The sequence below is a fragment of the Gouania willdenowi genome, chromosome 22, assembly GCF_900634775.1.
Source record: "Gouania willdenowi chromosome 22, fGouWil2.1, whole genome shotgun sequence".
In the NCBI taxonomy this organism is placed as follows: Eukaryota; Metazoa; Chordata; class Actinopteri; order Blenniiformes; family Gobiesocidae; genus Gouania; species Gouania willdenowi.
In genome coordinates this window covers 14,728,230-14,850,746 of record NC_041065.1, presented here as the reverse complement: position 1 = coordinate 14,850,746, position 122,517 = coordinate 14,728,230, and the positions used below count along the sequence as shown (strand labels likewise).

The 122,517-nt window shown below is 37.2% G+C and overlaps 8 protein-coding genes across 12 annotated transcripts in view; 5 read left to right on the top strand and 3 right to left on the bottom strand.

Moving 5' to 3' along the window:
- The first annotated feature begins 2,740 nt into the window (after positions 1 to 2,740).
- Positions 2,741 to 17,616, top strand: LOC114456170 (inositol-3-phosphate synthase 1-A-like). Of its 3 annotated transcripts, none has more exons than XM_028437770.1 (11): positions 2,741 to 2,870; positions 2,989 to 3,104; positions 5,170 to 5,331; positions 6,573 to 6,702; positions 6,820 to 7,013; positions 11,367 to 11,516; positions 12,079 to 12,297; positions 15,214 to 15,378; positions 15,462 to 15,575; positions 16,920 to 17,137; positions 17,232 to 17,616. In XM_028437770.1, exons 2-11 carry the CDS (start codon positions 2,991 to 2,993, stop codon positions 17,422 to 17,424), a joined length of 1,659 nt encoding a protein of 552 aa, XP_028293571.1. In that variant the 5' UTR covers positions 2,741 to 2,870; positions 2,989 to 2,990; the 3' UTR covers positions 17,425 to 17,616. The 3 variants fall into 3 exon arrangements, with proteins under 3 accessions (XP_028293571.1, XP_028293572.1, XP_028293570.1); XM_028437771.1 differs by having other exon boundaries at positions 2,763 to 2,909; positions 5,207 to 5,331; XM_028437769.1 differs by having other exon boundaries at positions 2,763 to 2,909.
- Positions 17,617 to 19,552: 1,936 nt separating this feature from the next.
- tpgs1 (tubulin polyglutamylase complex subunit 1) lies at positions 19,553 to 22,326 on the top strand. Its single transcript, XM_028438543.1, has 2 exons — positions 19,553 to 19,897; positions 21,609 to 22,326. The coding sequence occupies exons 1-2, from the start codon at positions 19,578 to 19,580 to the stop codon at positions 22,264 to 22,266; spliced, it is 978 nt and encodes a 325-aa protein (XP_028294344.1). The 5' UTR covers positions 19,553 to 19,577; the 3' UTR covers positions 22,267 to 22,326.
- Positions 22,327 to 25,744: 3,418 nt separating this feature from the next.
- On the top strand, positions 25,745 to 32,129 carry LOC114456326 (putative nuclease HARBI1). Its single transcript, XM_028437994.1, has 4 exons — positions 25,745 to 26,009; positions 27,854 to 28,402; positions 28,512 to 28,672; positions 31,167 to 32,129. The coding sequence occupies exons 1-4, from the start codon at positions 25,845 to 25,847 to the stop codon at positions 31,606 to 31,608; spliced, it is 1,317 nt and encodes a 438-aa protein (XP_028293795.1). The 5' UTR covers positions 25,745 to 25,844; the 3' UTR covers positions 31,609 to 32,129.
- A 1,461-nt stretch (positions 32,130 to 33,590) lies between these two features.
- On the top strand, positions 33,591 to 58,680 carry gna11b (guanine nucleotide binding protein (G protein), alpha 11b (Gq class)). 2 transcript variants are annotated; one of them, XM_028437328.1, is made up of 8 exons: positions 33,591 to 34,566; positions 49,924 to 50,108; positions 50,777 to 50,931; positions 52,561 to 52,689; positions 53,527 to 53,655; positions 55,303 to 55,432; positions 55,556 to 55,709; positions 56,744 to 58,680. In XM_028437328.1, the coding sequence occupies exons 1-8, from the start codon at positions 34,431 to 34,433 to the stop codon at positions 56,932 to 56,934; spliced, it is 1,209 nt and encodes a 402-aa protein (XP_028293129.1). In that variant the 5' UTR covers positions 33,591 to 34,430; the 3' UTR covers positions 56,935 to 58,680. The 2 variants fall into 2 exon arrangements, with proteins under 2 accessions (XP_028293129.1, XP_028293128.1); XM_028437327.1 differs by lacking the exon at positions 52,561 to 52,689 and having other exon boundaries at positions 34,431 to 34,566.
- A 5,405-nt stretch (positions 58,681 to 64,085) lies between these two features.
- Positions 64,086 to 78,907, top strand: LOC114456496 (amino-terminal enhancer of split-like). 2 transcript variants are annotated; one of them, XM_028438283.1, is made up of 7 exons: positions 64,086 to 64,534; positions 70,064 to 70,161; positions 71,255 to 71,318; positions 72,309 to 72,353; positions 72,434 to 72,496; positions 72,604 to 72,678; positions 75,314 to 78,907. In XM_028438283.1, the coding sequence occupies exons 1-7, from the start codon at positions 64,508 to 64,510 to the stop codon at positions 75,548 to 75,550; spliced, it is 609 nt and encodes a 202-aa protein (XP_028294084.1). In that variant the 5' UTR covers positions 64,086 to 64,507; the 3' UTR covers positions 75,551 to 78,907. The 2 variants fall into 2 exon arrangements, with proteins under 2 accessions (XP_028294084.1, XP_028294083.1); XM_028438282.1 differs by having other exon boundaries at positions 64,088 to 64,534; positions 75,311 to 78,907.
- A 1,275-nt stretch (positions 78,908 to 80,182) lies between these two features.
- Positions 80,183 to 108,700, bottom strand: LOC114456233 (phospholipid phosphatase 2-like). The gene is made up of 6 exons (XM_028437867.1): positions 108,497 to 108,700; positions 88,848 to 88,999; positions 87,225 to 87,487; positions 84,880 to 84,937; positions 82,762 to 82,938; positions 80,183 to 81,022 (listed from the first exon to the last, which is right to left on the bottom strand). Exons 1-6 carry the CDS (start codon positions 108,555 to 108,557, stop codon positions 80,873 to 80,875), a joined length of 861 nt encoding a protein of 286 aa, XP_028293668.1. The 5' UTR covers positions 108,558 to 108,700; the 3' UTR covers positions 80,183 to 80,872.
- A 6,778-nt stretch (positions 108,701 to 115,478) lies between these two features.
- On the bottom strand, positions 115,479 to 118,726 carry spmap2 (sperm microtubule associated protein 2). The gene is made up of 6 exons (XM_028438634.1): positions 118,284 to 118,726; positions 118,136 to 118,197; positions 117,994 to 118,051; positions 117,754 to 117,880; positions 116,685 to 116,844; positions 115,479 to 116,616 (listed from the first exon to the last, which is right to left on the bottom strand). Exons 1-6 carry the CDS (start codon positions 118,343 to 118,345, stop codon positions 116,366 to 116,368), a joined length of 720 nt encoding a protein of 239 aa, XP_028294435.1. The 5' UTR covers positions 118,346 to 118,726; the 3' UTR covers positions 115,479 to 116,365.
- A 1,365-nt stretch (positions 118,727 to 120,091) lies between these two features.
- Positions 120,092 to 122,517, bottom strand: part of LOC114456890 (SH2 domain-containing adapter protein F-like) — an 8,684-nt gene continuing 6,258 nt past the window's right edge. Inside the window, exons 7-8 of the mRNA XM_028438936.1 lie at positions 121,703 to 121,822; positions 120,092 to 121,379 (exon numbers count right to left, since the gene is read on the bottom strand). Coding sequence (XP_028294737.1) covers positions 121,193 to 121,379; positions 121,703 to 121,822 — 307 coding nt within the window. The 3' untranslated portion in view covers positions 120,092 to 121,192. The remainder of the gene's footprint in view (positions 121,380 to 121,702; positions 121,823 to 122,517) is intronic.

Here is a 122,517-nt window from a genome sequence, read left to right as displayed (position 1 = left end):
TTTTTCAAATTAATAAAAAAAAAAAAAAAGAAATCTTAAATTTCAAAATAAGCATTTAAACTATTTTCCATCAGATTGACTACTTACATTCATTTAACTGTTTCATCTGAAAAATGTATTTACTGATTCCTGTATTTTGTACCCCTGGCATTTTTGTCTTTGCTTTATATATTTATTTTGTCTTCCTGTAAAATGTTTTCATTTAATGTTTGTTACTAATATTCAATAAAGAGTGACATTAAACAAAACTATATATATATATATATATATATATATATATATATATCAAGATTCCTTGGCATCGACAACAAATGTGGCTTTTGCAAAACTGAACCTGAAGCTCATTTTATGGTTGCTCTTATAGGAATACATTTCAGTAAGAAATTGAGAACTGCATTTTGCAAAAAATATCATATTAAATCAACATTGAATGGAGGAACATTTTTACCTGTTTTGAATTCAATGAAGAAAAACAAATATTGTTGTGTGCTATTGTAATCTCTATATTTTATTTGGGAAATTTCACATTCATAAATGTACATTTCAAAACTCATCTCCAGTATTCAAGTTGTTCCTATCTGAGGATGAATATTATTTTAAGTATTTTAATTCATCCCATAGATGTTCCATTCTCTGACATATATAAATCTGATTTTGATTTTAATGCAGCATACATTTTTGTAGATTTCAGTCCTTTATTTCATTGATGGCTTTAGAAAGCACTTAAAAACCTTTTTGGTTATTGTCAATATTGTTATTTTTATCGATTACTGGATGTGGCTACAGGAGCAGATGTAGCAACGCGAGTAGCAGTTTTCTTAGTTGTGGTATTATTAAAAACATTGATATTTGTCACAGTGTATTGGAGGCCACTGTATATATATATATATATATATATATATATATATATATATATATATATATCACCAATATAATAATCATAATAAAATTAAAGTAAATCACTATAAAGTTATTATATTTTGATCCCTTTTGCAGCAACATATAGCTTTTATTCTGGTGTCTATGGTATTTATACAAAATAAAATAAATAAAAAATAGAATACTTTCACATCATTTAAAGTAACAATAGCTCCTTATATCTGCACATATATTTATGACTTCATGGTCTCCAATGATGACATAAACACTTTCAAAATGTAATTTCATGGTCAGCTAAGCCCTGGTGCAGAAAAAACGTGGGAGCTTAATGAACATATGAAATATTGCAGCAGCAAGCAAAGGGTAGCTTTACTTGAAACTGCTGACAGCTTGATCTAGTCCACCCGCCCTTACTCATGATTTCTATCTCTAAACTAAATAACACATTTTGCAAGGGCAGACAATTATTGGGGTGGAATGTAATATAATTTGTATCATAACCTGCCTATATTTCATAACAGTTTGTTTTCCTTATCAATACATTCTACAGGTCAATGAGAGTTTCATCTTATTTTGGAGGAATCGTGTTGATGATAAGCTCTCCTATGAAAGGCTTGGAAACATGGCAAATGACCTTAAATATAGTTTTTCTTTTACGTCACATGTATGCTAAATTGTGTCCATTACATCAGGAACATATGGAAACAGAATACACTACCAAATAATAATAATAATAATAATAATAATAATAATAAAAAATGTTGTCACTAGTCGAACATCAACAACTAAATTAAATTGTATTTTAATGAATTAAAAATCAAAGATAAGCTAATGTGCTTATATGGGATTCTTTGAGGTCTACCATGATGTGAATGTTGATTGTTACCATCAATCAGGCATTGTTGTGTATAGACATGTACGCTCTATAATGGACTTTATTCCCAGATAGCATTCAGAAATACTGTATAATTGTTATCCCTCGCTCTAAGAGTCGTTAATGTGTGCAGATTTTAAGTACTGGCTTGGAATTTATACAATAAACCTTTTAATTTTTTTATAGAGGCCCAATTTTAGGATTAGCAGCACATACACAGATCTGCTCATGTGACGTGTCAGATAATACAGCACATGTTTAGAGGTTTTTGTGTCCTGATGGCCAGGGGCTGGATGAACATGTTACTAAGCAGAATACTATAAGCTTGTGCTTTTCAATACGCATACACTCATTACACAATTGGAAGTTTAGCACTTTTTTTTAACATGTGGGTAAAGAAGAAGGCGAGTGTTTGAAAAATGAACTGCTGTCAGATCGTATGAAGTTTTAATGTTTTGAGTGGCATCTTCTACAATATTGTTATATGCAAAGAAGGTATGGAGGTAGATTTGTCTTTATTGTTAAGTTAAATTAAAAAAAAAAAAAAAAAAACGTTTTCATTCAAAATTTTTTTTTTTACTTCAGTCCAAAAAAAAATGAATAATAAAATAATAAAAGAAAAAAAATGTCCGTATATATCTTTATTTTTTATTTTTTGGATAGAATCATAAAGACACAAATCTACCTTTATACGTATGGGGGTATATTTGTGTTTTTGTTGTTCAATGAAAAATAATATATATTTTCAAACGAAGGAAAAAGTGTTCAAATGCAATTATTTGGGTTTCAAATATTATTATTTTTATTATTATTATTATTTTATGAAAATATTTCGTTCTGATTGAAGTAAAATTTTGATTGAAAAGGTTGTTTTTGATTGAAAACAAAACATTTTTTATTGAACAATAAAGACAAACTCAGGGGCGCTCAGCAGCGCCCCTGGAGTTTTAAATTGTAAGTGCAGCTCAGTTTTCTGATTGGCTAAGAGCAAAAACTACGTCATCTGATTGCGGATAATCTAGAAGAGTCGTGAGGTGTCTGGTTTAACCTGCAGGACAGATACGAGGACCAGGACTACCGACAATACTAACTGAGGCAGATTATCATCTTTAAACAGGTTTCATCCTTTCATATTTTACTCCAATAAGTTCAAAAAGTGAGTACGTTTCCAAGCTTCTAATACGGTGATTGGATAGTAGTATAACTGGTGATTTATTTCTCCCATGTATTCCTAGGCATGTCTGTGAATATCCACATCAACAGCCCGAACGTGAGCTACTCGGATGCAAACATCGAGGCTAAATACACCTACCAGACTACGTCCGTGATCACAGATGGAAACCAAGTCATTGTAAGTGTTTCATGTTCTGTTCAAGTCACATAGTGGCTATCCTTACGTAGCTATCTGTACGTAGCCGTATTAACAAAGGTACGGGGAAAATGGCTGAAGATCTTTGGATGAGTTAGATGCTGCACATGTTAGGGTTAGAGGATTAAGAAGTGTCTATTGATACGGAAACGGCTCAATAGCCCGCAGGACTATTTCTCCGTGTCAGCATGGCTGAGTGGTCTAAAATAAGGCGCTGGACTCAATTATTATTCTTTCCGCAGCTGTGTTCGAATTTTTTTAAATTTTTTTTTTATTTTAACATATTTTATATATATCGGGTTTTTAATAAATATTGATATATTTATTGGAGAGATATAGAATAGGGCTATATTGTAATGTCGATATAATTCCCTCCAGTATGCCCTTTTAATGGTTAATGAATATGGAAATTGTGTGTGTGTGGTAGAGATCCAGAGGTGTCCGCGGGTCGATAACGTTATCAACAGGACTCAAAACAACTCGTTACCGTCACTCTGTACGTTAATTGTTAGCAGGATAAGCTCAAACGCTGCTTATACGTCGTTTAAGACCATGCGCTCAGTACAACCCAGGAAGTAGACAGGCGTGACTCAACGCTGACCTCACGTTACCATGGCTCCCTTAAAGGGACAGTCCTCTGAAGGCCTTCATTACAGCGTGTGTGTGTGCGTGTGTTAGGCTGTTAGCAGTGGTAACTGTTATTTTATAATACTTTGATACTTTAAATTCACAAATGCCAGTGATAATAAAAAAGTAATTGATAGGTGATTGTAATAATAATAATAAAAAAACTGTACAGCACTTTGGTGAGCTGAAGTTGTATTTAAAATATGCATAAATGCATATAAATACTTTTCTAAATTATGATATTGTTCTCTACACTTATGTTAATAAAGGTCCCTGTGTCACATTTGGCATGTGGCTTTAACTAATTTACCTGAAATGTTGTAAAATAATGGTTTAATGGTTAATTAAATGAATGGTTTTTAAGATTTACTATGGGATTTTATGGCTGGGTGATATGCCTGAAATGTATATAACGATATCAGTGTTTGATATCAGGCGATATCGATAATTATTATTATTATTATTTTTTAACCTTTTTTAAAATAAGGACCAGAAGAAAAAAGACTACATTTAAATACTTTTATTTTAAACGTAATCTTTAACATTTAAAAAATAGGTCAACAAAACTATGGAAATAAACTGAAAAACCTTGACTCAAAAAATGTAAACTGTTCACAGTACAAATATAGACATTAAGTGAATGCTTAATCAAACAAAATGTGCAACATATTTTATAAATAATCAGTGCACACCTGAGGTAGAACTAACATCTCTGACATGAAACAAACAGCAGGGTAGGTATTAAAATATTATGGGGCAATTTTGGCATTTATTTATTTTGTCCTTTCATACAAGTGTTAAATCTGATCATCAGTAAATCAGTGGACATTTGTGGTTTGATGATAGTAAGTCGTGTATTTTTTAACTTGGTCTCTCTGGTGGTTAGAATTAGCTGTAATGTGTCGATGGCTTAGCTTAGCTTAGCATGCTTTAGTGGCGTTCTCAGCGTGTTTGATGGAACTTTGAGTGGATCTGGTGGAGGATCTTGGACTGGTTCACTTTGTTGGATGTCTGGTCTTTAACCAAGCACTGGTACGTCGGCGTTCGTCTGCCTACATCCCCCAGAATGCCTTGCAGTTCTGGGTAGTGGGTTGTTTCCGGGGTTTTTCTAACGAGTTCAGTGAAATGATCAAACATTCTCTCACATATTTTTTAATGATATTGATTACATCTCTGTGGCGATATATATCGTTGTTTTATCGCCCAGGCTTAATATATATGTGTGTGTGTGTGTATATATATATATTGTGTGAGTGTGACTGTCTTCTAAGATTTGTTTATTATAGATAAATGCTGTGTTTTGTTTGGAGAGAAAGTCAACTTTAGTGAAACTGTTTAATGGACAGAAAGCATGATTTGTGTTATCGGCTGCATGGAATGACCAGACTTGAGTTTGACACGTGTGCACTGTGGGCCACAGGTGAGCCCCCACAGCACTGACATGACCTTCCGCACAGAGCGACGTGTGCCCCGGCTGGGAGTGATGCTTGTGGGCTGGGGAGGCAACAATGGCACCACGGTCACTGCTGCGGTTCTTGCCAACAAGCTGGGCCTCACATGGACGACCAAGACCGGAGAGAAGGTGGGAGGAGTCAACTGACATGTAATAAAAACAATACACTATGCAGTATAACATTAATATGGAGAGTTTGTATAAAGAAGACATCTCATCATAAATACAGCTACAGATAGACTACAAAATTACAAGTAATTGATCAAGTTTTCATAATAGCAGAGGTGTAAATAGTACTGATGTATCCTACTCAAGTAGAAGTACTGTTAATTGATTTTTACTTAATTGTACTCAACTACAATTACTCTGTACAGCACTTTGTGATTTTATCTGCAAAAAGCGCTTTATAAATAAACTACTTACTTACTTACTGACAATACTTAAGTACAATTAAGTCATACATAAAATACTCAAGTACAAGTAAAAAGTAGCTCAATTAAATGTACTCAAAGTAAAAGTTAGATACTTTCACCCCCCACGTTTAAAAAAACAAAATAAAAATTGCAGCCTTTGCGATTAGAAAATTGCGTTTTTATGATATCGCGATAATGTCGCAAATGCAATTAATCGTTCAGCGCTAGTCTAAATGTACAATTGTTTTTAAAATAAATAATAAAAATAAATATAAAATTCCCAGGCTCTAAGTATAGCTACATTTATCAAGTGTAAAACTGTTACAATAACATAAATTTAATGATGTTTTAGCGCTGTACGTTACATTTAATCAGATTGGTCGACTATGATTTGATTGTTGTCTGGTTATTTCATTTTTTGTAGTTTCACAATGTCCGTCGATCATTTAAAAACCAAAAGTAATAATTTACTCAGTAACGGTTGGGTGTAGAAATGTAACAAATTACTTCTTTTAAAACGTACTTAAGTACAAGTAAAATTACTGATTTAGAAATATACTCAAAAAAGTACATGTACCCATAAACTCAGCTCACTTACAGTAACATGAATACTTGCAATCCATTACTTTCACCTCTGTATAATAGGATGTATTATAAAACATTTGGGCTCTGTAGAGCTAATAGAAAAGATTACTGTCCTAGTTTATAAATATAGGCCGAGCTACTTTCAAATCCCTAGAGTTTTGTTTTTTTTTTTTTTTTTTGAGCTAGTTATTCTGACACGTTCAGTGAAGTGTTAAAAGTCTACCCTTGTACGGACATGCGCTCTCATGTTCACAGCTTAGTTTTTAGGTGAGTTCGCTGAGGTTCACTGCAGTTCATACATCTTTAATAAACCCTAAGTCCAAAGTAATGTCTGTATTTATATTAGTCTCACTTTCCTTCTTCTTTCCTCAGAAAGCAAACTACTACGGCTCCCTCCTGCAGGCGTCTACAGTTTGTCTGGGTTCAGGGCTCCATGGAGAGGTTAATGTGCTCCTCCGTGACCTCCTGCCCATGGTCCACCCTAATGATATTGTCTTTGATGGTATGTTTTCTCCCACTTGTGGATTATGAAACCTTAGTTTTATTTCTGTGTTATGATATCGTGAAAGAAAAAAAGCCCCTTTATATTCAGATTTGTTGTTGTTTTGTGTGTATTTAGGTTGGGACATCTCTTCAATGGATCTGGGCAGAGCAATGGAGCGAGCTCAGGTTCTTGACTGGTCATTACAGGAGCAGCTGAGACCACACATGTGCCACATAAAACCCAGGCCGTCCATTTACATCCCAGATTTCATCGCTGCTAATCAAGAAAGTCGGGCAGACAATGTCCTGACTGGATCCATGTCACAACAAGTGAATCAAACTTTGTTCTTTACCTTTAAATTTCCTCACATGTTTTTTTTTTTAATTGCCATGTAAATATTTAGGACAAGGCAAGGCAAATTTATTTGTATAGTGCATTTCATACTCAAGGCAACTCAATGTGCTTTACATAATAAAACATTCAATTGTTTAAGAACATTTAAAATCATCAATAAGAACATTTAAAATCATCAGTAAAATCAATTAAAATCATCAGTAAAATCATCATGACATCAACAACATGACTAAAAATCTCTCTCTCAATCATATGCAGTGGAGAAAAAAAGTGCCTTTAACTTTGATTTAAAAATGTTCACATTAGATGCTGACTTCAGCTCTGCTGGCAGTTTGTTCCACTTCTTTACAGCATAACAACTAAAAGCAGCATCACCATGTTTACTGTGAGCTCTGGGCTCCACTATCTGACCTGTGTCCATAGATCTGAGAGACCTGCTGGGTTCATACCTGACTAACATGTCACTGATGTATTCTGGACCAAACCCATTCACAGATTTATACACCAGCAGCAGAACTTTAAAGTCTATTCTGAGGCTGACTGGGAGCCAGTGTAAAGACTTTAAAACTGGAGTAATGTGTTCTGACCTCTTTGTTCTGGTTAAGACCCGAGCTGCAGCGTTCTGAACCAGCTGTAGCTGTTTGATGCTCTTTTGGGGGATTCCTGTCAGAAGACCATTACAATAGTCCAGTCTGCTGGATATAAAAGCATGGACCAGTTTCTCCTGATCTTTCTGAGCCATTAAACCTTTCACTCTGGAGATGTTCTTTAGGTGGTAGAAGGCTGTTTTTGTGATAGATTTGATCTGACTGCTGAATGTAAGATCTGAGTCAATCAGAACACCAAGGTTTTTGACTTGGTCTTTAGCTTTTAAAGATCGAGACTCAAGATACTTGCTGACAGCTGTTCTCTTTTCCTTGTTACCAAAGACAATCACCTCCATCTTGTCATGGTTTAGTTGAAGGAAGTTTTCACTCATCCAGCAGTTTACTTTTTCTAAGCAGTCACACAACACCTCTATGGGACTATAGTCATCTGGGTTCAGTGATAGATATAGTTGTGTCTCATCTGCGTAGCTCTGATAATCAACCTTACAGTTCTGTAAAATTTGTCCTAAAGGAAGCATGTAAAGGTTAAACAGAAGAGGTCCAAGAACAGATCCCTGAGGAACCCCACAGGACATTGGTAATCTGTCAGATTCAAAGTTTCCAATGCTTACAAAATAGCTTCGCTCCTCCAAGTATGACTTAAACCATTGCATTACTTTTTCATTTAGTCCAACCCATGTTTGCAATCTGTGCAACAAAATTGTATGATCTACAGTGTCAAATGCAGCACTTAGATCCAATAGAATGAGAACAGATACTTTTCCTGAATCAGTGTTCAACCTTATGACATTGATCACTTTGATAAGAGCAGTTTCAGTGCTGTGATGAGAACGAAAACCTGACTGAAATTTATCAAATATTTTGTTGAATGTTAAGAATTGACTCAGTTGGTTGAAGACCACCTTCTCAATGATCTTGGCCATGAATGGAAGGTTGCTGATTGGTCTATAATTAGCCAGTATAGAGGCATCCAGTGTTCTCTTTTTTAACAGAGGTTTCACAGCAGCTACTTTCAGGGATTTTGGTACGGTGCCTGATTGGAATGAGCAGTTAATTATCTGACACAAATCAGTGACAATTGACTTTACAACAGTTTTAAAGAAGTTTGAGGGTATTGTGTCAAGGCAACACGTTGATGGATTCAGCTGCTGAACACTCTCCTCTATTGTTTTTGGGTTCACTGTAATAAACTCTAACATTGTAATTGACTCATCCCTCAGTGGTTGAAGCTGTTCAAGCTTTTTGTGATTTTGCTGGTTTGTTCTGATGTTTGACCTTATTGATTGTATTTTTTCATTGAAATATACAGCAAATTCATTGCATTTTCCAGCTGACAGTAATTCAGGGGCTATCTGATCTGGGGGGGTTGTGAGCTTTTCAATTACAGAAAACAACGTGCGAGAGTTGTTGACATTTTTGGCAATAATTTCAGAAAAGTATTGCTGCCTTGCTTTGAACAAGCTATCATTGAATTTTCGCAGACTTATTTTGTACAATTCTAGATGAATTTGGAGTTTTGTTGATCTCCATTTACTCTCAGCTCTTCTACAGTCAGATTTCAAATTCTGCATTATCTCAGTCCTCCTCCAAGGTGTTTTCTGTGTGTTTGGTTTTCTCTTAGTTTTGATTGGAGCCACCACATCTATGACTTGACAGACTTTTCTATTATACTCATCCAGAAGATCATCAACTGTCTCAGCACTCAATGTTGGTGTCATTGCTATGGCTTCCATAAACTGTGCACTTGCTTTGCTCGGCCCGTTAGCCTTTGAAGTGGATATGACTTTTTCTTAGGCTTAGCTCCCAGGGTATTCCAAGGAGGACTCGCACCTGTTGGCTTATCAATGGGAACAGGATCCTCCCTAGGCCTGATAGCTTTGTTAGCTAACCCTAACCCTAGCTTTTGGAGAAGACTGCTGTATTCTGTTGTGGAAAGAGCCCTTCTTCTGCTAGTAAGCTTGCTACTTGTAGCTAGCTAGCTTGCTACTTAGCTTTCCAGTTGAGCCAGCAAATAAAAAAGCAGTAGATGATTACCTCAGAGCCAGAGTCAGATGGTAAATGGTAGAGTTTGATGTTGAGGTATCGTATCATTTCTCAGAAGAAAAAGTTCATGTTTAGTAAATAAATTCCTCTGTGAGCTCCGCTCTGCTCTTTTGCTGCTGTCAGCTCAGCTGCCAGACCATGGGCGACCGTGGCTCAGGTGGTAGTGGGTCGTCTTCTGATCGAGAGGTTGGGGGTTCGATCCCAGTACCCGACTATGTGTCGAAGTGTCCTTGGGCAAGACACTGAACCCTAAGTTGCTCCCAGTGGTCAACTAGCGCCTTGCATGGCAGTCCTGTCCCACTGGTGTGCAGGCTCAGGGGTCATAGTGTGCACTGCAGTGACAGTTTTAATGATGTATATAACTGATTTTGCGCAGTGTTTGAGGTGAGTTAGTTTTTAATCACTCTAAATCACATGGGGCCTGTACTACGAAGCTGGATAAATATATCTTCACCTAACCAAACATTCTTCGTCACAGAGCAGTTGTACTACGAAGCAGGATATAAACATGTTCACTTAAGCGAGGTGATTTCAGCCTGACCATGTGTGCACAAGTGGAAAGGGCGGAGATTGCAGCATCTGACCAATCACAAACACTGTGCAGACTTGCGTCACAATTGAGGAATAATTTTTTAAAATATGAAAGATTAAAATCCACAATTCAGGCCAAAAACAACACTGTTGCTGCAGCATGCGCAGGAAGGAAGGCATGCATGAATTGATGAGTGTTGATGCTTAAATTAGTGAGATTACACAATAAAAAACATGAATTCATGCTCTGATCAGTTTCACTTTTACTAAGGCACAGACCTTGTCCGTGGCTCTGAAGCTGCGTTCATTCAGCTCAGCCTACATCATGAGGTGGACAATATTTGTATTTTATATTATCTCACAGTGCTGAGACTCTCTGCGTCACCACAGAATACATGAATGAATACATTTCTTGGCCTGAAAGCGCCCGACGCACGCAGGCTTTATCAGCTGACTAATGTAGGCCAGTCCATCAGATAAAAATCTATACGTGAAAGAATTGCATCAATGCCTAAATATTCTCTCTCTCCTGTCAGCTGTCAGATCAGATCCACCTTTTCTTTGGCAGATTGTTTTCCAAGAGAACTAATTGGTCTGGAGTCGGGGTTTTATACTCGCTCGTATCCGAGCCAGAACAAAACCCACTCCCGACCAGGTTAATTGTTCAGCCTAAGTTACCATGGTGATTTAACCCCGTAAGAAGTTAACCAGCGTCGTAGGAAAGCACACACGGAATAAATCCTGTAAGTTAGCGCGATATGAGGGAACAGCTGATCAGCTTTAATGTTTGATCAGTCAGCTGTATAACAGAAGAACGGATGACATTTGCTGTGCTTTTGGCAGATTCCAGTGGATTTGTGATGTCACCAATGGTGCATCATAATGCAATCCCAGGAAAGTCAATGCTAACCCGTCCTGGTTGGTGTTTGATGACATTATACAGTATTTGGCTATAAAAAATGGTGCCTGTGTGGATGATGCGCTCTGGGCCACAAATATTAACCTATCCCACTAAATGGGATTAGAACTTGGCAGGGGAAAAAATTGTCTGCACCAAGCATGACATATGAAGATGCCTTGAATAGTTAAAAATAATTCACATCCTTTGTCATCAAAATGGGGTCATAAGAGTTAATGATGTTTCAGGTGGAGCAGATCAAAGCTGATATAAGAGACTTCCGTCAGTCCAGTTGTGTGGATAAAGTCATTGTTTTGTGGACAGCGAATACCGAACGCTTCTGTGACATCATACCAGGAGTTAATGATACTGCAGAGAATCTGCTGGCTTCGATCCAGGTAATACACACTTATTATAGAGTCTCAGTTAACTATAAATAACATGTACAGTATGTGTATAGTAATTTTATTACATGTATGAGTAATGGAAGGAGTTTAGTATCTTTATCTGTTCACGAACCATCTGTTAAATAAATTATCCATTCCTCTTTAATTTCCGCCTAATGCTAAAGACCGAACTGTAATCCTTCATTACATTTAGTGATTATTAAAGCTTAGCAGATGAAAAGATTAGCTCTGCTAACTCACACTGGGGGCTTTTAAATGAAATGCTTTAATGAATCTGAAACAGTCAGCAATTTCTTTCATATCAGATCAGGGAAAGAAAATGATAAGTGGCCCCCTGTGGCTAAGTTCCGCCTCCATCCCCTGTCTAGAACATGCTTGTACTGCTGTCAGCTGTGATAATGGTCCATTTCACAGTCACTCTGCAAATACCTCAATTTGTGATCTAATGACGATATGGAGAGTGTGTCAGGGAAACGAAGCAGAATAATTAATGAGTCACATTTTCCTCTTCAATGTGACGGACACATACTTTGGTTGTGTCTTCATCTGTCAGGCTGGAGTAGAAGAAGTTTCTCCCTCCACCCTGTTTGCAGTGGCTAGCATACAGGAGGGCTGTGCCTACATCAATGGCTCCCCACAGAACACCTTTGTACCAGGAGCCGTGGAGCTCGCCGTGCAACAAGGCGTGTTCATCGGCGGCGATGACCTCAAGTCTGGACAGACCAAGATAAAGTCTGTGCTGGTGGACTTCCTCATCAGCACAGGTATCAAGGTAAGGCAATGGAAACACGCTTGTACAAATGTAAACGTCTGATATGTTAAAGTTTCATTTATTTAGACGACTTTTTTTCAGGAAATTTATTTTGATTTCTTGACATGTTTTGACTGTCAACTGCCAGTCTTTTTCAGAAGCATCTGCTGATCGCTTTAGTGTGTCCTTGACTAATTCCAGCAAATTAAGATTTAATTTACTCATTTATTCATACCCTTGTTCCGTTTTTTTACTCTGTTTGAGGTATCTTCATAGGGGACAGCTTTTCTCGGAAAATATTTAAGATGAGATTACCAAATTTGGTGTGTGGCTTCAGGGTATCAATACCTTGATTGAGTTCGAAAATGAGAAGTGCGCAATTATTTTTTCCAGAGTTATTGCTCTTGGGACGTTTTTTTTTTACTCTGTTTAAGGTATCTTCAAAGGGGACAGCTTTTCTTAGAAAACGTTTAAGGTAGTAATTTTATATTCTGATGTGATAATATTTTATTATGTATACAACAGTCTAAGTTCTTAGGTTTAGGACATTTAGGAAAAGGTTGTGAGTTATAATGAGAACCAATCTGGTGGGGGGGGGGGGGGGGGGGGGGGGGGGGGGGGGGTGTTGATGACTGTGTCTTTATGTTTTACAGGCTTTGCAGAATGAATTTCATACAAACCTTTAGATATTGTTATCTTGGAAATATTAAGACTTTGACGCAAAATTTTGTCTTCTTTTTCATTGTATTAAAACAATCTGGAGACATCCCTAGTTTACATTAACCTTTAAGATGTAGAAACTTCTGGAACATTCCTCAATTGACTTTCTGCCCAAGCAGCATCAGGACTCTGTGATAAATCGACCTTTGCTGTTGGATCTTGATGCGGCTGTTTTGATTTGTTTATTATGGATCAAAAGGGTCTAATGGAGTTCATATTAGGACACTGGAATGACCAAAGTAATCTACTCATCACATTTTCTCTCACTCCTTTACTGTCATGTTTGCCTCTTATCCCGGCAGGAAATTGGAATCAAATCCCGCTGAAGGATGGAGATGTCCTCAGATTGCCCCGTACACAACCAGTTAAACCTGCCTTGTTTCACAGTTCATTGCATCCAATTTAAATCAAACTCTCCACTGTGCACTCTGCGTACACACACTCGTCTGCTGTCAGGAAATTTTGCAAACTTTGATTCAATCTCAAAATGTGACAGTCTGTTGGAAATAAGTGGGTCTCTTAGCTGTATCCTTTATGCTTGGATATTTGGTGGACAGAGAGGAAATCTCTAAGCTGCCAAGAGGAAATAGCTAAGCTGAATGAGAAGAACTTTCTCCACTCTGACTGAGGCAGAATTGTTATAACGTGTATGCTCTACCATTTGTGTTTTTGTCCCAATAAATGTTACATGGCATCTTGAATTCTTTCCTTGATAAATTACAGAGAATACAGTGTTTACTATGCGTGTCTCGGTGTTACCCTCCCAGCAAAGAGGGTTGTTTGTCCCTGATTTTATTCTGCAAGGTTTTCACGAGTGTGCTTTATTCTCGCGTATACTCTTAAGTTTCCATTTGTGTTGTTTTTTTAAAAAAATAACAGAAACAATTTATTTTTTTTTACTTGTCTGCACATGATGTCAAAGGTTGACACTCATAAGAAGTCGCACGTCATTATGACGACAGCCAATACATGTTTTGTTATTGCAATAAAATAAATTGATTTATTTTATTGCTTAATTGTGACCATCACCAGCCCTCCCTAAGGAAGGGTAAGAAACCTTTTATTATAGGGAGGATATAAAAAGGGAGCATGTGTTAAGTGTTACACCTAGGTGGAGGGAAAGGGAAGCAGAAAGGAGAGACTCCAAGGTAGGAAATAGAAAGGGTGGGGACGAATAGATTATTTTACAGTGAAGGTGAGATGTGAAGTTGTAGAACATATTGTGCTTATTATAGTTGTGACAAGTGTGAAGCTTATCTATAATGGTGGGCTGTGGACAGGGGGAAGGAAGTGAGTTGGTAGTACCTAAAGCAGGTTACAGAAAACACTCTAAATCTAGTCCAGCGTTCATATCTTAGCAACATTAACTCTTAACTCCACCTGTGAATACTAATACTGCACCATCCTAATGGCCCTCTAATATAGTTACAAAGATTTCTTGTTAAATAATTACAGAAGTTGTATGATTCAATGTTGATATCCAATAACTCCAGAGATTCACGAGGGATATTCTGGAATCTCATAATATGGAATTATTATAGTGTATGGTTGGCAGATGTTGATAATTAAAGTGTAAGAATAGCCTAAAACCACTTTTTCTGCTGAATACATATATGATTAAGTAATGTAGTTTATTGATCCTGTCTCACTCTTCAACATTTAGTCTACGTATTTAAATTTAGCGGTTTGCGGTGTAAGAATATCGGGGTGACTGCCTTCTGCTATTGGCTGAGATTAGATCGGTGATGTCACTCACCGTCACTGTTGGCTCAGCCCCTCCTATAAAAGATGGGAGGAGAGACTGGTTTCCTCTTCTCACAGCCCTCAGTGAGCATTGATTGACTCTCACCCATAATCAAAGCATTTTTTGAGTTTCGCCCTAGTGTCAGGTCAGCAAAAACCCGAGGGTGTACTTCCACTTTGTGACAACATTTAATGAAAGCGGTTAAAAGAGATTTACTTCAATTTTGAGGGTAATAAACAATTGCTTATTATAAGACACCAGCTACACTGAACACGAAATGGTTAGTTTGGAAATGGAAAATTGTACAATTTTGTAAAAGTTAAACATGAATGAAATTGTGACTTGGGTGGCAAATTGCAGCTTCTATTAAAGTCCTTGTTTTGAAAAGTCACTAAATTATAAAACAAAATGTATTTTACCTGTGATTTTTGTGTATCCTTTGGATTAAAAACGACTGTATCCTCTCCTCTCAGCCGACCTCCATTGTCAGCTACAATCACCTTGGTAACAACGATGGTAAAAACCTGATGGCGCCGCAGCAATTCCGCTCCAAAGAGATCTCCAAGAGCAACGTGTTGGATGATATGGTCCGGTCTAACCCTGTGCTGTACCAGCCTGGAGAGAAACCTGACCACTGTGTGAGTCCCTCACGCTGACGCTACAACAGCTGTAAAACCAAGTATCAGTCAGTGAAAACATTAATTGGTGTGTTTTCCTTCAGGTGGTGATTAAGTACGTCCCGTTTGTGGGGGACAGTAAGCGGGCAATGGATGAGTACACATCAGAAATCATGATGGGAGGCCTGAACACTCTAGTGCTGCACAACACCTGTGAGGTCAGTGATCTCCTTTAATTAGGAATAGTTGCAACCACTTTTCCTTGGAAATGAAGTGTTTCCACTATAATTGCTCGGATTTATATGGCATTGTTTTTTTCTGAGCAGAAATTAAAAAACTAAATCATAATATTTTTTGATTACGGTCTCTATTCTGGCCAACACCAAGGTCTCACTGAATGCAGGCCTCTACAACCTCAGGATTTCAACTACAAACACATACTAGCTCCTATGCTTATACTGCTGCCAGTTCAACAGTTCACATTGTTTATTATAAATCTTAACCAGGGAGAACCAAGCTAATAAAAAGCACAAACGGGATAAGATTGTTCTAAATGCAACGTTTCCCCTGGCTTTATAAAAGTTCTATTTGTTATGCTTCAGACATGTTTTCAGTTTTAGAAGATTTAGGAATGTTGTAATTGTGAGATAAAAAAAAATGTTGAAAAATGAAAAACAAAATCATGGTCAACTGCGTATTCAGATACCAATGCTCTGTAATTATGGTAATAGAGTCCTGTAGGAAGAGAGTCCTGCAAATCTCAACTAGTGACACATTCCATTGTACAAATCATTTAGCTTTTTCATTTGATGAAACGACTGTTTTAGGCCCTGTTAAATGAAATCAAAATTTCCATAGTTTTATTTTTTCTAATCTACATGTTGAATTTCTGGGTGGGATCCTGTTGGGGGGCCGGTGCGCCCTGCCAAATAAACTGTAGGGGAAACACTAAATGTGGTGAAATATGATATTCTTTAAAGAAGAAATATTGTGGACTTGCTATAATGATAATAATTACTATTAATGATATCACTATTATTACTTATTTATTTTTGTATAAAATATTTACTGTTTTGAGCAACTGTTAAATGTATACTGTGTGGGTGTGTATGTGTGTGTGTCTATCTATATTTTGTTGTATTTATTATTTTTGAAATATTGAATTTTTGTATTGTCTGCTCTGCTGTATCTGTCATTTTATGTAAGTTGAGGACCCCCTCGAAAACGAGATGTTCCATCTCAAGGGGCATATCCTCCAATAAATAAATAAATATAAATCTTAACAGCTCCAGAACCAGGAAGTGGAATAAAGTTGAAGTACCATATGATATTAACCTCTTTGCAGTTGATAAAACTATGAGTTGCCTTATGTATAGTTAAACCTTGTGTGGATATTGACCTGAAAATGAGGTGTGGGAAGTAAAATCAAGTCTTATGTATTCAATAGACTGTGTTGTGCTACATGCTATTTCTCTCCATCTGTTCCTTTCACGTTTAGACTTGTATTATTAGACAGATACTTAATAGTTTATTTATGTTTTGACTTTCCTTCCTACTTATAGGATTCTCTGCTAGCATCTCCGATCCTCCTGGACCTGGTGATCCTGACTGAGCTTTGTCAGCGTATCACTGTTCGGCCTGAGGGAGACGAGGACTTCCAGTCTTTCCACAGTGTCCTAGCACTGCTCGCCTTCCTCTGCAAGGCCCCTCTGGTCCCTCCAGGGTCTCCTGTCGTCAATGCTTTTTTCAGCCAGAGGGCCTGCATTGAAAACATCATGAGGTAGGAATCATTATGGTTTACTTTCCTGTTACAGAAGCACTTTGTTTTTAAAGCGTTCCGTTATTACAGCGTCTTTTCTGCTTGTGTTTGTCAGAGCGTGCCTCGGCCTTCCTCCTCAGAACCACATGCTGCTGGAGCACAAGCTGCAGAGAAACTTCACATCTCCACAAAGCTCCACAACCAGTGATGTGTGCTCCTTGAAGAAAGTTCCTCTAATGAACGGGAGCCACGTGCCCCTGACCAACGGCCAGTATGGGCCATTAGATGATGCAGCTCATGCAATTTAACTACAAATACAGCACTACTGTTCTTCCCCAAACAGATGTTCAACAGTGTGAAACAGCTGCTATGGAAACCAGAAAGATGTCAGTCAGATGGACTTTTAGGTGTTAAAAACAAATGCCATCGATTAAAAATGAATTATATGTATTTTCTGGGTTGTAATGTAACTTTCAGTGTGATAAACAAATATACAAACATCTCTGTCTCTATCTCACTCATCCTGTTTATTGTGGTAACATTATCAAATAGCCAAATTGTATTTAAAATTCAAAATGAAGTTTGGATTATTTGTCGTTATTACTGATTAGTAACTTTTGTAATCACTGCGCCTATATTCATATCTACACTAAAGTTGTACCAGGAATAAGGAGGACAAAAGTTGTCATAATGTTATTGCTTAATTGTAGAGGTGAAAGTAACAGATTACTCACATTACCGTGATTGAGTTGCTTTTATGGATACTTTTGAGTATATTTCTAAATCAGTAATTCTACTTGTACTTAAGCTTGTTTTAAAAGAAGTAATTTATTAAAGTTTTTTGTTGTTTTGAAATGATTAACAGACATTGTGAAACTACAAAAATGAAATAACCACATAACAATCAAATGCATTACATCATAGCCGACGAATCAGATTTAACGTAATGCATAAACAGACACAAAACAGTTTGAGTTAATACATTTAGCTATACTTAGAGCCTGAACATTTTATTATTTTGAATTGAATTAATTGATTATTGTCTTACTTTAAAAAGAAAGTTTTTATTTCACACAGATGCCTTTAAAGATCAATAAGTAAATAAAGTTCCAATTGTGCAAGATTTGGTCTCTTCCTTTTTAAGTTTATAATTGAGATGTTTACTGTATTACATTTCTATTTAATAGAACAACTTGTCAAACGTTATTAAATGTTATTTTATTTACCTGGATTCCTTCCCTATATCCACGGCCACCATCGTTCGACTTAAGCTGTGTGCTGTGTCACCCGTCTTGTCACCAGTCTGGCTGAACTAACTACACAACGCAATATGCACAATTATCACATCACATTTCACTCACCTGAAAACAGTCGACTCTTCCCCACCCCTTAATAAATCTGTGAATGGGTTTGGTCCAGAATACATAAGTGATATGGTAGTCAGGTATGAACCCAGCAGGTCTCTCAGATCTATGGACACAGGTCAGATAGTGGAGCCCAGAGCTCACAGTAAACATGGTGATGCTGCTTTTAGTTGTTATGCTGCAAAGAAGTGGAACAAACTGCCAGCAGAGCTGAAGTCAGCATCCAACGTGAACATTTTTAAATCAAAGTTAAAGGCACTTTTTTTCTCCACTGCATATGATTGAGAGAGAGATTTTTAGTCATGTTGTTGATGTCATGATGATTTTACTGATGATTTTAATTGATTTTACTGATGATTTTAAATGTTCTTATTGATGATTTTAAATGTTCTTATTGATTTTAAACAATTGAATGTTTTATCATGTAAAGCACATTGAGTTGCCTTGAGTATGAAATGCGCTATACAAATAAATTTGCCTTGCCTTGCCCTTCCATGTTCCTACCCTGACTCCCTCTTCCCTGTTCCCTTCCCCCTCACCTAGGTAATACTGCCATCTCTTTTTATATTCTGCCTTTAATACAGTGTTTTAATTATGAGGACTAGTGATGGTCACAATTATTCAATAAAATAAATGTATTTATTTAATTGCAATAAAACATGCATTGTCGTGTAAATATTGGACTACATATAGAGTTGACCTTTGACAGCATGTGTCAAAAAGATAGAAAAAAATTACCTGGACGAATTGAATAAAGTGCGATGTATATTTGCCAGTGTGATATATTCATTCAAAATTCTATGAATAAAATGTTGTCCATTAAAGAAAAATAAATTGATTCCTTAATAGCTCAACAGCGCCTCCCTCTGGTGGAGAGATGAGTCAACGTCAACAAATTGACTTAAGATTTTTTATTTATTCATATTTTTGATTAATGTTAAACATTTAAAAAGGAGAGTCCTAAATCCTTGGTGTTATATTTAGTTTGGAGTCCTTCAGAGTGTGTGTGCTCTGTGTGTTTGGTCCTGCAGCAGGTTTCTTCCTCATCCTCCATCACTTCCGCTGTCGTAGCTGCAGCGACACTGACGTCATCAGTAATGGCGGACAAGGAGAAGCGCCGGGCCGGTGTCACTTCTCCAGCGATGTCCGGAGACAAAGCCTCCAAGGCGGACAGTGACAGGGAGTTTCTGACGCAGATGGGCGTCGGAGAGCTGCTGCTGGGGGCCATCCTGAAGATGGTCGAGGCCAGATCAGAGGATCCCATCGGGTTCCTCGCCGATCACTTCTGTAACCTTTCCTCAGTGGCGGACAGCAGTGGAGCTGGAGGAGGAGGAGCAGGAGGAGATGAGGAGCAGCGGGAGCAGCAGCATCTCAACAGGGCCCTGTGGCACCTGAGGCTGGCTCACCACTCACACAGGTGTGGACACATTTTAGATCATTAGATCAGCTCTGTTCCAAACATCAGGACCAGAGGAATAAGCAGTTCTCCTCAACTAAAGGACAAACATACTTTAAAACAGGGGTTCTCAAATAGGGGTACGTGTACCTCTAGGAAGTACACGATGGCAATACAGGGGGTACTTGAGAAAGGAAAATAAACCAAAAAAAAGCATTTGAAAAAGATAGTAATGCTAAACGACAACAATAGCACACCGAATAAAATAAAAAGATACTGAATAATGAAAAGAACAGACAAACAACAACAAAATACACCAAAAACACACACACTAAGAGAGAAAAATACTTACTATTACCAGCAACACACAAAACGCCAACAAAGACACACTAAATAAGAAAAAAAAATACACAAGATCACTACAAAATACACAAAAATAACCAATGAACATACAAAACGACATAAGAAACAACCATTTGACACCAAAAACACACATACTGAGAGAGAATAATTTAAATAATACCAACAACACACAAAAACATCAATAAAAATACACAAAGTTAAAGAAAAATATATAATAAAAAGAATAGACAAAAAACAAGAAAATACACAAAAACACACTAAATTATGATTAGAACATGAACGGTCCCGCATCAGGAGGGAGTGTCAGGAAATGATAAAAAATCTATCTATTCAGAGGGCACTAAATACTGTTTTCATTCCACTTATTTACAAAAGGAGATTATTTAAAATGTGTGTTATAACGCATTCATTCCATCATTATGGTCTATAGTTGTTCTTTCCACAATTCTGAGCAAAATGTTGTCGTCGGATGAAGGGGGTACTTTCTATTTATTTTGTTTTTTATTTTATTTTCTGTTTGTTTTGTTTTTTATTGTCAATGTTGTGTATTGTGTTTTGATCCTTTTTCTGTATGTGTATCGTCTTGCAGTGTTTTCTCCTGTCTTTTTTTTTTTTTTTTTCACATATTTACATGTGTACTATTAAAATATTTAACAAATGTCGTATTGGTCGGTTTACATTCAAATGTTGCGTCCCAGGAGCTTTGTCGTAAAGATTGCGAGTGAAAGTAGGGATGTAGTCTACGCGCATGCGTTGAAAGGATCTGAAAGGATCAGGCACATGAAAGAATCGGGCACCAACAGGTGCCTCGTATACAGTATATCATGTAGGGATGTCCTGATACAACTTTTTCATTTCCGATATGATACCGATATTGCAGCCTTGCCTATCGGCCGATACCAATATCGATCTGATATCAGCATGAATCATACATACTTTTATTACTTTTTATTTTACTTTAATAAAAAAAACAATATTTACCTATTTTGTAGTGTGGAATGTTAGAAAAGACTTAATCAGTGATGTCACTCAAACAGAGAACAATAGTCAGCAACAGTAGAGATGAGAAAAACTGACCCATTTATTATTAACCAATTGGTTACATACATTTTAACCTTCAATATAATATCTACAGTATTCTACAATCGAATAAATAAATACAAAAAAAATTGGGAAAAAAAAAAAATTAATAAAAAAATTTAATAAAGAAATTTTAATCCGATATTCGTTTTCAGGCTAATATCGGACCGATATCCGATATCGGATCGGGACACCCCTACGATCAAATACAGTCTACAAATATTGAACATGAACACATTGTAAATACAAGGTCACGCTCGTTTTTAAACTCCCTCTCTCTTTTATCCAGATCTGCGTTCAGTAACAATGTCCGCGTGGCCTACGACCTCCTAAACCACAGCGACCCTCATGGACGGAGCAGTGATGCTGCTGAAGGCTCTGGAGGCTCGTGCACACGCCCCCCCACAGCAGCTAGAGATGGAGGGGGCGTGAGAGGAGGCGTGTACACCCAGGCCCTGCAGTGCCTGTGCAGTGAGGGGGGGGTCCCCGCCGACACGTCCGCTCCACTCCTCCACCGCCTCCACTGCCTGGACCACGAGGCCGTCCCCTTCGATGTGTTTCGTCAGGGCGTGCTGACGTGTGCCGTTTTCTCTGACTACATCCGGCAGGCTCAGAAGCTTTACGCTGAGGTGTGCAGCCCAGAGGAAGGACCGGCATCTCTGGCCCTGTGTCAGTCAGTGCTGGGGAGCCTCAAAGATGCTCTAGAGACGTCTCAGGGCTGTTTGACAAACTGCAGCGTTAACGCTAACACTAACGTCCATCCCTGCCTGGTGTCTAATGTGAAGGCTATCCGTTATCTAGAGGCCAGTGTTAAAGTGTCTCCTCACCAGCTGTCCCAGGCTATGGCTGCAGCACAGACACGAGGGCCTGCTGGACACATGGACGCTAAAGAGTTTGAAAACGCAGCTGCAGAGCTGTTCATCACTCACGTCAAAGTCGTGTCCTGAGTTTTATAAGCAAACTGTGATGCAGAGACATTTAAAATTAAATGATGATGAAAACTGTCATCTTCTGTGATCATGGTTTTTATTGTTCTTCAGGCTACTTTTCAGCAATCGTAAAAGAAGAAGTCACACATTTTGTCTCCTGTCTTAAACCTACTTACTGCAACTAGTCAGGGGGATTTTTACTGAATAAAAACTAAAGTGATTGGTTCTTTTGGCCCATTATATAAGCATATAACACAGTTATTTGTGTTGATGTGCTTTTAAATAGACCTAGAACATTAAAGGTGCAGTCTGCAACTCTTGTAAAAGTGACTTTTTGTCATATGTGCTAAAGCTCTCACTATGTAAGGACAGCTTTACATCAAACTAGTAGTTTGTGTGAAAAAAACAGACTCATTGAGTCCCCCCTGCTGCTCCTGCTGCCTTTGGCAGATTGCCAGAATGCACCATGACCGAGCAAAAAGAACAAATCAGAGCCAGGATTGTGTTTGATGAGCTGTCTGACAGCTGTTGCTCACAGGCCCCGCCCCTTTCCTGGGGCTGTAGCGCCGTCTTTTTTTTTTACAGTGTATGGTCTGGAGGAGTAGAACATGGAATTAGTGACTTTTCTGCTTGAAAGATAATTACTGCTGCTTGATTTACATTATGTTTTATTTGTAATTGTTACACTAGAACTCTGTGGTGCATGTGTTGTTCATGTGCGCACAGCAACCTACGTGTGAGCTGCTGTAAATTACACTGTGTTGTTGATGCTGCTGCTGAGGTGTGTGCACATAGAGAGAAAGAAGTGCTGCAGTAATATGCTTATAACAGAGCATGTTATATTACTGTGATGTTGCTGTCTGACTAATGTTAGCTTGTTAGCTCATCTGAGGGAGGGACTTTGGAAAGTTTGGAGGCAGGTCAAGAGAGCAGCGGGGAGAGAGGGATCTGAGAGTTACGGACTGTACCTTTAAGTTGATAACTTATGCCTGAACAAATAGTACTCAGCAGTATGCGACACATGATTTTTTTTATTTAGGTTCTCAAACTGCATTATTTGTTGTTTTACATATGAATTTATATTAAAAAAAAGACAACAATCAGTGTAAAAAGGAATATTATTGGGAAATCGCTGCTTTCAGGCTATTCAGGAAATGTAGCATTTAGTGCTCAGCGTGTTAGTTCACTAGTCCTAAAGGGTTTGATTTTATACAACTATTTAAATCAATCAATGGTCAGTACTTTAAAATGTACACAAATGAGTCATTTAATGATTTGTTGAAAATGTTAAGGATACAAAGCTTACCTTTGGTACAAAAAACTCCGAGAAGACTTAAACATCTGAAACAAAGTTTTCTTTTGTTTGTTTTTTTAATATTTCAATAAATACAGGGTGTATCATGGATGCTTAGATTCAGATTTTTTTTATTTGTCATTTTACACTGCGTGCATACACAATGAAAACAAGAGGGTTAGGGTTAGGGTTAGGGTTCTCACCAGCTCTGCAAAGTACACCATAATATATAATTAAATGCTGTAGATAAATATATATCTACAGCTAAATATGTTTAGGTTCTAAACAACATTTTTCATTTGGATGTTTAGACTTTGTCAACATTTCTTTTGAAGCTCCTTTTTTTATTATAAACAATTACATTTACCACTTTATAAGTACTATTCATATTTATTTTGTTGCAATGAGTGTTTTTATTTATTTATTTATTGATATTTGTATTCATGTTTAACTTGTTTTTGGTTTTTTTAAGAAAAAATGTTGTTCATTGTGTTTCTGCTTCGTATAATAGTTCAGAGTTGGAAGTGTATTTGAAGGAATCCCTTTAGCAAAGAAATTATTATTGGCTTTATAGGAAATGATCATTTATGAATACATTTAAAGTCAGGCTTTAACCCTTTGTTGTGTTTATTTATCTTCCATTAGAGTGGCTTTACATCCATTTTAGAAAGTGTCTATTCGTACGGTTCGGAACAACCCCCGCTGCTATTGGTAGGTTTATCAAAGTATACGTACGTAGCCTCTTGGGGTTAGGATTAGGTTATAACCCTATATCGCAACAATTTTTAGAGTTTGGTTTAGTCTTATTCACGTGACCTAAACTGGCCAATGAGGGGCGCTGCGTTTGATAGAATGTCGGTATATTGATACAGCAACCGTACGGATAGCCACTGCTTCATTTTACTCTCAAGGTTAAAGTGGTTCATCAGTTTTTTTTTGTTTTTTTTTCCTTGTCTGCACATGCTGTCAAAGGTCGACACTAAGAAGTGCAATCATTATGAGACAGCAATGCATCTTTTGTTATTGCAATAAAATAAATTGATTTATTTTATTGCTTAATTGTGACCATCACCAGCCCTCCCTAAGGAAGGGTAAGAAATCTTTTATTATAGGGAGGATATAAAAAGGGAGAGCAGTGTTACACCTAAGTGGAGGGGAAAGGGAGCAGAAAGGAGAGACTCAAGATAGGAAATAGAAAGTGTGAGGAAGAATAGATTGTTATACAGTGAGGGTGAGATGTGAAGTTGTAGAATATATTGTGCTTATTATGTTGTGTAATCAAGCCAGTATAGTGACAAGCGTGAAGCTTAGCTATAATGGTGGTGGCTGTGGACAGGGGGAAGGAGTGAGTGGTAGTACCTAAAGGTATTTGGGATTAACGTGTCTAAAGTTAAGCCCAGTATGAGTTTTATCCCACATCCCAAGGCGTGCCAGTGCATCGTATACCAGTATATGTGCAAAAAAACGCTACCGCAAACCCAGGAACTGCCCCGGGCCCGCAGATGCAGCCAGGCCAGCAGAAAGAGTGGGGGCCAGGGAGCCCCAGGCCACCCCCACGGCCGAGCAACCCCCCAGACGCCCCCAAGATCCCAGGCCGAGAGGCAGCCACCGCCCCCCCACACACATCCGAGTTAATGACATTTAAAAAGTTCAACACAATACGGTATCTGCTTTTGCATTCCTTAACTGTCCATAGTTGGCAGTTTGTGGCCCCCAACAGGTATCCTGCTTAGGGCGACCGTGGCTCAGGTGGTAGTGGGTTGTCTTCTGATCAAGAGGTTGGGGGTTCGATCCCAGTACCTGACTATGTGTCGAAGTGTCCTTGGGCAAGACACTGAACCCTAAGTTGCTCTCAGTGGTCGACTAGCGCCTTGCATGGCAGTCCTGTCCCACTGGTGTGTGAATGTGAGAGTGAATGGGTGAATGAGCTGTTATGTAAAGCGCTTTGGGACTGCTTCAGTGTGGTGATAAAGCGCTATATAAAATCAAGTCCATTTACCATTTAGGGCCCCAAGATGTCTAGGGCCGGCCCTGCTTTCAACACAAAAGGTTTGAAAACTTTCATTATTTGCCAAGTTTTAATCCATTCCAGAGATTCTTCCAGTGAATCTGATTGCTGTTTTTTAGTATGTATTTCTGTATGTACATTTGAAAGTGCTGCCGCTAGGTGGCAGCACCGCCCACCCACACACACAACCATAAAGCGGAAGCTAGATCCGGCTCTGTGAGCTCGCTCTGTCCTGTGTTTGTGTGTTTATGTATTTATTTATGTATTGTTGTTGTTACTTGAGTATTTTTCATCATGGAGGAAGACGAGCAGCTGCGGCCTGTCATGTTTCTGCTCACTTACCTGCTGCTGAAGCGTCGGAGAGACTTAAACGATGCTAACGCTCAGAGACGCAGTGAAGCGCAGAGACGAGTCCGCCTCAGACAGCACTTCATCCAGAGACAGAGGAGGATATTAATGGCCAGTCTGATACACTATTCACTCATTATAACAGCTGCACGGGCTCTATTATCATCTGTACATTATCAACTGTAGCTTAATGCTAATTATGTGCCTTTTTTTTTAAAAAAAAAAACTCTTTTAAATGTACATACACTTAAGGTATACACTTTGTGTACACAAACTCATAAAACTACAAATGTACTCCATGAATTTTATTGGAAGTGTCTATTGATACGGAAACGTATTAATAGTCCCTGGGAGGGACAATGGGTACGTTTTCGACTCAATAATTCTTCCTTCCGCTGCTGTGGGTTCGAATCCCGCTTTGTCATATGTATTTTTTCATTTTAATATTTAACACGACAAATTCTACCTTTAATAATACATTTGAGGGAATTTCCAGGGATAGGGTTAGGAATAAAAAACATAAAGAAAAAAATTGCATTTTAGGGTATTTCCTGGGTTAGGGCTAAAATAAAAGGGTTAGCGGGGTAGCTAAAAATAAATCTAAGATGAAATAAAACTGACGGAACTTTAAGTCACGTGGTGCACCTATCACGTCCCCTAAACTGGCCAATGAGGGGCGCTGCGTATGCATAGATGGGTAGCCTATTCATACGTTTCCGTATCAATAGCCACGGCCAATTTTATTTTTATAATTTTATATATATATATATATTTGTATGGACTTTTTCTTTTTATTACAAAAACCTCTAATGAGGGCCAAAGTGAAATATTTTTGATGAAAATATTACAGCCTTGACTGTGCCATTAATTAATAGCAGAATTGATTTGAATGCATTATTATTTTTTGGCACCAGGACAGTTATAAATAAAATAATTACACTTGTACACCATGTATATTTTGCAAGTTAAACAATCCAGGCCTTCACTGAAATCTCCCTAAAACTTTAAACAATGGTCTCTGGTTGGTAGGGGGTCATTACACCCAAAACATATTTTCCCTCTATTTTGAAGGTAGAGAGGCTTGAATCTATTAGGTATTAATTGAAAAAGCATTATGATATGTCATGATTACAGGATATGAACAATATGTGGTTATAATGGGAGTCATTGGGACAAATTTGTGTCACTATGATGCATATCTCCTTTGCTATACACTTCTAATACACAGGACTTTGGAATTAAGCAAATAAAAATGAAAAAAAAAAAAAAAAAAAAAAAAACAATAGTGGCAAACAAATAAAAACACCCAAAATGTCACTTTTGGTCACAAAAGTGATGGTTAAATAAATAAATCTAGTACACATTGTTTGATTAGAATAGGTTTATTGTTCTTTATCATGTTCTTGTTCAGGATGCAAAGATATAACTTTGCAGCATTATTCCTGAATTACCATCCAACCAATCTGGCATATTTTGGATATTGTTTTATTATCTTAATAACTGAAATAAAAAGTGCCGACGTGTCTCAGTTATAACTAAACTATTACCATGTTTATTACCTCTACTTAGATGCTGATGCGTGTCTTACGTAGCACTGCATCAATGTCGACATTAGTGAATAAAACAATAGAATTATATTTTAGGGCGCTAGAGTAAACAATTCATTAGTAATCGATTAATCTATCCATTTTTTAAGCAAATTAATCGCAAGGGAAATCTTACATTTTGCAGTCTTTGCGCTTTTTGATATTATTCCATAACTGACAGATTTATGTGACACAAAAACCCTTATTGTACAAAATTAAACGTACATAATCTAACAAAATGAATTCACATGGGTCTGACTTTAATAAAGGCTTAATAAGCAACATTATCTATATAAACACAGTGCAGCAAAATATGCAAAATGTTGACAATGAAAATAAATATGTAATTCCCATCCGTCTCTTCCCCAGATGATGCTCGCAGGAAGTATGCGCTCCAATGTCCGCATCCGCACCCGTCCTTGGACCACCACCCGAAGCACTGATTGGTGGGAGCGAGTGGTGATGACGGAATTCCAGCCATCCGATTGGCTGGATAAGTTCCGCATGAGTCGGGAGACTTTCTTCTACCTGTGTGAGAAGCTGAGGCCCCGCCTGACCCGCCAGGACACCAGCTTCCGTCTGGCGCTGCCTTTGGAGAAACGTGTAGCCGTGGCCTTGTGGCGCCTGGCGTCCAACATTGAATACCGTACCATTAGCAACCTGTTTGGTGTTGGGAAGTCCACCGTGTGCAGGTGTGTTAGGGACATGTGTCACGCCATCGTGGCCCTCCTCAGCTCGGTCTACCTGCGGCCCCCCAGTGACCAGGAGCTGGTGGATTCAGCAGAACTCTTCTCTTCTGACTGGGGCTTCCCTCACTGTGTTGCAGCCATAGGAACACTTCACATCGCCATCCTCACACCTTCAAACAATGCCTCGGACTATGCCAACCCAGCAGGGTGGCTCTCTGTGATGTCTCAGGTATACATTCACACCTTATATTTACATTTTCACATTAAGTACATTTTCACTGCCTGTATCTTTTCTCTTTGTTTGCTTTTTTTTTTTTTTGCATTATTATCTCTGCCAGGTGGTTGTAAGTGGGCGGGGCCTTTTCTGGGATGTATGTGCAAGTTTTCCAGGTGGGACGGATCCTGCTGAGATATTACAGAACTCATCATTATGGGCCACAGCTGCAGAAGGTGGACTGACACCAACCCTCACTCCTGCTTTCATGGGAAAACCCCTCAGGTAGAATAACCCAAATGATGTATGTATTTACTGCCTTTTATATTTAAATAATCTATAGAAGCAGGTGCAGCTAGTTAAATGGTTGGTAGGTGATGGGGTGTGCATTGTTATGAATCTGACAATACGATACACCATTTCAATGTCACGATTTGATATATCCCAATACTAAACAATACGATATACATTACATCGCAATGTCAATAATTAAAAATGTCACCTTTACTATTAAAAATGGTATGAAACACTATTGTATTTTATTTTTGAACTTGCAAGAACAAGGAAATGGTTAATTAACTGTAATTAAAGTTCAACCAACATGAAAAACATGTGGTATATTTATCACATGTATTTAACTTTTACTTCGACAACAGATTGTGATTCTGTTACATTCCTAAATTCTGAAAAAAAGAAAAAATAAAGTAACCTCATGCATCTGTATAAGTGCCCAGTATGGTTTATGAAATAAAGTGCAATCAACTTCCAAGCTAACATGCATTGATGAATGAGGTTGTTTAACAAGGTCTGATGTGGTTCACTGACACCTAGTGACCTGGTATTTACATGCTCTGCATATGTTAGAGTAATTAAATGTTTTTTAATTAAAAAACATGATTTAAAAAATCGATTTGGACATTTTTATTCAGTCGATGGCCGATATTTGAGGCCGATATCCTTTTTTTTTTTTACAGCACATTGCTTATGAAAGACAATTGAAACACTCATATGATATAAATGTATTTATTAGAAATTAAATTAAATACACCAAGAGAACTTTTAACATTTATTGAACTTTAAATATATTTAAAGTTCACAACCAAGTAACAATAAGGATATAATAGGATAAGGATATTTGATCAGGCACTATTATTATATTATATCCTTATCTTATTATATTTGCTTTTTATTTGTAAGCCTATTGGCTTCTACCACTCCCATGCACATGCTATTATTATTATTGCTTTTTTTTTGTATATTCATACATCTGAATGGATGTTTTTTCTTTTTTCCTTTAATTGCTACTCTAAAGTGCTTTTAAAAAATCGACCGATGGCCGATCTTGAAAAAAAGTCCATATATTGGCCTGATATATCGGTCCACCTCTAACAACCACAGGAAGTAGACGTCTTTATTCACTATTTAATTATTTTTTATTACTCTAAATATAAATGGGATTACTATTGTAACTATACATCATCAATAGGGTCTGACTAACCTTTACGCCTCACTGCCAACTGGTAAAACATTATTTACCTTTGTAATGTTTGGATGTTCGCTAATTCATCCAATACTCATGTCAAACTAAAGGCGTTCCATGTCTACTATGAAGAATGACTGCACAGAGCAAGCATTGCAAAAAAAAAAAACCTTGATTATGTAATAAAATCTCATATTGTTTAGTTTCAGATATTTTTATTGATGCAGCTCAGATCATTTCAAATGTATTTTTGTCATTAACTGTAAAGAGAAGGTTTCCAAGATTGTTGATTGGATGATGCAGTCAGTAGCCCCCGGCGTGATATCATCATTAAAGGATGATTTAAATCACATTCTTTCACTCTTAAAATCAACATGTTTTTTATGAGAAGAAACACGAGTCTTGTCTCATCTTTGTACCTGCTTATCCTAAACACATCCTAGCAAACCACAGCTAAAAAACACATGGGAAGTAATAACTTTACTAAAACACCTTGTAAAAAAGATTTTAATATAAATGAATCCTGGAACAAGAGAACTCGGAGCACGCAAACCTCCACCAAGCGTTAAATATCCTCTTTGCCAGATATTGTCACTTATCTAGCGAGCTGGCAGTTTTCAAAGCTTCTAGCAAAGAGCATTTTTACTTTACCACGTACTTTTAAAAGGTTGACAAATGTAAACAAGAGCCCTCGGAGAGCGCAAACATCCGCCGTGCACCCAATCTGGTCTTTGCCTGATATTGGTGGTTTTCTGGATCAATGATCCTGATCATGTTACCATGGTAATTCACACTTTAAGGGCTTGGAAGAAATTTCTATCCACATTAATAACCATACAGTAGGTCCAAATGTATGGGCACCCCTATTTTTCAGAAAAATCACAATCAAATGTGCAATCGGATCCAATCTGGATGAAACTCAGTGGGATAATTGAGGAACCAATCTGACAAAACTCAATCAAATTTCATAAATATCGGTCAATTATGTACTGATATGGGAATTTTTGAAATTTTGCCAATGATAGAAATAGGGATTTTTAATTTTTTTTCAATTAATTCAGAATAAATATATTAATCCAGACCCCATCCAAAATGTCATGGACTCTTCCATGGTGTAAGGTCTATCATTAGTTAAAATTTTACCCAAACTTGTTAATATTTCAGTCAAACAAATAAATGCTGATGAAAATAATACCGGTACTTCCTCTGCTGAGGTCATTTCTGATTCCTAACACTTCTTTGGATGACTGGTTTTCATGTTGCGTGAGGAAGTCAAATGAAAACATTTCTTGTTCCCAGGTATGTGTTAGTGGGGGAGCCCTGCTACCCCCTCCAGAGCTGGCTGATGAAGGCGTACCCTGAAGGAAAGGGGAGGAGTCATCTTAAACGCACAGAAGCTGAGCAGCTGTTCAACGCGCGGCTCAACGGTGCGCTGCGTCTCACGCAGGAGGTGCTGCTAAGGCTGAGGGCACGCTGGCAGTGCCTGAGCAAAAGGAACGACTGCGGCCTGGACGTGGTGCCCACCATGATCCTGGCCTGCTGCATTCTGCACAACATGTGCGAGTCTCACGGGGACACCTTCAAAGCAGAGTGGCAGGAGGAGGGGACGGAGGCTGAGAGCCCACAACCCGTCTACAAGCAGCCTCACACCCCCAGCGTGGACCAGAGTAACGCAGAGGCGGTCAGACGCCTCTACTGTGACTTTTATTTACAGCAGCAAGATTATGAAAGACTGAATTAATCAACATCCAAAGAAATCATGTTCTCTCCTGCAGTTAATAATGCCTTTTACTACCTGTGTTACTCTATGATAGAACAGTAACTGACGGTATTATATACATGTAGTATTCAGTCATCACTGCAGGTTCCACTGTTTAAAGCCAAGCATAGCCTAATTAAATAATGATAAGTTTTTAAATATATGTTGATGTGAAATTGTTAACATTTTCCATAGAGATTTAGACAAATGCATGTTTTGATTTTAAACTAATGTAAAAATATTCTGTAACACTTTACTTGAAGTTGTATAGGTAAGGCTGACATTACGCTTTTATTATTATGACATGACACCTGTCATTAGCATAAATAAGGTGTCATAAAGGCTGTCATTAAGTGTCATTTATTACCCTAACTAAGGGTGTCCCTATCGGATATCGGTCCGATATAACCTGGATTCAAATTAATGATTTTTTTTTAAAAAAAAATTTTGCAATTCATTTTTTATTTATTTTATTCAATTTCAGAATACTGTAGATATTACAATGAAGGTTAAAATGTATGTAAACAATTGGTTAATAATAAATGGGACAGTTTTTCTCATACCTGCTGTTGCTGACTATTGTTCTCTGTTTGAGTGACATCACTTGATCAAGACTTTTCTAACATTCCACACTACAAAATAAGTCATTATATATTTTTTTAATTAAAGAAAAAAAAAAAGTATGTATGATTCATGCTGATATCGGATCAATATCGGTATTGGCCGATACGCAAGGCTGCAATATCCGTATCATATCGGAAATGAAAGAGTTGTATCGGGACATCCCTAACCCTCCCATCAAGAAAAAACATTCCTCTACCAAACCCTGACCCAACTAGATCCCTCCACCTAACCCCAAAAAATGCCAACATAGCTCCAAAGGTGTCATCATTTAGCAAACAACACCCAATGACAGCCTTCATGACACCTGATTCATGCTAATGTCTGCCTTCATTTATAAAACTTTGTGTAAAGTGTTATCAGTCTTTTTTTAAAAGGTGCTCCTGCTTTATACATTGTATTTTGTATCATTGCTTAAAATTGTATTTGTGACTGTGTGAAACATTTTGCTATGTATACATTGTTTTCAACAACTGTTATTGATGTTAATGCATTCTTTAAAATGTTTTTTTACAGGAATAAGACTTTTACCAGTGTGACCGTAGCTCAGCAGGTGGAGGGTTCGTCTTCTGACTGAGAGGTTGGGGGTTTGATTCCAATGCCGTGTCTGTCTATGCGCCAAAGTGTCCTTGAGCAAGACACTGATATTGTAAAGTGCTTTGGTCATTAAAGTACTGCATAAATCAAGTCTATGTACCATTCTACTGGTATGTAGGTTAACCAGGGAGCCTGAACTCATCAGGGTTGTTGACTGGTTAGTTAGTGCAGTATTTTACCTCAAAAGTAGAATAAATACAGAAAATGCTATACATTCTGCTATTCTTCACATGTATTAGATGATGTGTCACAATTACTAGAATTGAATGTGTCTTCAAGTTTGGGTTTCATTCATTTAATTCCTGTTTTTCTTCTTCATTTTTATTTTGTAAAGCAAACATGATTGAATGAAAAATGCAATCCATTGAAAGACTTAGTGAATGAAGGGGTTGTGGTTTTGGAGAACAAATCAAAGATGGCTCTGTAGTCTGCTGCTTTCTCAATCATCACCTGAGGCTTGGAATGAATGGAAAACAATGTTTTGGTCAATTCCACATCTTGACCGCACGAGGTCGCTTTAATCACAACAAGAAACAGAAAATGTAACTTCTGTTCTGCACAAACGGAATGATGACGAGTACCTGCACATTTATTATGTTAACAACACGGCGTTTTGTTTTTGGCTTTAACTAAATTGGAGCTTTGATTCACAATAAGCGGCCCCCGCTCCTGTATATTATGTCAAAGATGGTTCCTAACGGTTTGCGTATGTAGCTGTTGTGGGTCCAGGTCCCTCCCTGAGGCCCGCCCTCCTGTCACCTCACCCTCCTCCTCTGGCATCAACCTGCTGCGCTCACCTCGGTCCAGCGGACAGCTACACACCTCCAGGCCGACGCTTTCTCTTCTCACCACCGCATGTTATCCGTCCAAACGCGTCAGGATGTGATGGGGGCCGTGTCGGTATCTCTAGCTAGGCGGACAAATTCCTTCAATCACTGCGGGTTGACGCTGCGTTAGCCGCGGAGGTGCTAGTGAAGCTAGCAGGACGGTAATATATGAGCACTGAGCTAGGTGGCTATCTGCAGCTCCAGCAGCTGTTAGGTTTCATTTAGCCCATGTAGTTAGTAGGAAAGGAGGGCAAGCTGGTAAGCGGGGAGTGTTCCAAGCCGACCGTGTTAATTTTTTTTAGGAGGCCGGGGTTTAAGAGCAGCTTCTTCGGCTGTCAGGGGTTTGGATGTCGCGACACTGCGGTTTTCCACTTTAGGTAGGTTTATGGAGATTACATTGTGCAGACTGTAAAATAGTACACGTAATTACATAAAGTGCTATTAACAAGCTAGTGCGTTTCAACGTCAGAGGGTCAATACGCGCTACGCATCTCCACGGAGGCCCCGTCACAAACTCCCGTGATCCGCAGCGGTTCTCGACTGAGGATAAGTTGACTACAAGGCTACTACTGGTGGTAGTGGTGGTGTGTCCGTACCCTCATCTGGTCCAGCAACAGCACGGCTTTGCGCTACTCGTTCACCCGCCACAGAACCAAAATCTCCTCCCCTGACATCGCAGCGAGAGCCCGTGAGACGCATCGAGCTGAGCCAAGTGATAGTCGGGTCCCGCGTTGATCGGGCAGCCACAAACCGGAGGGGATGACTCTCGAGTCCATGATGGCTTGCTGCCTGAGCGAAGAGGCAAAGGAGTCGAAACGAATCAATGCAGAAATTGACAAACAGCTCCGTCGAGACAAGCGGGACTCCAGGAGGGAGTTGAAACTACTACTACTCGGTATGTATCACACTGGAGCTCCAACAACCGCTTGCTTGCTGTGTTTGAGTGTCGCTTATTGGCAGCAAAGCAGTATTGGGCCTTCTTGTGCAATGCTAGCAAATGTTGCTGCTAGTTAACGTTGCGAACTGTAGGAGTGATTTCACTGAATGTACCAAACGATCACTGATGTACAACAGTCCAGATGCTTGTGTTGTTTAGCTCTTAATGCTGTCATATATGTGTGTGTGTGCGTGTGTGTGTGTGTGTGCGTGTGTGTGTGTGAGAGACATACTGCTTTGCACACTCATGTTACTTTCTGCTGATAGTGAATGACCACATGCTCTCAGTAGCCTCCAAGACAATTAGTATGTCACTTTCAAAACTGCTTTTTGCTGGTGCTGTGAAACTAAAGTTAATCCCTTTTAAAGAGAGCCGGATTAGCAGTGATGGATTGTATCTTTGCGCTGTGTTGCATAACATGCACACCACCAGTGAAAGCCATCATTCAGGTAGCCTGGTGGGGGGGAAAAATTCCATAGGTTGTAGCTACACATTGTTTGTCATTGTTGCATTTACCAGTTTGCATCTAAAGCATCCATCCATCCATCTATCCATCCACATGACAAAGATACTGAAGGTTTTTGTCCCTCATCCTGTGGAGACTAGCTGAGTAGGTTAGCTATTTTTATAGCTGGTGTGTGGGCAGGTGGGAGCTGCTGTTGAATAAGTTGCTCTGTGCTGCATTGATTCATAGTTCTGTGAACACAAAAAGGAACAGCAGGCGATGCTTTATCACAAGAGTATTTGTTTTATCAAAAAAAAAAAAAAACACATGTTGTAGCTCAGGAGCTAGGGCTCATCCCATCATCAAAAATCTGTAAAATTAAACAAGAAGTAGTTGTGTCAATTGGCAAACCACTATATGTACAGTACATTGCGATTTAATATGCAATTGTTTTTTCAAGGGCCTCTTGTCATGTATTTTTCAATGAACACAACAATAAATCAGTTTCATCATAATCAATTTCAGATTTATTTAAACTTTAAATAGATATCAAATATACATTTCAAAGCACAGATTACAACAATAAACCAAACAAATCTGTTGCTTCACCTCTTCAACATGTGGACTGCACTTCTTAAACACTCTCAGAATGCTTTATGATATCGCGATAAGATCGCAACTGCAATGAATCGTTGAGCCTTAAGTCAGACTTATCAAAAATAATCTATGGCTACAGATGTGTCCAACAATCTCCAGAATGACAGTGGTGGTGTTGAATACTGGTTTCTGTTTGTGTTTAAAGTTAGTAACAAAAAAAAAAAGAGATAATAATTGAAAAGAAAGAAACAAGAGCACTATAAAGAGCTCAAACCTCTGCCAAGTGCTAAATATCTTCTTTGCCAGATATTGGCAGTGTTCTGGATCAGTGATCCTGATGAAAAGGCTTGAAAGAAATCTCCATCCCAATTAATAATAATATACCAGTCCAAATGTAAGGACACACCCATTTTTTGGGAAAACCGCGATGAAACGCGCAACCCAGATCCGATCTGGATAAAACCTGGTGGGGAAATTGAGGAACCATATTGATATAACTTATTAAGATTTGAAAGATCGGTCAACAAGATATGCATTTTTTTTTAATCTTTTGTTAATGTGAGTTAAATAAATACATTATTTTTGAAAATATTACCTCCTTGGCAGAAGTTAAAAAAAAATCTAATTTGCAACTTTGCTATCATGTCTGTGTACATCTTTTTTTTCCTCTAAGTGGTGTTCCTTTAAGAATGTTAAATTACAAACAAAAACATGATTTCTTTCTAATGTCCACAGTTGGGCCAATGATATTAAATTAGGGCGCATCATTAGTTTTAAAACGTATGCTTCAATTTCAAAGTCAGACCTAGTAATTTAACGCGTCTCATTTTATTTCCCTGGTGAATACCTCCGCTAAATAAAGTAAGCCACACCTTCAGCGGGACATACACACTATAGTATGTCTTGGAGTCTCTGCTACCTTTGAGTTTGTGAGAAGTAGTTTGATATTATTTAACGCTGTGGTAAAACTGACAAGATTCTTGCGACGAGATCATTCAGCCGCAAAACTTAGGGCAATATTATCACCCCCCCATTATCATGTAAGTATTTCCATCGTTGCTTCTTGAGCTATTATGGATTCAACATATCAATTTTAATAAGACCGCTATTCAAACAAATGTATCAATATTTCAGTGTGAGCGATGGAAAGAAAGCCAGAGCTGCAGTCTGTCATGCTCATGCAGTGAGTCAACGTTCCTGTGTGAGCTAAAGCTGTCAATGAGATAAGGACGTGTAAGGCAGGATTAGTCCATGTCTTAATAGGCTTGGTTAAACAGATCTGCTGGCACTTTGACATGTCACTGACTCCTATTATCCCTCACATTATTATCCCATTGACCAGTCCTCAGGAAGCTGCTGGGCTCTCCACACCTCAATATCCAACGCTCCATATCATTTTACAATGTAACCATAACTTACCCATTCATGGAAGCAGTTTACTATGCATTAGTATTGCCCCAACCTTTAACAATAGTTTTAGGGGTTTTGTGTCATCAGGCTGCCAATCTCCTGCTCAGGGAGGGGAAGGGATTGGGTAGGGGGGGGGTGTTGATGCTTCACTGAGCCACAGCTGCCCCTTCATGGTCCACCAGGTTTATTTTACTCAATGGGTGAATATTTTTTAAATCTCTTGTAGCAAAAATGCTACATGTCATTCACAACCCTGCATGAAAGGCCTTTCAATGAAATTTAACGAAATGAAAATTGTTCATTTCAAAGGCATTAGATTTTTTTTAGTTCACATAGAGCAGCAGGTTGCACCCTAGTGTATATATCCCCATCTAAACCCCAGTTTAAATAAGGATATATACCTAAACAGAGGTTTCTGTTTTTTTTTGTTTTGTTTTTCATTTATGTATTGTTTTCTTGTAAATTTGAAAAAAGGTTAGGTATAAAATGCAAATCTATGTGTAGGATATCATTAATGTACTTTAGTTATTAATAAACTATACAGTTCAACATCGTGCTTAGGGCTGGGCAGTATGACCAAAAATGTATAGCACGGTATTTTTCAAAATTCTTACGGTTTCTCAGTATATGACGGTATTTTTTTTCCATGCATAATCAGGTGTTCACATGATTTTTTTTTACTGGTTGAGATAGGATTTACTGTGCTAGATTGACTTAGGATGGTCTATTTTACTGTCATGATTAGTGAATATTGTAGAATAATTCCACACTAGTAGTAATACAAGCTACAATGAGACACAGCCCGACTTCGTCTGTTATTAAGGCTAGGAAGAAATTCCTATCTCCATTAATGATCATGCAGTAGGTCCAAATGTACATACATTTTGTTATTTAATTTTTTTTAGAAAAATCGTGATAAAATGCTCAATCTGGATTTAATGCGGATGAAATTTGATGGGGTTAACAGAATCAAATTTCATAAAGTTCAGTCATTACGAACCAATATCATTTTTTAAACTGATCTGGAATCATCATATTGATCCGGATCCCAGGAGTGTCGATTATCGATATGCTCTCGCTAAGTATCGATTTTTTTATTTATTTTTTTTTCAACACCTTTTCTGATTTTTCACTAAAATGTGCAGGTACGTCTTCACAGAAATGTTGTCACTGTTTGTTGAAGGAACCAACATATTGTTTACTGGAATACTGCACTATAATGGTGTCACCGTTAAGAAAGATCCTATTTTTGTTTACAGAAAGCACTATCGGAGATACTTATTCGTTTACATTGGTATGTTGACACTTATTTACAGAAATGTTGCACTAAAATAGTGTCACTGTTCATAGGACACTTTTTCAATTTATTGTCTTTAGAGATATAGAATAAAAATTGTATTTTTTCACGATCTTTTTTTCTTCTTGTTATGTAATAGATTATTGTAGATTGTATTTCTGACCAATATATTGATAACCGCAGTATCGTCATATTGTGAGATAATCGTTATTGTGAGCTTTGTATTGCGTATCGTATCGTGAGGTACCCAGAGGTTCCCAACCCTACCGGATCTCCTCCAAAAATATGGAGGAATCTTCCATGGCGTAACGTCTGTCTTTGGTTGAAATTTTGCCAAAATCCATTGAGCACTTTTTGACGTCATCCTGCTAACAGACCAACAAATAAATGCCCGTGAAAATATGACATCCTTGGCAAAATGGCATCACATTAAGTGAATGACTCGTTTACAGTTCTCTGCTGTCTGTGGAGAAATACAGCATGAACAATGCATGCACAGTGAACACACAGACAAACACGTTCCTTAGGAGGAAGATTGGCTCTTTTTTTACTGACTGGTAATCTATTAAAAGTAAACCTCAATTTTTGGCTTTACCATCTACAATACAACAGCAACCTGATCAGGACATTCTGACTGATGACATCACACCAGTGAGTGAGTGGGCCAGCCCAGTTGCTACCATGAATTTAGGATCAGATGTGTCGGACAACCTGCAGTAAAGGCTGCTGATCTTTTTTCAATATGTCAAAAGCATGTGGCCAAGCGGGCGAAACGTGTCTCAAGCAGTGATCCAACGAAGCCTTGGCCATAAACATTCTTTTATAAGCTGTTGACATTAGGAGGGTGTTTCCTTTGTGTCTTTCAACATTAACCTTGAAAGCTGCACGTATAAAAAAAAAAAAACAAACTTGTCTCACATGTTTAGTATTTAGTTTTCATCCGGCAGTGTTAGAGTACGTACTCCTTTCTTAAGCCCAGAACATTATCGTTAAAATTAGTAACACGGTCAATAACACCGGGTGATTTTTACCCAATAAAAAGTACTTGTCATCAAAATATTTAATAATATGCGTGGTTAAATTGTAATGTAATTATGTTTGTGCGGGCAATAGTTTTTTAAGGTTAAAGAACCAATATTTCAATGTGTCTAATGAACTGATTGCACAATGGTAGAGTACTGCACACCTGCACCTCATGTTCACTAGGGGTGGGAACCTCTGTGTACCTCATGATACGATAGATATGCGATACACAGCTCACGATAACGATTATCTCACGATATGGCGATACTGCGATTATCGATATATTGGTCAGAAATCAATCTATGATAATCTGTCGTAACAAGAAAAAAAAACATTAAGTGAAAAAATAAAATGTTTATTTTATAACTTTGAAAGACAATAAATTGAAAAAGTGTCCTATGAACAGGAGGTATGAACATTTCTGTAAATAAGTGTCAACATACCAATGTAAATGAATAAGTATCTCCAATAGTGCTTTCTGTAAACAAAAAATAGGGTCTTTCTTACCAGTGACACCATTATAGTGCAATATTCCAGTAAACAATATATTGGTTCCTTCAACAAACAGTGATAACAATTCTGTGAAAACCTACAGTACCTGCACATTTTAGTGAAAAATCAGAAAAGGTTTTCAAAATAATAAAATAAATCTTAAATCCCCCAAAAAATAAGAAAATAGATAATTGATCGTGCGAAAAAATATCACCATATCGAGGTATCGTCACATTCCTAATGTTCCCTTGTTTTATTTTTTCCTTTTCTACTTTTAACCTTGAAGAACTGTTTTGTGCCTATGGCTGTTTTGTGGCTATGCAGGTAAATGTTACAACTATGGAAGGCACATCTTCTACCTGTTTAGAAATGACCAGCTCTGCCAAAGCTACTGCAGAATCCGCAGTAAGGCAGTAAGGAGCGCCATATCAGGCCATAGCACCAGCCTTCTGCTCCACAGCCCAGTGGTTTGCCTCTACTTGGTCAAAACACAGTGAGACAGGAACTGTGGCCTTAACCGCAACAGGCAAATAAACTGCTGGAACGAGCTAACATTTAGGAAAATGAGATGGTAGAGTAAACACGTTAGGGATACTGAGTCTGACCACATTGGATTTGGAGCTGTAGGTGTACTAGCGGCTTTTACTGAATGAAATGATATTTTGTAGCATACTATGTCTTAGATGATGTATATGACGGCAGGAAGGCACTATTGAACGTGTTGCCAGAACATTGTCCAGGCATGTGTTGAGTAACTTTTGCTCAGCAGGTTTTTATTTGCTAGCAGGTTAAATCCCTGTTTAGAGGAAGGGTCTTTTTGAACCAGGAGGGTTAGACTCTTGCTGACCTTACTTCTCCTGCCATGCTGTCTTATTTTGATCATATATGGCAATAGGGATGTAGTTGCTCTACTTCTCTGTGATTGTGAGTGCAGTGCAGTGCGTGTTATACTGTTCTTATGTCGGAGCTCTGCCAGCTGTCAGTTATTCCTGAAATCTTTATTGGTGGTAGATCTCACGCTTTCAATTATAGTATAGTGGTGAAAAGTCTTTCATAGGCAGCGATTTCAAGATGAAGTTTGATAATACATGTTTATTTTTTGCATTTGAACCTTTCACTCAGCACGTTGCATTATAGTTTTTTCTTCTTTAGTAATGCCACTACTACTCTATGAAACATTTATGTTTATAAACCATTACACTTTGATCACTGAGGACAAGAAAAGTAGACAATAGACATCATCTTTAGTTGTCAACGGGTTGGGTATATTGGGCAGCAATATACATTTTGGCTTAGGTCAATATCTATTGACAGCCAATCACAAAGTTGAGAGTGGCTAATGGTCTCTGAATGTAAATTTACAGAAAGCCTATTTGAACAAAAAATACTAGTGCAAATTGCTTAAATATTATTAGTTTAAGTTGTTGGTTAACGGTAATATTTGTACTGCTATAATACATGGGAAAACTAGATGACAAGAAGATGTTGACATATAATGATAATTACGATAGGTCCCTCTTCCTCCCCACTCCCTGCACACACACAGACCAGTAGTACAGCCCCGCCCCCACTCACACTGCTGAGCAGAAAATGAAAGAGAAACAGAATATTTTGCTACTTGTTGATGAGCTGTGACTTTGTATATCTATCACTACATTTTAAAGAAAGATCTGCTTCATTATGGTTTTGGCCGGGTTGGGTCTAATGTAGGGCTGGAATAAACACTAATATTTTAAACGATTAATCTAACGATTATTTTTTCCGATGCATCGATTAATCTAACGATTCATTTTTTTTCGATTCGATTTGACTCGATTCAATTATCTCCCAATTAATTGACTAAAAGTAATTTATACATGTTGATTCACATATCTATAATGGAAAAACAAAACAAAACATGAATTCCTTAACATTGGAATATATGTTTATTGCTCTTCAAGTCGAAATTCCAAAATAAAGTTCAAGTAGAAATATGAAAGTACAAAATATTGCATTCATGTTTTAGGCCCAATTACAGCTCTATGAACTATATCTATGAGAAACATCAAAACATCTCCGGTTCATCTGTGGTCATGGAGTTTGATATAAAAACTAGTCCCACGTCCACCATTAATGTAAGATGACTACACAATGTCCCTCTTCACTTCATACTGCCGTGCAGGATTTACCAGGCTCATAAAGTCACAAGTTAATGTCTTCATTAAAATTATTTTGAAAAGGTTCCAACTGCATTAATTTTCTGGGGAGACACTGGGAGAAATGCAGTGCACCAGTTCATTGTTCACAGTTTTCATCAGTGTGTTTACAGTCCTTATGCTGACAACTTGACTGTGTTACTGATGATGTTTGCTTAATTTGAATATTTTGGCTATTATCAGAATTTGTGTTCATGTACATTATATATTCTATGTATATCAATGTTCTTCTACTGACAATTGTATTTTTTTCTTTGCAGAATAACTTAAACACTAGTAATTATAACTTGGTTAGAATTATTAATATAATCAATAATAGAAATTACTCTTGTATTAAGCTAAATTAATGTGGAAATCAATATAAATTCAAATATATTATTTGACTTTTTGTACTATATACAGTAATGTAATATTAATTGTCAAGTCTTGAAGAAATAACTTTAATAGAGCCCCCGATTTTACGTTTCCAGTTTTTTCCATTTCTGTGTCTTTTCTGTTTGAGTCCTCCAGATTTCATTTTATTTCTGTTTTCCTTTCCTTTCCCTAATTAGGTGTCAGTACTGGTTATTAAACTTCCTGAAATCGTGACCAACATGCTCACTCGGGCATTAACTATTGTTATTAATCTTATATGTTTGATGTTGCAGATGTTCAAAGGAACATCACACTGAAATCACTTATTTTATGTGAAAATGTGTGCTCTTGGACCAAAACATGTAGCTGGGGGTTTGATTTAATCTGTCCTATAGCTATGTAGATATCAGGAGATGCATTCCAGCCTGGGAAATATCATGAGATTCTACCAATTCTGCTACACTTCCAACCACATGTTTACGGGAACAAATAACTTGATGTAAAATGCATGAAATTGTCTCAAAACGTGCACTTGACGCTATGACGAGCCAGTTCAGCCTAATTTTGTTTAAATACATTCCTAATTATAAAAGCTATCTGCTTAAAAGAAAATAGGGTAGAGATTTTTTGGTTCAAGGTGCCACAAAGTCATTTTGAGCAAATGGTAAAACCCTGTATTTGTAACTGCTTTAATATATAGATTACACGCACGCACGCACGCACGCACGCACGCACGCACGCACGCACGCACGCACGCACACACACACACACACACACACACACACACACACACACACACACACACACACACAGACGTTATCCTAAAAGGGGTTAATTGCAAATCCTCTGGGGACATGAAGGTGTCTGTCCCACATTCTACTGCTTTACCGGTCCCCAGACAGGGACCTAGTCCTCCTTTCTGACCCGTCAGTAACTTCAGGCCAATATTCCCATTTACTGCCATTGAGAGAAGATAATTTTTGCTCGCCATTTTCTCAACATTTGTACATCAGTCCCTTTGTTTGCCTTAGTATGGATTTGGAAAGCAGATTTTCCTCATCTCATTGCATTCATGTGGCTTGTGTGGGGAAAAAAACCTCTAAATATTAGTAATTTAGTACTCAAAATCTTTTCTAAAGCTTTCTTTTTTGGCTCATTGGCTCACCCACTCTCACTTTGCAAGAACATTCAGCTCACTGGTATTCAGTGGTACACAGACGAGGCAGTCGTAAGCCAGTTCAGTAAGAAGGCAAAGTGAGTTTCCGTGTGTTTTATGTGTGGTGCATGCGATTGCGATAGCATGTATGTTGGATTTACTGTACAGCTTGGACACCCACGCACATGGTGCACTCATCCAATGCAGAGACATCAGCACAAGGCAAACTGCTGCACTGATCCTGAAAGCAAGAAACACAATAGGTGCAGACAGAAAGCTGTGAAACACCCCAACAAAAGCAGCAACGAGTGTATGTTACCAGCATACTTTGTGTGTGTGCTTGAAAATAGTCATGGCTCTTGATTATGGCAGAAAGGGAAGAAATGGCCCATTACAGTGGAGATGATAACCATGCCTTGAGGTTGACTACCGGATGTGTGTGTGTGTGTGTGTGTGTGTCGTGTGTATCTCCAGGCTGCATTGGCTCAGACCGTATCCTTTGTGTGGCTGAAAGAAACCGGTTACCAAGATGGATGTAGTGACTGATGGAGACGTGTGCTTCTACATGATTGTTAGCTTAGGGCTTGGCTGCTTCCTGCTGTTTTCCAAGGTGATTAACATGTGACTCTCTGTTACAGATAGCGGAAGGGAAAAAAAAAAATAATGATTAACATGATTGGGTGGATATGGAAATTGTACACCGTCAAGTCATCCTAAGACTGTTCAGTTTGTGGATGTAAAAACATAACCTCCCAGTTGTCTAATGAAGTGATGAATGCAATGCAACTATCGGACCAGTAAAACTGCTGCACAAAGACAGCAGTGACAGTAGCTGCATTATTATTTTACGCTTTCAGGAGGAATTTCAGACGTTTCAATATTGAAACGTGTCGCAAAAGCGTCATGGAAACACCGTCTCTGCAAACACAAGTCGCAGAGCGCGACATACCTGGTCATATGACCACTGCTTTCCGAGAAAACATGACGCGGTACATGTAAACAGAAGACGGGACCAGGACATTTCTAAGCATTATACTTTAAAATTATTACAGCCACATTAGATGTGAAACAACAATGGAATACAGAGTGTTTTAAGGAGATTTCACAGGCGTTACGAGACGCCTGCCCAAAACAACGTTCAAAGCGCAATTATACATTGTCAACATTTAGAAATATTGTTTTTGTTTTGCAAAAATCTGTAATGGAAACCCAGCTAGTGTCTCATGATTTGATTACGATTATAGGGACTGCGTTTCTATTATGAGTTGATGCATTTTTTTTTGCAGCTTTGCTTTTGAATTTGTTCATATTTGTTTATTTATTCTTATTTATTTTAATATTATTTCTCTGACCCAAGAAACACTATCTCTACAAGAGCTAAGTGACTGGATGTGTGGGCTATGTTGGTGTACCTTGCAGTGTTGTATTGGGACATAACCTCAGCTCTCTCTCCTTTCTCTCTGTTTCACTTTTGTACCCCTTGATGCTTAGAACAGAAAGCATTATCAAACCAAACTAGTTATTAGCTATTAAAAGGTGACCTCTTTTTTCTAGGTCAATACCAAAAAAGACTAGATGGATTCTAGTTATGAATATCCAAAATTCTTGACAGAGCGGGATGAGAATGGAGGGACATATTTCTAGCCCAAGGGAGATGAGGAGGGGCTGCGATGAAAGGGAGGAGGGGATAGGAAGAAGTGGTTGCGTTTGTGGGCGAGAGGTGGTTAGGGCATGAAAATGGTTGTAGTTGGCGCTTGTACATGCTGAGGAGGAAAAAGGGATAACAGAAGCCTGCAGTGTGTTGTCTGTTGATACAAGGACATGTTAGTTAAGAGAACACAGAGGAGGGAGATCTTGTGACAGAGTCACGAGAAATAAATCAGACAAACTGGAGAGTGGTCCTCCTGCTTCTCTACTTGAGCAGTGAGCACTTAACTTACTACCACCTTAGACTATGGAGACATTCAATCTGCATTTTTCTGCAAACGGGTCAATCAGACGTTTACCTCACCATTTTTCACGTGAAATAATTCATAGAGTGCATTAATTCATTTAGAACATTTGATCTTTTTCTGTGAACGGTGGAGGCTGTCTCAGGTCATTTGTCCAAAATTGGGCATTTAGTGTGAAGAAGAGATGGAGGAGGGTCATCATACCCTCGCATGGACAGGGAGTGAAAAATCTGAATTTGTGTTTGAGATTAAAGTATTTTCTGCCTGAGCATGGAATTTGCTATCATGCCCCATCTTTTTCAACTCCTTAGGTGCTAAAGCTCCCTTGTACTGGCCTTAGATCATCCCATCCTTAACCCAAAGACGAACCTCAGAAGGGGTGAGGAGGACCTTCTTAGAGGTGTTTAAAAAAAAGAAAAAAAAGTGATGTGCACGGCACAAGCCTGAGGGGCTTCCAGTTTTATTTATTTACTGCTATGAAAAGGTGCAGAAAGAAGGGGCAGATGGGAGGGGTTCAAAAGAGAGAAGACGAAACAGGAAAAAAAAATATACTGGAATGAAAAACTGAGGGACACAGAGGAGAGGTTGCTATGGTTACGGAAATATGGCTGCTCTTCAAAAACCTTGAATGTAGGTGGTGTTGAGATGAGTGTGTGTGTTTTTTCCACCTCTTCTTTCCTTTTCAGTTTTACAGATATCATGTATATTCTGCAGCACTCGGGCATGAAATGCCTTCATCTTATTTTCATCATTTCTTTAAAATGTCAATATTTGTAGTAGGGGTGATGAAATCAGCCGTGTTTGCGATGCTGAACGACTTTGCATCAATAATCGGTTATAGCATTGTAATGTTGCGTCCTTGTTTTGTGTTTGCAACAGGACAAAGTTGTAATGTTAAAATAAGCATGATGTCCAATTGTGGGAAAACAAGTCCAGGACAGTATAATGGAGGGAGCTAAAAATGAAGAGGAAGTGATTAAAAATAGGGCTGAACGATTTTGGAAAATAATCTTTTTTTTCCCCCTCAATATTGCGATTGCAATTTAATATGCGATTATTTTTTCAAGGATCTCTTGTCATGTATTTTTCAATGAACACAAGCAATAAATCAATCTGTTTCATAATAAACAATTTTAGATTTATTTAAACTTTAAATAAATGTAAATTTTAAAGCACAGATTACAACAATAAAGCAAACAAATGTGTGGCTTTACCTCTTCGACATATCTACAGTAACTAAATTCACGTTTCATGAAACATGTAAACATGTGGACTGCACTTCTTAAACACTCTCTGAACGTTACAGGACAGTCTATAAATAAATAAAATAAACAGATATAAAAAAATAAAATAAAGCTTACTAATATCCAGTCAGTAACATCACACATACTAAAGTGCAGGAAAAGTAAGGAGAACTAATATCTGCTTTAACCAATTGGATGTTTTTTAGGGAAGTCAAACTCCCAAAGAACTTGAAATAAATTACTAAAAAAAAAAAATTGCGTTTATGATATTGCGATAATTTCGCAAATGTAATTAATCATTCAACCTTAATTTAAGATGTACCTAGTATCTTATGTTTAAGATTTGAATATCTTGTGTTTCTGACAAAAAGAACACTACATAATGTATGTAGGATAGGCATTTCTAAGCGGTTTGCTACTGCCTATACCATTTCATTCATTACTCAACATATGACTATTGATTCAGGTTGAAATGTTTATGCTGTGGAACATGTTTGAAGTTGTTATGATTGAATAAACTAACTATAAACTACAGAGAGGTTTTATGTAATGTTAGTATTTACTCTTGTAAACACTGTTATCTGCTGTGTTCAGACTAAAGGCTGAAATGAATTGTTCTGCATCGTGGAATCGAAATTGAATCAAATAGTGAGACCAGTGAAGATGCACAGCTCTAATTTCTAGGCACTATGGGTAGATCAATGAAGGCAAGTGTAAAATATGAACCAAGACAGAAAATATTTCACTTAGCAAGTTAGATAATAAATACATTATCCTATCTAGAACTGCTTGTTAAAGAGATATCAGATGTGAAAGTAGATGTGGATTGTTTTTTTGTGTGTTTTTGCTGTTATTTGAGAGTTAGTTTACTTTTAGCTAAAGAATAATTTAATTTTGAGATGTTAATACAAAACTCTGGCTGAAATTCTTCCATGACCTCTCCTCCAATACATGAACTGTCCTCAACTGCCCTGGCCTTTTTTAAAATCAGCTTTAGATCTTCAGAAAGGCTGAAGGTGCAATAATGTGCTGCCTGTCTTAGCACTGCAGGGTCACGCCACTGATTCTCTGCTATACATTACGTACGTTCGGTGCAGTAGGCCATGCAGACTCCAAAACTATAAAGCAGGAGGTGAGATTTATTGGTCCACTGTCTCCCATTCAGATGAACACATATCAGCTTTGTGCAAAAAAAAAAAATGGCTGCACACTCCATTTCTGCCCATTTATGTTTGATAAATGATAGCCGTCACAGCCACACAGTCTCAGGAGGGCAGAGGAGGAATGTCGCTGCTTGAAAACAAACCCTGCTGTTTTAACTGTCAAGTTTAATGGCTTTAAAACAGGGCAGTTCTCTAAATCAATGGCTCCTAAATGTTTTTGTTTTGTGTATGAGCTCTTTGCACTAGCATAACTAAGTGTCAGTTGTGTTACAAGTTGTTTTGTTTACTGTTTAAAGACCCTTTTTATTTATTTATTTTAATTTAAACTAGTTTGGACTAAATGTGAGTGCAGTGTGCATTCAACGTTTCTTATGAAACGAGGAAAAATCAAGGGTTCTGCAGTTTTGCTGGGTTTTTGTCAAACTAGTGTGTGTGCGTGCGCTAAACAAGTGGTTGGTAATAATGTTGTCATAGTTTTCATAGAGCATTGTTTGAGCATAGGACAGATTTCTGAAAATTATTTATTGGTCTGCTCTCCCCGGTTATACAGTGGGGCAAAAAAGTATTTGGCAGTCACCAATTGTGCAAGTTGTCCCACTTAAAAGATGAGAGACGTCTGTAATTTTCATCATATAGTACACTTCAACTGTGAAGAACAGAATGGAAAAAAAACCCTACCAAAAAAAGCAATAATTCTGGCTCTAACAGATGGGTTACTTTTTCTTTAAGTAGCTCTTCTGTCCTCCACTCGTTACTTGTATTAATAGCACCTGTTTTGAACTCATTATCTGTATGAAAGACACCTGTCCACACCTTCAAAGAGTCAGACCCTGTCCCAATACTCACACTGCACCCTACGCCCCTCTACGAAGTGTGCACTTGTTAGAAAAATTGCAGAATTGGGACAATGCGGGTTCATGTCATCGACTACCGCCGCTGCGTCATATCTGCCACATTCTGCCCAGGTTAGTGTTAGTCCGTAACGTAAGTTAGGTTTAGTGTTAGTCCGTAACGTAGGTTAGTGTTAGTCCGTAACGTAGGTTAGTGTTAGTCCGTAACGTAGGTTAGGGTTAGTGTTAGTCCGTAACGTAGGTCAGGGTTAGTGTTAGTCCGTAACGTAGGTTAGGGTTAGTGTTAGTCCGTAACGTAGGTTAGTGTTAGTCCGTAACGTAGGTTAGTGTTAGTCCGTAACGTAGGTTAGTGTTAGTCCGTAACGTAGGTCAGGGTTAGTGTTAGTCCGTAACGTAGGTTAGGGTTAGTGTTAGTCCGTAACGTAGGTCAGGGTTAGTGTTAGTCCGTAACGTAGGTCAGGGTTAGTGTTAGTCCGTAACGTAGGTTAGGGTTAGTGTTAGTCCGTAACGTAGGTCAGGGTTAGTGTTAGTCCGTAACGTAGGTCAGGGTTAGTGTTAGTCCGTAACGTAGGTCAGGGTTAGTGTTAGTCCGTAACGTAGGTCAGGGTTAGTGTTAGTCCGTAACGTAGGTCAGGGTTAGTGTTAGTCCGTAACGTAGGTCAGGGTTAGTGTTAGTCCGTAACGTAGGTCAGGGTTAGTGTTAGTCCGTAACGTAGGTTAGGGTTAGTTTTAGTCCGTAACGTAGGTTAAGGTTAATTAATACAAACGGAAGTACAGGTGCGTAGCGTCTCACTAGCTAGTTTAGGTCACGTGGTGCACCTATCACGTGACCTAAACTGGCCAATGAGGGGCATTGCATACGGATAGAATGCTGGTATATGGATAGGTATTATGTATTGACAGCCACTGCCTTTTAATAAAGTGGTCAGTAAATGTTTGTATGCTGTAAAGATAAGGTATAATCTGCTATTGGTACTGATAAAATTTAAACAGATTAATTGTAGAGTTGCAAGGCTCTCTGCTTGGCATTTGCTTTTCTTTTTTGTACAGTTTGTGTCATAGATATGGTTGCCAACCACACATGCATTGCTTTAGCCTTGCGTTAACATTGTATTTGTTTCTTCTGCTTTGTATAGGAACAGGCGAAAGTGGCAAGAGCACCTTCATCAAGCAAATGAGGATCATCCATGGAGCTGGCTACTCTGACGAAGATAAGAGAGGCTTTATCCGTCTTGTTTACCAAAACATCTTCACCTCCATGCAGTCCATGATCCGTGCCACTGAGACCCTGAAGATCCCCTACAAATATGAACAGAACCGGGTAAGACTATATGCACATTTCAGCTTCACTCTGTCATTACTAATATTCACGATTTGAAGCTATTCAGTAAAAGTCTCATCAATCACTGCACTTGTTGTGAGAGCTGATTATTTAAATGCAATAATTATACCATAAGCACCAGCAGTGACACTTTAAACAATTTGAAAAACTCGAAACATTTGAAAGTCACGTAACGAATCAGGATGTATCCGTCTGTCATTAACAGAAACGTATGATGCTTATATGTCCTTGTACACCTGAAGTTATACCTGACATCTGTCTTGAGTTGACCTTATCTTTCCTCCATTGGCATTTGTTCCACAAAATGTAACAAAAACCTGCACAAGGTTTCTTTAAATCAAAATTCCTCATCCAAATTCTTCTGACTTCCTCCACTGATGAAAATAAAAAAATAAATTGCTAACCTCATGGTGATTCGAGGTGCCAGCTCTGTAAAGATGATTTAAGGGAATGTACATTCATACATTTAAAAAAAAAAAAGAAAACAAAGCATTGGTCGCTCATAGTTTTTTTTTTTTTTTAAATGAAAATACACATTCAAATCTATAGTAGTGTATCTAGGAGATAGCTAGATGTTAGTGTTGACAATGAGAAAATACATCATCTGCAGTGATTTCTGAATCCCAGTGTGTACCCTGTCTTTGCAGTCTAACGCCATGCTTGTGAAGGAGGTAGACATCGAGAAGCTGAATACGTTCGATCAGCCCTACATCGTAGCTATCAAAAGCCTGTGGGCAGATCCAGGCATCCAGGAGGCCTACGATCGCCGCAGAGAGTATCAGCTCTCCGACTCCACCAAATAGTACGTTTTATCAGTGTTTGGATGCTAACAAAGGTTTCTAAAGATGTTTGTCATACTACTTATCTAATTTACTTCTTAAATCCCATGTGCTCCTAAAATGAAAACATGAAAATTAAAGAAGATCTTTCTCTGTAAAAGTTCTACCTCTAAAACTAAAGGATGGATTTTGATGAAATTGTCAGGAAATATTTGAAAAGGGATAGGGAACAAGTGATTTGATCAGTTTACTGTGTCTGGATCAGTTTGAAAAATAAATCCTTATGTTTAGCTCTTTGAGCTGGTTTTACAACACCTCCTGCTGGTGATTTTGCACGTTACATACTTTAGGTTTAAGTTTCGTTTCACTTTCCGTTTTGAGCGTACAACTGCACAGCCTAGTGCTAGCAATTTCTTCCAAGCCTTCAAAGTGTGAATGATCATGTTCACAATCAAGATCACTGATCCAGAGCCAAACATTTGGCTCTTGGCAGAGGTTTGCGCTCTTGTTTTTTGCATTTGCCCATAAAACTCTGCCAAAGTCACTTTTCAAGACATTTCTGATGTTTTTACGGACTAAAAGTTGTAGCAAAACAATAGCGAAAGTTTTCTTGGGGGTTTACGTGAAAAGATCTGAATCTGGCAGAAATCTAATGTCTCATGGATTGAGATGATATCTCAGGAACAAATTACATCCAAAAATGTATTTGACTAAGAAACATAAGAAGTCACAGAATTTACAGTAAAGATCAAAACGGACTTAAGAGCAGCAATTTTAACTTTTTTACATAATGTTTGAGTAAATAATTTTTGATTTATTGATCTATGAGGCTTACAGTATATATTTATTAAATTATCGTCCCCAGCAGCTTTAAAAACATCTGTCTATATTGCACTATGGCATGAGTGTCTAACTTATTTTAGTTCAAGAGTCACATTACCAGCCAGAAAAATAAATAGGAAATACAGTGCAATATCAACATTATTGTACCCTAGTTTTATGTAAATGTAAAAACCATATACAAACCACTTTCTGAGAGTGTAAAACATTAATTTAAAGAAATCGGGAACTAAATTACTATATGAATATTGTTTTCCTGCACATTTTATTTCAAGCAAAACTGACGGGCTGAATATTACTCTGGCTGGATTTGATCCGCTGTCTTTGAAACACGAGCTCACTCCTACTGTAAGTTGGAATGTAAAGCTAGTTTTGCAAGTTGTGTGTAAATGTCCATCACTTTCTGGAGCTGGGCATGCATCCTGGGTGAGCTGCACATAGACAAATCACAGTATATTTGCTGAAAAAAAGATTTAAATGCCCATGGCAATATATAACAGATTTGTGAGTTTTGTTTGTCTAACTCTGCTAAGTTTGCAGAAGAAACTTCTGTTTCTGCCCAAACCTGCTTCATTTTGTTATATCCCATTTGTTAATATTCTGCATTTTCCAATGTATTCTGTACAGTAATTCAAAATTACACATTTTACAGTGCCCCCCGGTTGTGTTTGTCTTTTATTGTATTTTTGTGTTGATGTCGCACACAATGGAATGCCTAGTATGCATTCATAGGCCATTGGGCTTATTTCTGAATGTGTTGATGAATGTTCCTTCATTTCAGTGTGATCCACAGTGTTCATGTATATTTCCAGTTACCTTAGTGATTTAGATCGTGTGACTGCAGAGGGATACGTTCCCACCCAGCAGGATGTGCTGAGGGTCCGTGTTCCTACCACGGGTATTATAGAGTACCCGTTTGACCTGGAGAACGTCATCTTCAGGTACCCCCCGAGGCACCAGGACTGCAGCATCACAACGGCTTACAGGACATAAACCACTGACGCTCACATAAAAGAGGCTTTTCTGAAGTCGATTGGATACCAAACAAATGTCCTAAAGATTGTGATAATTAGTAGGTATTGACAAGTTCTCAAGGCCAATGTGGACATAGACTCTTATTAACATGGTGTGTTAAGCTGAGACGGCATCAGTGGTTTGTGTCAATGGTGGTATTGAGATGGAGCAAAGCCGTAGAAAGACATGCTGCACTGAATCGTGTGAGGAGCAGCAGCAACATATCAGATAAGATGATCACATGGGGATAAAGTTAATGCAAACATTTCTATGTAAAATAATTGAACTTCAGTTGACCTACTGCAGCTGTTAAACTTAAAGAGAAAAAAAACCCACATAATTCCACCCCTTTTTGTTTCAGTATTCTAATATGTAATTAGAGGACTGAAACATTCTTATCTGATACAGGTTTTGCTGTTTCTGCTGCTGAGGCCTCGCTCCTGTAACTGATGCCACCTCACGGTCCACAACACATTTGATAAAATATGCAACAGGCAAATCCAATGAAAAGCAGAAACTAGTTGCTAGTCAGTAAACATGTCTGTGTTGATGCACAACGATGGTGGCACAGAGGCACAAACCAAACCCCTGTTCTTCTGTGTTCAACTTTGTCCTGTGACTCTTTCTCAACAGAACTGCTCCACACGAGCACAGGGGGTGGGGGAGTGGGGGATTGCTGCGATTGGCTGTCATGCTTTATATACCTGTTTTTCTGTCTCCCCTCCACTCTCGATTACCCCCTTTCTTCACCGGCCTGCTTTTAGTTATCTCACGGATCTGGATCGTATCGCAGATCGCAGCTATCTTCCCACTCAACAGGACGTACTCAGGGTCCGCATACCCACCACAGGCATCATAGAGTACCCCTTCGACCTGCAAAGCATCATTTTCAGGTAGACTGAAGCCTGTTGTGGCTGCCACCCTCCATGTCATCATTAACTTATCCAGATCATACCTCTTTCCTGTCAATGAGAGCAGCTAAAGACGCTAAACTGTTGATCTTAGACTGAATCGTCCACATCTTTTATCAGTAATGCTAAAGACATTTATTTTTTAACTCCTCGCTGTCATAAACGTATCCCCCCTAAACGCTACTGATGAGCATGGAGTCCTACATTCTTCTGCCCGCTCCCTGTAAATAGGCCACCTCCTCTCCTCTCTGCCTGGCAGAAGAAACAAGGTCGTCCTCACTGGAGGAATGTTATTTTGGGCATTAGGTCCTGCAGGGCCTAAATTGGCCCTGGGTCTCTATGGACCGTAGTAGGCTCAGCCACCACCAGAGGGTGCCATGGCTGTGTAGAGACTTTGTCCAGTTTCTTAAAAGGCCCTGTTGCATCTGGTTCATCAGCAGACACGTATCCACGCAGAGGTCTATGAATACAAGAACAGAGAGGGTTTAATACTCACTGCGTTGACCAGTAAGGATTATCGTGTTAAGGATTTTATGAAGTTGTTGTAACAATTTTGAACCTAATGAAACTGGGACCTGTACTCCCTAATGTGTGATGGGTGACATTGTCAAGGACAAGCTCGGGAAACCTGAAACCTCCCAAGGATTCTCACAGTCAGTATCGCAGTCAGCACTGCTGCTGTTCACGTGCACAGTTTTTCTTTTGCTGCAATGAGAACTTTTTTGATGTAATTTCCACTCTGCTCCTTGTCCTGTCCTGTCCGCGTTCACATCTACAGCTCTCAGTTTATCTGTAGTCCTTCATCTTTTCACGTTTGACTGCATCCAGTGTTTAGCAAGTTTTTCACACACATGAGCAAGTGCTGGGATAGCTGTGCAGTAGTGTCACTTAAAATCTGATTCATCCTTAGCATCCAACTGTAAAGATTTCTGCACACCCAAATCAATGAAAGCTGTCAGTGCAGCCTGAATAGCATTAGTTTAAACTTCACCAGAATTGCTGGGAAACCTAGATTCACGTGTTTGGTGTTTTCCCCCCAAAAATTAAAAATTCTAATAAAATGTCAAAGAAGTAGTAGCACAAGTTTAATCATTTAGCTGTTTGTGTGTTCACAATCATACACGCATTTCTAAATGTTACTCGCTGCATAACTTTGAACAAGGCTCAGAGTAATCTGTTGGCCTTTTTATCTTATGAAACCATGAGCTGGATGTAGAAATCTTAATGTTGATTATGAAAGTCTTTAGTTTAAACTGATACAGCACAGCAAAACACTGCTTTTTGTTTTGTCATATTTTGTTGGTTGAGGTTTTTTCCCACTACATGGTACAGCTCTACTCGACTCTACTGGATTTTTCTATGTTCCCATTAATCTGCTGTAAAGGTTTGCTTGCTGCTCCATTGAACAGGTTCAAAAATGTGCCGTAGTACGCTGTAGCTGCTGTATGGTTGTTATTTCAATCATCCTAGAAAAAAAAAGTACCTGAGCAGAGTAGAACCTGTATCCTGTAGTGCAAACAAGCCTCTTCTGTTCACCTTTGAGCTAATCAGAGCAACACTCGTTTGTATGCCAACAAAATGTCTTCCTCTGGTTCTCACTGGTTCTCCTTGTCACCTTCTTACCATCAGGATGGTTGATGTAGGAGGTCAGCGGTCAGAGAGGAGGAAGTGGATTCATTGCTTTGAGAACGTCACCTCCATCATGTTTCTGGTGGCACTCAGTGAGTATGACCAGGTCCTGGTGGAGTCCGACAATGAGGTAAGTGATCAGAAATGAATTCCCACATTTTGGCTACACTTTAGACGTTATTTCACACCAGGCAAAGCTTTAATGATGATTTCTAGTGAATGGTTTCCTTCCATTGTCACCTGTTCACTTAAGAACCGCATGGAGGAGAGTAAGGCTCTGTTCAGGACCATCATCACTTACCCCTGGTTCCAAAACTCCTCTGTCATCCTCTTCCTCAATAAGAAAGACCTGCTGGAGGAGAAGATCTCCTACTCGCACTTGGTGGACTACTTTCCAGAATTTGATGGTGAGCTGTTTTATATTCTGCTGTGCAACAACATAGCATTGGCATGTATTTGCACAAAAATGTGCATTGGTAAAGCGTCCGATTTTCCGTTTCAAAATTTCAGATTTCACCCAATTGTGCATCATGTTTATACTTTTCTGTTCCATCATCTGTCCTTGTTTAGATGACTATACTGGCTCTTAAACTTCCATAAATTGTACCAAACATGATAAATAAGGTAAACAGTGTTAACTAGTCTTACTAGTCTTACTTACTAGCACATTTTATATGCTTCAGATGATTTACAAAATCAGGAGGGTTATGCTGAAATACGTTGCAAGAGCAATGTTAGCCAAGATGCTAATTGCTAAGCCACCTGTTTAATGGGAAATGCTTGATAAGTTTCCAAAACCTTATTTGTGAAACCTTTAATTATTGCCAACTGGGGAATGACCCTGACGCTTTGTATGAAAAACCTTCAAGCCCTAACGTGTCACCAGGTAAACTCATCACCAATTCAGCTAAAACACTAACATCTAAATCTGTCTTTGTACCATTGCTTTTTCAGATTTCAACGCAGTCATAAAATCCTGAACTGCTTGTTTTTCAAAACAAGTTAAAAAAACCAGAGGCAGAGAAAATAAAAAATCATGTAGGATTGCATTGTCCGTGTCAGAACGTGAATTACGTTTTTTTTGGCGATTTTCCGCCATAACGGAATATCGGAGGCCCTACGTTGAGTGTCTCCAAAGTCATGTTGGCACTGCATTGTTTGAATTAAATATGTGATTCTGTGCTAGTGTCATGTACTGAGTTTACCTCCATACTGAGATTATAACCCTAACATGATCCAATAAATGAATAAAACACGTATCAGTTCACTTTGAAAACAAAAGTGACTTTTTTTTTTTTTAGGAAAAATTCATTTTTTGGTAGTACAATCTCAGTAGGATGTGAACTCGGTACATGACACCAGTATTCACACTAAACTTGATTTGGTATCAGTTAACATGAGAAATTCTCGTCCATTTGTTCATAAACGTCTACTGTTGCAGGTCCTCAGAGAGACGCACAGGCAGCACGAGAGTTCATCCTAAAGATGTTTGTGGACTTAAACCCAGACAGCGACAAGATCATCTACTCTCACTTCACTTGTGCCACGGACACTGAGAACATCCGCTTTGTGTTTGCAGCAGTCAAAGACACCATCCTGCAGCTCAATCTCAAAGAGTACAACCTGGTGTGAGGGGACACGCATGCCTCCCCCTCATTGCACAAACGCACACCTTTCTGAGGATGTGCTGCCAACTCCTCACGCATTGCACAGCACAGACGCATCAAACACACACACACACACATACACACACACTCACTCAAACACATCTACAGTCATTGCTTTTGTTTTCCAGTCCACTTTCAAAGATGCTGTCTGTGAAAACAAGCTCCTTCATCCGTCACCAAAGCCTCTTTTTCTCCTTCTCACGGCAGCTTGTGTCAGTCTTAGGTCCAACCAAAGCTGCTCCGTGTGCCTAATTTGGCTCTGGCACACAAACGATTCACACACGCTGTTCAGTGACTTGGAGGAGTTTTTAGTATTTGTGTGTGTGTGTGTGTGTGTGTGTGTGTATTAGGGGAAGCAGTGCTTAGCCAGAAGCTGTGCTTTGGTGAATAGCAGCAGTATCAATCCCACCTTTTTTGGGGGCGGGAGGGCGTAGTGAGACCTGATCCTCCGTCACCTTCTGTTTTCAAAAAAAGGAAGTGAGTGCTGTATCTCCTGACTCTGTCCACGCACCAGAGACGAGAAACATCTGAGTGACCCACAGAGAGGCCAGCTCACATCTGTGAATGTACCCACCTGCGTGAGCATTGCAAAAAATGTAATGAAGACCCTTAAGACAAAAAAAAAGACTCCTCAAAGGGCCTACACATAGCTAATCAAAAAGTGTGTAGTGCTGAGATTTGTGTAATTAATAATAACATATTGTTGCGTCATTTGACCAGTAATGGTGAAATGGTATAAATTAATGGAACATTTACAGAAAACTTTTAGTGAAACTTAAAAAAAAAGAAGGAAAAAAAAAAACAGAAAAATATTCCTTTTAAGATTTTTGTTTAGTTTTTTTTTTTTTTGTCTCATATTTTCTTAATTGTGTACTAAATCACAGCATCCAGCTCAAATCTTTCCCGTCCCCATTAATCTCTACAGACTCAGCTTTAGGTGAGAGGACGGAGTGGGGAGCAGAGTGAAGCCCCTCTCACTTAACTGGGCTGTAATCAGTGTTGGGCAGCACTGGTTACCAGTAGCTTACTCAACAAAACACATCATCCCTCCACCGGATATTAACAACTCACTTCCTATAACTTCAACACCCACATCCGATCTATATGGACGTGTTTTTGTTTACTTTTCTGTATAGTCACTTTGTTTCTATAAAAAAAAGATGCTTGGCTGTTGAGCAATGAGGACGGGGGCTGTGAACTTTACAGTTAACACACTGAAGTCTGCAGAGGTTGTTTGTGTATATTTGTTTGTAAATACATATGCACACAACGCCCCTGTATAGAAAACGCTCTGTGGTACACCATATTTGGCAAAAAAGACTGAAAAAGACCAACACAAAGCATCAATTTCCTTCATCACTATAGAGTTTTGTTTTTTTTCTTATTAACTTTTTGTTGTTTTGATACTGTGATTTTTTTTTTTTTTTTTCTGAACAGGACAACACTGTGGTGTTTAGGAAACAATCTAAAGTTCCCCACCACGCTCCACACAAACACAGGCTAGGGCTGGTTTCAGTGTCAAACCAAGATTATTGTAGGATTAATTAAAGATATTTTCTTTTTTTTTTTAATTTATATAATTTATGGACCAGATTATAAGGTGTTGATGATTTGACTGCTTTTGATTCTGTCATGTTGAGGCGCTCCTTTTCTCATGGCTGAGCTTACTTAAGTCTGAACTGCTGTAAAAACAAACAAAACAAAACAAAAAACGAATGTCTGGTATTGTAAGGACTTTTTCTCTTCGCTTTCTACTTCTTAAAGACATTTCCAGCTGAGCTTGCCATACCGTCTCCATCCATACCTTCTATTGTTTGTCTAGGAGCCCAGACTTTGTTTTTTTTTTTTTATTAAATGAACTTTTCCTTAATGATTTATAGAGGCAGCGCTGTAATACTTACATAAAGAAATGTACAATATAAACATAGATGTTTTTTAATTTTATTTCATGTGATTGACCAATCTGGCTCTTTGTAATTTAATACAAAAAAACGTTTTTTTTTTTTTAAGGCTTGCTTTGAATAGTGCCAGTTGAGTGCTGATATACTTGTAGGTCTTTTCTACAGGTGGCTTACCGATCATCCTCATTAAGGGCTATCACAGTGCACCAGACTGCAGGGAGTGGAGCACACAGTCTACCAAGTCATCCACTACTAATACTTGTTTGTAAATGGAGATTACTTGCAGTGTGTGCTTTAAGACGTTTAGGCAAGGCGTTAAATACAATTGTAAGGTGTGTGTGCGTGTAGAGGGTTTTATCAACACTAAGCAGTTTGTTTTCTTTTTATTTATTTAGTCAGGCCATTTGGATGTTCAGCGCAGACAGGTTTATGCTAGAAACACTACGATCACAGTAGGTATTTGCATTCCTTCCCAGTATTTTTTTTTTTTTCCCACACAACAGAAAACCAAAACAATATTTTGGACCATGCTGGTGTTTTTGTGTAATTTCACTTTGCCAAATTTCATACAATGAATAGGTTTGGCACCCTTCGGTTTAATATTCATTAACAGTGCTACCAGATGACCATTGTTGTAATTAGTGCTAAATAAATCAGATTTAATTGATAGTTGCCAATTAACCAATATCGCACAAGAGGAAGTGCGGAAATATCAACACTGGTGTGATTTGGTTGTAGATTTATTCACACCAGTGCTGATATTTCAGCACGACCTCAAGTGTGATATTGCTTTCATACAGCAGTTCTACAATTAACAGTAATAAGTGACAAGAGATTTTGATTTGTTTATTTAATCGTTTGACTCCGCCAACAAAGATAGTTCCACAAGTACAGCGGAGTGATATGATCCGTAAGAAGACCCGTTTCTGCTGTTAGTCTATATCAGCACCAGGGTTGGGGTCGATTATAATTGTAATTGCATAATCATTACAATTATGGTGTAATTGTCATTTCAAAAATCTGTTACTGTTGTAATCGTAATTAAATTGTAATTGACTTTAGATAATTGACTGTTATTGTAAGTGCCATGGAAATTTTATAAAAATTGTCAATTATAATTGAGCGCAAAACTGAAGAACCATGTTACAGTTCTACACGTATGCAGTTCATAATTATTACAATTTGTTTCATATCGAGCTTTCCCACATTTGACCATTTAAAAAAAAAAAAACCAAGAAGGTTCAGATGCCCACAAAAAAAATACTAAAACCAATATTTTCATTGATTGGGAAGCCTAACAAGGTAACCAAAAGATAGGAAAGCAATTCGATTAATGTATTTTTACAGCTGATCTATGACCTGTTATCATTAGATATGCTTACACAATAAGAAAGTTAACTTTTATTAGGTTATTTCAGGCTCAGTAATTGAGAATGTAATTGTAATCAACTTTCTGTGTATAAAAAATAATTGTAATTTAATTAAAATAGGAAAAAATGCTGGACATTGTAACTGGAAATGTAATTGATCCCAACCCTGATCAGCAGCACTCTTAGAATGTCTGTTGTCCAATCAAATGTTTTGGTCTGAACTAGCTGTTGTATAATAGCCAATATATTTGACTTTTTAAGCAAAAGTTCTTCAACATCCTGTTTTTAATCTCTATTTTTATCCATCATCTACTTGAATTGTAAGAATCTACGTCATGTATTGAGAAAACACCAGTGTGGTCTGTGACCACCATTCAAACGTAATAAAGAAGCAGATAAAGCAAAGTGAGTCCACGTTGATAAAAAAGGATCAGAATGCCAGTATTAAAGCTGAACGATAAGGTATGCATACCCAAGTATTTATCAGTAGTTGTGTTCATATTTACTGTGTTGAGTGCAGCTCACTTTAATGGTGGTGAAACAATGTATTTTGAAACTTGACTCCATGGCTCTGGCACATGGTGAGAGCCGACTGGCTGCCGGAGTGGGTTTCTGTCGGTGTGTGTTTCGCAGTCCAGTGTTGCACAGTGTGTTTTTGACTCATTTTATTTCAAAAGTGTACGATCTGAAACGAGGGAAGGCAGCAAGATTTTCACTACAACACGTATTTATTGCCTTTCGTTGCCTTTGAAGAGCGACAGGCCTGTTGGGTTTAGGATACGGTCTGACCTGTAGAGGCCTGGACTGTGTGAAGTTGTTCTTTGGTTTTTTTTTTTTTTTGTAGTTGAAGGAAGTGAACTCCAACGTATCTTTTGGACTTCATCATGTAGGTGGTGCATACTCGACTTGAAGTTTGCTTTCCATTTTGTATAATAACTAAACATTAACAGAATACTATTATTTTAGGACCACTTGATTTATTCTTTTCTTCACTCCAGTAAAAGCTGAAGGCCGATTGTGTAGTGGTGTGTACAAAATGCAGTTTTTCTTTCTTTTTGTTTGTAAACCAAATGTAAATGATGTATCTTACTGTGTGCCAACCCCACTCTCTAGAGCCTGGCTCTCTCTAAGTGCCAAGTGGTCGTCATCTAAAGGATCTCCTGAGATGGTCCCCCTTTCCCCCCCTTTTTTGAATAAATTGCACCAGAGACTAATGATATAGATGATCAAGTTCACACAGAGACTTTATTATGTATTTAAGATTGAAATTTCAAAGATAATCTGCCGTTTGTTTTTTTTTTTGTTTTTTTTAAAGAACCTGTAATAACTGCATGTGCTGTTTATTTTTGTGTTGGAGGGTTTGGATGTTCACCAAGAAGAGGAGCCCTCGATGGAAGGGGTTCAATCAGTTGGTTTTAATTGATTTTCATAGCTTTTGCCATATTTTTTAATGTGTTTCATGTTTTGTTTCAACCACTGTTGCCTGATTCTCATTCAGACATGATTTATGATCATTGCCGCCTTTTAAGATGGAAACATAATGACAAGATATCTGTTTTAATTTGAAATAAATTTGTTCCTATACTTGCTGATTGTCTATAGAGTGGGTTTCATGAAAATCATTACGAGTGCCCACAATTTGACACCATGTCCACAATACGAGCTAAAACAGGCTGGAGGTAATTACAGTGGCCGTGGATTGCATTTTAAAAATGAGTCCAGAAATAGAATTACCGAAGTACAAATGTCACATTATGTTGTTTCACTAAACCTGGTGCAAACATGTTGGACATAAAGAGTTTTCACGTTGACGCTTATAAGAATAAAATCTGATTACTTAATAATACAAAGTATAAAAATACTCCTTTTCAAAAAGGTATAAGACAAAAAATTTATATCAAGTGCACATTTGTATGGCGAGAAATATTGAAATATTAATAATTGTATTTTAATACGTTCATCGAAGTGAGTAGAAAATTCCTGATCGTAAACATTAGTTGGGCAAAATGTTTGATGAAATAGATTAATACATATTTATATTATAGAGGGAAAATATTGGACTAAAATAATTTTACACAAAAGTCCAGTCTCAGACTTGACTGTTCATAATAAATTGGTGTTAACTATGGATGAAATACTGAGTGATTTTACACCAGTTGAAGACTTACTATATTATTTCACCAATTCCCAAAGAGCAGTGGAAATATATATTTTTGTATCATAGTTTCCCAACTCTATCTTAAAAAAATCTTTTTTTAAAACTTTTTTTTCTTAAATTATATTTTTTTTAAAAAGAAGAAAAAAAACAAGAATAAAAAACTTGTTTAAGAAAAAAATCCACACTTAACAGTGTTTGAGGAAATGTGTTTTGTTGTTAACAAAAATAATGACAAAAACACCAACAGGTCAGTAGTTTGATGATACATCAACGATAGATATGAGAAAGTATGGTATAAAGTTCATAAATGTAGCTATACTTACTTACATTTTTTAATTTTTATTTTAATTGAATTAAAAAAATAAAAAATAGTTTCAACTTCCAGCTGTGCAAGATTTCATCTCTTCCTTTTTACATTTATACATAATAACAACAACAATAATAATAATACATTTTGTTTCTCAAGCACCTTTCAAAACATCTCAAGGTCACCTTACATTGAAAAAATAAAATAAACAATAAAATATGAATGAATACAATGAAAACATACATGGCTATAAACAATCAAGAGTGAAAACATATTATGAAGGGAAGTTGTTTACTGTATGCAAAGGAACCGTGACAAGATTTATTACCAAAAAATAAATGTGGGTTGTAAAAGTAACGAGTAACTTTTATTTTGAATACTATTTAGGGATGGGCAATTTTGCCTAAAAAAAAAAATCTCCAATGTTTTTCAAGAAAAATTTGATCTTTGATTCGATTTTCGATTATTTTTTTCAATGCACTTAAAAATTACTGTAGACATCAGATATATTGTCAAAAGTGCATCTTTATTGCTGTGATTGTCATCAAGAATTAAAATGCATAGAACAATCCCAACAAAAAAAGTAAATGAGGATATTTTTTTATTTGTTGCGCGCTCACGTAATGGTGAGCGCGTAAAAATTCTAAGGGAGCACGTAATAGTTTTAAGTTTTATAAACGTCAGTCATCAGGCTGCATGCTCTGCTCGGAAAGAGTTAAATATGTTAGAGGATCTAGTAAAGCTTTATTTCAGCCTTAGGGTTAACAATTACCTTTATGTGCTCGCTTACGCAATACTAGTATCACGTACTTGTGTGTAACTTTTACGTGAGCATGCAATAAAATAAAATCAAAATAAAAAATAAATAAAAAATACCTGTGTCCCTTTAGAGGCCCCGTAATACACACACACACACACACACACACACACACACACACACACACACACACACACACACACACACACACACACACACACATATATATATATATATATAAATAAATATTTTTTTTTCTAAACTTGAATTTGCAAAATAAAATTAAATATAAATATAAATAAATAATTTCTATTATTATTTCTATTATAATTTCTATAATAATAAAATTTGTTTTTATCTACAAATTCAATAAATTGATTAATCGATTTTTTTTTGCACAGCCCTAGTCCTATTTGATTGAGATACTTTTTTATTTGTAATTGAGTATTTTATGTATGACTTACTTGAATAGGATACAGTAGTGATGAAACCCCACTGTGTGCCTGTGTTAATAATAATAATAATAATAATAATAATAATAATAATAATAATAATAATAATAATAATAATAATAAATAGGGGTCAGTGGTCAGTGGTCAGTAGTGGAGAGACGGTCAGTTCTGCCCTGAGTCACACGGGGCGCCCGCTCCTGCTCCGCTCGGTTTCAGCTCCGCCTGATGCTGCTCTTCGTTCAAAGCAGAGGAAAGTCGGGCTCATGTGTCAACATTCAGGGTTTCCCCGAGGAGGCGCAGCGGTAACGGTGTCAGAAAAAAAAAAAACACACCTCATGCTGCTCTGAGGAACCTTTGAATCCCAGCTTTTCTGTCCATCCGTAGCGGAAGCGTTGAACCATCCGCACACACCGACGGACGCTCTCCGGCTCCGGCTGCTCGGACGGTAGCTAACGTTCTTTTAAAGGATGACACAGTACAAAGTGCCAACAACGTCTCCACTCATTTAGGCTCATCCAGGGACCTGCTAGCTTAGCCTGCTAGCCCAGCGGTTCGACCCTAACCGAGGAAACACGACCAAACTCGCTGCTGACATGATGTTTCCTCAATCCAGGCACTCGGTGAGTTGACCACTTCAACTTGTCCCGGGTACAAAGTGTCTGTCTGAGCCGAGCCATGCTAACGCCTAGCTAGCAGCTGATAGGTAGCTGTCAGCTCAGTGCTACGGATCTGTTGGTTTCCATGCTAACCGGTGACTACTTCCAAATGCCTCACGTGGTTTAGCCTTAAGTGGCTTTGTTTATCTCATTTATTTCATTCAGATAAACACGAAGACTCGATATCAATACAGATCTATATCCTAATCGACAGTTTTAAAGAACAGCGCAATAAAAAATGTTTTACTATTGTTACATATTACATCAGATTGCGCAATGACTCGTGTAATAGCAACGTGCTTATCAGTATTATTGCTAAATGTGTTGGGATTTGAATTATTATTATTATTTTTGTTAATATTTTCAATATAAAACCGCAGCAACTACCGCACACCGATAGTCCAGAATAAACAAGGAAACCAGTAGATCCATTACACCGGCTCACAATGCCTGACTGTGCACTCCTTTAGCCGTGTTTGCGTTGTTAAAGTGGACAAACGAAGCTTGCTTGAAACTTAATGTGAATAGTAAATACTAATTTACATATTTCTATCATTTACAGTCATACCCAAAGTGCAGCTCACCGGTTTCAATAATAAAGTACATATAGGTCAATAGTAGCACATGTTGATTACGCTACTGCATTTAATATGGGCACCTTTTATACTTAAAACAATATGAGTTTATATTTACTCTGTGTGGATAAAGAGTTGCTATATTTATAACACTTTGTAAAGTTTTGATGAAGGCCAAGACATATGATAAACATTTAAATTACATCACAATCAGACACACCCAAACCACAATTTCCATCCCATAATGAATAATCAATGACCTTAGTTATGACTTAATTAAATTGGGTAAATATAACCAAATACAATCTTTTTACAATACTTAATTTTTAAATTATACTAGTGTGTGAAATAGTCTCCATTTTTTGGGGGTGTATATTTTCACAAGGTCAAGCTCTAAATTTTCTGTTGAAAGAAAACACTACAGAAAATCTATTTGGTATTTAGTATTTTTTTTTATGCATCTGCTTTTTTTGTGTATCACTAAAACAGAATGTGGTAAAGAAATACTGCATAAACTGAAACTACCACTCCACTCGATTATTCTAGTCTAACTATTTTAAAAGTGTCTATTTCTACAGTGGCCGTACGGACAACCCCCAGTGCTATTGGTACGTTTACCGAAGTACGTAGCGGTTAGGTTTAGGTTATAACCCTATATGGCTACAATTTTTAGGGTTAGGTTTATGTTATAACTCTATATCGCAACAAATTTTAGGTTCAGGTTATAACCCTATATCGCTACAATTTTTAGGGTTAGGTTTAGGTTATAACTCAATATCGCAACAAATTTTAGGTTTAGGTTACAACCCTATATCGCTACAATTTTTAGGTTTAGGGTTAGGTTATAACTCTATATCGCAACAAATTTCAGGTTTAGGTTATAACTCTATATCGCAACAAATTTTAGGTTTAGGTTATAACCCTATATCGCTATAATTTTTAGGGTTAGGTTTAGGTTATAACTCTATCGCAACAAATTTTAGCTTTAGGTTATAACCCTATATCGCTACAATTTTTAGGTTTAGGGTTAGGTTATAACTCTATATCGCAACAGTTTTTAGGTTTAGGGTTTAGGTTATAACTTTATATCGCTACAATTTTTAGGTTTAGATTTTAGGTTTTAACTTTATATTGCTACAATTTTTAGGTTTAGGTTATAACCCTATATCGCAACAATTCTTAGGGTTAGGTTATAACTCTATATCGCAACAAATTTTAGGGTTAGGTTTAGGTTATAACCCCATATCACAACAATTTTTAAGTTTAGGTTATATCCTTATATTGCAACAATTTTTAGGTTTAGGGTTTAGGTTATAACTTTATATCGCAACAATTTTTAGGGTTAGGTTATAACCCTATATCGCTACAATTTTTAGGTTTAGGTTATAACCCTATATCGCTACAATTTTTAGGTTTAGGGTTAGGTTAAAACTCTATCGCAACAATTTTTAGGGTTAGGTTTTAACTCTATCGCAACAAATTTTAGGGTTAGGTTTAGGTTATAACCCTATATCGCTACAATTTTTAGGTTTAGGGTCTAGGTTATAACTTTATATTGCAACAATTTTTAGGTTTAGGGTTAGGTTATAACCCTATATCGCAACAATTATTAGGGTTAGGTTTAGTCTTAGTCACGTGACCTAAACTGGCCAATGAGGCACGCTGCGTACGGATAGAATGTCGGTATATTGATACAGCAATTGTATGAATAGCTACTGCCAACGATTTTAATCGCTGTTCTTAAACATTCTTTTAGTTTTTGTTTGATCCCAAGAATGAATTTAGTGTCTTTTTAAAAACGTTTTTTTTTTTTTTTTTTTTTTTTTTTTTAAAGCTTCGGTTATTTTTCTACACGTTTGTCTTTTGGAGTTTCAATCAGTGTGTTACTCGAGTGTTTTCAATCCCATAATCCATCTGGAAACCTCTTGCCCTTGTGCCACTTATTTAAAGAGTAATGAGGTTTAAGGAACCAGATAAACCCAGGATTACAGCTTTGGACTGATGGTTTAAGTATAGTCTAGCTATACATAACCTGACTTCTAAAGCAGCCTTGACTCCCTCTCACATATGGTCAGTTTGGCCATGCTTTCTCTGCACTTCTTTCTTTTTTTTTCCCATGCTGACAGATGTTTCCTATCAGTTTGTTTGGGCCGCTGCAGACGTCTGCTGAGCTCTGGATGAAGGCAGCGTTCTATTAATCAAACACTTTGATCCTGTTTCATGCTGCCTGCTTACACTCTGACACCAAGCCTAATTTATTCTGACCTTCTCTTTAGCTCTTGTCTCTAAGGGTTAATCCTCCAGGATGAATCGCCCTTTTTTTCAAAACAAAAGCTAAATACACTTTGATTCTAACACATACATTATGAAGTAGGATAGTGTAAAATATGTGTGTAAGTGATTTAAAAACCTGCTGTGTTGTTCCTGTCCTGTGAAACAGGTCAAAGTTGAAGCAAATATGAGTAAACGCAAGAAATGGGGATAAAACAGAAATCTGAAAAACACTTGAAAGCTTCCCTAAAAACAAATAAATATAACATTTTACACTCAGATGCATCCCCTGGTATATTTTTAACGCATCTTCAGTCTTAAGCCGTTTCTCATGTTAAAACTGACAAAAAAACAAAAAAAACAAAGTTGTTTTGTAGTTTTTGATCATTTGTGGTCATTTCTATGCAACATCTTGTGTTTTTTTAAAATATAAATATGTTAAAAAAAAAAAAAAAAAGGAGACTTGATTCTGTTAAGACACTGTTTCTTTGTTATAAATGCAGTCGTTGATGTTGCCAACTGTGCAGTGCTTTTCTTTGCTGGTGGATTATTAGGGTTTTAACTCCTACCCATGGTAAGCTAACTATGGATAAGGCGTTAATCCTTCTTGGACTGATTTGTTTGGGTTTTTGAAGCTCTTAGGAAGCAGCTCTCTTTGTGCTTGAGATACAGTGGGCTGCATGGCTACATTTACTGCTGATTTTATAGACTCATTTCCTCAGTTGTTTGCTAACTTATCTTTATTTACAGCTTATCGGTGTTTTTATTTATTGCATGTAATGGATAAACACTGATAAATGATAAATTGTTAACAATTATGTTTGCTCTTTGTCCGTATTGAGGTGTAAAGGTGATTTCATCAACTGTGTGTTGCCAACATTTATTTCTTTACACTAGCCTACTAAACCAAAACTGCTTCATTAGAACTGTTAAATTATCATAATAAATGTATTTACCTTCCATGTGCTGTATATATTTTGTTCTCTATTCATTTAAAGTATTGTTTGTACAGTCTTGAGTAGTGATAGATCGATAATAACGGCCGGCCGATATTATCGGCTTGTTTTTGCATTTTTTTTATGTGTATCGGCATCGGCCGATGCGGGCTGCTGCGTTTGCCGATTCGTATTATTTACAGAGAGCAGAAATATGTTTTACTTATTCTTGTTCTGCATCACCTTTGTTAAATTCAATAAATGTTCCTTTTTTAAAAATCATTGTCATTTTTATGATGTAAATTGAGGGGGCAGAAGTAGTATCAGCTCCAAATATCGGCTGAAGAAAATCAGCAGTCTGTATTGGTCATCGGCTAAGGCTGATGGAAAAAAAATTGGCATCAGCCCTAAAGAATCCATATAGTTCTATCCCTAGTCTTGAGTAGTGGTGTGCCAAAATATCGATACAATACGATATCGCTATATTTTGTCTTGCCATACGATGATACACAGAGATAATGTAGTACATACTAGTGTTGTCAAAAACTATAAAAAACAAAAAGTTCGTATCGGATACGATACTCACTTGAAGGAGTATCGATGCTAACAGCGCTGTGTTCATCTCATATCTATGGTTCATCTCCAGTTTTTTTTTTTTCCCTCGCCTGTTTCAATTGACAACTTTATTCGCTGCTGCAGACACAGACAGATACACATGCAGCTGAATACTAATAAGGCCCCATAAATCCAGGAATCGACCAATGAAAACGGTTAAACGCGGAAATGGCAGAATCAACATGAAACGCCGTCACCGTGTGCCAAGGAACGTTTTTTTAATGTGGAAATGTTCCGGGGACCACTGATACGGTGCACCGCCCTCCCCCCTCCTGCTCTGGTGGCATTAAACACTGCTTAAAATTGCCACAAAAAAAATTCTGCGCAAATCATCACCGACTCAAACAGTCAGTGCCCGTTTAACTTTGCTGTGCCTGTGAAACGCCGTCCGTTTCTCGTCAAGTGCAGCGGCTCTCCGTGAAAACATGAGTCAGCTTTAATCAGCTTCACCTGCTCAGAGTGTTTGATCAACATCTCATCAGAACTACAGCAGATCTGTGGATAAAGTTGTTCTGTTGTTGTGGACGAGACCATCGATACCAGGGATTGGAGAGTCTGAAACATTGTAGTTTAATGATAACTTCTGATACTAAAAAATATTCTGGCCCCTAGGAAATATGGTGACTGTGACATTAATGCTGTTCCCATACATTTTTATGACATAAATAATTAAAAAGGAGCAGTCAGAATAGTCATTGTCACGGCAACTCAAATCTACCTTTTAATTGTATCTTACTTGATTTTTGACATACATTTTTGTTTAATTGTTTTTTATTTATTTATTCTAGTATCGTGACAACTCCAGTACATACACAGGACAATGAGACAATAGGTGTGGAGTGGATATTAACACATTTTGTGTGTGTGTGTTGAAAACGTTTTATAATTCCTGTGAAATGGATTCAGTGCAGTCAATAAATTCTGAATTCCTTCAGTGACACAGATATCGTAATGTATCGTGGATATCTTGCAATATATCGATTCTCGCTATCATGAGCAGAATATTGTGATAGTATCGTAACGCGAGGTACCGGGCGATACCCAGCCCTAGTCTTGAGCATGTATTTTGATTTTAAAAGCTCTCTATTGTGTTACAGGCGTCCTCTCAGTCCGGTCAAGCTCTCAAGTTCACCACGTCTGACTCCTGTGACCGCATCAAGGATGAGTTCCAGTTCCTCCAAGCACAGTACCACAGGTGTGATCAGGAGGCAAACACACTTTTTTAAAAAAGATCAAAGATAGTTTGTTTGGTGTTTTTATTTTGTAAAGTTTGAGTGCAGCAGGGTTTCATACAACAGCACTAAAGTGAATTGTTTTCCTTGCTTACATTCTACCGGTCAGAGCGTTTACAAGTGCAACATACTGAGAAATAGCAGATGTATATGATCACTCTCGCTCTCAATTTATAGACTTGAAACATACATATATTTCTCATATAATCAACAATGCAAGTTAGTGGGCGGAGCCATCAGGAAGCAGCTTCTAAGTCATTATGTGTTTTTTTGTTTTGTTTTTTTTGTGTTTTTTGAAGTAATTTTATGTATCTGTTGTCTGGAGGATCTTGGTCTAATTTTTTTATGGTTATTTTAATGTGTTTTGTGCATTATTGTTGTTTTGTGTATTTTGGAGGTCTGGCATATCTTGTACAGTATATGTTTTTTAAAGTCATTTTGTGTGTTTGCATTTGGGACTGCACAAAATGGCCCCAGGGACGCCAGTTTCCCATGTCTGCTGTAGCTTGTCCTTTCATTTTTTTTATTTTTTTTTTATTTTTAAATAAATGAACACACCGTTAGTTTTAATTTGTGCTTCATAAAGAAACTCAAACTCTGAAATACTTCATACTAAAAACGGTAGAACTATGAGACGAGAACAATGTTGCATAAAGAGAGAACATACAGAGCACAATGTGTTCAAGTGGAATTGGAAATCTAATACACCTGAAATTCTCTTCTTTTAAATCTGATTTTTTTTTCCAGCCGCAGGTGAAAGACAGAAGGCATGTGCACATAATCTGATGCATTCTTTTCACGTCATCTTCCTTTATCTGCAGTAAAACAACATTTCCATTCTTGTATGAATGCATTGAAGGTTATTTTTAATGTAATTATGTCACTGTCTGCTGGATGCTTTCATTTTCCTGCTCGTAGGCACCAAGAGTGAATGCAGTTAAAGTTGTAGCTCCTTTGTGTTAAAGTCTGTCATTATCACATGCAAATAATGTGAAGGAAGTCTTTATTTTTGGTTGTTAATGGTCATTGTTGTAAAATGACCATTTTTCCTCCCAGTTTGAAGTTGGAGTGTGATAAGCTGGCCTCTGAGAAGTCTGAGATGCAGCGTCACTACATCATGGTAAGTGGAAACCACTAAATCACACGATGCTCTGACATCTGCCATAACCAAACTCATTTTAGTTCAGGGGCCAAATGCTGAGCAGTTTGGGCCTGTAGGTGAAGAAAATGAATAATTTTAACATTAATGTGCCCTAGTTTACACTTCCAGGAACAAATGACATGTAAAGTATTTAAAGCGACAGATTGATGATTTGCACAAATTTACCTTTCCCAGATTTTGTGATGAATTTCTACTTAATTTAGCAAAATATTGTGGAATATTTGGAGGAAAATATCAGGATTTTGGAAAAATTGAGAATTCTTTCAACAATATGCATTTAGAAATGACTGCCATTATGTGATATAAGCATTGGAAAACTGTGAGCCATGCAAATGTGTGCATTTGGGGGGGGGCTGATGTATCTCCAACTATTGGTATTGGTAATCTAAAGCAGTGTTTTTCAAATGGGGGTACGCCATGACACTACAGGGAGTTTTTAAAAGAGAGAGAGAGAGCGAGTGGAAAATTAACAAATGAATCTTCAATGTTTATTTTTAGTTAAAAATGATAATCCCACTAAATATTATCAGCAACTCACAAAACAACAACAAAAACACACTAAATATTCACTCTAATACACAGGATCACTACAAAATACACAAAAATGACAGGAGAAACATACAAAACGACAAAAGAAACAACCAAAAGACACCAAAAAAACACACACTGAGAGAGAATCATTTAAATAATACCACAACACAAAGAAAAAACACAAAATAAGAGAAAAAATATACTGAATAAGAACAGACAAACGACAACAAAATGATATTGATGAGAACACAAACATTGATACGTAGTTATGGTTTATAGCATCAGTTATGTTTAGTACAGTTTTAGATTTCAAACATAAATCAAGACTTAATAATCTGTCCACACACATTAAGGATTTTAAATTAAAGTGATTAAGTCCACTCTTGTCTCCTGACTTTGTCCTCCTGTGTGTTGCAGTACTATGAGATGTCCTACGGTTTGAACATTGAAATGCACAAACAGGTGATCACACTCGCTCTCTTTATGCTTCGATCCACTGTTTGGTGCTCTGACCTTTAACCTTTGTTTCCCTCCCCTCATAGGCTGAAATAGTGAAGAGACTGAATGGGATTTGTGCTCAGGTGCTCCCGTACTTGTCCCAGGAGGTAAGGACAGACAGTTAGAACAGTGGGTTATCAATGAGCTTTTTGGCATTTGATGTTTAGGCAAACCTTCTGCAGAGTTGTGTGTGAGTGGGAATTGTGTGTTTCAGCACCAGCAGCAGGTGATGGGTGCCATCGAGAGAGCCAAGCAGGTCACCCCTCCTGAGATGAACTCCATCATACGGGTGAGCTTTGGGCGTCAAACTAATCACACAGAGCTTCAGAGAAAGCACAAAGTCTCTGTTTACCTATTTACTAACCTTTGATTTTTCCTTTTGAGCGACGTAAAACTGCACAACCTGTTAATGTTTGAAACTGGAGTCAACCAGTACGTTTTCACAGTATTTAAATGAGCAGAATCAGTGTTTGTATGCACAACAAATACAGCTGTGCTACAGTAATAATAAGAGAAATAAATCCTGTTGTAATTCAATTCAACTTTATTTGTGTAGCGCAAATTACAACAAAGTCATCTCAATGCTCTTATCAAAAAATAAAATTCAAGAAGAGCATAGATGAATGTTCACAAAGATATTTAAAATCAGCTGCGTATATAATATGACATGAGAAAACGATCCTGTACTCCTGTAACTGGAGCTTCTAAGCCAGAGGTCACCAAATGGGGAACCGCAGTCCTCATCCAGGCCCACAGGGGGCTTCATGCGGACCCGGACCTACAGACAAATCAAGAGTTGTCAATTAAAACTTAATGTAGAACTTTGATTTCTTTTGCCTGCCCAGCTATTGTAGTATTTACGGTAGAGTTCTAGCTAATTAGAAAACACTGGAAAGACAATAATCACATTATAAAGGAACAGAGCTGGAGAAAGGGAGAGATGCAGACGATAGTTGAAAAAGAGACGGAGCATTGATGAAAAATAAGGAACAAATGGCTCTGTAAAAGAAAAGTGGAAAGTAAAAAATGTATTTTCTCTTCATTTAAAACGCAACCCTAATTTCATTTTGTAAATGGGACATCGTGCCTAAAGTTTTATTTATATATTCATTTACATGACGCAACAATTATGGATGCACCGAAATGAAAAAAACTAGAAATAAAGAAACTAAATAAACCAAAATAAATTATTGTGCTAATTAATAGTACTTTTGCATTTATGGCTCTGTATTTTGTACTAACCTCAATAAAAATAAAGCATTTGAATTGCTTACCATTAATATTAATCCTTCAAAGAGTAAATCAATCAAAATATATGAAAATATTCATTAAGCATTCGGCCACCAAAGATTTTCATCCAGAAATATTTGGTGGCTGAATTTTTGGTGCATATTTTTTGGACAATAAATATTGTCCAAAAAAAACTATTGGAATCGTACAGAATTCATTTTAAGGGTCAGTTATTGAATAACGTGTAGATGTTAATAGAAAAACAAGGCTACTTACACAAAATGATTAAACATTCTGATTTTATATATTTTTTGCTTCAAGAAATTTTCCCTGACTGGACTTTCTTGAATTTTAGTTTAATGCTACTATTGTACTTATATTACTACTAATAATAGTTTAATGTTCTAAGCCATCCGAAAATCTAAAAAATGTCGTAATAAAATGTGTTTACCGCAAGTTTTATGGATCAAAATGAGGACATGTTGATCTACTTTGTCACTTTCTCACTTAAAATACTTTCAGGAATCAACAGAGATATTTAGCTTCAGTGTCCTTCAGGTTTTTGTGGTAGGTTTGAAATGCATCTTGTGAAACTTGGAAGTATACTTCAGTGGAGACGGTCACCATAGTAATCATACCAATAGTAGACAGTATATACTCTTTAGTGTATAATACATAAGTATGCAATTTCAAACACAGCCAGTGTGTCCTCTCTGTGAGTTCAGTTCAAACCCAAATTATTAGTTTAGTAAATATTGTTTTGTTTGATATTTGTTTATTTCCAAAGTCCAGCTTTTCAGTGTTGTTCACCTTGTGTTCACTTTGTGTTTACGTTGTATTCGCTTTGTGTTTATGTTGTGTTTACATTCTATTTACATTGTGTTTACGTTGTATTCACTTTGTGTTTACGTTGTGTTTGCATTGTGTTCACATTGTGTTTATGTTGTGTTTACATTCTATTTACATTGTTTACGTTTTATTCACTTTGTGTTTACGTTGTGTTTGCATTGTGTTCACATTGTGTTTACATTGTGTTTATGGTGTTCGTGTTGTGTTTACGTTGTATTCATGTTGTGTTCCTGTTGTATTTACATTGTGCTCACATTGTTTAAGTTGTGTTTACATAGTGTTCACATTGTGTTTATGGTGTTCATGTTGTATTTACGTTGTATTGATGTTGTTTACATTGTGCTCACATTGTTTAAGTTGTGTTTACATAGTGTTCACATTGTGTTTACGGTGTTCATGTTGTATTTACATTGTATTGATGTTGTTTACATTGTGCTCACATTGTTTAAGTTGTGTTTACATAGTGTTCACATTGTGTTTACATTTTATTTACATTGTTTACGTTGTGTTTGCATTGTGTTTATGGTATTCATGTTGTATTTACGTTGTATTCATGTTGTGTTTACATTGCGCTCACATTGTTTAAGTTGTGTTTACGTTGTGTTTGCATTGTGTTTACATTGTTTATGGTATTCATGTTGTATTTACGTTGTATTCATGTTGTGTTTACATTGCGCTCACATTGTTTAAGTTGTTTACATAGTGTTCACATTGTGTTTACATTTTATTTACATTGTTTACGTTGTGTTTAAGTTGTGTTTACATAGTGTTCACATTGTGTTTACGTTGTATTTATGTCGCGTTCACGTTGCATTTACATTGTGTTTACGTTGTGTTTGCAGCAGCAGCTCCAGGTGCAGCACCTCTCCCAGCTCCAGGGCCTGGCCCTCCCTGTGGCCCCACTCCCCCTGGGGCTGACCCCGCCCACCCTGCCCGCCGTGTCCTCTAGCTCTGGCCTGCTCTCCCTCTCCTCCATCCTGGCCAACTACTCCCACAGTCAGCCCCAGGTGGCCAAGGAGGATAAGGGCCGGGACGCAGCAGAGCGAGCACCCAGAGGAGAGGATGGGGACAAGTCAGACTAGAGCAGACTGGTCTGACTGGCTGCAGGAGGTTTGGAATAAGAGGGGGTGTCGGGAGTATGAGCGGTGAATCTGTAAATTGAGATTGATGTGCGTCTGGCTGCCTGTTTGTGTGTCAGATGAGAATGAGTGCAGAGATGGTGACGAGTGAAGAGGCCTGACACGAGGTTTAAACCGTTCTTATTCTTTAGAAGTCATTGGCTCAGTTCAAGCTTGTAGCCTGTGTTGTTAGGCCCAACTAAATACATGCTTACCCATTTCTACACCTAACCTATGACTGAAACCAAACGCAGTCTCAATTTTTTCTTGTTTTGTTTTTTCATGCACGAGCCTCTACCTTTTCCAACCATTTTCATCACTTTTGTGTTTAGTCCTTCAGCATGGTTACAAATCACAGCTCGTTCCAATCTCAGCTCACGGTGATGTAACATGAGTTGTTTTGATTTATGAATCCAATTTTCTCTTTGAGTGCATCCAGGCTTATGAAATTAAACATGTGCACATGTATGTAGTTGATTGTCCTTTAAGAACTACTGGATGCATGTTGTGACACCTTTAATCCCAGTAAAATGAAACTTTTGTTCAAAGCTGTGCCTCTGTTAGTGTGTTCGCTGCTGCTGCTGCTGCTCCACAAGGAAAGAACACGAGAGGAATTAGAAGTAAATAATTGTTATTATGACCTTTTGAAACAGGCTGTTGGACCTTCAAACTCTTTGTGTCTGAGTGAATGTGATCAGAAAGAGAAAAAAACCCTTTTTAAATCCATATTTCTTTAAGAAGCCCCTTTAATGCTCCTGTTCTCCCACATTGTTGAAAACTTTCATCAGACGTGTATTCCACACTCAGGACGACAATGGTTCCCACTAACAAGCTTTAGCTTTTTTCTACATCACTATTAAGTATTAAGTCATTACATGATGAAATTCTACCAACAAATTTTGAGCACAGTTTTGTACGGTTAGAAAATTCTCTCCCTTTATTGTGGACTTGAGCACCTGTAAAAACTGACAATGCTACAAAAACACCAGTTTAAGGACAAACTATGTGCTGGATGTGATCAGAGTCCAGGAGCAGAGCACAACCCCCTCCCCCTTCAGTCATTTTCATTCATTACATCAATCACACACACACATAAGTTAATTTGCTTCCAATGACATCATCACCAAGCCTTTCACTGATTTTTTTTTTCATGGACTAAACTTAACTTTATTTCCAACTAAGCTTTAAATAATGACATTACCTAACAGGTGGTGGTTGGCATTTGTGAGCATTCAGTCATTTAATGAATTTTCAACATGGAAAATAATATTTGGCTTCACTGTAATTACATTAAGATTTTTACTTTGATTTAAAGGAGTCGCAGCTGTAAACATTTGGTCCAACTCTTATTATTATTATTATTATTATTATTATTATACAACACATTTTTACAACTTCAGAAACACTTCAGTGAATAACAAACAATCCCCGAAACCTTTTCTTTTTCTTGTCTCAGACCATTCACTTCCTAATAAATTAATCTCAAACAACTGCAAATAAGCATAAGAATAAATGTACTCTTTGTTCTTTGGTGTTTCCATTTTAAAACCAAATCAAAATAACAAATAAGAGGTGTGGTTATTTTTATTTACTGACTTAAAACCAAAACGGAGATACAGAAAAATCAAAAACCAGACAAGTAGCGTTTTTCTGTTTTAAAATTAAAATATTAATGGGAAAATCTTGTTCTGTTTGTGTGATATTTGGATATTTATGGGGTAATTAGAGCGAGAGCTCAAGCACGTCATATTCTGTCAGAGCAAACAGGACGGTCCAAATAAACAGGTGACTATCGTCTGTGAGGCCGGTGTGAAGAGCAATAGATGTTAGAACTTCTACCTTTTCACACTTTTGCAAAAACAATTACACAGATTTTTTGAGGGCAGTAAAAATATTTCTTTTGCGTGTTATAATACCGCTCGTCACTAACGGCAGCCGTTGATCACAAGAAACGAGGAGCACCAGTAGATTAATTACACCACCTCTGTCTGATTCCTTTAATCACATATACCTGTGCTTTTCGTAACATCCATTTCAATTTATTTTATTTATTTATTATGTAATATGTTTCAACTCACCAGTTCATCAGTAATGAGGCTTATGTGTGGTGAGCTTAAAACATAGTTAACATTAAATATCCAAATATCTCACAAACGGAGCAGAATGTAGTTTTAGAACAGAATAACGCTGCTTGTCTGGTTTTTGATTTTTCTGTTTCTGTTTAGGTTTTAAGTCAGTAAAACAAAACAACCACACAATTTATTTATTTGTCATTTTAATTTCATTTTAGAATGGAACAACCAAAGAATGATGGGTACACTAAAGACTAAATCTGAATTATCTTTAGGTTAAACCTTGTGAATCCGATGCATCTGTAACTTTTCTATTTTTGTGTAAACTAAAAGTGTCCCATAGAGAGTTGGTTAGTGTAACCAGCAGAGGGCAGCATTGCTCCTTCATCAATAAAATCCATTCTAAGTCTGAGAAATGTTCAAATGTTGCAGTAGGTCAGGCTGAAGTGGCTTAAAGTCACCGTTTTATTTCCTCTCGTCTCGTCTCATGTCCTGTCTTTGATCACAGCTACAGAAAGTCCCTCAGCTTTCAGCTTCAACCTCTCCTGTTTGTTTTTTTTTTTTCATCTTGAAAAGCACTTACATTGTGAGTCAGTGCTCTTTGTTTCTCCTCTTCTGTGTTTGTGCTGAGGACCAGATGAGACCCCCTCCCTGGAGATTGGACTTTACTACAGCGAGTGTGAGAATGAATGAGTTCACTCACACTCTCTGTACTGATGTGATCTCTGTGCAGACCCTCCTCAGGCTAAACTCAGATATGTGAACGGCGTGCGTGTTTGTTTTTGCTGTGAAGGGCCAATTTGTATGAATATATCAATATACATATTTTTTAAAGCATTTTTGTATGTTTCAAAGCTGCTTTTTAACGTTTGTGTATCACGGAGGACTCTGGTGTTGTGTGTGTGTGTGTGTGTGTATTGCAGGCCTACAGTTAGAGGCACAATGTTGTATACCATGTCATTCTTCCTGTTTCCCCCCCCTCCCCTTATTATTCGCAGTAGGCTGTAAGACTTGACGTTGTTTTCTTGGTTTGTAAATGTTGAAAACTTTTTTTTTTTTTCTGTGCAAATGAAATACAGTTAATGTGTTTATAAATACATGGGGCAAAAAAAAAAAATCAAAAAAAGGGGGAAAAAAAAAAACAAAATGTAAACAAGCAACTGTGTACTCTAATGAGAATGAACCAACCTTTTAGCAGTAAGGAAGCTTCTCTGGTGCCTTACAAATAAAAGATGTGATTGAGACTGGGCCTTTATGTTGGTTTGTTTATGTTTGGTGTGTGTGATGTGACTTTAAAATGTGCAAATGGAGCACAATGAAAGAATGAACACGCATTTTAATGAATCTCATTTTGTATAAACGGTATTTTGTGCCATATTGAATACTATAGTGTTTATCATTTTCGGTCATCTCCTGCCACACCCTTTGTTCAGTTCACGTTCTAATTGAGATTATTTTTATCATTACGATTATCATTTTTAGCTAAAAATAAAAATGATGAACATTACTTTTGTTATTAAAATGGAGATAACATTGTGAGACAATAAAACGTCACGGGGTATAAGTAGTGTGCCCCCCATTATTGTTTAATATATTACACACCTGATTGTTATGGTTCAGCTATTAATATTCTTGAGTTAAAAAGGTCATATTCAGTGTATGCATGTTCAACGTTAAAATCAAATGAAAGCATGGTTACTTCTTCAATCTCAATTTTTTTTTTTCCTTCACAAAAAATATATATATATATATATTTTTATCCCAGTGGCTCACCAACCACTGTAGCTTCCCATTCTAATTGGATGTGACCATTAGTCAGTTAGCGCCTGATATTACTAATGTTATCAATCAAATTTGCTGGTGATGCATCTTTTTTTTTTTTTTTTTTAGCTCGTCTTTACAATAATTAGGGGTGTCCTGATTCGATATTGATATCGGTCCGATATCAGCCAGAAAACAAATCTCTGATGTAAGCGCTCCGATAAGTTTTTGTTTTTGTCCCCACCACATATATATAAAAAATAACTGATGAACTTGAATTGTTGACTATTGTTCTCTGTATGTGTGACATCACTTGATCAAGCATTTTCTAACATTCCACACTACAAAATAAGTCATAATAGTATGTATGATTCGTGCTGATATCGCATCGTATCGGCCAATACAGTACTTAAAGCTTCAATATCGGTATTGTATCGGAAGTGAAATAGTTGTATCGGGACATCCCTAACAATAATACTCGTGCGTCGTTGTGGGTGGAAGCTGTGTTGAATGTATTGGGTGAATTTGAATGTGGAACATTAGATTTTGGTTGATCTTAGGTACAAAAAAAAAAAAAAAAAACCTCCACTCTAATGTATGACACACCTCTGACGTTAACCCCATTCCTGTGGAGCAGAGGAATCCCACAACTGTCAGCGGCAGGCTCAGACACGAATCCTGCGTTAGTATGTTCCACACGCCGACCTGGAAAATTCAATGAAAACAAAGCGTTGGGGAGGATTGAACACGCGCTACACAGTGATATGACCACAGACGCTGTTATTTATGAAAACAAATGTACAAAAAAAAAAAACAGGCCAACTGTGGGACGTCAATGATTACAGTGTCACAAAGACGTGTAGTTATAGGTGTGTCTACCCTCTGTTTGCCTTTTACTGTGAAAAGCAAAGTTCTTTTTCACTTAAGAAGAACCAAAGCAACAATCAGCCAAAAAGAAACACTTTGTAATATCAGCGCTGATCAGTGGTAATAACACATTCATGGAAAGCCTATGCAGTTCATTCAGTACAGTATTGGTAAAAACAGGATCAAAAACAGTCCATTTTAACATGTTCACACGTAAAAAAATGTTTTTAAAAAATATCACAGGAAAATAGAGACAGCCAGTTCCAGTGTTGATTAAAAACCTGTGTAACACGTTCAGCCCTGGAGGTCCAGCTGCTCTTCAAACGACAGAAAAATGTGTGGGGTTATAAAAAAAAAACCAGTCAGTCACTTTTACTCACAGCATCAATCATCACACAAATCTGAAGAAGAAGAAGAAAAAAAGCTCTACATGCCAAAACCAGATAACTGAACGTTAAAAACATACAAATATGTATAAAACACACACTCAGACGAGCTTCTATTCCAACTGGTTCAGGGACTTTGAAGGTTCCACCCCTGATCTTTCTCTGAATGTCCTTTTTGTAACAAAGCTGCGGTCAGAAGCTCATGCAGGACCGGAGCAGTTGTAGTGGTTTTCAGGTCTGGAGTCCGACGGCTGGGGGCTGGGTTTATGCTCCAGCTGCTGGACCTCGGCCTGCTCTGGTCGTGTGAGGAGTGGAGGACGATGCTTGAAAAAGTCCGACACGTATCGGACCTGAGAGAGAAGACGGAGAGTGAGTGGAACAAATGTTAAGAATCATTTTTAAACCCAGCCTCCCATCAGATCTGATCCTGCAGAAGTGACCACGGAAATATCAAGTCATGATTGGCCAAATATTTGGAAGAACCACCAAGTGACTACTGGTTCTCTAAAATGGAGGGAATATTTGAATCAGCTTCTTCCATGCTGGAGAAATTTTGGATCAGTAAATATTAATCATTGGGGTCAATTATAATTGGAATTGCGTAAATTGATCAGTAATTACAGTTATGGCGTAATTGTAATTTAAAAAATCTGTTGCTGTTGTAATCAAATTTAAATAGTAATGAAGTTTAGATAATTGACTTTTTGATTGTAATTAGGGGTTTACCAATCCGATATTAGCTTGAAAACAAATATCGGATTCAGATTTCTAGACTCTCTGATATGTATATATATTTTTTTTTCACAGTTAATTTTTTATTTATTTTATTCAATTGTAGAATACTGTAGATATTATGTTGAAGGTTAAAATGTACGTAACAATTGGTTGATAATAAATAGGTCAGTTTTTTTCATACCTACTGTTGCTGACTATTGTTCTCTGTTTAACATCACTTGATCAAGACTTTTCTAACATTCCACACTACAAAATAAGTCATTATTATTTTTTCATTATAGAAAAAAATATTATATTTTATATTATATTACATTATATTAAAAAAAGTAAATATGATTCATGCTGAGATTGGATCAGTATCAGTATCAGCCGATACGCAAGGCTGCAATATCGGTATCATATCGGAAATAAAAAAGTTATATTGGGACATCCCTAATTGCCATTAAAATTCTTTAAAAAATTGTTAATTATAATTTAATGCAAAACTGAGAAACCATGTTACAGTTCTATGTAACGTTCTACACTAATGTAGTTAACAATTATTAAAGTATGTTTCATATCAAGCTTTGAAAAAAATGTAAATGGTGGCGTATACAGACACAAAAAAGGCTCAGATGCCTACACGCAAAATATCCAAACCTATATTTTCATTGATTAGTAAAACTAACAAGGTAATCAATAGATGGGAAAGAAATTAGATCATAGATTGATGTTGTTGTTTTTAACCTGTGAAGTGTCTGTGAGTCACTTGAAAAGCGCTTTTAAATAAAAAATAAATGTAATTCAATTGTAATTGGAAAAAATGCTGCTCACTTTAATCGTAATGGAACATGGGTAATTGAAAACTTAATTACAATAATTGACCCCAACCCTGATCATAATCATTTGTTCTGGAAGTGTTAAAAAATAAGTAACTACTGGAAAAACGTAAATACAGAAATAATCAAAATGTTGGGATATAATATATATTGTTGAATGTTAATATAATGTATTTGTGCATTTTTCCAGCCTAACATGTACGCTGTAAAGATTAAAAAAAAATGTTAAAAAAGGTTAACAGTGGATTGTAAAAAAAAAAAATATATATGAGTAATTTTATTTTTATTGTATTTTTCTTTTGTTTTAAATTGATTTATTTAGTTTTTCCTTCTAATTTTATGATTGTTCAAAAACAAATCAAAAGAAAGTTGCAAAAAACAAATAAATAAAAAGATCTGATTCTCTTGCCAACAAGTGAAGCAGACGTTTATGAATGTTTTAAACTTTGCACAAGAAGCACAGTTTAATTTTTGCCATTCTGAGATCGGGGCTTTGAAACTGCGGTTCATGCACAGAATGCTGAGTCAGCACTCACAGTGAGCACAGCGATCAGCGCTCCCTGCAGGAGGCCGACCAGCACGTCGCTGTAGTGGTGCTTGTTGTCAGAAACCCGTGTGTAGCCCACGTAGAAGGAGAACGCCACCAGGAAGAACTGGATGGTGGGCCGGACCAGTCGGGTCCACTTCCCCTGCATTCTGGCCTGGACGTAGAGCTGCACGACACACGGATGGACAACTGATTAAACACATGATCATTACTGTAAGTACAGAACCTAAAGACTGAAAATATATAGAGAGGGGAGGAAAATAAGATAAAACACACATGTAAAACCTAATAGCCCAGCAGATATGTCACAAACATGTTCACTTCCACAAGAAAGCACATTGGACATTTGTACATGTTTTTTTTTTTTTTTTTTTTTTTTTTTTGGAGAATGCTAAATCCATTTTTAATGGGATCCACGCTGGAAAACCAACGGTTCTCCCTGAAAAATCAAGAAATCCAAGACGGCTGCCTTCCATTTTGGTTCTATTTACCATAAAAGTATGATCTCAGTGGCGAATGGTTTTCAGGGTGAAATTATTCAATAATATGTCTTAAAATATCGTAAATTGTCCGTGAAGCAAATTTCAAGATGGCCGCCATCCGTATTGCAAATTTCATTTTGACCATTACTTTGATTCTGTTTGACGTGGAAACATGATCTTTGTGTCAAAATGTAGGTTTTTGGGGATTGCGCAGAATTGGCCACTTTTCACATGGAAAGGGTGAAAATGCCAAACATCTGCTACATATCTGCCAGGCTAAAACCATTTATCACATTAGGAAATAGTTGTATTCTAACAATTACAGTATTTCAAGTTTCAGCATCTGAATATTTGCATTATGTTCCTTTTATTATTGATATTATATTAATTATTGTTATTAAAAATAATAATAATAATAATAATAATAATAATAATAATAATAATAATAATAATAATAATTCAGTAAACACTAGTAAAATAGATTAATAATCTTAATTTGGTTGTCCTGGATAAATAAAAGTTTATAAAAATAACAAGAAGACATTACTCACCAGATTGGTTGTCATTAAACATGGCTAAGAAAGCAGTAAGGCACAAAAAATGACAAAAAACTAAAATCACCCAAAATAAAAAGTAGGGCTATAGCAAGGCATTTTTTTAAAAATTTAAAAAAATAAAAAATTGAGTTAGGACCATCATTAGACCATAAAAACTACTGCAAATATAATGCACATACTTAAAACTCACAACCTTTTCCTAAATGTCCTAAATCGAAGAACTTAGATGTATAAGAAAATATTATCACGTCAGAATATAAAATTTCTAACTGTCTTAAATGGTTTCTAAGAAAAGCTGTCTCATTTGACGATACCTCAAACAGAGTAATAAAAAAAAAAAACGGAGCAAGGGCAATAACTCCGGAAAAAATATTTGCGCACTTCTCATTTTCGAACTCCATTTAGGTATTGAAAGGCATTTACACTTTTTATTTATCCCCAATTTATTTATTTATCTATGTATTTATTTTTGTTCTGTTTCTGTCTGTTTTGTGTTTTATATATATATATATATATATATACACACACAAAAATGCAGTGTGCTTTTGATGACAGTTGTCTGTGAAATAGACAACTGTCATAGACAACAAGCATTAAAAAAAAAAAAAAAAAAAAAAGAGGTATTGACACCCTGAAACCTCACTTTGTGGCGGGGGATAATAATGATAATACTAATAATAATATATGGGACATAAATGTTTTGTGTGTATTACTCAAATCCAAACCCATTTTCTCTAAATGATTAAATAACATACAAAAAGGGATTAAATCTAGCTTTATATGATTTACACTATCTTTGACACTGGCTGTTGAACAAGCCATCATCACCAAAGCATAAAACACTGACTCATGTGATGAAAGCTAACGTAATAGAATACCTTAAAATCCCAACATGAGCAATTCCATCTCACGTTTTCCCTTCCGCTCATTGTCTCATGTGTAACACTACAACAATGGTGTTTTTAATGTGGAGCCAAACCACCGCGTTGGCCACCTTCCGCTGTTTTGGTTCACTCGTGTATGTTTTTCGTAAACAGAGGTTTCACAGCAGCACAAAGTGTCACATACCGAGAGAAAGAGCATGCAGTACATCCCAAAGGACGAGTGGCCGGAGTAAAAGGACAACCTGAGGGACAAAAAGATGTCAGTGATTAGAAATGCTGCAGATTGTCCAATCCTTATTATAGTTTTTATTAGAGTTCTTTCAGAATTTGCAATTCAAAATGACACGGTTACAGTATTTACAATCATCTGTGGTGGACCAGGGTAGCATGTAAGATATGTGGGTTAGGGGGCAAGGGCGTTCTAAGGATAGGGCAACCATCGACTCCTAATTTAGTTTACTAAATTAATGTACTAAAACCATGATAAAGCTGTTATTAAGTCACTGATACTCAACATGTGGCTCTTTGTGTTCATTTTAACTATTATTCCCCCAGAAAATCTTAAAAGGGGGAACTTTTTAACCCCTTTCTACTTTTTTCTTTAACCATTTTGCAACTTCCTTTGTTCCTAATTTTTTTATCAATTTTTGCAAGTTGTTTTTGACACTTTTATCACATTTTTGCCCTTTGTTTAACAATTTTTTTCATCCAAATAAGCTACCTTTTGCCCAATAAATACCACTTGTTTTCTTACATTTTTTCATTTTTGTTTGGCACATTTTGCTTATTTAAAGCTGCAGTTTGTAAATTTTTTTTTTTGGCATCATTTGGTCAAATATCCATAATCATCTTTGAGCATATTGTAGTCCAAAGTGTTCTGAGTGTACAGTGAATCTGCTTCTCATGGTTCTGTAAATGAAGTTCATAAATCCAGGAGCATGATGCTGGATGTCAGCCATCTTTCTACAAACACGTGGGCTCCATGAGCTGTTTTGGGCGTTTCTATTGGCTGCTCGACTGAAGTCAGGCGCGTTCACGGACCGTCAGTAATAAACGTGCATTTGCGGACGTTCCACCAAAAGTTCCCATAACAGCGTTGGGCACAATGGTTACACGGCAAATCAAGCGGAAAAAGGCAGACCGAAGTGGAGAAGCAACAGAATAAACTCACAAACACTGAGGAGGAACAGATCGCTTTTGCTTTGCCTCCACCCAAAATATCCAAACCTATATTTTCATTGATTAGTAAAACTAACAAGGTAACCAACAGATGGGAAAGAAATTAGATCATAGATTGATGTTTTTAACCTGTAAAGTGTCTGTGAGTCACTTGAAAAGCGCTTTTAAATAAAAATAAATGTAATTCAATTGTAATTGGAAAAAATGCTGCTCACTTTAATCGTAATTGAACATGGGTAATTGAAAACTTAATTACAATAATTGACCCCAACCCTGATCATAATCATTTGTTCTGGAAGTGTTAAAAAATAATTAACTACTGGAAAAACGTAAATACAGAAATAATCAAAATGTTGGGATATAATATATATTGTTGAATGTTAATATAATGTATTTGTGCAAGTTTCCAGCCTAACATGTACGCTGTAAAGATTAAAAAAAAATGTTAAAAAAGGTTAACAGTGGATTGTAAAAAAAAAAAATATATATGAGTAATTTTATTTTTATTGTATTTTTCTTTTGTTTTAAATTGATTTATTTAGTTTTTCCTTCTAATTTTATGATTGTTCAAAAACAAATCAAAAGAAAGTTGCAAAAAATAAATAAATAAAAAGATCTGATTCTCTTGCCAACAAGTGAAGCAGACGTTTATGAATGTTTTAAACTTTGCACAAAAAGCACAGTTTAATTTTTGCCATTATGAGATCGGGGCTTTGAAACTGCGGTTAACTGCGCGAATCTCCATGACTGTGGAGGTCCGCCGCACACACACACACACACACACTGGCTTCAGAGGGAGAGCGAGAACAGACAGGATAAATCGTGTGTAAACCTAAGAGAAGCTTATTAAAGGTGAATTCATTTTACAGTCTGAATGTGGCTTTCCCTCAGGGAGCTGAGATCACAGCCCCCTTTGTGTGTGCTTGTGGCGGGGACAAGCCGACGGGCAGTAACTACAGAGTGATACGTGCATTTATGTCCCTACATTTGACGCTATGTCTCTATTGAGAAAATAGTCGTTAAGAGCGTTCACAAAATATACCTGTAAGGGAATAAGGGAAAAGCGGAGCGGAGAGAAGATTCTACAAACTGCAGCTTTAACCACGAATCCCTCTGTAAAATAGTGAGGGGGATGAATATTTGTTTTTATAAAAGTGCAGATGTGGCATCTGCCCCATCCCCCACGGGTGAGACGCGCCTGTCCCCAGGACTGGACTTGGGCACCCCTGACCTAACGTAACATATTAGTTTTCAGGGTTAAATGTGTGATGTCATGTTGTTGTGCTTGTAAAGGTCATGGTTCCTGTGTGGTGCGGTGCTGGGACAGTGAATGGTGGGAATGCAGCACACCTGGCTTCTGTCACGTTGCGTGGGTTGCCAGTGCAGTTGATTTGCAGCATGTATCCGTTACAGCTGATCGGTGCGCAAACTGACAGGAAGTGTGGACGGGGACGGCCGATGGTGAACTTGGCCAGGTCAGTCAGCGATTGGCTGACGACGGCTCCAAACAGGAAGGTTCCAACCACTTTGTAAAGGGTAGCCACATACTGGTTGAACTGGGAGTTGGAGTGCAGACGTTTGGTGTGCACCAGGTAAGCCTCTCCTATTGTGATCTGTGGAGAGAACAGACTTGTTACAGTTGACGAAAAAATAGGAAACGCATCTTTGCAGCAGGTCTGTAATTTCACACGATGATTATTTTTGTTATGGAACTTTTTTTACTCTTTGACATTTTCCTCACAACAAGTTTCTTGTTGGAACCTGCAGGCCGATCTGGTTTTTGTGCGTGGGTATCCTCCGAGTGCTTCTCCCACAATCCAGCAACAGCTTGATTTATTGCATCTAAATTTAGAAAATCACTATCGGTTTGATGTTAGATGATGTGTTTAGAGAAGTGACTGAAATAAATGTCAACAACTCTGAGCCTGTTGTCTCAATATTTCCAATCACCATAAAAATGTAGTTTTTCCATCAGTCAGTAAAGAATTCCCCAAACGCCAAAAATACGCAAATTTCCATGTTTGACAACCGACATGTCAACAAAACGTTTCAAGAAATCGGGCAACGGTTGAATGTGCAACGCATCAGCCAAACCTGGTCCCACCCTGCAATTAGCTAATAGTTACCCTCCTAATGCACATGTGTCAAACTCATGGCCAGGGGGCCATATCCGGCCCTTTCAAGCATCCAATTCGGCCCACAGGAGACAGTGAAAACTTCATAGATGATGTAAATGAAACAGGTGTTTTCCCAGTTCTTATATTGCATGATTGTCATTTTTAATGTTAACAAAAACATCAAAGTTCTCACAAAATCCCTCGATTTTCCTCAAACTACTACATAATATTTCCCTTAAAGCTGCAGTATGTAGAATGTTTAGACGCTCCACGCTCGCCCCTCCCCTCCTGAACAAAACTTACTGGTGTTCTTGGGAACACTTTGCGCGAAGGTGCACACTGTGGAACTCTTGGAGATTGTTTTTCTCCATAGTAGTAACAAATCTAGGGACTTTATCTTGTGTTATTGGAGAGCTTTCTGATGTTTTAGAGACATGGAAGCATGTATCATCTGCTATTAGGACAGTAAGAGGCTCACAGCTGATCACACTGATCACACACTCAACATCCACACAGCAAACTAAATATTGAGCTAAACTATTTGGTCTTTGATGAATTTTATCAAGTGCAACGCAAAGATTTGGTTCAGAGCTAAAAAACATTATTACTTCCATCCCATGGGAACACTGTCAAACCGTGGGAATCCTAACACAATGTCAGCCTCTCGTCTGCATGACTCAAATTCCCATTTGTAGTGAATTCTGGAATATTTCAGACTGTCCCTCATGTACGCTGAAAGAAAAGTTCTAAATGGTTTCCAGTGGAGCAGTAATGAGGAGTGCTCACACTTCTGCACAGGTGTATGGGTATGAGGGTATGAGGGTATGAGGGTATGGGGGTATGAGGGTGGACTCACAATGACCACAGAGCATGTGATGGTGACTGCAGCCATAGTTCCATTGGTGATGGTCTCTCTCCTGTATGGATAACTGATGCTCTCGTCATCGCAGTAGATCCCTCTCTGGTAAGGTTTGAACCTCAGAGTGAGGATGGCACTGGGAAGAGCCGCTGTAGAGAGAGAATAAATGGATAAATGACAAGAACACACTGCACACCTGTTTATCTGTGGGAAAAAAAACTGCATCTCTCACCCCCTGAAAGTGACTGAAAATACCATTGGTTTGTCCTGTTATATGTTTATTCATCTTTACAGATTACCTCAATTACTTCATTATAAAAAGCTAATAATAACTGTAGTAAGCTAAAAAAAAAAAAAAAACTCAATACTGTTGAGTTTCTCCTCAATTAAGGTTTTTAAATGAGTGTTAAAGAAGTTTTTCTAATTACATAAAACCAAAATTGCTTGTTTTTCCAATTCATACATTCAATGTAAGGATGAACTGATCTGATGTTGATATCAGCAAAAAAAATGGCTGCAGATTATATATCAGCCTAGATTTAAAATCTCAGATAAAAACACTCTGATACAAAATTAGTTGTTACTCCATTCATTGAGGTTATTTTCCAAGGACTTGTAATTTATTATTTTATTTATTCTATTAAATTGTAGAATAGGCTTATGTTTTAAGTTAAACTACCGGTAGTGATTATTTTTACACTATACTACTTTTTGCACTTTAAAAATCTATATATTTTTTTCTTTTTATCTGATTTATTTAGACTACTAGTCCAGGTCTTCTTTTTTAACATATATATTATTTTATTCAATTGTAGAATATTCTTTGTTTTAGGGTAAAATGTAGGTAACCCATTGGTTAATATTAAAGAAATTTCTTTTTTTCATACCTGTTGTATCTGACTATTGTTCTCTGTTTAAAGAAATATCACTTGAACAAGCCTATTCTAACATTCCACAATGCAAAATAGGTAATAAAAGTATTTAAGATTCATGTAGATATTGTATCAGATCAATATCGGCCAATACCCAAGGCTGCAATATCGGTATCGTACTGTAAAGTGTTGTATCGCGACATCCCTAGTTCATTGCACTTTGACACTGAACTCCAACGGCTGTGGAATATGTTCAGCCCAGCTTAAGATTTCTTTTATTTATTTAGAAAAAAATAAATGAAAATCTCATTTCATATTTTTAAACAAAATTATGTTTTACATTTGAATGTAAGTAGCGGAAAATGTGACACTTATTTCAAAGGTAGCACTAGTTGGGCGACTCTAAGTATAGTTGGTGCCACAAAAAGGTAATTTTCTAATTCAAAGGCCAAAATATTAGAATATAGTCTCAGTTTTTATAATAACAAATCTAGATATTAATACAGGAAAGAACAAAGAGTTGTGTGTGATTTCTGTGTGAGTAAGTCTGTATTTTTTTTCTTTTTGTCAATTTGTGTATTTTTTTTCCCTAATTCTGTATATTGTTGTTGCTGTTTTGTATGTTGAGTCATTTCGTCATTTCTGATATTTTTGTGTATTCTATTCTATTATTGTGTTTTCTCATTTTGAGCTTTTGTAATTTTGTGTATTTTTCTTGTCTTTTTGTACAATTTTTGGTCATCTTTTTTTTTTGTTTTTTGGAGTCATTTTTGTGTATTTCTGTTGTCGTCTACTTTTCTGTCATTTTGTTTGTGTTAAGATTCAATTTGTGTTGTTTTCTGTCATTGTGCATTTTAGGTGTATTTTTGTATTTTATGGCAAATAAATGTTTTGTACAATTTTCAGTGGTTTTGTAGTCGTCTTGTGTGTTTTGGAGTTAATTGTGTGTCTGCACTTGGGGGCCGAACAAAATTAGACCAAGGGCCACATGTTACGGTCTAAGGCTAAAACCTGAGATTGGAGCTAAAGCAGCTCTGCTTACTAACAAACAGCCCAACAATACAAAGCTATAAAATCAGTAAAAACATATACTCTCTGTGCCAAAATGGAGGAACTGATTGTCTGGGACCAAACGTGTTGCTCGTGAGTTTTTCCAACTGTGGCACAATGAGCTGCAGCTCAGGAAACAGCTAGAAACACACTGATTGTCTTTGGGCCACAGCCAGAAAATCCAGCTCTGCCTTGGCCAATAAATATGTCATCTTTGCCTCTCAATGACTTTCTGCTTAGGAAGTGCCCGTCACCATGGAAACGCATCATGACAGTTATCACCTCTGACATGAGGGTCAGCGTTGGCACTGAACGGCCTGACGCGCGCGCGCACGCACGCACGCACACACGCACACACACACATTAACCCTCTTATTATCCGTGGGGTCAATTTGAAAAAAAATAATAGTTGATTTTTTTTTTTTTTTTTTTGCATCATATTTCATGACTTTTCCTAAGTTGATGGTTAAAATTGTTTTAGCATGACATTATCATTATGGTATTTATTATTATTTGCATGCATTGGTGATCCTCTGGAGTCAATTTGACCCCAGAAAACTATGTGTGTGTGATCTTACATCCACACACCTGCAGGTGCAGAGTTGATACTTTTGAGTTGATACATGACATGGGGGAGGAGACCAAAATGTGTTGTGAGGACAATAGGAGGATTAAGCACATGACTCAGTTTGTACATGTAGCCAGAGGTGACAAAAGTACTTGAGTCTTCAGTACCCAAGTACAAGTATAGATACTTCAATAAAAAAGACTGATAAAAGTTAAAGTATTGAAGTTGGTCCCTTACTTGAGTAAAAGTTTAAAAAAAAAAAAAAAAAAAAAAAAAAAGTACATGCTACTAAATGTAAATAAAAAAATAAAAATAACTTTCCTTTCATAATTTTACATTTGAATGTAAGTAACGGAAAATATGACACTTGTTTCAAAGAGTAGCACAGAAATGGCAACCTCAAAGTACAGTTGGTGCCACAAAAAGGTCATTTTCTAATTTGAAGGCCAAAATATTAGAATATTGTCTCAGTTTTTAAAATAACAAATATAAATAATAATAATAATACAGGAAAGAACAAAAAGTTTGTGATTTCTTGTAAAAAAATAAATAAAATAAAATAAAATAATAATAATTGTTTTTCTCTCATTATGTATATACAGTATTTGTGTTACTGGAGTATGTTTGGAGTAATAGTCATCATTTTTTTTTCTTTTTGTCGGTTTGTGTATTATTTTTTTTCCCTAATTCTGTATATTGTTGTTGCTGTTTTGTATGTTGAGTCATTTTGAGAATTTCTGTTGTCATTTTGTGTTTTGGAGTTTATTTTTCTGATATTTTTGTGTATTCTATTCTACTCTATGATTGTGTTTTCTCATTTTGAGCTTTTGTAATTTTGTGTATTTTTTTTATTGTCTTTTTGTGCAATTTCTGGTCATTTATGTTTTTTGGAGTCATTTTTGTGAATTTCTGTTGTCGTCTACTTATCTGTCATTTTGTTTGTTTTAAGATTCAATTTGTGTTGTTTTCTGTGATTTTGCATTTTAGGTGTCTTTTTGTATTTTATTGCAAATAAATGTTTTGTATAATTTTCAGTATTTTTGTAGTCATCTTGTGTGTTTTGGAGTAAATTGTGTGTCTGATAAAAGTTAAAGTATTGAAGTTGGTCCCTTACTTGAGTAAAAGTAAAACAAATTGCATGCTACTAAATGTACTTAAGTTAAAAAAATAAAAAGTAAAACAAATGTCCCTTCAATAATAAAACAGGGTTTTTAAACCAGCAAATTCCATATCTTTTATTCTTGTAGAATACTGGTACATGGAAACAAGTTAAATCTGTTACCTTTGAACACCTGGAGAATTTAGCACTCACAATAAATACAACTTGTAAATAAAAAGTGTCAAGAAAAAAAAGTGCAAATGCTGCTTTAAAGCAGAACTAAATAACTTTTTCACATTAATAAATCCTTCTCGTAGTCCCTGTGAGGGTAATATAAGTGTTTATGGGGTGATTGGGAGGGGGGTCTTTCATCTCTCCCTGCTGTCTCTGGCCAGAAAACAGCACCTGCAACTTTCCCTGCCTCCGACCCAGTGGCAAGACGTACCGCTTTATGGCAGCCCAATACACACATACTGTCGTCACGACAACAGGAATGCACACACACACGCAACCCAGTGCTCCATCAGGCAGCACACACACAAATATCCATCCATCCATTTTCAGAGCCGCTTTGTCAGCACACAAACACACTCTTTTCCATATTACTCCCACGTCATTCATTTATTTCACTTGTCTCTCTTCCTCATACTGTTCACATGGTCACATGGGACTATATGTGTGAAAGCACCCTTAGTGTCACCGTTGTATTATATATTATGTATAGGATTTTTCTGTGATCGGTTGCTACCGTCTTGGGAGAGCAAAGGTGCGCATGTAGCTGAGGGGTGGGGCAGGTGGTGGAGGGTGCAGAGTTTTTATGACTTTAGGGGAAACGCTAAGCACAGGTTACTTAGTTCTGCTTTAAGAACTTGAAAATGTGAATCATAAAACTAAGGGACCTGCCTGACAGAAAAAAACTCAAGCTACCAACATTTTGTGTCTTTTTACGTTGTGGCGTCATCTTCGAAGGTCTTAAAAGTAACAAGCTCATTTTTTTAAAGTAAGGATTGGAAAGCACAGATATTTGTTTAAAAAAAAAAAAAAAAAAAAAAAAGTAAGGAATGAAAGTAAAAAGTCGCCAAAAAAAAAATAAATACTCTGTACTAAAGTACAGATTGTTACTTGTCATCTCTGCATGTAGCTGCTTTACAAATGTTGGCGTTTATGAGGTTGTAATGGCAGCGTCCGTTCCTTTGTCCTGGATGCAGTGAAAAGTCAGACTTTTACAGTTCCTCACAAAAGCATCAGCACAACACAGAAGCTGGAGGAGATAAAACTGTCTCTTAAATCTCAGCAGGACAATCGTCTAATCTACAAACGTTCTACTCTCAGGCCTTTTCAATAGTTTTCCTGTTTTTAAGCACTTCCTGCTGAGGTGCAGAGGTGGACAGCAGCGATGACGTTCGTTTACCGGAGCAGCAGCTGTATATTTACTGCGTGAAGCTAATAAGGGCTGCTGTCTACAAACAGATTGTTTCCTGTGTGTGCATGTCATGGCAAAACAGAAACACACTACATACAAATCAGTGGGAGACGATGACGTCATGTAAAGGTATGTGCTGATCTATAATCAGCAGTGGAGGTTCATCCACACTGTGGCAATGCATCATGTTGGAGTGTTTATAGTTTACTGTGTACAAAAACTGTATAAAATAATCAAGTATGACAACATATGCAACCAATAGCTCTGGTTGCCTTTGTTAATTGAAGGCGTTGAAGGTATCTGCAAACGTTGCATTTTATTAATGCCAGAATACAAATATTTTCTGTGCTTTCCTTGGTTTCCTCATTTTCAATTTTCGGTTCCAGCAAGTGTTTTCATTTTCGTTTTCCTTCAAGTACATTTATTTTGCCATGAAATGCAAAAAAAAAAAATTATCACAAAAAAAATGATTTACTAAGTAACGGTTGGATGTAGAAATGTAACCAATTCTTTAAAATGTACTTGAGTACAAGTAATATTATGGATTTAGAAATAAACTCAAAAAGTACAAGTACCCATAAAAGTAACTTCATTACAGTAACGTTACTTTAGTCACTTTTCCTGAGGGGGTTCACAGCTCTGTCAATCTGTTTTTCTTATTTCCAATAAACAATGTCAGGCCTGAGATCTAATGAGTGACGTGATTGTTTTGAACTTTTGAACAGGCCAACGTGATCTCTGTTCACTGATCCTCCACGACGAGCGGCCTCTACTCTAAATGTCATTTATTTCCATGACAGGCAAGCACCTCCCACTGCTCAGCACATCCATTCTCCCAGCAGGTCGAGCGCACTCTCTGCTCTTCTTTGAAGTCGGGCCAACCAGCGTTTGTTTTGCAGGGTGCACGGATAACATTTAGATAAGAGAATGCTTGTTTAACTCAATTCTCCAGGGGCTGAACAGTGATGGGGTGGAGCTGTGAAAGCACAGAGCTGACCAATGACCTGCACAGCACAGCGCTTTGCTTATTTAAGCAGAGAAACAGAAAGGAAGTCAAACCCCCGACTTTGTGTTAAACTGGCCTGAGGAGTTTCTGGGAGCCGAGCCCATGTTGTGCTCCTATTATCAGAGCGGCTTGTTTATCTGCTCTATTGTGACAGAATGCCTGGTATGCTTTTGTAGGCCTGAGCTGGTGGGAGAACTTTCTCCATGATCATGTTCCAAAAGCTTTCCATTGCTGATTCACATCACTGCCAAACTGATGGACGAGAACATTTAAGAGCTCAGGCTCTTTATGCTCCAAATGCTGCTTTATTAACTTATTTTAGGTAAATATCTAGGGGTGTCCCGATCCGATATCAGCCTGAAAACTGATACTGTAGATATTATGTTGAAGGATAAAATGTGTGTAACCAATTGGTTAATAATAAATGGGTCAGTTTTTCCTCATACCTACTGTTGTTGACTATCGTTCTCTGTTTGACTGACATCACTTGATCAAGTCTTTTCTAACATTCTACACTACAAAATAAGTAATTATTGTTTTTTTTTATTGAAGAAAAAATAAATAAATAAAATTATGTATGATTCATGCTGATATCGGATCAATATCAGTATCCGCCAATACGCAAGGCTGCAATATCGGTATCATATCAGAAATGAAAAAGTTGTATCCCTACAAATATCTTCTGCTGATGTTCAAATAATGAATTAAAAGATAATTTACACTTTTTCTTTGGTTCACATTTCATGACCTTACCTAATTTGATGGGTACGATTGATTAGCCATAAAATTACCACGATGATCTTTTCTTAAATGTGCTGAACACACATTGCATGCATTGGCGTTCCTCTGGGGTTAATTTGACCCCAAGCTGTTTCGGCTGTGTAAAACTTGAGTGTGATCTTACATCCTCACACCTGCAGGTGCTGAGTTCATACATGACATGGGGGAGGAGACCAAAAAAAAAACAAGGGGTGCAAGGAAACACTTAACCAACAATTTGATTCGAATCCCGATTAAAAAAAAAAAAACTTTAAATAAAAGACTGGGATGTAATGATGCACTCAATTCCTTTCAATTTGAATACATAGAGATCATATTGTGGAGAAAAAAGACATTATTCAAAATACAGATTGTTATTCTTTTATTTATGTTGTATTGGTTAAAAAACATTATTGACATTTTCTTCTTATAATCTGCTTACAAACTGTTTGAACCAAAACAAAATGCACATTTCGTCATTTATCACCATGCAAAGTTGAATAGAAATGTGTGTCTGTCAGTATGTGTATGTGTGTGTTGATGCTGTGCATCGCGTGTCGCTCTGTGCCGACGGTTTGGGCTTAATTTCGATTGTTATACCACGGCTCGGACCGGGTTCGGATGTTGCGCGTGAAATCAGGTGACTTGTTTTGATTAGCGCGCGAAAGATGCAATAATGGATGCAGATTGGCCTCGGACCGATTTACGGTACATGCGCGCGCGGACGTCAATAGTGTCGCGTTGAAACGGGTTGCAGCTTAAAGAGACATCGGCTTCGTTCGGGTTGGAAGGTTTCGGGCCGTTTTTTGTCTTCACCCGCCGCTGCTCTTGGTTCAGTCGAGTGTGCATCTGTGCCAAAACTAGCGGCAACAAAACCATCACAGCACCCACTATTGTTTACGCAGAATATCGAAGCACAATCAATTTTAATCCCCTTTTACTAATCGATTTAAGATGTATCCTTACATCCCTACTTGAATATAATAATTTTTTGGCTAAAATCGCACCATTTTATCACGTGTTTTGTTCCAAAGGTGAAAAAGTGCAAATGTTTCATCCTGTATCTTCCAGCTCTGACATTTCACGTGTTTGATGAGTTCAGAAAAGTCACTGATGAGATAAAAACGGAAGAAGAGAAAGTGTTGTTTTACACTTTCACAATCTCCTCTGGCAGCAGCGCAGCCCCGATTCCACTTTGAGAAAACACACAGGATGGAATTTGGGATCAGACACAAGTACAACTTCCCCTTGACCTCTGACCCTACGGGAAGGGGGAAGTGTTCCTGTTATTCAGGATGAGATGAGATGACAAGATGATCATTTTTCTGTTAGGTCTTCATCTTGTTAGCTCACAGCTGGAAGTGACGAATGTTTCTCATCATTGAAGCGGATTAAAAAAAAGAAAGAAAACGCTTGCAAAAGTCATACGTTTTAGCAGCTTTTAATACGCTAAACATTTGTGCTGTGTTTCAGTTGAAAATGAAGTTTCCAGCAGGTTTTTGTTGTTTTTTTGTTCTAATCTGGACCACATTGTTCATCAGCTCTCTAGACATTTAATCTCTGACGTTCAACACAAGTGCATCACATCCTGTGAGGTGGAGGACTTTTCCTGGGAAAGTCCAACACAACACTTTGAGCAAAACACTTTTTTTTTTGTTCAAAAGAAAACAAAGCACTTTTTTCAGCAGGTTTTTGCCATTTCAAGTGCAAAATTTCAGTTAAAAGAGTCTCACATCAAATCAAATGTTGGTCACGTATTAGTTTGTAGAACGTACAGTAGAGGTGGAAATGAACCTGAGAGAACAGCAGAAGTTGTTGATGAAAGATTGTAAATAAAACAGAGCAGCCTTCCAGCATTTATTGTAACTCTTTCCTAGTGTGCATTAATAAATGTATCGGAGAAAATATTTTTTACAAAATAATCAGATATTTATCAAATAAATCCATATTGTAGGCCTCGATCAATTAATCGGAAATAATTTGCTTGAAAAAAGATGTAAAAGGTTGAAATTACTGACATTCTGAATTGATGACATTTTCAGAAAAGTTTCTCACATTGCATTGTGGGATGTGGAGTCCGGTAGATGGATGCATACACGTATTTTACTTCATTCTTACTGTCATTTCCTTTGTTTGCCTCCAAAAACTCTACCAAATTGACTTTCCAACACATTACTATTGTTTTCACAGATTGTAGCAAAACAATAGCGAATGTTTACTCCGGCGTTTACATGGAAAAATCCAAATCCGGCCAAAATTGAAAGTCTCACGGAATGATGCGGTGTGACAGGGAACATCGGAAACAAAATAGTGTTGAGGTAATCGCTTTCCTTTTTGTCTTGAAAAGAAATACAATAAATCAGGGTAAGGACAAACACTTCTGTGCATCAGTTTATGGGACTTTACATCCCACAATGCAATGCGTGAAACTTTACAGTAGAGAGCAAAACAAAATTTCAAGCAGCAATTTCAATCTTTCACATCTCTTTTCGAGCAAAAGAGCTTTGATTTATCGATCGTTGAGACCCGCCCTACACTATGTCTTTATCTGAAGAAATGATCATCTTCCATCACACAAAGTTTGGTAATCATTTGTATTAAGAAATTTACTAGATAGACCTATGCACAGGTGACATCACCTCACCAAGCTCCTCAGAGCGACCGATGCATGTAAAAGCAGCATGCATCATGTCTACCTGCTTTAAGTAATCATAGCACCTGAAATTAAATTATCAGGGTTGTCTGTATTAAAGCTGTCACTTTAACGCGTTAATTGCGAAAAATTAATGAAAGGAAAAAACAACGCACTAATAAAAATGAATTGCGGTAATGGCTTCTTTTTTTTCTTGAACACACCTTACTCCATTGCACGTGTTCCCGGTATACCCATAATACCGATGCACCGGCTACAACAATAGAATCTGAGAAGTCTGAGAAGTCTTTGAGTGCGTTCATTTTAGTTAAAAAAAAAAGAAAAACACACACACCGGATGGAAAACTAAAGCCCAGTTGTGTGCAAATTGTGCAAGAAAGAGTTTTTGGATCAGCGGAGGTCTGCTAGCCTCCAGCGGAGCTTTTCCACCTTAATGCTAACTATGTAGCAGCTCGCATGGACAGCGGTTTTATGGACGGTGCACCAGAGTGGCCTATACGATCCACACTGGATAAGATGACAGGGTTCAGAGCCAAAATGAATAAATCCATGAGTGACAAATGAACAAAGTCAGTGGATAAATGACAGTAGAGGACAGTCCACCACTATCAGTGGTAGAGGATGTGGGCGGGGCTACTACTATAAGAAGTGATTGCTTGATGTTATTACAGTACAGCAGTATGTCATTTTTGATGTGCTAATTTACAGCACTGTGATAGATAAGTGTTCTTACTGTTTATGATGTGCTAACTTATAGCACTACATATGGACCTGATGTTTTATTTCATTTCTATTTTCTATTATTTGTAAATTAACTGATGTACACATCAATATTTCCCTGATGGTCTAAACTGAATGAGTCAGCAGTCTATCGTATCACACACAGAGGAATAGAAATGGTTCAAGTCTGTTAAAAACAATAAATGACTTTGTTATACATCAATCTTTTGTTGGCGTCTCTCAGCAATTTTTAGGTGAGATTAAAAATAAATTAATTAGATGAGTTAATCACAGAGCATAATTGATTAATCACACAATTATTTTAATCTATTGACAGCACTAGTCTGTGTTTTTGGTTCTTTGTGATTACCTTTTTAAAGCTATTTGTGGCGTTCAGGCGTGATCATAAATACACTTTGAATGTGTGTCACTCTACAGGTAATGAAAGTGTTACCATGCCAACAGCTGTGTCAGTATTAGAAGCACTAAGACAGGAATAGGCATTAAACCACCAAAGAATCTGGGGAATCTCATGGACCACAGAGGACCAGTAAATACACATCCAATACAAAGCATTCATGTGCAGGCTGTATGCTAACACTCACACGCCACTCTTTTCATTCTCACACAGGAACGACAGAACGTTTAAGTTAAATCTCACATATACAGTATGTGGCACAGAAGAACTGTGTAAACACAAGTGTCCATGGCATGTGTGTGTGCGTGTGTGTAGGCATCCTTTCTCACACTTTATCCCCTAAACACAGTTTCACATGTAGTTAGAGGAGAAACTTAAGCTCTTTGTTATTAGATGAGCCTGATTTAAACTTAATCTAATAACAACATGAACTAGAAAGCACTGACAGTGCGTAACTATCACCCCATAGCAGTCCCACATTTTGCAGTGTCACCTTAAAGTGAGATTCTAGATATTGATCCGGATCATTCCCAAAATCTAATCACTTTTTTTTATTTTTTTTATCCCATTTCGAATATTTCCAGAATATTTCATCAGTGTTTGAATTAATCTTTTCTGAATTGATGAATAAATATGGTGCAAAAACATGAGATCCTTGAAGGAGGTAATAATTACAGTATCTCTCTCCTCCAGGGCCTCCATAACTTAAGTGACATTTATTATTCCATATATTTTAAAACGGGCCTTTTTCTTACAATATTTATGACGCAAATTCTAACAAACTTTGGACCTAAAATTAAGATAAACATGACATTCTTGGTTTTTGACTTAATTAAATATGTTACTGTTAGTATAAGGGCTGAAGGATTTTGGAAAATCATCTAATTGTAATTTTTTTCCTCAATATTGCGATTGCAATTTAATATGCAATTATTTTTTCAAGGGTCTCTTGTCATGTATTTTTCTATGAACACGAGCAATAAATCCATCTGTTTCATAATAAACAATCTCAGATTTATTACAACTTTGAATTCATATAAAATATCCATTTTAAAGCACAGATTACAACAATATAGCAAACAAATCTGTGGCGAACATATCTGACTAACTTCATATTTAATGAAACACGTAAACATGTGGACTGCATTTCTTAAACGCTCTCTGAACTTAACAGGACAGTACGAGAGAGGACAAGACAAAATTCATTAAAAAAAATAATAATAAAAAATTGCAGCCTTTGCGATGAGAAAAATGTGTTTTATGATGTCGCGATAATATCGCAAATGTGATTAATCAAGTAGAATATCAACATGTGCTCATGTGATCCATAAAACTTGTGGAAAACACATTTCATGCCGACTATGCGGAGATTTTCGGAGACCCGCCATTGTGTTACTGATAAAACTTCAAAATAAGAGCCCTATTTACAAAAGGGTTAAAAAACAAAAAAAATTAATGGAATACAAGAAGAAAAGCTTTTGTTTTTCAAAGGATGTTTGATTATTAGCTTGAAGGATGATTTCACATTCTGCTCGCAATGCATGATGGGGCGGCTGAGTATGACTGGTGTGCCCACCATGAATACTTTCTCTCGCATTTCTCATAGGAATGTCCCGATACAACTTTTTCATTTCCGATATTGCAGCCTGGCGTAACGGCCGATACCAATATTGATCAGATATCAGCATGAATCATACATACTTTTATTACTTTTTTTTTATCTTTAATAGAAAAATAATAATTGCTTATTTAATAGTGTGGAATGTTACAAAAGTCTTGATCAACTGAACAATAGATATGAGAAAAACTAACCCATTTATTATTAACCTATTGGTTACATGAATTTTAACCTTCAATATAATATCTACAGTATTCTATAATTGAATATAAAATTTTTTTTTTAAAAATTCGGAAATTTGAATCCGATATTTGATATTCGTTTTTAGGCTGATATCGGACCGATATCAGATCAGGACACCCCTAATGTTACTCAATCTACTATCTAATGTGAACGCACTACACACTCATTTTGATGCCAGACTTAGTATGAGTAGTATGTTAGTATGACATTTCATACACAGTCACAGCCTCTAGGGGTGTCCCGATCAGACAGCGGTTTGATATTAACTAACCCTGAAAACAAATATCGGATACAATTCATTTTTTATTTATTATATTCAATTGTAGAATACTGTAAATATTATGTTGAAGGTTAAAATGACGTAACTAATTGGTCAATAATAAATGGGTCAGTTTTTCTCATCCCTACTGTTGCTGACTGTTTGAGTAACATCACTTGATCAAGACTTTTCTAACATTCCACACTACAAAAGAGAGAAAAAAAAAGTATGTATGATTCATGCTGATATCGGACGAATATCGGCATCGTCCGATACGCAAGGCTGGAATATCGGTATCATATCAGAAATGGAAAAAGTTGTATCAGGACATCCCTAACAGCCTCTGTGACCATCATGGATCTAAACACTGACAAAGACGCCATAACGGAGACCTCAGGGACTTCTGTGTGGCTAAACGTTTCCCAGCGGCTGGCCTCCATCATGCTGAGAGGCAGCTGGAAATATTTCATCTCTTCAGCTTTAAACAACACCAAGGCTAAACACAGTGACTCCGGAGTAGACAGCTTGTTCTGACCGATATGTCCATCCTCTTTATGTAAATATTTAGGAACACAATGTTTCCTCAACACAATGATGATGGTCAGAGATCCTGTTTGACAATTTGGGAATGTACTGTCCATCTGCTCTCACTAGGAAAACGTAGAAGAGCAAACTTTGTGCAGGAAAACCCCTGATTGAAAAGCAATGCACCTACTTAAATGGTTAAATACATTAAAATAAAATTTAGGCTGAAAGTGATTACACATATACCAGTAGTTAGGGTTTACTGAGGAGAACCCAAAATACAGAGAGTCCTCCATCTATCTATTCTTTTATTTAGTGTGTGTGTGTCCACAGTTTTGTGCTGATGGTATGAGATATACATTAAAGGCCTGTATTTGTGTACTTACTGTACCGCAAATGGTTATGGAGTCTAAAGACAATGACTTTAAAAGTAATTCAACAGTCACAATTAGGGGCAAGGATGTTGTAATACGATACGCATCACGATACTTGGGTCACGATACGATATTGGCACGATATATTGCGATATTCTACCCCAAAAACATGAAACGTAGATATTGATCATTCAGAGGACAAATTGAGTCAAAACTATTTGCTTCTTCAAAACATCCTATTTATTATTATTGTTATTATATCTACGGCGCCATCTACTGGAGTGGAGGTGCGGAAGTGGCACAATTTTCAAGGTTTTCATGTAGAAACAGGAGCTGGTCAACAGAGGCTGCTCCGCTGAGACATGACAATGTCTCCAGCAGTAGAAAACACATGTCCACCAAAATGTGAAAAATACAATAAGAACAATATTGATTAAATATCAGGATTTTTTTTTTTTTAATTTAATTTATTTTTTAAATTGATTTAAAAAAAAAAAAATGGATTTAAAATCACCACCCAAAAAAATCGTAACATATCGTGAAATTGATTTTTTTTTCCCACACCCCTAGTCACAATGTGTGCATGTTAAGATTTTATTCTGTCAATGTCTACGAAAGAGCAGCAGGACGTGCTGCAGAGCATCAAAACAATAACCACGAGCCGGTAAATAATAAAAATCTCAGTTGTGTTGTTTTATTTTTCAATGAGTGTTTCTTATTTAGCATTCTCTTCCTTCCTCTACACTGATCTTATTTTGTCTCACTGAATCCATCTGCATTGGTGCTCCTGAGCAGTCGTCCTGCTTTGTCTATACCAACAATAATAACAATAATAATAATAATAATAATAATAATAATAACATCCCCCCAAGAAAAAAAATGACAAGAGCCCTCAGAGAGTGCAAACCTCTGCAAGCACCAAATCGATCCAGATAAAACTCTGTGGGGGGATTGAGGAACAAAACCGACATAACTGAGTCAAATTACATAAAGCTCGGTCAATTACAATTATTTTGAAATTTCGTCAATGATGAGAAAATTCTTGCAAGTTTATATGTTCTTGTGATATACTCCTAGTTTAAGACTTATATGTATATATAAACTGGGGATTTAATTGTTTATAGTTGTGCGTGTGTGTGTGCGTGTGTGTATGTGTGTGTGTGTGTGTGTGTGTGTTGACCCTGTGGTTGACCTGACTAACTGCCCGTATCCCTTTGAAGAAAACAAGCGTCACTGACCTTTGACCATTTTAAGTCAAGGTTAAGGTTAAAGTGAAGGTCAGGAAATGCATTATGTCCAAGTAAGCAATTCAATCCAACTTTATTTATTCCCTCATGGCACTGATCATAAAATGTAAAGTTCTGTTTTAATGGGAAAATAAAACAACATGTGGCCATACCAGCCTGTCATTGCCTAATCTCGTTAGATCTCTGAAACTAAGCAGGTCTGGGCCTGGTTAGTAGTTGGATGGGAGATCACTAGGGGTGGGAACCTCTGGGTACCTCACGATACGCGATACAAAACGATTATCTCACGATATGACAATACTGCGATTATCGATATATTGGTCAGAAATCAATCTACGATAATCTATGACATAACAAGAAAAAAAATCATTAACTGAAAAAAATTACATTTTTATTTTATTTCTCTGAAAGACAATAAATTGAAAAAGTGTCCTATGAACAGCGACACTCTTTTAGTGCAACATTTCTGTAAATATGTGTCAACATACAAATGTAAATGAATAACTATCTCCAATAGTGTTTTCTGTAAACAAAACATAGGATCTTTCTTACCAGTGACACCATTATGGTGTAATATTCCAGTAAACAATATATTGGTTCCTTTAACAAAATTTCTGTGAAAACCTACCGCACATTTTTGTGAAAAAAGCAGAATTTTTTTTTAAAAATAAATAAATAAAATAAAAATATTTAAAAATCAAAAAAATAATGCAATATTTCGTCTTATCGAGATATCGTCACACTCCATGAGACCACTGAGAATTCCAGGTGCCACAGTGGGCGGCAGTCACCCCAGTGGTATCTGTCATTGTGTCCTTGGGCAAGGCATTTCACCCACATTGCCTAGTATGAATGTAGTGTGTGAGTGAGTGTTGGTGGTGGTCGGAGGCCGTAGCTCTGTAAAGCGCTCTTTTGAGTATCTATGATGAAGCACTATATAAAATCACATTTATTATTATTCTTATTTCCACACGAGCGAGTGTCAGTGACGATGAAGAGGAAAACCTGCCTTTAGACAGGAAGACAGAAGCAGACTCAGCGGTGACACTTGTGTACATGAGCTCATAAATGTGTTGGTGATGTATGTGGAGCGGTGACAGAGGGATGACAGGAAAAGGAAGCAGGACAATCAAAATACTGAACAGATCCGTTACATTGTAGACACTCAGCGCATTCTTGCTGTACGACGCACACGCACACACTTTATGTAAAAGTTGCTTCATTCACTACGGGAGAGAAATAACACATTTTTTATCATTTAAATGTAAAATCATTTGATTTGGAAAGCATTAAATGTGTATTACTGCATTAGAAATTCATAGGATTTAAAGTTATTAACTTATTCCACAGTTACAAAGTTGTGATGTTCAGATTAGATGTTAGATTGTGTGTAATCTTCTTGTCAATCTCTCAACATAGTGACAGAATGAAGATTGGCTTCTGCACTGTAATAACCTGTAGCACCATGTGATCCTAAACAGGACACATACATGCAGCCCAGAATACCACTATTCAAACTGCGGCTCGTGGGCCACATTTGGCCCAGCGTCAATCAGGTGAAATAAAATACACTTTCTGACCATTTAGAAATTGTGAGAGAAACTATTCAAACCTGAATAAATCCAATATAATTAATAGATATACTTATTATAGAGATTTTACACACAGGCCGATATAATCTAATACTTGTTTTTGCTGATATCGGGCCAATATCTGATCGGGACAAACATGAATCACACTATTTCAAACAGGACACATGTATTCTATTAAATGTAACTTCTGAGGCTTTACTTTGGTTGTTTTTTTTATTAAATCTAATTAAATCTGAATAAAATGTGAATGTTCTTCATTATTGCATTAAGTGCTTCTCTTGGTTTGTCTTATTAAACAGCAAGTCTCTTCCTACACTCTGTCTCTATAGTGCAACCATCAAACCTAAATTGAATTTGTATTAACTTATCATATTTAACATATTTTTTCTACATTTGTAAAAAAAAAAAAAAAAAAAAACTTTAAACAATATCATATAACTTTAATGAAATAAAGTCATTACAAGGACAAAGTAGGTCTGATCATTTCTTCCCTCACCAGGACATTTTTTTTAATTATATTATAATATATTTTATTTTCTTACTATAAATGTATCTATATTTTCTTCCGAAAGATTGAGGAAAACTAGTTTATATTTATTAACGATGTCCCGATACAACTTTTTCACTTCTGATACGACATCAGCACGAATCATACAGACTTTTATTACTTATTTTGTAGTGTGGAATATTAGAAAATTTTATCGAAGCGCTAGGGCTAAACGATTTTAAAAAATCTCTGAGTTTTTTTAAAGAAAAATTGGAGTTTCGATTGGATTTTCGATTTTTTTTTTTTCAAATGCACTTAAAAATTACTGCAGACATCAGATATATTGTCAAAAGTGCAACTTTATTGCTGTGATTGTCCTCAAGAGTTAAAATGCATAAAACAATCCCAAAATAAAAAGTAAATGATTCTCTGTCATTCAACAATTTCAAGCTTTAACCCAGGTTTAAGCAAAAGTGCAACAGCGCCTTCACAGTAGCTTCAATTTTCTGATTAAGAAATAAGATAATTACATATTTTATAACGTATAACATTACAATTAAAAAAATAATAAACTCTTCCCTTAGAATCTCAGCATAGTGTGAATAAAACATTAAACATGTCTGTGGCACACATACAGCTACTCAAAGGGTAAACACATGTAAACAAAGAGGGGGCGGGCTCACATCGGAACATGAAAAAACTGTGATGGGAATTTTTTTTTTTTTTTAAATAAAAAAAATGTAAAACTCGAATTTGCTAAATATTTATCTACAAATTTTTTTTTCCAAGCCCTATGCAGCGCTTATATCGATGATTTTAGATGCAGTCTGATCAAATCTGATATTCATTTTCTGGCTGATATGGCTGATATCCAATATCAATATCGGATCTAATATTTATTAATATTAACTAAGGAATCATGCTTGAGTTTTCCAAGAAGCTGTTCCTCACTGAAATGATTGCATAGCGTCCTCTAAGTCGCACTGATGCTTATGTATGTGAGAGCAGAACAGTGCTTATCATTCCTCTGTGTCAGACACCAGATGGACCCACAACAGGCTGAACTCATCCAACAACACAGATGTCCTGAGGTTTCAACATTTCACTTCTGAAAGACCATTAGACTAAAGAAAAGGGGGATCATCAGTGACAGGTTGCAGCTTATGAACTCCGTCATCAGCATGTGACAACAACAGCTGGAAGACATGGCTTTGTGTCCAACCATGAGAGCAGAGCGAGTGGCAACAAGCCTTGTTGTTACATGCACAAAAACTCACATACTGTCCACACACGCCTGCTTTCCAAAGCAGGACTTTGGCCATCATGGATTCACTCCCACCTCACCAGGTTTAAAGACATTTTACAAAAATGTGCAAAAAAAAAAAAAAAAAAAAAACCAGAACTCCAGAAACTACTGAATGCACAAACAAAGTCGTGGGATCCTTTATAATAATCGACACGACTATCAATCAGATGCACATCTGCAGCCAAACAACTCTGTGATCACCAACAAGCATCAGCGTCTGGAGGAAGATTCAATACGAGTCTCTGAAACACACAAACTCACTGTTGGATTAGATTTTGATCAGCTTGTTTGAACAGATACAGACCAATAGTGACTTGCAGAATTCAGACGCAACTGCGTACTTTGAAATTGCCTCAATCCCTGCCCTACAATGTCGCAAACATTTGGCCAAAACCAGCCCGCCTCAGGGTCAAACTTACTCAGGTGACTTTGCAAAGTCAAACAGTGACAGTAGAGCTGGGCGATACGGACTAATAGCCATATCTCGATAATTTTACTCAAAATGGCGATATACAATACAAATTTTGATACTTTTAGTTCAATAAAGTCAATGCCAAATGGCACACAGGCACATTTATTAACAAATAGCTGTACAATATGTGCAACTTTAGGCTTTTTTCTCCTGCAAAGGACAGCACGTGTGAGTGAGTCCTGTAGTGTTGCTTGTTTAGGAGAAGGTCTGGGTTAGAACGCACTCAGAAATCCTTTTAATTGTGCTTTCAATGCTATTCTGAGAAGTAGCAAAAGCAGCAACTACTAAAACCAGTATCTTAATACAAAATAGGTATTAAATAAAAATATATAATTAGATGCGATACTGTAATTTTCTATATAGCCAAAATGAAAAAAAAATCAATATATCTTGAATCTCGATATATTGTCCAGGTTTAAGTGACAGACATGAAAAAAAAAGTATTTTTTCTTTTTTTTTTAGCTGTAAATATATAGGCTGAGGCTAAATGTAGGTGCATTGTATTCTATGTGCTAATATAAGAGTTTAAGATCAATGGTGACACATTATCTTTAATATTACAGACTGCTGAAACACCACAGAATAGGATTATTATCGGGTGTGTGTGTATGTGTGTTACAATTTTTTGACGTTTCCATGTCTTGCACTTGAGATTAAATTTATTTTAGTGAAGCCTTGAAATAAGTGAGTGTAAAACCACTTTTCATAACACCAAGTATTGTTGTTGTTGAGGGGTTTTTTTCTCCTCCCTTTATCTTAAATAATGAATATACATTTAATAAATAAATTTTAAAAAGTAGTCATGGTGTTTACAGCAACGTGGAAGATCTCATTCTGACCCATGTGTCCACACGTAGACGCGCACACACACTTTGCACACATAGTGAGAATAGACATTATTTAGTCCAAGCCCTCGTGTGTTCAGACAAAGCTGACATTTAAAGTTTAAACTCACCCACTAAGACGCAGAGAACATCCACTACGACCAGGATCAGCTTCTTCCTCTGCTCTGTCATGTCTCCTCATAAAGACGCACAACGCGGAACTCAGACAACAGTGCACGGGCTGAGCGCGAGGGACACACCGAGCTGGAGCTGGAGCTGGAGCTGCTGCTCTTCCGGCTCCACGAGTCTACAGCACTACCTGTGCGCGTGTGCGTGTGTGCGCGTGTGCGTGTGTGCGTGCGTGTCCTCCCTCCAGTGCCGCCTCTGGTTTCCTTTGGCTTTGATTGTTTAAAGTTGCGATTCACTCAACTCCCGATACGAATCGATTCACGATACTCGGTTCACGATACGATTCTCTCACAATCTATTTTACAAAATGAGACTGTAGATAAATGATAATTATCTTTCATTGTCAAAAGAATCCCTTGATAAACTATGCAAAACAATGCAATTTAATTACAAATAAATCCTGAATAAAATAAATGAAGAAATAGTACATGTGAAGAAGAAGCCTATTCATTTACATTCTGGCTCTACAGTAAATAATGCAAAACTGCATAATAGTGCTTTTCTTTTTAAAAGTGCAACTGCAAATGTATTTTGTGCCTTAACAATTGGACTTCAAAACAAAGCCCTTTTTAAAATATATATATATGAATAAACAAACAATGGCTTTCATTTTCTCTCTCTTGTTTCTCCTTTTGCTCTCTGTGATCATCTGACCTTTGGATTTCACATGTTCTTTCTTTCTCACCTCTTTCATTTTGTCTTGGGGAAGCCAAAATGCTTCCACACTCCTGATTTAAAACACGGTGGTGCGTCCTGAATTTCAAATTCTAAATAGATAGTGCCTTTTGCTGTAAAAAATAAATAAAATAAAATACTTAAATAATAATAATTATATATATATATATATATATATATATATATATCCCTACATGTGAATGTACAAAATGTAATAAAATCAAATAAAATATAATAAAAATAAACTCTAGCCCTTAGGTTCCTAAAGTGGGGTACGGGTATCCCCAGCCCCAGGGGGATGCAAATTGTAAAATATAAAAACAGCATGACAACATTGTAAACTACAATATAAATAGAGCAGCAGTCAGGAGCCTCCATGCATTGCCACACATTGGCCTCTGTAAGACTGCCCTCTAGTGGTGACAGAGAAACAATCTCTATCTTTGAGTGTATTAAGTGTAACCGTAACTGTCAAATACATTAAGTGTATTCGTACGGTTGCCGTACAGACAGCCACCGGTGCTATTGGTACGTTTACCGAAGTACAGTACACGTACGTAGCGTCTTAGGGTTAGGGTTATAACTTATAACCCAATATAGCAACAATTTTTAGGGTTAGGTTTACGGTTAGGTTTTGTCTTAGTCACGTGACCTAAACTGGCCAATGAGGGGTGCTGCGTACGGATAGAATGTCGGTATAAGGCACCCGTACGGATAGAATGTCGGTATAAGGCACCCGTACGGATAGCCACGGCCAACAAAATACAGAACAAGACTTTGCATGGTGAACGATTTAAGACTGACTTTCAAATTCAGCCAAACATTACAGAGTTACAGTATGTGCATCTTCTCAACCTCAACCATCTCATTAATGCTGTAGCGAGTTGGATATCACAGTTTCAGGGTGATGAATTTGTTGCATTACTGGTATATGTTACATCAACAAATGTTTAGTAGATTTCTTTTTCCAAAATGAAATATAGTTTCACATTATGTGGACATTAGTTGTCAGGTTCTGTTTAGTTTTGTTGTCATCTAGCCCTTGTGGTCCGCTTTCAGTTATTCTGTCTTTGTTCATTCTGTTTGAGTCTGGCCTCCTGTGTTTAACTCTTGTCTCTGTGTTTCAGGTGTTCCTGCTTGTGGCTCCACCCCCCCAGTGATGTCTGTGTGCTTGGTTTGTGACTGATTAGCTCCCTCATGTTTCCACCCAGGTGTGGGCCTTTCCCAATCAGGCCTCCTCCACTATTTAGCTGAGTGCTTGGTTATGGTTCTTTGAGTTTGGAATAAATATGCCACCATCTCTCTCTGCATTTGGGTCCACACCTACACCACACCGTGACATTAGTCAGCGGTTTTCACTACTCTAGATCATTTCTCAGTTCCCAGTACTTTCCTGTAGTCTGACATTTTAAATGAATCAATACATCTCTATAATAATCACTATGGGATAGTGATTTATCTATCATTCTATCTACAGGTAAAAGCCAGTAAATTAGAATATTTAGAAAAACTTGATTTATTTCAGTAATTGCATTCAAAAGGTGTAACTTGTACATTATATTTATTCATTGCACACAGACTGATGCATTCAAATGTTTATTTCATTTAATTTTGATGATTTGAAGTGGCAACAAATGAAAATCCAAAATTCCGTGTGTCACAAAATTAGAATATTGTGTTAGGGTTAAATTTTGAAGATACCTGGTGCCACAAACTAATCAGCTGATTAACTCAAAACACCTGCAAAGGGCTTTAAATGTTCTCTCAGTCCAGTTCTGAAGCCTACACAAACATGGGGAAGACTTCAGATTTGACAGCTGTCCAAAAGGCGACCATCGACACATTGCACAAGGAGGGAAAGACACAAAAGGTTATTGCTGAAGAGGCTGGCTGTTCTCAGAGCTCTGTGTCCAAACACATTAATGGAGAGGCAAAGGGAAGGAACAACTGTGGTCAGAAAAAGTCTACAAGCAATAGGGATCACCGCGCCCTGGTCAGGATTGTGAAAAAAAACCCATTCAAGAATGTGGGGGAGATTCACAAGGAGTGGACAGCTGCTGGAGTCAGTGCTTCAAGATCCACCACCAAGAGACGCTTGAAAGACATGGGTTTCAACTGCCGCATACCTCGTGTCAAGCCACTGTTGACCAAGAAACAGCGCGAAAAGCGTCTCACCTGGGCTAAGGAAAAAAAGAGCTGGACTGCTGCTGAGTGGTCCAAAGTCATGTTTTCTGACGAAAGCAAATTTTGCATTTCCTTTGGAAATCGAGGTCCCAGAGTCTGGAGGAGGACAGGAGAGGCACAGGATCCACGTTGCCTGAAGTCTAGTGTAAAGTTTCCACCATCAGTGATGGTTTGGGGTGCCATGTCATCTGCTGGTGTCGGTCCACTCTGTTTCCTGAGATCCAGGGTCAACGCAGCCGTATACCAGCAAGTTTTAGAGCACTTCATGCTTCCTGCTGCTGACCTGCTCTATGGAGATGGAGATTTCAAGTTCCAACAGGACTTGGCGCCTGCACACAGCGCAAAATCTACCCGTGCCTGGTTTACGGACCATGGTATTTCTGTTCTAAATTGGCCAGCCAACTCCCCTGACCTTAGCCCCATAGAAAATCTGTGGGGTATTGTGAAAAGGAAGATGCAGAATGCCAGACCCAAAAACGCAGAAGAGTTGAAGGCCACTATCAGGGCAACCTGGGCTCTCATAACACCCGAGCAGTGCCAGAAACTCATGGACTCCATGCCACGCCGCATTAACGCAGTAATTGAGGCAAAAGGAGCTCCAACCAAGTATTGAGTATTGTACATGCTCATATTTTTCATTTTCATACTTTTCAGTTGGCCAACATTTCTAAAAATCCCTTTTTTGTATCAGCCTTAAGTAATATTCTAATTTTGTGACACACGGAATTTTGGATTTTCATTTGTTGCCACTTCAAATCATCAAAATTAAATGAAATAAACATTTGAATGCATCAGTCTGTGTGCAATGAATGAATATAATGTACAAGTTACACCTTTTGAATGCAATTACTGAAATAAATCAAGTTTTTCTAAATATTCTAATTTACTGGCTTTTACCTGTATATTTATCTATTTTCCAACAACTTGCTCCTTTTCAGAGAGCATCTATATTTTGATAACTTGTGAAATCAATATTGGTGAAAAGTCATTAGTAAAAATGTATTATTGTAGGACGCACAATAAATATTGACGTTGGCTATCCGTATGATTGCTGTATCAATATACCGACATTCTATCCCCTATTTGGCCAGTTTAGGTCACGTGATAGGTCAGTCATGGGCCAGTTTAGGTCATGTGACTAAATCTAACCCTAAAAATTGTTGCGATATTGGGTCACAACCCTAAACCTAACGCTAACCCTAAGACGCTACGTACGTGTACTTCGATAACCGCACCAATAGCAACTGTACGGCAATCATACAAATAAACACTTTCATAAATATTCGTGGGTCGCCCATTACGTGATCCATGCTTAGGAAATTATCAGTTTCTGAAAAAAAAAAATTGAATTGTCATGATTAGGAGTAAAGTTAAAGTACTTACTAGAGATGGGACGATATGAGTTCGTGATACAATATGAGTCAATACAGGGTTTGGGACAAATATCATATCTTTTTTTGAAGAGGAAAAAGACCAAAAAATTGCAACTGGTAAAATAACTAGGATTTAATCTGACGGGAAAATAGTTACATACTATACCTACTCACGGTATATGACCTTTTCCAATAAACAGGGATCTAAAAACACAACAGAAGGGGATCTGAAACACACCATACCACCAACCTGAAGTGAAATACTGGCACTGATGGTGTGTCCAAATAAAGTTTAAACACAGTTTATATGACAAAAAAATAAAAAATAAATAAATAAATTGATAAAATGACAGAAAACAAAATACCATCTTCATGTCGATTTTTGTTAAAGTTAAAAATCAACATCACCTGACTAACAATTATTAAAATGATCATCTATCAGAGAAGTGGCGTCTCTGATAACCTTGCAGACAGATTTAAATGTATTAATGTCACATTCTTTCAGGGGGAACATTACATTGGCCTGATGATATAAAGCAAACACGCTGCTGTGTGTCACCAGTATTAGCATTTCAGTTCATCATTTTATTCTACTGTATTTAAAGTTGTAAATTCCTGTTCACAAATCTTTCTTTCTTTTTAAGTTTAAGGCTCAACCCAACTGAATTGTCTTTTTCAATGCAGCCATTAGGGAGAACCTCAGCAATGCGCACACAGACAAACACTGAAGCCCTCTGTTCTTTAAACACTGGCGTAAAGGTTTACATTATTGAAAGCATTTACATTCCTCAGCTTGTCTCACATAAACAGGAAGTATGCACAGGATCCATCCCATTTCTAAACTCCTGGGATTGCTCGGAAAATAATAAGTTAGTGGGGAAAATGGTTATATTACAAATGGTGAATTAAATTAAATGTAATGACTTTGTGCACTGGGTTTTGAGTAAAAAACATGTAATTAATTTCATTAATAGTCTTATATTTTCTGTTATTTTCACTCTTTCCATATGCCATGTCAGTCAAGCTTACTGGTAATATTTTGCAGACATTCGGCATATGTACAAACAAATCAAAATAAGGCGTATAGAAAATAAAAGCTTCATTGCATCTCAACAATCCTTAAAGTCTTACATCTCAGGAGTTTAATGCAACTGCAGCAGAAATACAAAATATAACAATGAACTAAAATGTAATTGTGAGCAAAAGTCTTTTAATATGTACATATATCATGACGCAGTGATGCAGAGAGGGGATGTTGGAGTCAGTGGGACGACGCCACAAACCATTGAAAGCACAGTAAACCTGTCAGAGGAAGCCCTGGGCTGTGAGTGGTGGTGGGAGATGGAGGTGCTCTGAGTGCCAGGATGTTTAGATGACCTGGTCTCTGCAACAATGCTGAGGTCATAGAGTATAACCACAAAATGAATGATGGTTACAGGTTTATCACTGTGCAGTAGTTCCACATGCCAGCTGCTGCTACTAATGTAGGGACTCAGTGCAGATACAAGCACATCAAACCCTTTTTCATAATAAACTCAGCCTATATATAGTTTCATATATACACGCTGAGCTCCAGCAACGACCGACAGATTCATGTTTTGTCAAATTCAATTTTGTCCATTTCCAATTATTTATTCACGTATGCAAGTATGTGCATTTGCCCACTGAGATACCAAATGTATTCTGTAATTTCTTTCAATGTTCTTCCGATTTTCACAATTATTCAACAAGAGATCTTCATCTGCCGTATTGCAGAACAGACTTTGAAATACAGAGGCCAGTCACTTCTATAATCACAAATCTATATCCACTTTGAACTCCTTTAAAATAAACATTTGCTGATGCTGTTCATTTTTGGAAATGTTATTTTTTTGTGTTGTTATCGGTTGCTTTGTATACTGTATGTAAATGATAAACTTTTAGTAGGAATTGGTGAGGTGGCTTTATCAGACCCTGTGGTATTCCTAACCTCTATCAGCACATTTACATTATAAATGTTTGATAGATTTTTAAAAAATATATATTTTTGAATGTGTAAATAAATAAATAAATCTAAAAAAAAAAAAAAAAAAAAGCTGCTAGCGACGATAAATAAATTTTTTATAGCACAGATAAAGACAGTGTAGGTCACATAGATCAATTAATCCAAAGTGTTTCTTCCAAGAAACTGGTTATTTTACTCACAAACATACGTCAAACGCTGTCTGTGACTCCAACCCAAACCATGGGTTTTTTGACGGTTGATCATGTGACTTGAACTTCAAAAAAGATTTCGTGCATTGCATTGTGGGATTGGGAATCCCGGAGAACAGAGGAACTCAAACTTTTTTCTGTTGCGCCCCCTCCCCCTTGAAGAATAAAAGATTTTTAGAGCTCTTCATTGCTACAAAATTTTGACAAAATGGGTAAAAAATGTAACCTTTATTCAAAAAAGTAAGAACTGTGGCTATTCTTCTTCAAAACTCATAAAAATAACATAAAATGACAGTTGGGGAACCACTGCAGTAGAAGACTGCAAAGGTGTTCAAAGTTATATTTCTGATACTTAAGTAGTGTTTTGAGTTCTTGAGTGTCTTTGCCAGAGGAGTAATAAAGGACAATAAAGACAGTGATTCACACCATTTTTGTTCTGTTTGTTTATGGTGCGTCCCGCGATATGACATCCTGTATACATTTATTTTCTTTTTGCCAGTCATTTTTCTAAGACACTAAACAACAATAAACCAAAGTGTTGGTTGCGTTCCAGCTGTTTTTCAACACGAACATATAGACACTGCTATGTAATGGTATATGGTGAGATTAATTAGATTTATATTCTTCTGTTTCACAACAATAAAACGATTTCTAGCTTGCCTCAGCGCTAATATAACGTAGTTAACATTCATTAGCGTTACAGTCACCAGTGAGTGAGTCACCATAGGCAGAGTTTGTGATTCTTGCCAGGAGGGGCCAAAGAAAAAATAGAATTGTATATACAGTATAGATCGTCTCCAGATTTGCACCAACCACAATGTGTGTAACACACACAATATTGCAAGAAATGATTAGCAATTGATAATATTGACTCCAAAAATTTGCATCGATGCGTCGTTGTTGTAAATTCAGGATAAAAGCAGCTCTCTGCTTCATTTCTGCTGCAGCACCATACACTGTACTGTACAGAAGAAGAACCAACCTAAAGTCTCAAAAGTTTGGGAACATTTCACTGAAACCTAATATCTTAGAATCAAAAAGCAGAATTTTTTTTTGTTTTATAAAAAATATATTTTTTTAATGAATTTGGGAAAACTGTAATGAAAACTTTTCAACACTAAAGGTACAATGCTCTCCCTGACCCACAAACTCTGCGTATGCCAGTGAGGCTACTGGTTTTGAGAATCTCTACAAACTACAGAATGAACACCTTTGATGGGATTTCATAAAGATATTCTTTTTGCTTCAGATTAGGGGACAACGTGGATGGAACGCCCAAACTTATCAACACATCAGTGCAGTCAGAAATGAAAGCAAAGCTGATTTCACTAGCATAATATAATGCTAATGCAATGTCAACAAGGTGAGCAGCTCGTGGAGCGGCCGTCATTCGTCCTGCTGACAGATGCATTTCCGAGGCAGAGGTAAACTCAGCTGCTGTATTCTGGGTGAGGGTCTGGCAGAGCGAGAAGCCAGGCTGACTCTGTAGGGGTCGTATCCCTCAAACAGAGCCTTCCTCTCTCTGGGAGTAGACAGATGAAGAAGTCTCTGACTGGCCACGTGGTTTCTTGCAGTTTTGGAGACGGTCCAGCACACCGAGCGGTCCTCTTTGAACATGGGGTGCTGATGTTTAGGGGCTGGGGATGGAAGACGAAGCCAATTTTAAAGGGAAGGTGAACCGTACAACAGTCAGGGGGAAACTTACTGGCAAGGAGCTCAATGTGGGAGTTTGCTTTGGAGGAAAGGCGGGTCATTGGTTCAGATCTAGAGCTGGGACTGGATTCTTCCAGAACGTGCTTCTTCCTTGGCTCGGCGAGCTGGCAGATCCGAGCGGAGGCCACGGCCGACTGAGTCCCTCTGCTCAACTGCAGACATGTTGAAAACAAAGAGGAACAGCATGTCAGTCATTATAAAGAGTGTGATCATCCACCATAGATGATCAGTCTATCACATATGGTTGATGCTTTTCTCATGCAGTCCTACAACAACAACAACAACAATAATGCTAAGGTCATGAACCTCATGCTGTACTTTGCAAAAAACCCATCATCAAAAAGAAAACAAAAAATGCTTTGAAGAAACACATAATCACACATGTTGAGGGGCCACAATGTAGCTTTACTGCCAAATGCAATGTGTTTATATGAAAAGAACAAGGACACAATCATTGAAGAATAATGCATTGCAAATTGTATAAAGTAGTAATATATAAAAGAATTACCCTCCATGGTCAGTGGGTGAGTTTATTTGACGTCAAACGTCTGTTTGAAAAAGAAATAGTCCCACAGTTATTTTCTGTAAATATCCGATTGTTTTGTATTTTGTTGCTATTGATTTCTATTACATCTTAACTTGTGCAGTGCCGTATGATTTACAGTATTTCATGCAACTTGCTTACATTTTTATTACATTTTGTTTGGACTATTTCTATTTTATCTATATGTAATAATATTATTTATTGTTATCTTGACGGTAACTAATTTAATTCGATTTTTGTTTTCTAGAAATTAAAGAAATGGTCAAAATCAATGATATTTGGGTCCGAGTGAGAGAATATCTAAATCTTGTCTCGGGCACCAAATCCCTTAGTATCAGCAAGGAGTGTAATTTCAAAAGGTAATATTCATATTTTCACGACAAATCCCTACAATGATAATTAAGAAATGTATTATGATCATCTACAAATGTAAAACGGACTGACTGACTGTGAAAACAGCAAGTCTTAAAGTGATATCCACCACCATTTACATTCCTCGGGTTATTACGGTACTTACTGGAACCAGCAGCAGGCGCTCATGCTGCCAGCCTGCTGCAGGACGCCGAGGTTGGGCCAAACTGCACAATCTGTCTGAAGGAACAGCTTTAAGAGCCCACTGACTCACCTCCCAGGTAGGAGAACGTCTGAGCAGGACACAAAGGAATACATGATTCACACATACATATATGATACAGTACATGTCACAGTCAATTCATAAGACAGAGATGAAGCTGGGAGACGATGAGTTCATAATTACCCAATTTGTGGGTGGTAGGTTTTGCATTTACTCAGATCAGACCATCGAGTGGTTGACTCTGTTGAAACAAAAATCATTTTGATCTACATAACCATATATGAAAGTTATAAATAAGTAGAAAGATCAAGATGGTGAGATGTACCAATGTGTGGGGATGTGGTGGATCTCTCTGAGGGAAGCTCATCAAGCCAATAAACAGAGCGCCTACAACACAACCACAGAGACCCATTCAGAAGAAGAAGAAGGAATGAGAGCTATCAATGCATCAGCACATCTGTTGTAGACCCTACCGATCTCGATATCTGAGCCGGTTTGGTTTGGGTTGAGCAAGCCGGTTGATCCTAGTTGCCATAGCGACAAGCTGGAAAGAGAGTTTTTAAAATGAATTTGCTGACATTAGGGTGCAGCAGTGACGCCATACACTGGTGACCTCTACAAACAGCACAAGATGGATGAACGCAACAATAAAGATTCACGCATGATGAATCATTGCGTGTTTAGTGTGAAGGTGATGTGCCGTTAGGTTTGGTAGAGGCGTTCATGTAAGTGAGTCAGAATCACTAAGCACGTTTCTGTTCAGACAGTATTTTAATGAAGCATGCACGTTTTAAAAAGCTTCTTACCTGGAAACCAGAAACCAACCGGAGATTTAAAAAAAAAAAAAAAAAAAAAAATCGCTTTTAACCAACAATGAAATCCAGTGACTCAGGTAAGTATCACTTTTTCTTCCCAGTGTTATTTGTGAACCTGTTAGCTTTTCTTCTTTGTGGTGACATGGACACCATCTGGTTACCATGGCATCAGTGTCCGATAACGGAGCCCTGAAAACCTCTCTCTCCTGAAACACTCCTCCCCCTATGGAAACCTATTGCATTCACCTGAAAAAATTAAAATCTGTTTTTCTGGATAATTTATTTTTTTTTAACCATATCGATGGCATTAAAAATAGTCTATTGACTTTATGCAGGCACCGGAGAATTTTGCGGTTGTTCAGAAAGAAAGCTCATACAGATCTGCGGGACAAAGCGACATTTCTCCAGGATCAGTTGGTCAGATATGGCATGTTCCATGGATATAAAATTATGCATTTGAAGTGAAATTCAGGCTGGTCACTCAATGTACGATCAGGAGGAGACTACTGGAAATACTGGATCCTCACGGTGTGCAGCTGACGGATGTACCGGAATCAAGGCCCAAGTATCTCCATAATTCAGAAACAAAATTACTCAGAAAAACAAAATTACAATCAAATCACTAGGGGTGTGTATTGCCTGGCATCTGGCGTTACGATTTGTATCCCGATACAATATGATACGATATATCCCGATATTAAAGTATTAGCCAATTATTGCGATTTTTTTAAATATATGATTTAAACAACTAATCTGTAAATGTGTACACCATGAGAACATTATGCATGAAATATATTTTATTGGCATATTTTACACTGAAAACATTGGCTTTAACATGCCATGTGCCAACAACTAAAAATAAAAAATAACATAACATACAATCTGCCTGTGGATTCTTTAGTGCAACTTAACTGAGGTATATTCCTTGAACAACAAATAAATGCAAAAAGTTAGAACTTTATTTTTAGATTTTATTGAAAAAACACAAGCTGGTCAACATGCCCAGATTTTTTTTAATTAAAAAAAAAAAAAAAAAAAAAAAAAAAAATCGATATGGATTCATTTTTAATCGATCCGAGAATCACGTGACGTAATAACGCGTTATATCGCAGAATCGATTCTTTTTCAACACTCCTACAAATTACTCAGAAAAACTGAAAAAAATTACTCAGAAGATGAAAAAAAGTGTCTGAAAAGAAAAAAAAATTTGTCAGAAAAACTGAAAAAAAAAAATTGTCAGAAATACAGAAAAAAAAAATACTCTTTCTAAAAACAGAAATAGCCCAAAAAACAATCCAAAAAGAAACTATTCAGAAAAACCGGCCTTTTAATTATTTTTTTCAAGTAAATGAAATACGCTTTCATTTGCCCCTGATGGTTGTATGTACATTTTGATAAGCAGTATAGAGAGGGATTTTTTAAATTTCTGTTGTGGAGTGTTGAATAATAAAATGATCCGAGGCAGATTTGAAAACAGAATGATTTTATTTCAACATTTAAAATCTTATAAAAACAACAAAGTAGATAAACTACAGAGCTTTTTTTTTTCTTTTTCTTTTTTTTTAAATAGTCGTGGTCCGAAAGCTGCAAGCTTTCCGTATAATACTGCATTCACTACACTAGTATTGCAGGACTGTGTTAATGTGTGCTGTGCTGCTCACACATTAACGTGAGGAAGTGAGAACTGTGCACGCTACAGCATCGTATGACATTCACAGATGGACCATGGCAATGCTCATTAAATATCACGTGTTTGGCTCCGCATCATCACAAACACTTAAAGAGTATCAATAGTGATGTTTATTGGTGTAGCACGCTAACCTAATGGTAGAAAGTCCCAAACTCCCCTCACATCTTTGATGATTTATTCATTTTAAAAGTAGTTCATTATGAAAATATGTGCTGTAAGAAACCCACTTAAATTATCCAGAAATATCTTTGATCTGTGATGAAATTCTAACTCATCTGTGTCTGCATGATTGAGTAACATATCGTGAAATATTAAGATAATATTAATATTTAACCTAAACATACTCAGCTACAATCATCTTAATCAATAATAGCTGATTTTCTAGGGTGTCTAACATTAAAGGATTTTGGTGAGCACAGGATTGTTAAGCTGCCAGTGTGATCATTGTGTTCATTATTTTTAAAACTGGATGAAAACATGGCATTAAATGTTCTAATTCAGTGTTTTTCAACATTGGGGTCGTGACCCCATGTGGGGTCGCCCAGATTTCAAATGCGGTAGTTTGAAAAACTACCTCATAATCTCAAACCACTATATTGTATACTTTCACTTTCTCAAATATAAATCTAGTTCAAATAAAATGCAGTATAAAAATATCTGAGCCGACACATCTTGTCACTTTGTGCACTAATCCTGGCTACTCGTTCCACAGTACAACAAAAAATTTCTGATATCAAAATGGGGTCACGACCCAAAAAAAGGTTGGGAACCACTGTTCTAATTCCTCACGAGCGACACGGAGTTGGACAAGCAGTGAAAAAGCACGTTGACTGTGGGACTATTGTATGTAACGCATTGAGTTTGTTAAGGTGACATGTCAGAGTGTCTGCACTACGACAGGATACAGTAGAGACATGTGCTCGGCTCCTCTGATTGGCAGCTTGTGAGTGGTGTAGTAGTGGATGACCTCAGGGATGGTGGAGAAGGGCGGGCTGTTCTCCCCCAGAACGAAGCGCCCGTCTGCGGCCTGAGTGAACTTCATGTGCATGAAGCCTTTGCAGCTCCTGACAGAAAAAAAACAACAAAACAACTACCCTTAATCACCTATATAACCTTTGAAATAGATGCTTTAAAATACCAAAGAAAAAAGTTACATTCCCAATTGTTAGAGAGAGAGAGGTGGACATGTTAATAATAAACCAGTGGGTGGACAACTGTGTATGGGAACAGAGATAGACAGAAAATGTCAAGACATGAAAGCTGCCTCGGGCCTTAAACGTTGAGGTTTGAGTCTCTCAACGCCCGCAGACCCAAAGAAAAGGTGTTTCTGATTCATTTGAGGACAAACCAGTGCACAAAACAAACGTCAGTAGTGATGATTGTTCACCTGAGAGACAGTGAGAAGTCGTTCCTGCAGCTCTGGCTGTTCCTCACTAAGTAGGAGCTCTCCTTACAAAGCGTGAGAAGAGTCTCTGAGTCTGAGCGGCTCAAAGCTCCATGGTACCACCTACAGGCCACAGCAAACACAGCACTCACACAACAAATCATCTTTTCTCATAATGACAAAGGATTAGCTACTTCCCTATTTGTGTGTGTAATTACCAATGTCAGGAAATCAATTACTATAAATTGTAGGAACTTAGCCTTTAAGTAGTCGCACGAAACAAATCTATGTGAACACAAATAATATGATTAGAGATGCAAAATCCTGGGAATTTTCAAATGTGGAAACTTGCCATGGGAATTAACTGGAATAAATGGTGAAATTACAAATGTGAAGAATGGCCCTTAACAGGGACGTCACAATATATTTTAGCACCATCTTGAATGAAACAAGGAGAATTTATGAAAGTATACTTTAAAAAAAAGGAAGAGGCCATTCCCTGAAAAGGGTTTGAACAGGACTTTTTTGTTGCTTTTAGATGTCAGGCAAGTGTGTCGTATTTTACTCAACAATGATGTGTTTCATATAAAATAATTGATGGTGCACTGTTTGTGCTTGAAAAGCAGTTATTGGTATCAGTGCTGCTGTTTTGCCCCTGAGATTTTCAAAAATAAAAATCACATTTTTGATGTTAAGATCATAACAGTTTCAGCAAGTCCTAAAAAACAGGATGTTTACAAAACTTGAATAATTAAGTTCTACTTACAAATATATTTGTTGAAATTGTATGTGTTTTGTTTATATTCTTTTTTCTTTTC

What these genes read in the sequence shown, in the direction of transcription:
- LOC114456170 (XM_028437770.1), top strand. Translation starts at nt 2,991, where the DNA reads ATGTCTGTGAATATCCACATCAACAGCCCGAACGTGAGCTACTCGGAT. An exon ending in TCATCAGCACAGGTATCAAG is followed by an intron (nt 12,298 to 15,213) that starts GTAAGGCAATGG and finishes CTCTCCTCTCAG; the next exon opens with CCGACCTCCATTGTCAGCTA. An exon ending in TGCATTGAAAACATCATGAG is followed by an intron (nt 17,138 to 17,231) that starts GTAGGAATCATT and finishes TGTGTTTGTCAG; the next exon opens with AGCGTGCCTCGGCCTTCCTC.
- tpgs1 (XM_028438543.1), top strand. Translation starts at nt 19,578, where the DNA reads ATGGCGGACAAGGAGAAGCGCCGGGCCGGTGTCACTTCTCCAGCGATG. An exon ending in CTGGCTCACCACTCACACAG is followed by an intron (nt 19,898 to 21,608) that starts GTGTGGACACAT and finishes TCTTTTATCCAG; the next exon opens with ATCTGCGTTCAGTAACAATG.
- LOC114456326 (XM_028437994.1), top strand. Translation starts at nt 25,845, where the DNA reads ATGGAGGAAGACGAGCAGCTGCGGCCTGTCATGTTTCTGCTCACTTAC. An exon ending in GACAGAGGAGGATATTAATG is followed by an intron (nt 26,010 to 27,853) that starts GCCAGTCTGATA and finishes TCTCTTCCCCAG; the next exon opens with ATGATGCTCGCAGGAAGTAT. An exon ending in GGCTCTCTGTGATGTCTCAG is followed by an intron (nt 28,403 to 28,511) that starts GTATACATTCAC and finishes TATCTCTGCCAG; the next exon opens with GTGGTTGTAAGTGGGCGGGG.
- gna11b (XM_028437328.1), top strand. Translation starts at nt 34,431, where the DNA reads ATGACTCTCGAGTCCATGATGGCTTGCTGCCTGAGCGAAGAGGCAAAG. An exon ending in CTCTCCGACTCCACCAAATA is followed by an intron (nt 50,932 to 52,560) that starts GTACGTTTTATC and finishes GTATATTTCCAG; the next exon opens with TTACCTTAGTGATTTAGATC. An exon ending in CTGCAAAGCATCATTTTCAG is followed by an intron (nt 53,656 to 55,302) that starts GTAGACTGAAGC and finishes TCTTACCATCAG; the next exon opens with GATGGTTGATGTAGGAGGTC.
- LOC114456496 (XM_028438282.1), top strand. Translation starts at nt 64,508, where the DNA reads ATGATGTTTCCTCAATCCAGGCACTCG. An exon ending in TGCAGCGTCACTACATCATG is followed by an intron (nt 71,319 to 72,308) that starts GTAAGTGGAAAC and finishes TGTGTGTTGCAG; the next exon opens with TACTATGAGATGTCCTACGG. An exon ending in TCCCGTACTTGTCCCAGGAG is followed by an intron (nt 72,497 to 72,603) that starts GTAAGGACAGAC and finishes TGTGTGTTTCAG; the next exon opens with CACCAGCAGCAGGTGATGGG.
- LOC114456233 (XM_028437867.1), bottom strand. Translation starts at nt 108,557, where the DNA reads ATGACAGAGCAGAGGAAGAAGCTGATCCTGGTCGTAGTGGATGTTCTC. An exon ending in CGCAACGTGACAGAAGCCAG is followed by an intron (nt 84,938 to 87,224) that starts GTGTGCTGCATT and finishes TTTGTCCCTCAG; the next exon opens with GTTGTCCTTTTACTCCGGCC. An exon ending in CGCTGATCGCTGTGCTCACT is followed by an intron (nt 81,023 to 82,761) that starts GTGAGTGCTGAC and finishes CTTCTCTCTCAG; the next exon opens with GTCCGATACGTGTCGGACTT.
- spmap2 (XM_028438634.1), bottom strand. Translation starts at nt 118,345, where the DNA reads ATGGCAACTAGGATCAACCGGCTTGCTCAACCCAAACCAAACCGGCTC. An exon ending in CGGCTCAGATATCGAGATCG is followed by an intron (nt 118,198 to 118,283) that starts GTAGGGTCTACA and finishes GTTGTGTTGTAG; the next exon opens with GCGCTCTGTTTATTGGCTTG. An exon ending in CCACATTGAGCTCCTTGCCA is followed by an intron (nt 116,617 to 116,684) that starts GTAAGTTTCCCC and finishes TTCCATCCCCAG; the next exon opens with CCCCTAAACATCAGCACCCC.